At 36.7% G+C, this 144,179-nt stretch overlaps 1 protein-coding gene across 1 annotated transcript; it reads right to left on the reverse strand.

Moving 5' to 3' along the window:
* Positions 1-19,212: 19,212 nt before the first annotated feature.
* LOC131075022 (oxysterol-binding protein-related protein 4B) lies at positions 19,213-90,957 on the reverse strand. The gene is made up of 8 exons (XM_059212591.1): positions 90,709-90,957; positions 40,408-40,617; positions 40,124-40,309; positions 39,791-40,036; positions 39,561-39,657; positions 38,877-39,171; positions 38,689-38,791; positions 19,213-19,583 (listed from the first exon to the last, which is right to left on the reverse strand). Exons 1-8 carry the CDS (start codon positions 90,955-90,957, stop codon positions 19,341-19,343), a joined length of 1,629 nt encoding a protein of 542 aa, XP_059068574.1. The 3' UTR covers positions 19,213-19,340.
* Positions 90,958-144,179: the final 53,222 nt, after the last annotated feature.

The raw sequence follows: 144,179 nt of genomic DNA on the forward strand, positions 1-144,179 counted from the left end.
TCAATGCCCATCCAAAACCTTGATTTGATTTCATCCACTGTTAATGGGGTCTCAAAAACCTAAACTTACTGCAAGCACTATTAGTGCCTATCAAAAAGTCTGACCATTTCCAGCCAATGCTCCTCCAAAAGTCTAATCTTATTTTGCCATTATCAATGACCCTTGGAAAGTCTGAACTTCCATTTAAGGGTAAGATCTCTGACCTACCTTCACATCAGTTGCCTGTGGTATCCCAAATCCTCAATCAGTCTTTGGGTGACTTCCAGTTAATGCCTAAATCCATGCCTAAGAGCTGAAGTAGTTCAAATAAGAAATTAAACTCAAAATTAGATACAAAAGGTGAAGTCTTTGACTTGAAATAAAGTAAAATCAAACATGAATCATACCTTGAAACAAGTTCAAATTAGAAACTAAAATCAAAATCAGGCACAAAATTAGAAGATTAAAGCACTTAGAATGCATTTTAGATTAAGAGATCTAAGAAACCTATCTATATCAGATTTGATGGTTCCCTTATTTGTTTTGCAGGTAGGTCTAATTGGAAGGAGATCATAGCAACATGCTTAAGTTGGCAAAGCATATGGAAAGGAAAGGTGAAGGATCATCAAATCACTTACAACATCAAGATCACACCATTCAAGACATTGCAATACTCCAAGTCTCGAGATCATGCAAGGCAGCGGATAGGAGAACTTCCATTACAAAGAAAGGTGACACTTAAACAAGGGATGATGAGATCAAAGATCTCACTACATGGAGAGAAAGAGTTCAATAAGGTGATGCACTTAATTTCATCAAGATCCATGAGTTTGAGGATCAATGTCAAAGATATCAATACCAAGAGATGGAAGAAAAATCAACAAGGACTCAAGCCTCATAATGAGGAGATTGAATCATGCAAGAAGAAGAAATGCTAAGGACAAGATCTGTACATTCAAGGTGATTGCAAAAAATGAGAGGTGAAGATGAAGAAAGTATAGAATGGAGATGAATTCAAGAGCAAGCATGGGAATTCACATGCTAAAGGAAGAAAATTTTCACAATCTTGAGTATTCTTTTGAAATCCAAGCATCATTACCAGTATAGAAAGAGTAATCAGAGATGGAAGCTCTAGGGAAAAGATGATCAAGTCAGGAAGATGATGTAATTTAGGAGTATCTCCCTCTATCATCCCATCACTTAGTCAATCACATCATTTCAGGATAGGGCATCTAAATTCAATGCACCTAACTCATCCATCAAGGAGGATAACTACAAGCACAAAGTTCGATGTACCTACCATCATCATTCATTGGTGAATAATTCAATAAAGGAAATGTGTCTCATTCAATGTAATTTTATCATTGGTCGAGCATTAAATGCTTTGTAATGGGTGTAACAAACCCTAATTAGGGTTCCATCTTTCGATTTTGGCCATTGATGTGGATTCGATCCTAGCCACTCATTGTAATGAGAGCACTATATAAGGCTCCACTTCTTCATTTGTAAAAGTTAGTAGTGAATAGTGTTAGGGTTCCCACAGATACTGAGAGGGGGGGGTGAATCAGTATCTAACCGGTAGTCAAATTTCCTTAAGTTAAAACATACAGAACATAAAGTAGCAGTGTACTGGTATGCAAGAATTAATGTAATAAACAGAATAAAAAACATCCACATGAAAAGAACACCATAACACAAGATGTTTAACAAGGAAACCCGGTGTGGGAAAAACCTTGGTGGGATTTGTGACCCACAATATTCACTTACTGGCCAATAAGAGATTATTACTTACAATAGGGGCCTGCACATGCCGGAAGGCCAATTGCCTAGAGCACACTGCTCAGTGAGAAGTCACACTGACTTACAATGAGGATTATACTAATCCAATGATCTGTACTACTTTATAATAGCATCTCCAATGCCAGATTCAGTACCAGTTCTTGCTTTGTTCTTTACATATACCCTTGACCTATAATTCGCACATTAGGTCTGCCTAATAATTTTCTTTACGCTCGCTTACTTACCTTGCAATTGTCTACAATGATCTTCTTTATATACAAGAGTCATTTTGCAATTTGCCAAGTAGGCTTACAATAATAAACAAAATATTACATATCAAAAAAAATCCTGTCGGCCTCTGTGTCAGTATACATCTTTTCTTCTGTGTCGGTGCTGGTGCCAGTGTAGAGTGATCTTGTTGATGTCGGTGCACTGTCTTGCTTGAATAATGCTTTGCCGGTATGATGTCTTGCCGGTGCCATAGGATTGCAAGGTTGCCATCAATGACAAAACCTTCAATCACACACAATGTCTCATTGGAGTGTCCATATGCCAACAATCTCCCCCTTTGGCATTGATGGCAACACTCATGAGAAATTTCAAAAAGGTGTCCAAAAATGTGTAGACCAAAAAAATTTACCAAAAATATGAGGGGCTCCCCCTGAGAATATGATTCCTGTCTTTGAATTTTCTCATCCTACTACTCCCCCTTTGGCATCAATGACAAAGGTTGTCAAGATGTTAGTAGAGTTTGTAGTTATACCGGTCCATATCCTCAACCTTGTAGTTGGGTAGTTATTATCTGAAAAAGATCGCCCAAAATTAAGTTTATACTATCCATAAACTTTTTGCTATCTTTTATTGTTGTTTCAGTCCTCTTCACAGTGTCAGTGAGATGCTGCAATTGCTCTGCCAGTGTTTTACTTCCCGGTGTTAATGCCTCTGAGATTTCCTTCCATAGAGATGCTAGATAGTCCAATCTTGGACTAAGTTTAGATCTCAAGTGTTTTGCCTTATTTATTATTGTCTCTTTCTCTTTCTCTTGTTTAAGTAATTCTGCCTCAAAATTTGCTAACTTATCTTCAAAAACAGATAGTGAATCTGATGAGTTGACAAAATTGTCTGCAAGCTTGTTTATCTCTTCCTGTGTCTTGCTTATTTTCTTGTCTATATCTACAGTCAGGAAGTTTGTTTTGCATGTGTCTTTGTACAGGTTTTTGTACTCTTTTAACAAACTACACAGTTCCGGTAGAAGTGTGTCAAAGTCTCTGTTACACTTCTTAATTTCTTCCTCAAAGAATTTTTGTTTCTCCTTTTCTACAATGTCCTTTACAGATTCTACCTTTATTTTCTCAATATTTCCAGAAATGTATTTACATAATGTATCCAACTGTCCTAAAGAATCTTTATTATCTATGTTACAATCAGGAGCGATTATCTTCAAAATTGGTATTGAATCATCTATTGCTTTGTAATCTTGTGAACTATAGTCAATTATTTTCTTGATGGATTCAAGTAATACCTCAGTCACATTTGTTGACTTTGATGGTGACCCAACAAACTGAGTACCGGTGGAAGTGACCATGCTTGTATTGACCTCTGGTAGGTCAATTTGTGTCTGCATTTCCTTTAGCACTGGTTTTCTTGCTTCATTGCTTACCGGTGGCATCTGTTCTGGAGCCTTTAGCTTTGTCATTTTCTCTGTTTGTGCTTCAGATTCCATCTTTTTCCCTGTATCCGCTATCGGTTGCTCTGTATTTCCTGTTACCGGAGGCTCTTTAGCCATATCTGATTTTTCACTTGGGTCTTTATCAACTGTTATGTTGATCTTTTGGGTATCAACATTTACAGTGAATAGGACTTCAGGATTTGTATTGCTATCCTATGCATCCATGCTTTCAGCTGCCGGTTGGTTTTCAGGGATTGCAATTTTTATAGGTGGAGGTAGGTTATCTTTAATCTTTATGCTTGGAGGTCCACCAATTTTCCCTTTCCCTTTGTCCTTATCCTTCTGATATACCTTAATAGTCTTGGGATTCCTATATTCTTCTTGTTTCTCTTTTTCAACCAAAAATATGTCCCAACCATCTTATGTTTCCTCTGAAAACTCTGTAACTCTACCTGCCATCAATGAAATATGCTGGTGTGCAGTGGATAAAACTGTCCGGTTGGCATGAGCTATCAAATCATCAATTTCTTTTGGGGAGTTTACCGGATATACAACAAGTAGTTTTTCTATTTTTATTTTCTTGTCCAGTTCAATTACTCCTTGCCTTCTGGCCTCAAGTCTTTTGTATAAGTCATCAAGAATTTCATTTATGAATTCCATCAAAAACTTTTTAAACATGTCCATGTGTAGTATTACACTCTCCTCAACTTGCACTTTCTCATCAGCCGATAGGGTGTCATAAATTTTCCCTATGTTCTTTAGTTTTCCTTCCTCTGTGATCTCATTTAACAAAATGTCTAGAGGTGCCAAGTTAGTTTTTGCCTTTTTCCTTTTCTTAGAGGTCAGCTTCTTTTTGGGTGTGACTTTTCTGACCAGAGATCTCACAGCTTGTTGCTTTTGCCTTGTCCTTCTAGGTGAAGGAGTGGTTGCCGGTGAGGGATCTCTTTTCCTAACAACTCTTTTAAAGGTTGTTGGCATGTCTCCTTCTGAAGAAGTACCTACCGGTGATAGATGAGCTTCAGGTTGTGGGGCTGCCAACTCATCTTTGGTTATGCCGGTTTTCTTTAATACATCTTCCTTAATGGCTTTTGCTTGTCTGGATCCTTTTCTCACAAAAGCTTCTACCTTCTTCACTCTTTTCTTGGACTATATTTGTTTTTCTATTGTTTCAGCACTACCAAATGCTTCCTCCTTAGGTTCATTGGGGGCTTCCAGAAGTGCTTTGGCATAAGTTTCAACTATGTGGTCATCTGTTTCATTTCCCATTTCTGTTACCTAGATTGTCCTAGGGATGAGTGCTTCCATCCATATTTCATCCTTTTTGATAACAAAGCATATATCATCTTTGTATTTATCTACAATTTCCTGAGATAACCTTGTCCTTTCCTTCATTTTCGTCTTTAGTGCTTGGGAAAAGTCATGAATGTTGTTTTCCTTATTCTCACCCATGGTATTGAATAGTTCTATCAGTTGCTTTCCTACCGGTATGTCATATCCGAATTCTTTATATCCTATACCGGGAACTTGTTTTGTTATATGAAGCATTAGACACACTAACAGATTTCCAAATCTAAAGGTTCCTTCTTATCCTTCTTTATCTTTCCAAGGTTGTCTATCAGTTCATCCTTTAGCCATTCACAGATGTCAATTTTCGCATTGTTGGTTATCATGTCATAAGCACTCTTAATGCATAAACTTGAAACTGAGTTGAGTCTATTGGCATGAGTGGCTTTGTAACCTAATATCATGGTTATGAATCTCACATTTGTATCCTTTACATCATTAACCCTTAAAGATCTTTTATCAAATGTTGCACCTATTAGGTCTATGACTAAATCATTTGAAACTTTCTTGTTTTTGTCTGGTCTTTTACCCGTGGCCAGTAACCCTGTGACAGCCTTTACCGCTTGCTTGGTGATCTTATGAATTGCATCTACCCAGAAAAATTCTCCATGAACTCTGCTTAACACTATCCTAATCACATCCTTAGGAAATTCAGGAATACTAAGGATTTATGTGAATCCTAGAGTTTCAATGATTTTGTGTTCAGCTTTGATATTGCCGGTATCATCACATATCTTAGTTTTGTACATGGTTTTGATTTCCTCGTCTCCTAGCTCTTCAATATTGCAGTGAATATACATTCTAGGGTCTTCAGCATATACAACACCTTTAGGGATTTGAGAGAATGCACCTAAGGTATCATCCTTCTTTGCTATTTCAAGGACCAACTGAAATACGGACCTAGGTCTTTTAATTACTTCCACAACAGTAGGGTTCGCTATATATTCAATTGCAGACATGGATGCCATGATAAAATACCTTTTTCTGTCTTGGATGGATGATTGCTTGGAGTGTGCTTGCTTCTTGCTCGAAATGCCTTAGCTCGGAAATCTTCGCGCTCTTTGAAAGTTTGAAATCATGGTGAAATGAAATGGAGCCAAAACCTTATTTTATAAAGTCTTTTTCGCTACCTACCACATTAATTGCATGTCGGTTATGTATTCACTTAACTTTATTTGCCGGTAATAAGTGATTTTCAACTTCTTTTCTCTAACCGAGGGAATAATAGCACGTGTCATTAGATTGCCAAACCCTCAAGACAATTTTCTTCAATTAGATGAAGAACTTACTACCGGTGGAGCACTGCTCTGTCCTGTCGGTGGAGCATCACTTTGTCCTGCCGGTGGAGCATTTGTTGGTTCTACCGGTGGAGGAGTATTCCCAATATTTAGATCAGCTTTTCTAATCCATTGCTTTGAGAATTCATGCTTAACCTCTTCAACTTTTTCTTTACCTTTCAAGCTAGCACTTTTGTTGTCTACCAATGTACCTGTAAAGCGGAAAATCGCGGTCGAACCCTAGTTGGTCTCCCCTCTTCTAACTCCGAGGAGAGAGAAGGGAGGTTCGCTAGGATTCGATGGGTTTTCACTTAGGGGGAAGACTTTACATTCAAAAGAGGGGTTGAAACTCATAAGATTCAATCCCACACAATGTAAGATTGGATGCTAAATGAATTTCAAGGGTTTGGAAAGCAAAGCTACCCTCTTTTGTAAAGAATGTTGATTAAGGAAATTAAGCTAAGAATGCATAGAAAGTCATAAAGGTTCGCTTATAAACTGAGTTTAGGTTATAGGATGAAGCTGCGGACCTGGAATTAGCAGTAGAATGTCGATACGGCGCTGTCCTGTAAATTTGAGAAAAAGTTGTCGGGACGATGGCGCCCGGCGCCACGGTCCTCCGAAAAATCCGCGAAACGAAGTGGGATCGGTTCGTCTCTGCACAAGGATTCCAAATCTTCAATCTCAGCCACGTACCTGCAACCTACACACAGAAAAGTGAAGACGATTGGGGGGTTAGGGATTAGGGGTTTGCCTTTAGGTCAAACCCCGGTTTTGGAATTAACCAAGAAATGAGCAAGAGCTGTAAATGTAAATGACTGTAATGTAAAACAAGTACTAATACCTTGTTCTAAGGATGTTTGTATCCTTATGTGCAAAGGTTTAGATGTTGTATGTTGTAGTATGTAGCATGTAATAAGTGATCTCCTCTTCAATGGTTGAATCCTTGACTTGAATGCAACACTTAGCCTTGAATGGAGACTTGGAATGATCAATTGCTTGAATGCTTGAATGCTTGAGTGTTTGAGTATAGTTTCCACGCTTTTTACACATCTACTTTCCATCCATCCAAATGAGAGAGGAAAATGTAGTTTATGTACTTGTCAATTAGGGCTGATAGACTGATTTTCCCGACCTTAGGCTGACCAGGGAAGTATATTTCCAAATTGCAATCAAAAAGACCCGATATCACTTAGGAAACCGGGCCCAAAATAGGACCCAGGGACCAGGGCGCTGGGCGCCATGGTCCTGGAGGACCAGGGCACTGGGCGCCCTGGTCCTGAGGGACCAGGACGCTAGGCGCCCTGGTCCTGAGGGACCAGGGCGCTGGGCGCTCTGGTCCCACCTCCAGGACAGCGGGGTGCAAGGGGGTTCAAGCCAATGGTGCTTGAAAAATGCAGTTTTCAGTGTCGTGAGCAAGTTTTGGGGTCTCCATTCAGGTTGCGTGTTGCGTCGCCATCGTGAAGACCGAAATGCAGTCGAAATTGCAAGTGTCGCAATTTTTAGGACGCTACATTTAGCCCCCACTTTAGCGGGAGTATGTATGCTCATACTTCCGGTAAAGTACAAGGAAACAACATTGAAAGACTTTCACCACGTCAAGGAGGCAAGACACACCAAGCCCCCAGTGGACTAAGGATCTTACGACTTCGATTGACAAAGTAAAAGGGAAGATCACGAGGGAGAACCATGACTGTCAGTAGTAAGGTTCCCTCACTATGAGTCATGCAAAAGAAATACCAAAAATTTTCAAGACAAAGCTAAGTTCGCCAAGAAATTTTCAAGTATCGTGAAGGGATAGACAGGGTGTATGCCCCCCTACGTTAAAGCAATCGCACACGCCTCAACGGGGGTGATTGTTTTAACGTAGTGATACACATAGGAAATGAGAAAGGAAAGGAGCATGTTACCACAAGGATTTAGCCCCCAAGTGTGAGATAAACCCAAGGATAATAGACACAAAACACAAAGCACGAGGTGACTTCGCTTTCCTCGGGGTCAGTATGTTGTATGATCATATGTATGTATGCATAATTGTTCTTCATTCCCCAATCAAGGAAGGTCGCCTAGAAGAAGGGAACACATGTGTCTTTTGAGTCAACATGAGAGAGATCGAGAGATCTCAATGCTTTGCATCGTCCTCAAGTAGACAACACTAAGGACAACAAATAGAAGAATGAGAATAACATATAGAAGAAGTAACACAAGAGAGGAGGAGAGAATCTGCTATGCTAATGTAACTAGTCTAGCACGTCATCTACCCCCCGATCTTGCTGATCAATGTTTCAGGAAGGCAGGGAACACGCTAGAGGAGGAACATCCAACACAGCAGATGGAGCTATCACAAGATCCAAACACGGGCTATGTTCATGTTCCGAGCCACGTTGTTCTTGTCTAGGAGCTAGGATAAGTGCTTTTGAAAATTCATTAGATAAATGGTTGTCAACATCAACAAGTTCATATTCGCTATCAGAAGCAAGAGGAGTAACATTTTCATCATGAATAACATTTTTATCTATATCATCATCAAGATTTATAAAAATAGGATCTTTAACTCGCACAGGATCAAGACCATCATGCATCTTATGTTTAGGAGATTTAGGCTCAATATCCGGCTGAGGAGAAAATGGAATAATGCTTGTTGAAGGTGTTTTTGGAGATTGCAAAGTTTGAGAAGCAGCTACTTGAGCTCTAAGACGACGCTTTCGTCGACGTTCGCGTGCAGAACGATTACATCTAGTCTTAGTAGGAAGTGGAGAAGATAGAGGAGGAGGAATGTTCTCATCCTTATCACTTGGGTGTTTAGGTTGTGGTCTCTTAGGCTGGATAATAGGAGAAGAAGAAGGTCTCTTCTCTCTATAAAAGGAAGGAGGAGGAACTGCTCCATATAAAGGAGGAATTTTTGGTTTACGGAGAAGACCAAGTCCATCATGACGAGGAGGTATAGATCTACTCTTAGAAGATTTATTAGGCATAGACATAGTCACATCCATGGGGACGGGTTGGGAATCTTCTTGGGGAAAGACATTAGTTTTGTCTTTCAAAGGAAGAATTTCCTTCTCAAGAATGATAGGAATGTCAAGTTTAGGTGTTCTAGGTTCACTTAGAGATAGGATCATATCTGTTTTCCACTTTTGATAAGATTTAAAAAGATGATCACTTCGCGGAGGAAGAGATTGGAATTGTTTAGGCCAAAAGTAATCAATAGGAACACTAGAGGTTCGTTCGGCTAGTTCAAAGAGACTATGATTGACAGTAACAACTTCACCATTATGGGGAAATTTTAAACACTTATGAATAGGAGAAGCAATAGCTTTCATGGAAGATAGCCAAGGATAGCCAAGCTTCACACGAAATTGTTCGGAAGAAGGAATAATAGCAAAGTTCACATCAAGGGATTTGTTATGGACTTCAATAGGCAATGTAATAGAACCAATTGCAGGAGAAGAAAATGCATCAAACAGTTTCACAATCACATCTGTTTTGTCATAGATTACTTGATTCAATTGCAAAGTAAAAAGAAATTCTTCAGTAATAACATTAACCATGCACGAAGGATCAATAAGCACTCCACGGCAAGGTGTATTTTTGACTTTTGCAACTACGTATAAAGGACCATCAGGTGCTCTAATGGTTTCACTAGAATTAAATGTGATGGAAGGTTCTTTAGGGATTTCTTGCTGCTCTACAAAGTTAATCACATTCGGAGTCATAGACACAAGACCATCAGATGAGAAAGAGGAATCATTAGCCTCAATCGCATTAGAGGTATGAGAGGTATGAGAAGGTAATGGATCAGTAAAAATCTGAAGATTTTGGTTAGGAGGAGCTACAGATGTGTTGCCTTTATCATTCACTCCAGAAACAGAAATAGTATTATTATCAATCAAATCTTGAATTTTACCCTTTAAAGAAAAACATTTTTCAGTATCATGCCCAGGCTGACGATGAAAATGACAAAAGGCTTTGTGATCAAAATAAGGTGAAGTAATCTTTGCAGGATCAATTTGTTGTACAGGAGGAAGAGTAAGCACATTTTGTCCCAATAACTTATTCATAATATCATGCAATGATTCATTCAAAGGAGTATACTTTCTTTCTTTCCTGAAAAATTTAGAAATAGGAGGCACACCTGATGCTGCATTCACATTGTTGTTGATGATGTTTTCATTGAATTTGATGGAATCTCTGTTCGGTTTAAACTTCCCAAATGGTTGTTGACTACTATCACCCTTATCACTCGGAGTCATAGGATGTGATTGTTCCATTTGACTCACAGTCAGTTGATAATTGTGAAGAGTGGCACACAACTGTTGGAAAGAAGTAAACTCAGAAAACAGAAGTTTGTCTCGAATATCTTTTTGCAAATTAGAAATAAAGATTCTTTGAATATCATTATCAGGCACTGGAAAAGAAATTTGAGCATACAAATGCTTATATCTACCAATGAAATCAGTCACTTTTTCTTTAACACCTTGTTTACAATGCATTAAATCAATCAAAGTAACTTTAGGACTTATATTGTTTTGAAATTGTTGAATGAAAGCATTTGCAAGTTGTTCAAAAGAAGTAATAGAATAGGAAGGCAACGAGCAATACCATTGTAGGGCTTTGTCTCTTAATGTTCTGGTAAATAGTTTTGCAAGCAACCTTTGGTCATAAGAAAAATCAGTACATATTGTTTGAAAAGTCTTAACATGTGTTAGAGGATCTCCTTTACCATTATAGAGCTCCAAATGCGGGATTTCAACATGTTTAGGAGGAATAGCTCGAACAATATCAAGAGAAAGTGGGCTCGCAACATCAAATGTGGGCACACTAAACTTAGATTGATTCATAGAGGCAATTTGTTGCTGTAAAGAAGAGACAGTTTGTGCAAGATTATTAATGGTAGCTTCAGTCGAAGAATTCATATTAGGTGTGTTAGATTGAGATGGAGGTGTTATGTTATTGAAAGAGGGCAAAGAGTAAGGTGGTGGGACCCTATGATAGTCAACCATAGGGGATGATTGGATAGGAGGAACACTACAAGGAGGAATGGAATAGTTAAATGAATTGTCCCCTTGCATCATGTTCATTTGTGAAGATGTAATAGGAACACTCATTGAAGGAATGTACGAAGAAGTTGGATTGAATGAAGGAAGAGGATTAATTAAAGGAGGATTGCCCCCATGACTGGTAATCACAGGAGGAATGTCTTGTATAGAGGTAGCCATGATGTTTGATGTAAAGGTAGGTATACTAGCAATAGGAGTGGTCAAAGGAATAGAATGATTGACTTGTGTAGGAGGTTGTGTATAACCTAAAGATTCAGCACAACTCTTCATAGGCAGCACATTCGAATCCACAATGTGTGCAATACCACGCAAAACATCAATTCCATTCTTATCACTTTGAAGCATGCGTTTTAGACCCTCAATTAAAGGAAGAGCTTGACTATCGGGATACTCATGAGACATCCATTGGTGAAAATCGTCAAATTGGTTATCCAATTTGGAAAGTTGTTCAACGGAAATTTCATGGGGAGCTTCTTCATCATTAGGAGGATTAGAGGAATTACCCATGTCCTCGTTAAAAAGGCTACTCAAATTAGGTTCCATCTCCTCGGTAGTTAAACCTCGGACAGACTTAATTCTACGGCTTCGTCTAACGGGAATAGTGTAAGTAGGGCTTATTGTTGTAAAACTCATGCACTAGAGAGAGAGAAAAGATTTTGATCTTAGAGGTAGCAATTTTCAGTAAAACTAGCCAATCTTCCAGATTTAAGCTGTTAAATGCAATCACGACAGTCTCACGAAATTTCGGAAAAAATGTTCGGGACCGTCGCGCTCGGAGTGCAACATGGTCCTTGCAACTTTTTTCGAAATTTGCAGGGATGAAAGGTATGATGATTTTAGAGCTAATCTGAAAAAATTGAGTGATTTTACGATCTGTAGATAGGCCAAATTAAAGTTGCAATCTCAAAATTGAACCCTATCAAGATTGTCGAAAAATGCAGAATTTTGAATTTTGAAAAAGAGAGGAAAACTGAAATTTTGAATTTTATGATTTTAGAGGGAATGTCAAAAGCAGTGCAAGTTTTGAAATTTAAAAATTGATTCAATTTCACGCAAAATTCAATTTTGAAAGCGGAAATCAAGGTTGTTGTAATTAAGCACTTAATTTCAAAAGTCACAAATTGCAAGGATTTGAATAAAGCACTGAAATTTTGAATGAATGCAAACACAATTTTCAGATTTAGGACAGTAAGAACACAATTTTGACACAAAATTTCAATTTCCACAATTTTTGAATGATTAGGAGCCCTAGACCAAGCAATCACAAGACCAACTTTGACTGTAATTTTGAAAGTGTTATAATTGACAAAATCAGCCAAAATTCTGGATTTTAGCAGGAAAATATAGCAAGATCTCGCTCCCGAAATTTTGGAAAAAATGTCGGGGACGATGGCGCTCGGAGTGCAACACAGTCCTCGCAACTTTTTTCCAAATTTTCAGGGATGAAAGATATTGTGATTTTATTACAGAATCCAAAGTTACAGCTGATTTGGAGATGTTTTGATCGGTCAAATTGTCAAACAAAGGTTGAATTAAGAGGGTTTCAAAAATTAGGGTTTTGACATTTAACCACTTAATTTTCAAAATTAAAGTACAGATATGAATTGATAATTTATAATAGAAAAGCAGATCTGAAGCAAGCATTAATAATTAAACATTTCGCAAGTTCAATGTTCAAAAAGAAAATTTAGGGTTTTTATGCAATCACCTCTAAAATTTTGCAAAAGATCAAACATGGAAATGTAATCAAGGAATCAATTTTCAGATCTAAGCATGAAAAATCAGAAAGGATGTTCACGTCGGGTTCACCAAAATGTAAAGCGGAAAATCGCGGTCGAACCCTAGTTGGTCTCCCCTCTTCTAACTCCAAGGAGAGAGAAGGGAGGTTCGCTAGGATTCGATGGGTTTTCACTTAGGGGGAAGACTTTACATTCAAAAGAGGGGTTGAAACTCATAAGATTCAATCCCACACAATGTAAGATTGGATGCTAAATGAATTTCAAGGGTTTGGAAAGCAAAGCTACCCTCTTTTGTAAAGAATGTTGATTAAGGAAATTAAGCTAAGAATGCATAGAAAGTCATAAAGGTTCGCTTATAAACTGAGTTTAGGTTATAGGATGAAGCTGCGGACCTGGAATTAGCAGTAGAATGTCGATACGGCGCTGTCCTGCAAATTTGAGAAAAAGTTGTCGGGCGATGGCGCCCGGCGCCACGGTCCTCCGAAAAATCCGCGAAACGAAGTGGGATCGGTTCGTCTCTGCACAAGGATTCCAAATCTTCAATCTCAGCCGCGTACCTGCAACCTACACACAGAAAAGTGAAGACGATTGGGGGGTTAGGGATTAGGGGTTTGCCTTTAGGTCAAACCCCGGTTTTGGAATTAACCAAGAAATGAGCAAGAGCTGTAAATGTAAATGACTGTAATGTAAAACAAGTACTAATACCTTGTTCTAAGGATGTTTGTATCCTTATGTGCAAAGGTTTAGATGTTGTATGTTGTAGTATGTAGCATGTAATAAGTGATCTCCTCTTCAATGGTTGAATCCTTGACTTGAATGCAACACTTAGCCTTGAATGGAGACTTGGAATGATCAATTGCTTGAATGCTTGAATGCTTGAGTGTTTGAGTATAGTTTCCACGCTTTTTACACATCTACTTTCCATCCATCCAAATGAGAGAGGAAAATGTAGTTTATATACTTGTCAATTAGGGCTGATAGACTGATTTTCCCGACCTTAGGCCGACCAGGGAAGTATATTTCCAAATTGCAATCAAAAAGACCCGATATCACTTAGGAAACCGGGCCCAAAATAGGACCCAGGGACCAGGGCGCTGGGCGCCATGGTCCTGGAGGACCAGGGCGCTGGGCGCCATGGTCCTGGAGGACCAGGGCGCTGGGCGCCCTGGTCCCACCTCCAGGACAGCGGGGTGCAAGGGGGTTCAGGCCAATGGTGCTTGAAAAATGCAGTTTTCAGTGTCGTGAGCAAGTTTTGGGGTCTTCATTCAGGTTGTGTGTTGCGTCGCCATCGTGAAGACCGAAATGCAGTCGAAATTGCAAGTGTCGCAATTTTTAGGACGCTACAGTACCTTTACTTCTACAAAATTTAGCAATATGCCCAATCTTGTTACATGCATAACAAGTTACATTATTTTTCTGAATAGCTTTCCCATAACCTATGCCAGTTTGTGTTCTGCATTGATTTGATAGATGTCCAAATCTTCCACAAACATAACATCTTACATTCATTCTGCAGTTTTCAGAGTTATGACCAACTTTGTTGCATTTGGAGCATTGACCGGTGGGAGGATTGATATTCTGATAATTCCTAGATCTACATTCATTTGCCCTATGACCATATTTATTATAGTTAAAACATTTTCCATTGAATTTATAAGTATTAGGTGGTCTTACCGGTTTGCTGTGATCCTGATTATTTGTGGTACCGGAGCTTTCTCCAACTTCAAATCCAATTCCAGAAGTGTCACCTTTGGGTTTTTGATTCTTCAATAAGGTACCAAGTTCTTCTGAGCTTTTCTTGAATTTTTCTTTATGTTGATTTGCAGTTTCCAATTCCCTTTCCAAGATTTCTTTTTGTCTCATTAGTTCATTTGAGTCATTCTGAGTATGCATCGGATCTGTCTTCAACATGTCATTTTCATAGCTAAGTCTTGTGTTCTCATTTGCTGCATCACTTAGTCTTCTGGTCAATTCTTCTTCATTCTTCTTTCTGTCCTCAATCTCTTTGCAAAATCTCATAGTCATATCCTGCATTTCATTTTTTGTTGTCATGATCTCTTGTTTCAACTTGCTTATCATATCATTAAGTGATTCCTTTTCATCATTCTCATTTTGCAATTTTTCACAAAGTTCTCTTCTTTTATTTCTTGTAACAGTAAGATTTTCTTGAAGTGCCTGAATGATATCCTGAGCTGCTCTTAAATCATCTTCTAATTTGACATTTTTCAACTTCTCTGCATCATAGTCAGTAAGAGCTCCTTCAAGTTGCTTCATCAGATTTTCCATCTTTACCGGTGTCAAGATCTTCCTCAAGCTGTTAGGCTTCTGAAAATAGAGGACCAGGCTTTGATACCAATTGTTAGGGTTCCCACAGATACTGAGAGGGTGGGGCGAATCAGTATCTAACCGGTAGTCAAATTTCCTTAAGTTAAAACATACAGAACATAAAGTAGCAGTGTACCGGTATGCAAGAATTAATGTAATAAACAGAATAAAAAACATCCACATGAAAAGAACACCATAACACAAGATGTTTAATGAGGAAACCCGGTGTGGGAAAAACCTCGGTGGGATTTGTGACCCACAATATTCACTTACTGGCCAATAAGAGAATATTACTTACAATAGGGGCCTGCACATGCAGGAAGGCCAATTGCCTAGAGCACACTGCTCAGTGAGAAGTCAAACTGACTTACAATGAGGATTATACTAATCCAATGATCTGTACTACTTTATAATAGCATCTCTAATGCTAGATTCAGTACCAGTTCTTGCTCTGTTCTTTACATATACCCTTGACCTATAATGCGCACATTAGGTCTGCCTAATAATTTTCTTTATGCTCGCTTACTTACCTTGCAATTGTCTACAATGATCTTCTTTATATACAAGAGTCATTTTACAATTTGCCAAGTCGGCTTACAATAATAAACAAAATATTACATATCAAAAAAAATCCTGTCGGCCTCTGTGCCGGTATACATCTTTTCTTCTGTGCTGGTGCCGGTGCCAATGTAGAGTGATCTTGTTGATGTCGGTGCACTGTCTTGCTTGAATAATGCTTTGCCGGTATGATGTCTTGCCGGTGCCATAGGATTGCAAGGTTGCCATCAATGACAAAACCTTCAATCACACACAATGTCTCATTGGAGTGTCCATATGCCAACAAATAGTGGATAGTAATAGTTTAGTAATAGACAATAGTCAATAGTTAGATAACAATAGTTAGAGTAGAGTAGGAGGAAATGAGATTGTTGTCAAGACATTGTTATAAGAAGCATGTTAATTTCATTGAAAATATGGTGAACTTCATATGTTGATTCAACAATTTGCATGATCTCTACTTCTCATTTATTTTCATGTTGGTTACCTGGATGGAAGATCTTATGAATGGTTAATGGTGGAGTTCCTATGTTCGTACTACTAATATTTCATCGATGGTGAAATATCTTGCGTGGTTGACTAAACTCTTTATAAGCTTAAATTCAATTACTACTTGCTCATTGATATGCATCATCTTGATGGTGTTTATGTTGTTGGTAGTGATTTCAACATCATACGCTTATCTTAGGATATTGCACTAATCTTTGTGGAGTTGTTGCTTTGCATGGCAAAAAAATCTAGTTGAATTTCACTATATTATTCATAGTTCCTTACATTCTTAGGTTTATATTAACTTTCTCAACCCTTTACTCCTTTTGTTGTTTTTCAAGTTAAGTGAAATTCCATGTTCCAAAAACATTCAAGTATCAACATAAGTCCCCTTATGATTCCAACAAAATCACATCAAACACACTAAGTCTATCCAAGAGCACGTCAAGACTTGACATTCGAAACCTTGGAGTCATCCCATTTGATCACGCAGTTCAGCTCTTGGGAGGATGTTTTTTCAAGAGAGGATAGAATACTTAGTATTTTGTTTTGTGTTGCATAGTGCATAAAACACACATCAACAATGTCTTCAGTAGGTTAGTGCTTACTTCATGTTGTAAGTGATTCGTTATTTTTGTGAGTCTGGATCATGGCAGTAGATCCAAGCAGTTATTCTCATTGTGGTTTTCCCCATCTTGGGTTTCCACATATATCTGGTGTTCTTTGTGTGGATGCATTTTTATGTGTTGTTTAATTGCAACATCATTAAGAAGATTTATAAGAGCTACATTGTTGTTATAGGGTTCATGCTTGTAGAAGTTATGGAAATTAATGTTTAATTAAGTTGGATTTGGGATATATTGATTCCCCCGTTCACCCCCCTCTCAGTATATTGCATGCCTTTCATACAAATCTATACATGGTGTACGAAATCCATAAAACTGTACAAAAAAGATGTTTGCCAAATTTGCAAACCCTTCCCAAAAATGGCAAAAAACAATTCTCACCCAAAATTAAAGTATATTATATGAAAATGAGGGTTTTTAGGCCCTCAACCACAAGGTTCATTTCAACTCAAAATACACTCAACATAAGAACATTGCCCAAATCACTCTCAAATCTAGGCAATTTGCAAATCTAGAGTTCTGATACTATGTTAAGGATAAGAGAAGTTAATTAGTCCTATACAATGAGGCACCTAACTTGATAATTATTAAATGACCTAAGACTCAAGAACTAAATGTCAAAAGATACGAAAGATCTAATTGACAACAAATACCTTCTAGAAAGATTCCTAAGACCAGAAGCAAATTTAACATGTGAATAGGACCTACTACTAAACTAGATAGGTTAGATACCTTATTCACACCAACATAATTCAACCCCCATGTAGAAACAATTAAAGTTTGAAACATGTTAGCTAGGTGTAATGTTATAGACAACAAGAAAATGCTTAGAAATTTTCAAAAATGCTACTAGTTTCTATGTGCATGTACAAGTGCCTTCTTGTGTGAAGGATGTGAAGGAAATGAATCATCGAGGAAAGAATATGGTAAAGATTACTAATATTAAGAATGTAAGAAGAAATAATGGTAGCTATGCAAAAAAGAGTAATCATGATCATTATGAAGAGTTATAAGAAGCTTTCGAAGAAGTTCATAGGTTGATAGCTAGAATATCACTAGAAGGAGCTCCAAAATGAATGCATAGGAATCACAACAAATAGGTGAATGAATTATAAAAGAATTCAAAAACTGAGGGAAATTTTCAATTAAGAGTTAAATGAGGATAAAATCTTTTTCTTATAAAGAAGCATTGAGTTAGTGATTCAAAAAATAAAATAAAAATTGTCTTCATGCATTGACAGGTGTGAACAAGACTATAGAGAATATCAACAATTAATAGAAAGTAAACAAGTGGTCTAGGTTGTGTACATGGTGAGAGAGAAAACTAAAGCTTAGAAACATGCTAAGCGCATCTTGAAACATACCAAGGAATTTGGCTCACATGCATGGACAAGTGTGAACAAGATTTTATAGAAGACCAAAAATTAATAGGAAGTAAACAAGTGGACAAGTGCGAACAAGATTTCATAGAAGATAAAAAATTAATAGAGATTAAACAAGTGGTCTAGGTCATCTAGGTTGTCTACCATTGTGAGAGAACTAATACTTAGAAACATGCTAAGTGCATCTTAAAAAATACTACGAGTGAACATAGAATAGAAGTTATCAGATGAGTGATTTTTGACACTACAACTACACATACACATATTGCATTTGTATCTTTTGTATCTTCAAATCATTTTGAAAACAATAAAAAAGTCCAACTTAGGATCAAGGAAGTTTCACACTTCAACATTCATGCAGCACACTCCCCAAGGTAATTGCCACAAAGTTCAGAAAATAAGTACCAATACAAGTGCACAAGAATCAAAGTTGTGCAACAAAAGATATAATCACCAAACCATCCCAACACATGACAAAACCATTTGCAAATATGTCAAAAGATATGGTAGATATAAAGGATAGGTCAGAGATATTCTCTAACCTAGATGTGACACCAAAATTCTAAATCCAATATTTAAGCATTTCGACACAATCAGATCACCATTGCTAACAACACACAACCTCATAAAAAATCCAAGCACCTTTTAATCTCTCAATTTATATTTCTCAAATCTCAAACCTTAATTATACATTCTAATAATTATTTTGTTGTTTATTTATCTTTTAAACCCTTACATTTCTCAATCTCAAACCCTATTTATACATTCTACCTTAATTATACATTTACATTTGTTTATTTATCTTTACACCCTTACACCTAAATCAATCTCAAACCCTATTTATACATTCTACCTTAATTATACATTTGTTTATTTATCTTTACACCCTTACACCTAAATCAGTATTTGTATGATGTATTTGCTTCCTACAAATGCATCATACAGATATAAAGAAAATAAATACACCCTACATATAATGATCTAGGTCTAGGTCTGAAAATATTTCTTTTCATTTTTAAAGGTATACTTATAAAATGACAAACACTTCAGACAAAATGCTCAAGAAATCGGTGCATAAAACACTATTCGATTTCCAGCAAGACATCTCTTTTGATTTTATGGTACAATAATGGGAGCAGGTGGAACAAATCTTGGAGTATGCAAATAGTCCCATCCATCTCCTTTTCTAATGAAGTGCTTTGGACTCCACGTCCTTCCACTGCTTTCCCTTTGTCTTTTAAGATTTCGTTGTTCTTCTTCCACTCTTACTTTGGCTTCTGCAGCGCTATTCCAATCTCCTTTCAACATCCCCTTGCTCACCTCCGACCAAATCAAAGCTGATTCTGTTGGGGCAATTCCCTATCATAATCCATACACATGTTAGCGTTGATTTATATACATCAAAGCATATGATGTGGGAGCAATTATATCTAGTTCTAAGATGTAATACTAAATAAATTTGTTGAAGTAAAATGATTATAACAATCAGGTATTAATTTAGGATATCAGATTTCCAGCAATTATATCTAGTTCTAAGATGTAATACTAAATAAATTTGTTGAAGTAAAATGATTATAACAATCAGGTATTAATTTAGATTTCCACAATCCCTAATTGTGATCAATTGCATGTTAGTTTTTTATCAACATTTCATCAGGATAGTAGAGAGCTAGAGCTAGGAGACATAAAACTCTCTCTTAACTCTCTCTTAGCTCCCTACTATCCTGATGATGGATAAGGGAGTGTGATCCAAAACATTGATACAAAAACTAACACGCAATCTGATCCAGAAATTTAGCATTGATTAGATATTAATTTGTAATATTGCTTAACTAAATATTTTTATACCTTTTTATTGAAATAAAATGACAATTGTTAAGGATGAGAATATAGCATTTCTTACTATTACACCACAATTCATTAGGCAACCACTTGAATAAAGAAGCAAATTGGTTTTAACCTGTACCAAGCTAATAATAAGGAATGGCCTCTCATTACCTAGTCTCAAATAGAATGATAGTTATTCCTGGCTGTGGTAGGAGAAAATACTCAATTAAGAATGTATACCATACAGAACACATTTTGCAATACATCTTCTGAGCACTCATATACAAGCAAAGACTTCACAAGAAGTTATGTGCCAAGGGATGCTTTGGATCAGGGTATGGAGATCCTTATCTATTTATAATATGGTTTTGGTTTAGACAGTTGCACTGATGACTGCCATGATGGCTATGTATGTTAAAAATGGGTCCATTTTAATGAAATACGGTTATTGAGTAATGATTCAAGCAAAGGAATCATGTATGAACTGTAAACAATACCGTATATTAGGAAATGATATCGGCAGATGTAAACTCTTCTACTCTGTTAGCATCTTCTGGAATTTACCAAATTTGGACTCATGAGTAAGCCCTCTGTTAGCAAATGCAATTAGTTGGTGTCAAGCCAAAATCAACATCCTTAGGTAAAAAATATATACCCACGTAAATCTTGGAATACAAGCTACTCAAAGGAGAATCTAACAGTTGCAGTTCAGCTCTGTAGTGGTTCTTATTCGACCTTGGAAAATAATGGTGATGTTTTGATTTGAACATGTCTCTACCATGAAAGCCCTGATGATTGACACCTGAGTTCATCCTTTTTGACAATGCATTGTGGCCCTTAAAATAACTAGCAAAAGAGGATATTTGCAGATGCCTTTGGAGCTTTTTAAAGCAACGCAACCTTTGTCAGCATCCTCCTTGCATGTACCAAAATGGGAGCTTTGGAAGAAGTTATACAGATCCATCCAATGATTAGTGAAAACAAATTTTGGTAGGGTTTGGAGTTTTGAGTTCACTGTTTGGCATTTTTTCGAAATATGGAAGCATAGGGAAAGACTCGTGTAAAATTTTGTCAGAGGTTTCAATTGTAACTGCTCTGATAGACACAAAATATCTGTGGAAGCTTAAAAGAGACAAAAAAGTTTCAAATTTATCTCAAGCACTCATCAACTCATGGATTTCATAATTGTAGGTTGTATGGAAAATGGGCTTGTAAAATCAGCCTTAGATACTTCTATTTGGCAACACAGACCGAATATATGTTTCTCAGGAGCTTTAAAATGGGACAAGTTCTGTAAAAATAAATGAAATTTATGTATGTTGTTGCTGCCTAGACTGCCCTGATATATGGATATGCAATTTTGACCTATTCAGCAGACAAAGTACTGTTTTCAAACAAAATGGTTCCACAAACTGTGGTCTTCAAATCTACAATCGTTGTTGAATAACCACCAAATAGACTTGTTGAAAGGCTTTTGAGATTATTAGCTGCAATTTGCACATCATGTCACTCTCATATGAAGCTTTGCCGATCATTGAGCAACTGTAATTAGTTTGATCTGATTTTACACTTAAATGAAGATTTTTTCTTTTCTTTATCTTTACATAAATTTTATTGGCAGAAGACATCATTTTTGCTTGATCTTCTTGGTATAAGACCGTACTGCTATATGTACTTTCCCTTTGTATCAAAAATGTAGACATGAGCTTAACATATATCTACATAACATAAAATAAGGTACACTCACTATCAATTTCTGAAAAGAGGAACTGAAAGACTTTTTGGTCATTGGGAACTTGAATGGTACAATTGAGTACCATATATTGGCAAATGCCTATAAATTCATATTCAACAATCCACCATTACGCAAGCACAGGAATTTTGTGAATCAGTGAGCATAATGAAAAACTGTACTTCTGAGGCCTTATTCCAAATTTTCAGTAACCTACATGGGAAAAATAGGCACCCCCATCTGAGCCTGCAAGGCGCTGGAAGTCAACTGCAACAGCAGCTCTATATAACAGTGGAAGCAGAAGAAGCATTGCATGTGGGATGCAGCTGAGGAGTATAGCCTTTCAATATGGGCTCCATAGTCTTGACTCTTGATCATTTTGTGTGCTCATGGTTTAGTCTTTGCTTTAAAGATTCTTACCAAGCAGAATGTATTGGGCAAGGTATGATCCATATATGGATCCGCTATTGTTGAAGAGTCCATTGTGAAGTGATTATAGCTCTGAGGACACTTGTGTTGCAACTCCAAAAACCAAAAACAGGTCTTTGATGGTACCAAAATATGTATATTCTTGCATATTAACATTACTCTCAAAAAAATATGCAATTTAAAAATATACAGCACCTCATTTTGAGTTAGTATGTTAAAATTCCACAAGTTGGAGGATAAAAACTGCCAGAAAGTGGTAGTTTGGAGTATCGGTGGTGATTTTGGAACTGCCCCAAACTGCCCACTAATAGAAAGAAGTGGATTCACTTTGTGTCGAAAATGTTGTGTGGCATTCCAAATTCTTCTTTTCTTTGACTATTGGTGTAATGTCCCCTTTTGGGATTGCCCTAAATCTTCCCCTTACTATTATCAAGTCTGCTGGCTTCCTCTCTTTATTATTCTGAAATCAGTTATGAAGTTTGATGCTCTCTTGAATGGATGCATTGATTTTCTTCTTGGTTCCATCCTTCTTCAAATGATGTCTCCTTCACTTTATACCCTTCATGGAAAAAAAGGGTCACATCCTTTGAATATAAAAAGATACATCTGTTTGGCAACAACTTCTGCCCTTTTACTACTTATTTAATCTTCACCTATCTCCCACTTGTCAAATCTGTCTTTACTGTTTTTCTGCTTTTCAAATCTGCATATATCCCATTTAAGATTTCCATATCTTCTTCTTCTAGATCTGCATATCATATTTTTCTTCTACCTTTCTCAAATCTTATTTCAGATCCCTCTATATACTTCTGCTCTGAATCTGCTCTAGATCTCCTCTAATTCCACTTTATTCCCCTCCATTCCATTTGTCTTTATCCCCCTTTATATCTTCCAATGTGAGGGAGAGATCACACCTCTTCATAATGTCTACCTTTTGGCAAGAGTCACAACCTTTCACAATTAGCACCCTTTGAAAGAGTACAACCCTTCATAATTTCTACCCTTTTGAAAGAGTCACTTCCCTATTTACTTTCCATTCCTTTCTTCTTCCCATAATCCTTCCTTATTCACATGGTCCATTCTTTCTTCCTTTCTCGACATCCCTCCATTCCTTTTGGACTTCTCCCTTTTATATCTCATGTTTGAGGGAGTCATAACTTTTCAATTCATGCCTTTTGACCATTCATTAAACTTAACTAAATTTTAATTATTTTAATTTAATTTTTTATATTTTAATTTTAATTTAATTTTTATTGTGTTTAATTTTAATTTTATGATCAGCATTTATTATTAAATGCTAGCATATTGGGTTCACCCCCTCAGACCCCTGGTCCTGGTCTGATCCGGGTCTTAGGTTCGGGTCCAGTCCGGCTGTGGTTCGAACAGTGTCCATTTTCCACGGGCCTTAGGTTCGGGTCCAGTCCGGCTGTGGTTCGAACAGTGTCCATTTTCCACGGGCCTAGCTCGGTCGAACCCGGACAGCCGGCCGACCCAAAAATACATTTTATGTGCAAATTTTTTTTTTTAAAATCCGCCAATGAAAAAGTGAAAAAAAAAACCTAAAAGTGACTTATAAAACATAAACTTGGCTCATTTCTCCTCATTTGTGTTGCTAGCAGGTTGAAGAAAGGGTGAACAAAATTTGGCTTCCAAGATCAAATAGGAGTTGAAGACTGATTTTTGAAGCTTCAACAAGTGTTGCAGCATCATTTCCACACATTTGCAAGCTCCCATTGACTGCAAGAGGTAGGTTTTTGAACTTTTTTTTTCAACTATTTTTGTTTTACGAATTGTCAAACATGAAACATTAATTGTTTTTCATTATTTTGTTTTTGTTTTTTATTTTGAATATGTTCATATTATTTCTTGCCATAGGAACTAGAATGGCATCTACCTCTTCCTCCATTGGCAATGAACAATCAAAACAAAGAAATGATCCGAATTCTCCCCTATGGAAGTATGTTGACATTATAAAACCACTTCCAGGAGGTGGGGGATTTCGTTGGAGATGCCAAGGATGTGGTATGGAACGTAATAGTTCATATTATCAGGTGGTAGGCCATTTGTGTGGAATAAAAGGAAGAGGCATAAAAAAAATGTCTTGGAAAAGATGGTAAACCTATACCAGATGAGATGGTGATGAAATATATTAGTAAGCATGAGGAGGCAGAAGAGAGAGAAGCCCGAAGATTGAATCAAACTGCACCAAAGAAAACAAGGGGAATGCAAGCCCCATCCAATCCCGATGTTGTAGTAGAAAACCACCCCTTCTTTTCCACAATTGAGCCTCAAAGTGAAGCACCCTTGACACGCAAAAGAACAAAGGGGCCTTTAGAAACCGCATTTCAAAATGAGAGTCGAGACATTGCTGACCAAGATGTAGCAAGGTGCATATATGCAAATGGATTGGCTTTCAATGTTGTTCGCTCCCCATATTGGAAGCAATTGTTGAAAAGTGTTAATGAAGCTCCAAGAGGGTATAAGGACCCAGGTTATGAGAACTAGAAGGTACGTGGAACATTAGTGGAGAAAGAGGTGAAGGGGGTTGAAGATGCACTGAAACCCATAAGGGATTCATGGGCCGAGACAAGTGTATCAATTGTTTCAGATGGGTGGAAAGATTCTAAAAATCATCCCTTGATCAATGTCATAGCGGTGTCCCCTAAAGGGCCAATGTTTTTGAAAGCTATGGATTGTGAGGGCCAAGTAAAAGATGGCCAATTTATTGCAAATATTTTCATCTCCGCCATTGAGTCAGTGGGACCCTGCAATGTTGTCCAAGTCATAACGGACAATGTTGGTTGAGGAATGCTATGATCACATCTTTTGGACACCTTGTGCGGTACATTCACTCAATCTTATGCTACAAATGATTGGGACTAAAATAAAATGGATCAGAGATGTGTATGCAGAGGCTGAGGACATCCAAATGTTCATCACAAACCACCACATGTCTCAAGGGATTTTTAGATCCTTTTCGAATTTGGAGCTATTGAAGGTAAGTGAAATAGTAATTTAATTTTACATTTTCTAATTTTTTTAATTTTTAATGTTCATAATATCATTGTGTAAGCTATATTGTGTATTCTTCTTTAAAGTTTGGCTTTATTTTTTAATCATTTTGGCATTAATTTGTGTTATAGGTTGCTGAGACCCGTTTTGCATCAAACACAATCGTCTTAAGACGGCTTGTGAAAGTTAGAGTGGCACTATGCAATATGGTGATCAGCACCAATTGGACTATATGGAAGCAGAGTAGCAGTGAGAGGGCAGCAAAACTTAGGGACCGAATATTGAATGAGAAATGGTGGGATCTTGTGACATATCTCCTTAGTATCATTGAGCCCAATATGAGCATGATTCGCTATAACGACATGGATAGGCCTTGCATTGGTGAGATTTATGATGGCATTGACTCAATGCTTGAAAAAATGAAGTGCGCTATAAATGCAAGAGAGAAAGACCCCAATGAGAAATTCTTCAAAGAAGTGGAAGCAATTGTTGTTGAAAGGTGGAATAAGATGACCACTCCTTTGCATCTTCTTGCCTATGCCTTGACACCAAAGTATTATAGCAATCAATTTCTTGATAAACCAAGAAGGATTCCACCATGCAGAGATCTAGAAGTATCTAATGGGTACAAGGCAGCATTTCTTAGACTATATCCGGATGATGATTTGCGAGATACTGTTACAAATGAGTTCATAGAATTTGCAAATGGGAATGGTCTAAGTGTTGATGCTCTTCGCCATAGATCCAAGAAGGATGGTCATAGTTGGTGGCACTTCCATGGCGCATGCTTCCAACACCTACAACCCCTCGCTATCAAAGTTTTATCACAAGTAAATTTAATTAATTAAAATTTATAACAAGTTTATTTATAGTTTACTTTGTCTTCATAGGTTGCTAGTAATTTTTAATTTTAATTTTGAAAATGTATAACTTTAACTGTTTACTTTGTCTTCATAGATTGCTAGTTCATCTGCTTCAGAAAGAAATTGGAGCACATACTCTTTCATCCACTCAATAAAGCACAATAGGTTGCTATCAAAAAGAGTGGAGAATTTAGTATATGTGCATTCCAACCTACGTCTTCTTTCACACAAACAACGTGACTACACCCAAGGGGAAATGAAGATGTGTGATATAGAGCCAGAGCATACTGATTTGGATGCTCCCGCTTCTCAGCTTCTTGCATTAACACTTGATGACTCGGATACCGAGCAAACTTATAGTGCAAGTGCAAGTGGCATTGGCTCATCTAATGTCAATGTCAATGATAAGGAGGAGGAGGAGGAGGAAGAATTAGAAATTTAGAGAATCCATTTGATGATTCAACTTTAAATTGTTGAAAGTTGAAACAATAATACTTGAATATTTTGTCATTTTGATATTAAACTTGATGTATATGATGCTATTACGGTATGATCATGATGCTATGATTATAAGGTTATGTTTTGTTTTGTTGTTTATATGATGCTGTGACATGCTAATCTTAATTCATGCTTATAAGCTGCTTATATATATATATATATATATAATGAACCCAAACCCCTTTTCAAAATTTTGCCGTACCGGCGTACCGGTTCTTCGAACCCGAACCAACAACCTAGATTAAATGCCATTTCAAAATGGGGACATTACAATTGGACTTCTATATGGGCTTGTAAAGCATAAATATGCTATTGTAAATGAAAATAAACATCAATTGAGTGGGATTTGAGGGATTTTATGAACGAAAGTGGTGGAAATGCATAGGATTTCGTAGTTCCTAGTGAACAGTTTTCCATTGAAAGGTAATTTGACTCATGCGAGAGCTGTGTTAGAGTTTTAGGGACTGAAATCACTGCGATTCAGGCTGGTTATGTACCCTAGGCAGTTTATTTGCCATTGAATTTGTGGATTCCAAGTGAGTTGTAGCTCACATTTTCCTGGGGTTTTCTACATAATGTGGTTTCCTCCAAGCAAAGTCTTTGTCTTCTTAATTGTGCTTGGTGTTTGCTTACATTAGTGTTGTGCATGTTAATTGGTTGCCAAGTGTATAACATTTCTTTTCTTTAATTAAATTTGTATGTTGATGTCTAGTGTATGGAATATCCATCCTCATTTACAAACCAATTGATATTGAAGCAGTCACTTTGTGGAAGTTGTTGTGAGTGATTTTGCAAGTTCATGCCCACAGCAAGATTGAGTTGAGGAGATTTCTTACCTTTGCAAAGAGAAATTGAATCCCATAAGTGGAAAATAACTCCGAAGCATTGAAAGAGGCGAAGAGTTCTTAGGTGTAGAAGCAAGGTTCTAGAAGATGAAAGTTGACAGTACAAGCCTATCTTAGTGAAAGGAGACTAGGAATAGGAGACTAGGAAGAGCTTAATGAAGACTCTGGTGGATAAGATGTGCTTTTTAGAAGCTGCCAAGGGTAAGGGGAAAATGCACTTGAGTGGAGCCAAAGAGTCTTCACATGGTGAGATAAGTCTTCCAAATACACCTCTATTCAAAACAGAGGCTAAGATTCAAATTCTACAATTCGAAGGAGATTTGGGTGATAGAAACTTGACCAATGGTTAGCACAATGAAGATATACTTTAGCATGCATTCCCTTACTTTGGAAATAAAGGATTTCCTTTTCTAAGTTGAGATTAGTAAAGCATATATTAACTTGGTTTGAAAGTCTCTTATATTCTATGGTTTTGAGAAAGCAAGCTTCAATTAGTTTATGCCACATGGTATCAATATAATAAGTTGATTGAGAAACATTTTATCATATTTTCCAGAGACACAAAATGTGGGTAAGAGTACACTAGTGAATTTTGTAGAAGGGATGTCCAAATGGAGAAAGATGTGAAATATGAGGAGATCTTGATGAAGTACATTTAAGGCCTTCATAGCCATTTTCAAAGGCCTGTGTTGCTGTCCAAACTGGTGGACATAGCAGAGACATTTGCCCATGCTCACTATCTTGAAGTAGATAATCCTCCATCCTCTCCAAAGATAAATGGAGCTGAAGCCAAGATAAAGAAGGTAAATTCCACAAATACCAAGAAGTAATCTGCATTTCATTATGACCAGTGCGGCAAAGATGGTTAACTGGAATCTGGATTCATCTTGTTAGAAGTTACATCCAAAGGACCCTCATAAGAAAGGTAAGAAGGGTAAGAAAAATTGTATCCCTACTAATAATGAAAAGAATATAGTAATTAATAAGGGTAAAGAGATTGATTTTACTTCTGAGTTGAATTCTAAAATTTCTTGCACTATAGAGAAGGTTGGTTTTGCTTTTTTGGCATATGAAGCATTGATTGATATCAAATTCAAGTTAAAGGTATTAAGATTGATCCGCCTTTTGATTTCCGTTCACAAGCCAATCATATGTCTAATATCTGGTTGGAAAACTTACTCTGGTAACTTATCAAAACCCCAAGCTTTATGATTTGGATTGTATCATAGAAGATGCTAATTTGCATATGAGTAAACAATATAGATTGTAATTTGTTGTTAATTCCAAATTTGATGATATATTGGTTGTACATGATGTTCCTTTGGATGTATGTGGACTTGTGTTTGGCATCCTCTACATGTTTTGACAGAATTGTCTATTATTGGAGGGCAAACATGTACCACTTAGTCAAATGTGGCAAGAGCTTCATGTTGTTTTTTTATAGAGGGAAGAAGAAACAATTTGAGACCCTGAATCTTCATGGAGGGAGGACATTGAAAAAAGCACCAAGATTATCCCCTTGGAGAAAAGAACAAATGATGATCAAGTTCCTTCATGTTCAAGCTTTCTGGCATTGACAAATTGTTGTGACCATTTCACACATCGCCCCATTTAAATGGGGACCCCCTCTTTTTGCTCGTTTTTGCTCGCCTTTCGCTTTGCTTTTTAGGGTTTTGGTTTAGTTTGTTAGTTGTCTGGACCAGGGTCAAGCCTTAGGGTTTCTGTTACTATGTTTTCAGGCCAGAGTCCAGTCCAATTTTGGGCTTTTTGAGCTTCCTCTCGTAGGATGCAATTTTGAATAAAGTAAATTCGCCAGAGGCTAAGTGAGTTGGTCTAGTTTCAATTGGAATTTTGAATACAGAGTCCAAATTTGTCTAAGTGTGAATGATGAGATTTTGATTTTTTGTCTGATTGAGTAATTTTGACCAAATTTTGAAAATTTTGATAATTGATCCCGGGCATTGGAAATGACTTGTTTTTGCCTTGTGAAGTGATTAAACTCCCAAAATCTTGATATTTTGGCCTGTAGGAGCAAAATCGCTCCTGTCCCTCAGTGAAGGACTGGAGCTTGTTTCTCAAGATCTTACTATCTCTGCAGGATCAAGATGGATTTCGAATTGGAAGTGATAAGGGGAGGCATGTTCTTTCCGTTGAATATAATTTGAAGAATTTCACAAGCATGGAAGTGTGCCAGGAGCAAAAATCGCTCCTGTCCCTCAGTGGAGGACCGGAGCTCAAAATCAAACATTGCCTTGTCCTTGTTGGATTTGAACAATTTGACGATTTGAGGAGATCAAAGGAGATATGTTTCATCAATTGAATATAATTTGGAAGTGCCTTAGTGAAGAAAATTGGACCTAGAAGCTAATTCGCTCCTGTCCCTCAGTCAGGGACCAGGGCGAAATTCAGTGGTAGCTCCCGTCCCTCTCCCAGGGACCAGAGCGAATTTCCTCATGAGGCATGTTTTGGGCAAAGATCAAGCAAGTTTTGAGTTTGAAGCAAGAAAGGAGGATGAAATGAACCCGTTGAAGACAAATTGAAGATTACAAGACATCAATAGGAGACTCAAATTGGCCTAGGCGCTCCTGTCCCTCAGTCAGGGACCAGAGCGATTTTTGCCTTAGGTCAATTTCTCGCCAAGTTTGAACAAACTCCCGGCCAAGGATGAATGAAAAGGTGCACAACGAGTCTATTGAAGATAATTTTTGAAGTTAGCAAAGTGTGATGGAGCCTATAAGTGAAAATTCGCTCCTGTCCGTCAGTCAAGGACCAGGGCGAAATGGTATTTATCTTGCCTTCCTCCCAAGTTTAAACCACTCTAAGTCAGGATACAAGCTGGCAAGGACATTTTGAGGTGTATCGACGAAGAACGAAGTTGCAAGGACCGCCAAAGATGAAGGAATTGCACTATATGCTTAAGTTCGCTCCTGTCCCTCAGTCAGGGACCAGAGCGAAATGTTCAAATGAGGCCAAATTTGGGTTGCCATTCACATTTTAGATGTTTGAAAGGGAGTAAAGAACATCATTTTGAGCCTTGGAGATAATTGCAAGTTAATATGATGAAGGATTTATACTCTATACCCTAGTTCGCTCCTGTCCCTCAGTCAGGGACCAGGGCGATATTCATTTCACTAGCCAATTCCTTCAAAAATCACGCCAAGTCAAGGACGTACAAGGTTACACAGGGTCTAAGGTGTTTTGAGAAGATGATATGAGAAGTAGTTAAACGTCAAAGGGTGATCAAATTGAGTCAAAATGCTAGATCGCTCCTGTCCCTCAATCAGGGACCAGGGCGATTTTCATCAAACCACTTATTTTCCTTCAAAATCATGACAAAGCAAGAGTACACAAGATCGAGAACATCATTTGGAAGGTGACAAGAAAAAAGTGAACGTCAAAAGATCGCAAAATTGAGCTAAAATGGAAGTTCGCTCCTGTCCCTCATCAAGGGACCAGGGCGATATTAGTCACAAAAGGCACTCATCCACAAAGTCAAGTTAACCAAGTTTGAAATTCCCAGCAAACATGCCAGTTTCAACGTGAAGATGGAGGTTTTGAAAGTCAAAGGCAAAAGAATCAAGGCTAAAATGCAAGTTCGCTCCTGTCCCTCAGTCAGGGACCAGAGCGATATGGTTTGTATCTTTCCACCTCTCCAAGTTTTGGCGCTAAATCATTTTTGAATTTTATTAAATGCTAAAAATCGATAAATTTAATTAAAGATAGCATTTAAAAAAATAGCGCAAAGCATTTATTAATTAATTTTTGCCCTTTTAAAAAATCGAATTAATAAACAAAGGCATTTAATTAATTAATTATTAATTTAATTAAAAATCGAATTTGAGCGCTTGGATTTAACTTCTTACAAAGTCGGCCTTTGGTTTTATTTATAAATTGTTTTAAAATTGCCTTATTTTGCAAAGTCGGCCTTGAGGTAGTTGTAAGGGTAAGCGCCTATAAAGGGAGGGTGATAATTTCGTTTTCAAATCATCATTTCACCTTCATTCATATGCGATTTTGAGAGGACAAAGAGGAGCGAATTTCATAAAGGAGAAGTGCGAGTTTCTATTCAAAGTGGTGCAAATATCATCAAAGGGGAATACGAACTTTGATTGGAGGTGAGGCGAATTTGCTATCATCAAGACATTGAAGACCCCTTCCAAAGGTGGCGAATTACTAAAGAGGACGTTCATTTGAAGAGAGATCACGTGGGAAGGCTTCAAATTAATTTTTTGCCTAGGCGATTTTCTTCATTTTGCATTTTAGAGTTAGCTCTCAAATAAGGTATGGCGATGTGATTCCTTATTTTGAATTTTGATCGTCATTGCCTTAAATTTTGAATTTTGAAATTTTGAATCTCAGTGGCTCAATCGTTTTTTAGGAAATGATAACTCAAGGACTTATCATGAAGTTTCCTAAAATTAATATCTAATCTATGTTATACATTGCAAAATCTAGTTTCTTATTATGAAATGTTGTGTAGGTATGGCGACCCCGAAGGCGGGAGCATCCACCAGTCGTCCAGCTCTCATGAAGGAAGATCAAAAGACCGAAGAAGTGGAGACCAAGATCGTGTCTAAGTGGAGCAACGTTGGAGATACCAACTTGGGTAACTTCAGTACGAAGAAGTTTCGAGAGGTCCCTTACATTGGCAAGCCATCACCTGTCGCCCGGAGGATAATTGAAAGTGGCATCATCAAGGCGGCCGGCTTCCCTCCAGCAGTACAGTGCCATGAGTTGATGATCGAGTGTGCTCGTCATTATGATCCTCAATCCAGAACGATCGTGTCCAAGGAAGGAAACACTTTGGCGTATCTTTCAGAGGAAGCTATAAGTGAGGCTTTCCATCTTCTAGAGCACAGAGATATGGTCTACAAGAGCATAGAAGGAGCCAGGTCCATGTACGAAGATGATCCAGATGCTTGCTTAAGCATCATCAACAAGAACTGGTTACTCAAGAGTCGTCCTCGCCTGAGCAAGATCCCGAACACACCACATAGGATCGATTTCCAAGAGGAGTACAGAGATTTGATTACAATGCTCAACCGAGTCACGGGAGCTCCTCAAGCCTTCTACTTTGAGAGGTGGATGTTCTACTTTATCCAGGTGATAGTTCAGGGAAAAGGAACAATTCATTGGGCTAGAATGATTAGCCATTGCTTGGACGTACAGTTGAGGAGACTCAAGGCTACCAAGTCCTTCCACATGAGTTCATACGTCATATATGCCTTAATCAGGAGCTTTGAGTACGCAGGACTACCTCACAGAGGAGTGATTGGAAGAGGACCCGGCGAGGTCAGGGTTTGTGATTCCTATGTTCATTTGCATCATCCGCCAGGAAGCAACTACAAGTTAGTTAATGATACCTTCACTATGAACATCACGAGGACGTTGCAAGGCGGGATTCACAACAGATTATCTCAGGATGCACAGGAACTAGTAAAGAGGTACGGTGCTTGGTTTATCCAATTTCCGAAGTTTACTTATATCAGAGTTCATGGATGTCCTTCACCTCCATACATGTTGCCGAGATATCCGATAGACAGAATAGTGTTACTTGAGGTAACAAGACAATTGGCAGCTTATGCGAAGGCATTCAGACACAGACATGGAAATGGAGTTCCTGTACCTATCATCTTAGGCAATTCAGTTGAGGTATGTCCTAATGCTTTAGCCATGGATGACGCAGAGAAGGAGTTAGCTTTGTATTCTTTTTCATTCTTTGCTTTGAGAGAAAGCTTTGATCCACATGGATATATAGAGGAGACAGTCGGTAGGAAGTTTAAGCATGAATTTCAGATAGAAGATTTTATGATGAATCTCCTAGACGATCTTGAAGTGAAAAGAAAGATGCATTCTAGATTGCCTTTGGATTTCATCAGGAAATGCAAGATTTACAGAGTGGCCGACCAAGCTCAGGACAGTGGCAGACATCTCCAGTCATCCTATGACCAAGAAAGCAAATCAGTAAGGTTAGATTGGAATGAGCCCGAGGTCGTGGATCTAGATGCTTTGATGGCTTCAGTCTTGTCTTGTACTCGCAGATGGGTTGATGTGCAGCATCAGAAGTTGAGAGAGCAAGGCATAGCTATGACTTTCACTTTGGAAGAGAAACCAGCCGAAGGTGGAGCTAGTGTAAGTGAGGGTAATCCTAATCCCAGAAATGCAAGTGAAGGCAACCTTCGAAGCGCAAGTGAAGGCGATCTCCATCCAAGAGGCTCGAAGAGAAAAGAGAGACCTGAGAAGAAAGAATCTTCCAAGAAGAAGCAAGGGGCCAACCGAGATCGTTCATCCGGCACATCTTCCCGACAAGAGAAGAGGACACTTGAAGTGGAAGATTCTATGGAGTCAATGGTACAGAATGATAAAGAAGGACAGGCATCTCAAGGGTCACCAGGTGGATCTCTCCAAGATTATGAGTTACATGAAGACAAGAACAATGACGAGGTAACATCTCCTCCTAGAGAAGAAGAAGCATTGCATAAGGAGATACAGGTTAAAGAGACAAGATCGGCTATCCCAGATTGGTTGAAGGAAAGATTAACGAAGGTGATTGTGATCGAGGACGAAGACAATGTGATTGATTTAGAGAGCCTTGTTGGACATTCTCAGGAAGTGACAGAGAAGAGGAAGGCTACCAAGATGTCCAAGATGATTAGAGATGAGACTGGATCCAGAAAGTTACAGATAGCTACACCGGTAGTGGACAAGTACGAAGGTGAGATCCTAGCAGAGGAATATGATATAGAGACATTTGAGCTAGGTCCATCCACAGCCGAGCAGACACTAGATGATGCCACCGATTCGTTTGAGGCGTTGAAAGATAAGCTCAGGGAAGAAATGGAGAAAAATTAGAAATTAGAGAGAGTTAGAAATTATTGATGTATTAGAGAGATTAGAGTTTAGAAGCAATTTACTTTTGTAGCAAGATTGAGCTTTGAGAAAGGAATTCAAGCAATTGTTGTACATGATGGCTTTGAGATCAATGAAATATTGAAGTTATGGTGTTTTGTTGCAATTCTTTTGGTTATCTTCATGGTTGTTCATTTTCCTTGAATCATTCTCAATCGAAGTAGTGTGTTAATTCGAAGGACAAAGTGTTGGACTTGATCTTTGGTAGGATTCGTTTTCCAAACCAGTAGCTTCTTGCTGATTGTAGGAACGCCTTGTGTGGTCGACTGGAGATATTTGAATCGTTTAAACCTTCAATCATTGTTGTATCTTGGATATGTACCTTCGTGGTAGTGTCCTTGGTCTTTGATGTATTGAAAAATCATTTGTTACCTTAGAAGATCGCATCAATTTCAATTAAGTTGTTAATTTATGGCAATATTGAAGTTGGTAGAATCTCACCGAGTCTTGTCCACATTGAGTCATTCTTAGGGTTAGACTAGATTGGACCTCTTGCAAACCCTATCCTTTTGATTTTTTTTGAAAAGCTTGTTTAGTTTAGCAAAATCTTCGGCAACGTAAGGCCCCTTGATGACACAGCAATCACAACGACCACTGGTGCTTATCCACATGTAGAGACCCTACTAAAAAGAACATTGGAGTCATCCTAACTGATCCTTCTTGCGAAATCTTCAGCAATTAGCGACTTTAATCAAGAGAGGATAAGATGCCTTTGGGTATTTTATTCTGTGTATGATTTTGTACAAAATACACGTCAACACAAATCATTCAAACTATTGAAAACAAAGGTTTTCCAATCTTGGTCGGATTAGTGCAAGGTGAGATGGCAGCCATGTCATCTTTCAAAAGAAGTATCCCTCTTGTTTTGAGTCTCTATGGCTTTGGGGGATCAAATGCCTCTATATCAGGGAGGTGTGATTCATAAATGGAGCTAGTATTGTTTTAGACTCCATGGAAAAGAGATCACAACTTAGAGGACACTTGTGTTGCAAGTTCAAACAGGTCTTCGATGGCACCAAACGTTGAATATTATTGCATATTTAGATTCCTCTTGATCAATTATGCAATTTAAATTAAAAAATGCTGCTTCATTTCAAGCTCATGTGGTAAAGTTATGGCTTCCAAAATTTGGACAAAAACTATTAAAAAGAGGCAGTATTAAAACAACCCTGTGTTTGAAAGAGGTAAATTGTTCTCCGATGGCATCCAAATTCTTTTTCTTCTTCTTCTTACTTCTAGCAACTTCTAGACTTTTCTATAGATTTGTGAGGCATAACTAAGCTAGTGTAAATGAAAATATACATTAACTGTGAGAGATTTGAAGGAGCTTATGTAGGGAATTGGTAGAAGTTGTAGAATTTCATAGTTACTAATGAATAGTTTGCCATTGCAAGCTAATTTGACTTGTGAGAGAGCTGTGTTAAGAGCTCTTAGGGACTGAAACCACTGAGATTCTGGCTGGTCATTTTCCCAAGTGGCCTAGGACTGTATTTTCCATTGAAGTTGCAGGCATGGTGTTCACTCTCTATTATACATTACAAGTTTAGTTAATTGATTTACAAGTTTACAACATTCATTTCTTTTATTACATTTTTATGTTGATGTCTAATGTATAGAATATCCATTCTAGTTTATATATTAAGGTAACAATTGTTCATTAGTCTTTGTTGGTTTGTTTCTTAGTTCTTTGGTTTTCAGTTCTGCCTTTAAAGACTGCTTATGTCATCAGAATAGAAATTGAGCCAGAAATGTGTATACCTCCTATCTGAACTACCATCCATCAAGTTTTGGCCCCTTTCTAGGTATTTTGGATTCTCTTTTTCCCTTTCTCCATTATAATAACTTTATTTTGAGATAATAGAGAGCCTCTACGATTCAGAATAGTTCTAGAGGAGTTTCTCCTTTGTGAGTGCTTGTGTTGGCTTTTAATCTCATCCCTGTACTACAATACCATGTACCCACTATGGAAATGCTTTGGTAATTGGTGGACATCAATATGATTTTGATTCTAATTTTTCATTATAAACTAGAACTAAATAAATATTAATTTAAAAGTGAGGAAAATTTCAGGCATAAAGCGCGATATTTTTTAGCTTGACTCAAAACTAAGTTAGGATTTTATCTAAATCCAATATTGATAATAAATGGGGATGGTATATGGATGGTATATTATCTGCTATGCTCAATTCTATAAGCTTCACAGGTCCTATTTCTGTACATGATTTGATCATGATGATACATATTAGTGAGGCCTAAAAGTATACAGTATACTCTTGGATTTTATATTGGACAAGCTTACAATTGGTCGTAGCTGCCCAACGGTCATCTCATTTTTTTTATATATTATCTATTATGAGGAAGATGGCATTTATGCATTGATTGACCCTAGAATAATGATTAATCGTAGTAAGGCAAGGATAGACAAGAAAATTTCAACCATCAAAGAATGAAACTCCTTAACTTGACCCAGAGAAAAGATATACTTCTTTCCAATTTTAAGTTTGTCCAGCAGATGACATTTTTGCATCAGTTTCCAACTTAATTGTTGTAGTGACATCAACACTAAAATAGAAAAGAACCTGCTAACTTTAGGAAACCCAGATTTTACCACATCAATGCTTGTGATCTTGAACATACCGACTGTTAGGAAGTGATCCAGACTCACTTTTGGTTGGAATAGATTAGCAATAATAAAAGGATTGAACATGCCAGAGGAAAAGGTTGCCCTTAATTGGTTTGTTTTGAAACACTCCCTTTCATGATCTTACCACTCTTGTGACAGTCTTCTTTAAAGTGGAGCAGTGTAAGCAAGAATAAGAAGCTTCGGGAAGTTCCAATAGTTCTCAAGTAGATTTTTTTTGTATACTTTTGAACTTGGAGTTCTTGAGTTTTGAATATTTGGAATTGCATTTGAATAGACAGTTCTTCAGTAGAAGCATCTTGTCTTCCTGCTATTGTGATTTTAGCAGATTGTGGCAGGAATTTTGATAATGGATTCATTTGCTACCAATTAGGGGTCCATAATTCAAGACAACAAATATGGGTATTGGCCTCACTATAATCAAAGCCCATTGTATTGTTTATAAATTTATAATTAATAAAAATATATTTTCTTCTGCTTCAGTTCAACTGAATTTATTTAATTTCAATCTTGAAATGCTGAGAACCTCCAAGGAATTATAATAAGACCTATGTATCATGTCACTGTCCTGATTCTCTGCACGACATTGGGAGGACTAGCCAGTAAGAAAAATCTCTTTGACAGTTTATGTATGGAGGGTACGATATTGTTCTTACCTTACAAGACTAATGAACTTTCCTTATGCTAGTCAAAATAGAGTGGGTTAAAGATGCAGCACTCTCAAAGACAAATGGAGATTATTGCATGCCAACTTTAATGTTTACCGTATGTGTAATCATATTCATTGAACTGACAATGTATCTTAGAATCATGGAAGACCGCATTGGCATTTGCAGGGCTGCTCTGTTTGCCGCAAATCTATTACAAAGGCTCCATATGTTGGAAACCTTGGCATCTTTATACCATGCAAGCATGTTTAAAGCACTAGATCATTACAAGTGGGTTCCTTGCTAAGGATCCTTGTTCATACACATTGGCAAGGGATGCTTAATCTCAATCTTTGTTATAATTTGAATCCTGGGGGAGCACAAAAAGTAAAACAATACACGAGAGACAGAGAAAAAGCCAGCCTATTCCCACAAGGGAAGTCACATACACCACATTTGGTGCATTAGTTGTGCCAGCTTCCAAAAAGCTCCTTTACCTTTCTGTATTCAAAATAAGTGTTCTAATTCACCATGCCTTTTGTCTATGAGTTACTAATAAATCCCATTACAAAGATTTCTAAGCTGGTCACTGTGACTTCTGAGCAGAGCTCTCAAATAGTCATTATAGAAAACCATGAATTCTCAAATACAGGGAACTCTAGCTGATGTTACCGGAAGATGGTTTGGGGGACCAAAGATTCCTTATAATTATGAAGAGATCTGGAATGAAAGTATATCTATGTTTTTGTGCAAGTTCCTCAGTTCCCTAGATACTGAGAAAGTATATCTATATTGCTCATTTCATTATACAGAATAGGTCAAGGGAACTCACGAAAACAATGAGAAGAGGAAGGGTAATGCTTTGGATAGAATTTTTAAAGGCAACGATTAGATTAAAACCAAAGATGAAGAGAATAATCCGAGGTGATAATCTTTCAAAACAACTCACCAAACACCAATATGAAGAAACCTCCCAGCAGAGCATATAGATGTTATCATAAGATCATGGTTAGAAAACTGATCGCAAGCCTGGAGAATACCACTGAAATTTGAAACATTACCTCCTCATTATGAATGATGGGAGTTTTCAAATTTGAAATGACTTCCTTTGCATCGTATAATACGCTCATCTTTCCCGTGCTAATGTCTTTCAGCGTGACAGTTCTGCAATAAATATCATTGTTAAACAATGCTTCATTATGAAAAAAATTATTCCACAGTATATTTTGTTAAGTAGATATAGGCTTACCCATCCCAATCTCCATGTAGCTCATAAAGTACGTCTTGAGAAGGGAAGTATCGGCCGATACTTCCACAGATTCTAGTGTTGGATCCCTTGAGACCAAAGAAGGATTTTCCTTTGTAAGATAAGTTTGCCTTCAATCCAGTTTGCTTGCACTGGATTTCTACATTACCAATCCATTCAATTGTTGGAAAGGGAAAGAAATTTACGCGTAGCTGAGGACAATTCATCTCATAAGTTTCACCCAATTCCAGCAACTTCAGCTCTCTTTTCCCATGGACTGTGGCTTCAACTGATCTTCCTGTACCCATTAATAAAACTTGAAATAACTATAGAATATTTAATAAAAAATCTAACCTATATAGTCTTTGATTCAAAGATGATTCCCAAAGGTCTGATGCATATTGATATGTTTGTCTAAGTCGTTCAACTTCAAATATTCATAATATATGTAATCAAGAGTTTAGCTTTATATTTGCTTTACATGGTTATAGGATTTTGTAAACATAAGAGTTTATGGAACAGAAAATATATCTTTTGGTATCAAAGCTTTACAGTCTTTTGAGTTTGCCTTTGCTTTTTATAAAGTTCATCTTTAATCTCAAAACATAAGTCTAACTGAAGCACCTAAAAGAAAAATGAGAAAGGGAAAAAAGTGTATTGGACTTATATCTATTCATGTCTGTTTACCATAGAATTGAGGTCGAGGACACTGCCACCAATTCAATTCCAGCTTTTGGGATTCATTGGTTGCATGCAAGGCACTTACAGGCGGATGATGTGATACCTGCCATTCAAAAAACCATTGTGATTTTCATCTACTAATGTATGTCTACTGGTTTTATCCAGATATATTTATTGATAATCTATTTCACTGAAGAAACTAAAGAGTTTATCAAAAGACAATTATTCAGTCATACCTGCTCAAGAAGCACATTGAGGTTCCCAGAGGAGACATGGTGAGTTTCCCCAAGAATGGGATTGTATGGAGCTTTCCCAAAGATTGGAGGTCTGGTAGTAGAGATACTCCATGCAACCACAGAATTGAACCTTTCCACAGCAGTTTCTCCTTGTGCACACTTGCTTAGTAAGTCTTCAGAATAGCAGTACACACTCTCCGCAAAAAGTTGGAGCTGTGATTTGGGCAAATTGAACTGTGGGGGCAGCTGCAATACCCATCACAATATTCAAAGAAAATACATTTGCCGGCTGTGATTGAACTATTCATACACAATAAGCTAACTACACAATACCTGGAACTTAGTTAGATCAGAGCCTGGTCTGATACATTTGAATAGATTAAAAACTCTGCTCACAAAGTTTTTCTGCTTCTGCCCTTCCAACCCAAATCTCCATCCACCATCAAGGGACAATGGAGTTGTGAGTACTGCATTAACACCAGCGGAAGGTTCTGTAGAACTATCGATTCTTGCTACACCCTGTTCAAAATGCCAAAACAAGAACGGTTTTTTCTTATTTGTTCTTCCAAGAAACCAGAGAATCTAATTAAAGTAAATGTGGGTTTAAATCATTTTGCCTGTATGTGGCATTCTAAAGCAGCCAAACAATACCATTGATGTTCTAATGAATTCGTGTGTCCAGTAGGGAAAAAACCAACCAAGAAGTAGAGAATACCGCCAGGGTAAAATATAGCAGAAAACTCAAACCAGACCAATATGAGGAAATGTTTCAGAAAATTAGTTCTCCAGCACTTAGAAGACTTTCGACTAAACCATCCCAACCACAATTAATTTTTTATACATGCCGACCAAAATGCAGTCGGTTGAGTTTACATGCAAAGCGACACATTCTCTGGTATTTGAATATACTCCCACCTCAAAACTTTCTTGTATTTGTTTGTTGGCGTGGCACAGAGCATTTGCAAGTAATTAGACGTCGTCACTTGTGATTGGCTTTTCTCCCTGCTAATAAATTTAATATCACGCTTGCTTTTGTTGCCGGCAATCCATCTGTTTCTTACACGTCAAGGTTTTCGATCGTTTCAAGAAAACTGTTAAGTTGTCTATTCCCTTTCAGTATAGGGAAAATAAACATATATTGCAACTATCTAGCATATAATGACATCTACGAGATTAAGTGGCTTATGTGATATAAACATGAGAACAATGCAATGATTGTTAAAGAATCAACCAATAAATTGTGGTAGCAAAGATATTTCGTAATTATAAGTTATGTAGACAACCAATAAAAATAAAATGTGGAATCAAAAATATTTTGTAACTATAAGTTATGGAGACATTTTGAAAATTGGCAATTTGAACATTTTGTTTGAGAAAATAAGGTTGGACAAAACTAACTTCCTAATCAAAATTTACTACAAAGGTCTAATCTTGAGAACATTCTTCAAATTCTATAAAGTTTTTGTGTTAGGTCATGATGTTCTTGAATCCCATAGAATGCTTTGACATCATGGACATTATTAAAATTCTTTTGTTTCATTTCATATGATAATAGCATTTGTAGATGTAATATGTAATATACTAATTATAATAAACTAGCAGTTTCAGGGGAAGTGCCTGCAACAGGATGCTGGTAGGTGAAAATTAATTAGTTGTGATTTGAATAAAGTCAAGTGAACATAACATAGAGTATGTTAAGAGTAGGTCTGTAAAATCATCATACAGAATTGTGAAAGGAAATATTTTTTGAGAAAAAAAGAAGTGAACTTTATTATATGAAAATGTCAAACTGTACATAACCCAACTAATGTTTTTAGTTGGTCCCAAAATTTGAATTTAACCACCCACCAACCTCCATGTTGTGGAAGGCAGCATGATGTACAGTACCATAAAGCAATATAAAGGTGTTATTAGAATGGTAGCTTGTATGACAATATTTTTTTGCTATACAGAATTATAAAAGCAGACTATTTTAGACTATATAAAACCCAACCAATTTGATGTGTTGATCCCAAAAAATCAAAATTATCCACCCTCCAACCCCCATGCTGGTATTGCCAGCATGTTATACAACCATTTAAGGTATTTATTTGTGAAGTACATAATCCAAGTTATATAATATGTTGGTCCCAAAACTGAATGAAAACATTGAGGAGTTGTTGCTCTGAGAAAGGCATTTTGATGTAGAAGTGGAGAAAGCCTTGTAATCTCAATGTTGTATTGTATTGTATTGAGGCTGTGTTGATCATGCATTTTTTTGTTGGACAGTGTTGTAGACTATATCAAAGTCATTGTTGTGTACCTGTCAGCATTAAAATTGTATTAGAACATTGTAGGTGCACTAAATAATTGAAAGTGGAAAAAGTTGGATATGGAAAAGAATAGGAAAGGAAGACACTCAGAGTTGTTGAAAGTGACATGGACGATATGTCTGATGAAACTTTGTTGTGGTTTTTAAATTTGCAAAGAAGATGAGAAGTGCAAGCAAAAGTTAGCATTACTAAAGTGGAAGGTCAAATAGATTGAGATAGCCTTGTATCATGTGTGGTTTAAAACGATCTTTTTTTATGGCCTGCAAGGATAAGAACAAGAGAGAAGTATTAGCAAGACATGAGATATTGTAATTGTGGGAAGTAAACAATAGAAAGAGGGTAACAACAAGCAAGTAGAACAGTGTGAGTGGAGGTGTTGTGCAAACCTGTATTGTTTGAATGTGAATGGCAATGACAAAGACAAGTATGTAAAATTGTAGAAGCAATGGAGAACGAAAGATAAGCGTAGCTGGAAAACTTTCTTATTGTGATGGAACCTTTTAGATTTGTTGATGACCCTACAAGATGCAAGTGTTATGACGTGTGGAAATGCATGAAATAAGATATACGATATGCTAAAGGGTATAGACGTTGTGCTTGCAATACCTGTGTTGGACTTTTTTGCAACTGTTTTATCTTTGTGATCTCATAAAGCTTAAGCAAACTGTAAAGCGGAAAATCGCGGTCGAACCCTAGTTGGTCTCCCCTCTTCTAACTCCGAGGAGAGAGAAGGGAGGTTCGCTAGGATTCGATGGGTTTTCACTTAGGGGGAAGACTTTACATTCAAAAGAGGGGTTGAAACTCATAAGATTCAATCCCACACAATTTAAGATTGGATGCTAAATGAATTTCAAGGGTTTGGAAAGCAAAGCCACCCTCTTTTGTAAAGAATGTTGATTAAGGAAATTAAGCTAAGAATGCATAGAAAGTCATAAAGATTCGCTTATAAACTGAGTTTAGGTTATAGGATGAAGCTGCGGACCTGGAATTAGCAGTAGAATGTCGATACGGCGCTGTCCTGCAAATTTGAGAAAAAGTTGTCGGGACGATGGCGCCCGGCGCCACGGTCCTCCGAAAAATCCGCGAAACGAAGTGGGATCGGTTCGTCTCTGCACAAGGATTCCAAATCTTCAATCTCAGCCGCGTACCTGCAACCTACACATAGAAAAGCGAAGACGATTGGGGGGTTAGGGATTAGGGGTTTGCCTTTAGGTCAAACCCCGGTTTTGGAATTAACCAAGAAATGAGCAAGAGCTGTAAATGTAAATGACTGTAATGTAAAACAAGTACTAATACCTTGTTCTAAGGATGTTTGTATCCTTATGTGCAAAGGTTTAGATGTTGTATGTTGTAGTATGTAGCATGTAATAAGTGATCTCCTCTTCAATGGTTGAATCCTTGACTTGAATGCAACACTTAGCCTTGAATGGAGACTTGGAATGATCAATTGCTTGAATGCTTGAATGCTTGAGTGTTTGAGTATAGTTTCCACGCTTTTTTACACATCTACTTTCCATCCCCCCAAATGAGAGAGGAAAATGTAGTTTATATACTTGTCAATTAGGGCTGATAGACTGATTTTCCCGACCTTAGGCCGACCAGGGAAGTATATTTTCAAATTGCAATAAAAAAGACCCGATATCACTTAGGAAACCGGGCCCAAAATAGGACCCAGGGACCAGGGCGCTGGGCGCCCTGGTCCTGAGGGACCAGGGCGCTAGGCGCCCTGGTCTTGAGGGACCAGGGCGTTGGGCGCTCTGGTCCCACCTCCAGGACAGCGGGGTGCAAGGGGGTTCAGGTCAATGGTGCTTGAAAAATGCAGTTTTCAGTGTCGTGAGCAAGTTTTGGGGTCTCCATTCAGGTTGCGTGTTGCGTCGCCATCGTGAAGACCGAAATGCAGTCGAAATTGCAAGTGTCACAATTTTAGGACGCTACATTTAGCCCCCACTTTAGCGGGAGTATGTATGCTCATACTTCCGGTAAAGTACAAGGAAACAACATTGAAAGACTTTCACCACGTCAAGGAGGCAAGACACACCAAGCCCCCAGTGGACTAAGGATCTTACGACTTCGATTGACAAAGTAAAAGGGAAGATCACGAGGGAGAACCATGACTGTCAGTAGTAAGGTTCCCTCACTATGAGTCATGCAAAAGAAATACCAAAAATTTTCAAGACAAAGCTAAGTTTGCCAAGAAATTTTCAAGTATCTTTGAAAGGATAGACAGGGTGTATGCCCCCCTACGTTAAAGCGATCGCACACGCCTCAATGGGGGTGATTGTTTTAACGTAGTGATACACATAAGAAATGAGAAGGGAAAGGAGCACGTTATCGCAAAGATTTAGCCCCCAAGTATGAGATAAACCTAAGGATAATAAACACAAACACAAAGCACGAGGTGACTTCGCTTTCCTCGGGGTCAGTATGCTGTATGATAAGTCATGTATATATATCATATGTATGTATGCATAATTGTTCTTCATTCCCCAATCAAGGAAGGTCACCTAGAAGAAGGGAACACATGTGTCTTTTGAGTCAACATGAGAGAGACCAAAAGAGATCTCAATGCTTTGCATCGTCCTCAAGTAGACAACACTAAGGACAACAAATAGAAGAATGAGAATAACATATAGAAGAAGTAACACAAGAGAGGAGGAGAGAATCTGCTATGCTAATGTAACTAGTCTAGCATGTCATCTACCCCCCGATCTTGCTGATCAATGTTTCGGGAAGGCAGGGAACACGCTAGAGGAGGAACATCCAACACAGCAGATGGAGCTATCACAAGATCCAAACAAGGGCTATGTTCATGTTCCAAGCCACGTTGTTCTTGTCTAGGAGCGAGGATAAGTGCTTTAGAAAATTCATTAGATAAATGGTTATCAACATCAACAAGTTCATATTCGCTATCAGAAGCAAGAGGAGTAACATTTTCATCATGAATAACATTTTCATCTATATCATCATCAAGATTTATAAAAATAGGATCTTTAACTCGCACAGGATCAAGACCATCATGCATCTTATGTTTAGGAGATTTAGGCTCAATATCCGGCTGAGGAGAAAATGGAATAATGCTTGTTGAAGGTGTTTTTGGAGATTGCAAAGTTTGAGAAGCAGCTGCTTGAGCTCTAAGACGACGCTTTCGTCGACGTTCGCGTGCAAAACGATTACGTCTAGTCTTAGTAGGAAGTGGAGAAGATAGAGGAGGAGGAATGTTCTCATCCTTATCACTTGGGTGTTTAGGTTGTGGTCTTTTAGGCTGGATAATAGGAGAAGAAGAAGGTCTCTTCTCTCTATAAAAGGAAGGAGGAGGAACTGCTCCATATAAAGGAGGAATTTTTGGTTTAGGGAGAAGACCAAGTCCATCATGACGAGGAGGTATAGATCTACTCTTAGAAGATTTATTAGGCATAGACATAGTCACATCCATGGGGACGGGTTGGGAATCTTCTTGGGGAAAGACATTAGTTTTGTCTTTCAAAGGAAGAATTTCCTTCTCAAGAATGATAGGAATGTCAAGTTTAGGTGTTCTAGGTTCACTTAGAGATAGGATCATATCTGTTTTCCACTTTTGATAAGATTTAAAAAGATGATCACTTCGCGGAGGAAGAGATTGGAATTGTTTAGGCCAAAAGTAATCAATAGGAACACTAGAGGTTCTTTCAGCTGGTTTAAAGAGACTATTATTGACAGTAACAACTTCACCATTATGGGGAAATTTTAAACACTTATGAATAGGAGAAGCAATAGCTTTCATGGAAGATAGCCAAGGATAGCCAAGCTTCACATGAAATTGTTCGGAAGAAGGAATAATAGCAAAGTTCACATCAAGGGATTTGTTATGGACTTCAATAGGCAATGTAATAGAACCAATTGCAGGAGAAGAAAATGCATCAAATACTTTCACAATCACATCTGTTTTGTCATAGATTACTTGATTCAATTGCAAAGTAAAAAGAAATTCTTCAGTAATAACATTAACCATGCACGAAGGATCAATAAGCACTCCACGGCAAGGTGTATTTTTGACTTTTGCAACTACGTATAAAGGACCATCAGGTGCTCTAATGGTTTCACTAGAATCAAATGTGATGGAAGGTTCTTTAGGGATTTCTTGCTGCTCTACAAAGTTAATCACATTCGGAGTCATAGACACAAGACCATCAGATGAGAAAGAGGAATCATTAGCCTCAATCGCATTAGAGGTATGAGAGGTATGAGAAGGTAATGGATCAGTAAAAATCTGAAGATTTTGATTAGGAGGAGCTACAGATGTGTTGCCTTTATCATTCACTCCAGAAACAGAAATAGTATTATTATCAATCAAATCTTGAATTTTACCCTTTAAAGAAAAACATTTTTCAGTATCATGCCCAGGCTGACGATGAAAATGACAAAAGGCTTTGTGATCAAAATAAGGTGAAGTAATCTTTGCAAGATCAATTTGTCGTACAGGAGGAAGAGTAAGCACATTTTGTCCCAATAACTTATTCATAATATCATGCAATGATTCATTCAAAGGAGTATACTTTCTTTCTTTCCTGAAAAATTTAGAAATAGGAGGCACACCTGATGCTGCATTCACATTGTTGTTGATGATGTTTTCATTGAATTTGATGGAATCTCTGTTCGGTTTAAACTTCCCAAATGGTTGTTGACTGCTATCACCCTTATCACTCGGAGCCATAGGATGTGATTGTTCCATTTGACTCATAGTCAGTTGATAATTGTGAAGAGTGGCACACAACTGTTGGAAAGAAGTAAACTCAGAAAACAGAAGTTTGTCTCGACTATCTTTTTGCAAATTAGAAATAAAGATTCTTTGAATATCATTATTAGGCACTGGAAAAGAAATTTGAGCATACAAATGCTTATATCTACCAATGAAATCAATCACTTTTTCTTTAACACCTTGTTTACAATGCATTAAATCAATCAAAGTAACTTTAGGACTTATATTGTTTTGAAATTGTTGAATGAAAGCATTTGCAAGTTGTTCAAAAGAAGTAATAGAATAGGAAGGCAACGAGCAATACCATTGTAGGGCTTTGTCTCTTAATGTTCTGGTAAATAGTTTTGCAAGCAACCTTTGGTCATAAGCAAAATCAGTACATATTGTTTGAAAAGTCTTAACATGTGTTAGAGGATCTCCTTTACCATTATAGAGCTCCAAATGCGGGATTTCAACATGTTTAGGAGGAATAGCTCGAACAATATCAAGAGAAAGTGGGCTCGCAACATCAAATGTGGGCACACTAAACTTAGATTGATTCATAGAGGCAATTTGTTGCTGTAAAGAAGAGACAGTTTGTGCAAGATTATTAATGGTAGCTTCAGTCGAAGAATTCATATTAGGTGTGTTAGATTGAGATGGAGGTGTTATGTTATTGAAAGAGGGCAAAGAGTAAGGTGGTGGGACCCTATGATAGTCAACCATAGGGGATGATTGGATAGGAGGAACACTACAAGGAGGAATGGAATAGTTAAATGAATTGCCCCCTTGCATCATGTTCATTTGTGAAGATGTAATAGGAACACTCATTGAAGGAATGTACGAAGAAGTTGGATTGAATGAAGGAAGAGGATTAATTAAAGAAGGAGGATTGCCCCCATGACTGGTAATCACAGGAGGAATGTCTTGTATAGAGGTAGCCATGATGTTTGATGTAAAGGTAGGTATACTAGCAATAGGAGTGGTCAAAGGAATAGAATGATCGACTTGTGTAGGAGGTTGTGTATAACCTAAAGATTCAGCACAACTCTTCATAGGCAGCACATTCGAATCCACAATGTGTGCAATACCACGCAAAACATCAATTCCATTCTTATCACTTTGAAGCATGCGTTTTAGACCCTCAATTAAAGGAAGAGCTTGACTATCGGGATACTCATGAGACATCCATTGGTGAAAATCGTCAAATTGGTTATCCAATTTGGAAAGTTGTTCAACGGAAATTTCATGGGGAGCTTCTTCATCATTAGGAGGATTAGAGGAATTACCCATGTCCTCGTTAAAAAGGCTACTCAAATTAGGTTCCATCTCCTCGGTAGTTAAACCTCGGACAGACTTAATTCTACGGCTTCGTCTAACGGGAATAGTGTAAGTAGGGCTTATTGTTGTAAAACTTATGCACTAGAGAGAGAGAAAAGATTTTGATCTTAAAGGTAGCAATTTTCAGTAAAACCAGCCAATCTTCCAGATTTAAGCTGTTAAATGCAATCACGACAGTCTCCCAAAATTTCGGAAAAAATGTTTGGGACCGTGGCGCTCGGAGTGCAACACGGTCCTTGCAACTTTTTTCGAAATTTGCAGGGATGAAAGGTATGATGATTTTAGAGCTAATCTGAAAAAATTGAGTGATTTTACGATCTGTAGATAGGCCAAATTAAAGTTGCAATCTCAAAATTGAACCCTATCAAGATTGTCGAAAAATGCAAAATTTTGAATTTTGAAAAAGAGAGGAAAACTGAAATTTTGAATTTTATGATTTTAGAGGGAATGTCAAAAGCAGTGCAAGTTTTGAAATTTAAAAATTGATTCAATTTCACGCAAAAGTCAATTTTGAAAGCGGAAATCAAGGTTGTTGTAATTAAGCACTTAATTTCAAAAGTCACAAATTGCAAGGATTTGGATAAAGCACTGAAATTTTGAATGAATGCAAACACAATTTTCAGATTTAGGACAGTAAGAACACAATTTTGACACAAAATTTCAATTTCCACAATTTTTGAATGATTAGGAGCCCTAGACCAAGCAATCACAAGACCAACTTTGACTGTAATTTTGAAAGTGTTATAATTGACAAAATCAGCCAAAATTCTGGATTTTAGCAGGAAAATACAGCAAGATCTCGCTCCCGAAATTTTGGAAAAAATGTCGGGGACGATGGCGCTCGGAGTGCAACACGGTCCTCGCAACTTTTTTCCAAATTTTCAGGGATGAAAGATATTGTGATTTTATTACAGAATCCAAAGTTACAGCTGATTTGGAGATGTTTTGATCGGTCAAATTGTCAAACAAAGGTTGAATTAAGAGGGTTTCAAAAATAAGGGTTTTGACATTTAACCACTTAATTTTCAAAATTAAAGTACAGATATGAATTGATAATTTATAATAGAAGGGCAGATCTGAAGCAAGCATTAATAATTAAACATTTTGCAAGTTCAATGTTCAAAAATAAAATTTAGGGTTTTTATGCAATCACCTCTAAAATTTTGCAAAAGATCAAACATGGAAATGTAATCAAGGAATCAATTTTCAGATCTAAGCATGAAAAATCAGAAAGGATGTTCACATCGGGTTCACCAAAATGTAAAGCGGAAAATCGCGGTCGAACCCTAGTTGGTCTCCCCTCTTCTAACTCCAAGGAGAGAGAAGGGAGGTTCGCTAGGATTCGATGGGTTTTCACTTAGGGGGAAGACTTTACATTCAAAAGAGGGGTTGAAACTCATAAGATTCAATCCCACACAATGTAAGATTGGATGCTAAATGAATTTCAAGGGTTTGGAAAGCAAAGCCACCCTCTTTTGTAAAGAATGTTGATTAAGGAAATTAAGCTAAGAATGCATAGAAAGTCATAAAGATTCGCTTATAAACTGAGTTTAGGTTATAGGATGAAGCTGCGGACCTGGAATTAGCAGTAGAATGTCAATATGGCGCTGTCCTGCAAATTTGAGAAAAAGTTGTTGGGACGATGGCGTCCGGCGCCACGGTCCTCCGAAAAATCTGCGAAACGAAGTGGGATCAGTTCGTCTCTGCACAAGGATTCCAAATCTTCAATCTCAGCCGCGTACCTGCAACCTACACACAGAAAAGCGAAGACGATTGGGGGGTTAGGGATTAGGGGTTTGCCTTTAGGTTAAACCCCGGTTTTGGAATTAACCAAGAAATGAGCAAGAGCTGTAAATGTAAATGACTGTAATGTAAAACAAGTACTAATACCTTGTTCTAAGGATGTTTGTATCCTTATGTGCAAAGGTTTAGATGTTGTATGTTGTAGTATGTAGCATGTAATAAGTGATCTCCTCTTCAATGGTTGAATCCTTGACTTGAATGCAACACTTAGCCTTGAATGGAGACTTGGAATGATCAATTGCTTGAATGCTTGAATGCTTGAGTGTTTGAGTATAGTTTCCATGCTTTTTTACACATCTACTTTCCATCCCCCCAAATGAGAGAGGAAAATGTAGTTTATATACTTGTCAATTAGGGCTGATAGACTGATTTTCCCGGCCTTAGGCCGACCAGGGAAGTATATTTCCAAATTGCAATAAAAAAGACCCGATATCACTTAGGAAACCGGGCCCAAAATAGGACCCAGGGACCAGGGCGCTGGGCGCCCTGGTCCTGAGGGACCAGGGCGCTGGGCGCTCTGGTCCCACCTCCAGGACAGCGGGGTGCAAGGGGGTTCAGGCCAATGGTGCTTGAAAAATGCAGTTTTCAGTGTCGTGAGCAAGTTTTGGGGTCTCCATTCAGGTTGCGTGTTGCGTCGCCATCGTGAAGACCGAAATGCAGTCGAAATTGCAAGTGTCGCAATTTTAGGACGCTACACAAACAAGCTTCTTCGTTCTTTCTGGAAATGGTTGATGGACCACCTTGCAATTTGGAGTACCTCTCATAAGTGAAGGTTGGGTGAATTCGGAGATCTTCAATTGATTTTACTCAAGATAGTGTTGTGAACGTGAGACCTTGTTTTTATGTTTTTCCAATGTCAATTGTTGCAAAGTCTAGTGTGAGTCCTTGCGATTTGTGGATAGTAATACCCCAAACCATCATTAATGGGATCTATGTACGGTTTCCTCTAGTAATTGGTGGAATGGGAACATATTTTGGATTGGCAGCATCCCATGGTGGTCCAGTGTAATGTTGGAAGAGGACAACAACATATTTTGGTAAATCCAGTGGTTTAGAACTTGCATCGTAGACAATCATTTTGATTTGTCCCAAAGAATCATTGACAAGATCAACTTCAATCCATAAATTTGCAATGAGCATGACTTATTGGTCTATAGAAAGAATAATTTCAAATGGGAGCTGCTCATCTTGGTGACTTTGTTTGTCTCTGTGTGTTGCTATGATTATTGGTGCACATGCAATGGGTGAGTGCAATTGCTTTAACACTTTAATATTGTGCAAGTTTGAAGCTGCATTGGTTGCAAACAAATATTTTTTTTGGTCAAAATGCTTGTGTTTGGTCGAGAGTGAGGCCTTGTGTTGAGCGCATTTGCAAAGTTTCCCAGTTTGATTGCACTAGTGTTGTGTTGCGTACATTTAGCAAAATTTTGCAGAATTGCATCTGTGATGGGGAGAGTCCTTGTTGGCGGAAAGAAACATCTAAGGTGATGACATCAGTGAAGGAGTGCCATAAAATGAGCATTGTTGAGTGGGATGCATACAATGGTTTGTCCATAACTGGGGGCAACTGGTCGAGGTCGCCGACCAACACAGCTAAGAGGCCTGTGAATGGTTCATGTTGTCCAGTGGGAAATGCTTGTCGCAATCTATTATCAGCTTTGATGAGTAATTGTGGGCCAAGGAAACTCATTTTGTCAATCAAAATGTATCATAAATGCTTGCATTGCTCTATAAACATTAATAAGGAATGCCTTGTTAAAGGACAATATTCTTGAATAGGTATGTGGAGGGCAGCATGGATTGTTGTTGCTTGAATGTTATATGCAGACACACATGTTGGTGCAAGCACAAGAAATGTGTATACTTTTGGATTTAAACTAATATTTAGCTTATTTCGTATGTGGTCAATAAGAAACGATTTCTCAGTACTTGTTGTGCCTTGGACGATCAGCCGTAATGGTGAGGCATTCAAATTTTGTGCAGTGTGAGAAGTTATAATATCAAGTGCAAGTTGTTGATTTGCTGCAAGTTCAAAAGTATTGGGGTGACTTGAGTGAATGTTGCAAAGGGTGGCGACCGATTGACTTTTTTCGGTTGAAATCAATTAATGAGCTATGCTATGAAGGAATTCATTAGGCAGGGATGCACTCCAATTAAAGTGGAGGTCATAATCATGCCTGCCAAGCATTTGAAGGGTAGTCACATCAAAGTTGTTTGAAGTACCCATTTGTGAGAGGAACTCCCACTCGTAAAGTTCTTGATCAGTAGATTGTGGAATATCTTCTAAGTGTGGGTCTTCATCATTTTCAGAAATGGAATGTTCTTGGATACCATTAATATGTCATCAGACGTAATGAGTGTTATGAAGTTGTTTCCAATTCAGTATAACTTCATCAGCTGATGTTCCTATGTGTAGAGGAATGTTGCAGAAAGGCTTGTACAAAAGCAATTCACTCCAACAAAAAGATTCAAATGTACTATCATCTTCTGCAAGCAAGGATTTGAACTGGGGGAAGACATTTACAATGGCTTTTAGTTTTCTTTTTTTCCATTTACTTTTTTTGCGATGTTGGTTGCATGTATATTGTTGGGTTGAATGAAGCAAAGTAATGTTAGATAACTCGGTCGATCTTTTCATGTAGGCGGAAATGAAAGAAATGGAAGGCTGAGAAGGTTCATCATAGTTTGTTATACGTTGGAAGATTTTTTTGCCAACATTGAGGGTGACAAATTGACGTTTGCTAGAGATCAAGGGGAGTTTGAGCAGCATATGGCAAGTAACCTAAGCACTAATGTCCCTATCAGCAATAATGCCCATCATAAATCTCTGATATGCTAAGAGAATTGTATCTTCTGTATTTGTTGATGCAAAAATTTGTTTGAGCATGTCAGTATAGCTCTCTGGTTTGCGTTCAGTTTTCGATGCGTATTTAGAAATATATTGGAGCACTGCCTATTTTGAGAAGACAGACTGGCAATCAACATTTGTCCTCCATATGGCTAGCATGGATGGGTTGTGAACATTGAGATGACTGTCATTCCTTGTTGGTTGATAGCATGGGCTATTATTATGGTTTATTGTCAATGTTGAATTTTGTTGTTCAGCCCAAGGTGCTTTGTAACGACATTCGAGAGTTGTGTTCTTCTTTCTCAAGCAAGTAAGCTCTGAACACTTTGTATGACGATAAACAACATTCACTAATTCAACATAGTTTGTGGAAGGATCATATCTTAAAATGAAATATGTGTTTGATAGGCATGGATCTAGAACAATAGGTGTATATTGCCTATTTGATCGCTCGACTTCACTGCGTGGATTCCATGTTGTGATGTATTGGTCAAAGAAGCTTTTAGCTAATTGAACGGTTTCATGATCTGTCCAATCAAGGTTGTACATATTAGGTGTGGACCCTCGATGTTGCCATTCATACCTATACCAATGGTCGATTGCATGCAACAGATTGACAATTACTTCATCACAAAATATCTGGAATCTTAGATGCAAGTATAGGTTATATGCGGGTTATTGACAAGATTCTCAATACATTGTTTTCTAGTGGGTTGTAAAATATTTGGAGGACTGTTTGGGAACATTTTATGTAGGTCAGGCCATTTTGTATCAGTTGAGCTTAACGTGAAGAAAAGTGTTGGTGGCCCCAACTATTCTATCATTGTGGTGAGGTCCCTACGAGATTTGCCCCAAAATGTGTACGTGTCGTGGAAGGAAGAAGCATAGCGCATGATGTGGTTAGGTAATTCATTTGAAGGTGTGTTTTGCAAGTGCTCCCTCAGTGCTTGAACATTGCCTGTAAGAGAATCTTCCGAATTTGTCTTTATGAAAACAACAGTTGATTGCTGGGAGCGGTGCCTCGTCATAAGATTGTAGATGTAATAGCTGAATCGCACATGTTGACCTAATCTTTGATCATGATATTTAATTAAGTGCAAAGCATATTCATGCAAATGTACATGTTTTTCTCTATCTTGAAGTGGCAAAGCCAATCCATTAGGAAACAATGTTGGAAATGCCATTGGAAGTAAACCTTTTGTATTGTATTCATTGATAGGTGAGGAACTGATTTGTGGCCAAGGGATCACATTGTTCTCGGTAGTATATGTAGTATTTTCCTAATTGCATCAAGTTCAAGAATTGAGGATGGAAGTCATGGAATAAATGAGGAAGTGTTTTTCACTACATCTTCGTTATGGTCGGCGAAGGTTGCATCATCATTGTTCTGTATAGGTTGTTCTTGAGGTGTTTGAACTCTATGTAACAAATCTGAAACATCAGTACTTGTTTCGAGCAATAGCTCTAGTGCGGCAATATCAATGAGTACATATTTGTAATATTGGTCATGTTGAATTTTGTAATTCAATGTGTTTATGGTGAAAATGGATAACAATAATAACAATATTGAAAGGCTAAATGAATTCAACCACCAAACCCTAGCCTAACAACAACAAAGATCCACCATAACATATGAAGATTACCTAAGACAATGCAAATAACTCAAAATCACAAAGATTATACCATCACATGTCCAATAGGGTTTTGATCTCCATTCTTCCTATCTCCATTGATCTTGCTTGATATACTTGCTCTCAGATTTTTGTATGCACAAGAGCTCAACAAAGAATAGAATGTGGTTGCAAGTGGAATTGTAGTGTAGCCAAGTACTCCAAAATCAGTCATTAGGGTTTGACAATGAAGAAAGCATCTCCTTAAATAGAAGACACAATAGGAAATGGAGGGTTAAGATTGAGAGGTGTAAAAAGAGAGGTCGGCTAGGATTAGAGGGTAGGTAGAGGAAATAATAAAATAATGAAAGAGGTAGGTAGTGTATGAATTAAGAGATGAATGACATGTGTCATAGGTGGAAAAAGATAAAGAATTAATTAAATAAATAAAGATTTATTTAATTAATAGAAGAAGTAGGACAATTAAATAAATAAGATATTTATTTAATTTAGGAAAGGGATAATTTAAATAAATAAATGTATTTATTTAAATGTGAAATAAGGCTAGAAGAGGATAAATGAATTAATTAAATAAATAAAGATTTATTTAATTAATAGAAGAATTAGGCTTAGATAATTAAATAAATAAAATATTTATTTAATTAGACATGACAATTTTGAGTGTCTACATTTTGCCCCTCTTTGAGACAATGCGGCTTGTCGCGTTGTTTCAAAGAAGATAAGATGCACTGATACAGAGTTGCCCCAAGATGGGAATTATATGCCCCCTCGAGAGATTGGATGAAAATGTCTGAAAAGATTGCAGACAATCTCTCGATAAGAAAGACGGGATAGAATGGACTGATCAGATAAAGTGACAAAGTCACGGGATAAGGAAGACTGACTCAGAAAATGAAGGTGAGGGCTAGGGTAGGCTATAAGATAGACCACGGGGGAAAATACATCCTCATTGTCATCTACACATCCATGAGAGCAGAGTGCAGAGCGAAAATAAAGCAGCAACAGTCAGCAGCGATGGCTTTCGTACATAGATTCGACCGCATTCGCCGATTCCAGAGGCTAGCAGAGGCAGGAGAGCCGGTAAGTACCGCCAAACCTCCTCGTACTTTGACGCATTTAATTTTGTCATTAATGCATGTCGAATAGGGCAATAAATGCGCTTAGACTAGGGTCCAAAAAGTGTCAAAGAACATCCAGGCGCGTCTGTGCAGAGCATAGGCACGTCTGTGTCAAGAAGGCGCGTCTGTGTTTTTCAGGCGCATCTATGCAGTCTTTGAGCGTGTTTATGTCATGTAAGCGCGTTTGCATTTGAAAAGTATGAATTTGCATCTTCTAGGTCAAATCGGCAGTTCTGTGATGAACATACGCTGTCAATTGGATAAGCTCCTGAGAGGATACACTCAAGCAGGTCCTCTAGGAAGACTAGGATAGATCAAGGCACTTTGTGATGAGCAGCGAGTACCAAGATAGAGTACTTTGTGATAAACAGGGAGTACTGAAATATGAGCAACACTTTGTGATGAACAAGGAGTGCAAATGTGAGCAGCACTTTGTGATGAACAGGGAGTGCCAAACACGTAGTACTTTGTGATGAACAGGGAGTACTACTAGGATAAATAGCAACACTTTGTGATGAACAGTGAGTGTCACTAGGGTAGATAGCCATATGCATTTAGATAGCGAGTAGCATTTTGTGATAAACAGTGAATGCCACTATAACTGACATGATTGAGTTGCTTGACTGCAGGAGTATTTGCCGATGCTAGAGTGACGGGAGAGATTCCTGTCGACTCAGAGGTTGCGACCTGAGTTGACAGCCGAGGACTGAGCTGCGATTGAGGTTATGGGATTGAGATACATTCTGTATGTGCCTGAGTTTCGGGTGAACATGGGATTTTTGACTGCACTGGCTGAGAGATGGCACTCAGAGACTTGTAGTTTGCATTTGCCGATGGGTGAGATGACAGTCACCTTGGAGGATGTATATAGGATTCTATGGATACCGATCGATGGGGAGTTAGCACCCTATGATCGAGACGGAGATAGGGATGCACTGAGACGAGTGTTCTAGGATCCAGGACTAGGGATGAGGGTGGGACATGTGGCATGGGATACCATGACATGGACAGGATTAGCACTACCAATAGTGTTGACAGGAGTTATCAGTGGGTTCCTCTGTCTGGATAGGATGACACAAGGGGTGGCTGCAGGGGACACATGGGCCAGGAGAGTTGATCTTGGGGTGGGTCCTTCTAGGGCTCAAACTCCGTCGAGGCCAGGCGGCTCCGAGGGAGGGAGTTCATCATAGCCTTAGAGGGCTCCCTATGTATCAGTATTGTACCATTTTTGTATTGTAGACACCTGCGGGTGATTTTGTAGCCATATGATTCTTTTGACATCATTGTATCATGACACTTTTGATTATATATGAGATGAGTCACCATTTTTGCGGCAGCTATATGCATGTGTACCTTATGTGATGAAATGTTCTTATGTGATACATGTTTTATGATATGGATGCTTATATGATGCAATGCAATATATTTTTGTTCTTTTATGTTGTATATGTGATGCATGATGCAAATGTGAATGTATGTAATGCAAATGAATATGATAATGCAAATGATTATTTACATAATGAAAATGTGAGATGTGTTGTATGCAGGATGTGATGCAATTGTGATATCTATATGTATGTATGAAATGTTTATATGTGGTGATGTAGGTGTCACTATATGAAATGCAAATGTTTTTGGTGTGTCATTATACTCAGTCATGTGATAGCGGGCTACGCGGACTCGAGAAGGACAATGGAAGTCAATCAAGAAAGGGGGATGGAAGACAGAAGATATGAACGTGAAAGAGCTTCTTGTGCGTTATCATCATTGAGCTTTATTATGGCAAAATAGGTTATGACAATCGAGGCATTTGTTCGGCCCAGAAAGTCATTGTACCTGTTTGCATGGAGATAAGACAGTCACAAACAAGGAATGCCCCAGTTCATACTAGACTCACAGTGTCCTCATATCCTTGGACAAGTCATAGCATTACTAAAAGACAATCGACAGACAACAAATGCAAATAGGTGACGATACCCCATCCTCGCCTTTCTAGTCAAAGACATCCTGGAGATAGAATCTCTAGTCAAAGACATCCTGGAAAAGCTAAAAGACATGTCACCAAAAAGATAAAATCAAAAGAAAACCAAGACTCGACACCAACATCCACTGTAGTCCTCAAGTTTAGTGTCTCTTGTCACTTGTTTAAGTCTTATTCGATTGTGGTCACAATGTTCACTTTCACAAAAAGGATAGATAGCACTAAACCATATGTTGTCTGAGTCTGTTGAAAGATTTGATTTTGTTGAAGCTCATTGTTGCTGCTGTGTCTCCTTTGAAACTGTGAATCCATGAAACTGATACTTTATTGTGGAGAAGATGGAACTTTATTGTGGACTGGCGATGCAGATGTTGCTTTATTGCGGATTGTGCGCGGATAGACTTGAAGGAAGCTGGAAGAAACTGTACTCCTCGAAACATGTGATGTTCTTAGTTCCACACCCATCACTAGACGTAGGAATTGGCCGTAGTCACAGATAGGATCTGGTTTATTATGGATGGAAAGGGAGTGAAAAGGGAGGTTATGGATGGCTAACCAATCTTGGGTAGATCAATAACAAGCCATGATGGTAATAGGTAAGTTTATTGTGAGTGAATAGGTTGTGAGTGTGTGCAAAGTGAAAGGATGAAAGTGAATCCTGAAGGAGGGAGGAGCAATGTCTCTATGCATGGCGCTGGTGACCCAGTTTTCACCATGGTACTTGCCCAGGGCGCCACCGAAGTGGTTTTCACTGTTGGACGAAATTATTTCTCTTTACTTTTTTTCGATTTTTTCAAATTTTTTTTTTGTCACAAGGCGCCTGTTTTTCACCAAGTAACGATTTTTTTGTTTTATAATTTTTTTGTATTTTTGCAATGTTTTTGATTTTTTTTGTATTTTTGAATTAGGATGTTCCGAAGAGCTTATGTGTAAAACCTGCGAAGGTGCATGTTGTTGATAGGATCCTCCAAAGGTTCACCTTCTATAGTTGAGAGATGATATGCCCCAGAGCCATATACTGCTGTAATAATGTAAGGACCAAGCCAGTTTGGTTCAAACTTGCCCTTCTTATCTCTGTCTTGTTGATTCTTGGGGTTCTCTCTGAGTACTAAGTCACCCACCTCAAATGTATGAGGCTTAACCTTGTAATTGTAGTTGCAATGTTCCTTGACTGAATGATGTGTAGCTTGAGTGACTATCTTCCTTGATAAAGGAATTGAGATAGAATTACTAGTGTGTGGACTACACAGGCCCGTATGTGTGTCACCTGAAGAAGTTTGGGCATCCTTGATAACAAAGTCCTGCGAGGAAGCTCCATTAAAGGTCCATGATGTATCGCCAGAAAGGAATGGATGTGTGGAACAAGTGGATGAGTTGTGAAGGCTTATGATTGTGAAAAGAAGTGAAAGTAGGATAGCATGATGGAGACTTAGGATCAACAAGTATGCTTTTTGACTTAAAATTGTAGAACTTTTGCCCCCAGTTATTTTGGTGTTAGCGGAGATCAACTCTTGCTCTTTTTGCTTCATATGAGTTTTATCCTTGACTTTGATTTTTGTAGAGTCCAATAGCTTTTGATTTTGATTTGGACTGAAGCACTTTTCTTTATTTTTGACTTTTAAATTTTTCTTTTCAAAGCTTGATTTTTGATCCCTAATGAGTAAGGGCTTTTGTGATTCTTGTTGATCCAAGTCTGGAAGTGGAGTGGAAATGGAATGAGTGGATGATATGGTAAGGCTATGTGAGCTCTCAAAAAGACTGGCGATATGCTCAATAGATTCTTTGTTGGAACCACTCTTAGGACTATTGATATCAAGAGTTGCTTGCACCACTAGAGGAGATTTGCATTCAGACTTAGTAGCCACAACACTAGGTGGTTCACACCCAATTCCTTGGCATTGAAAATTGTTTGTAGATTGTTCATGTTGACTGAATGTCTTAGGAGACAGTGGGAGTTGATCAACATGAAAGATATACTCACCACATCCCATGTCTTTAATCTTGAACTTGTCTTTGAGCTCTGCTTGTTTGGATGTAGAAGCTTTTAAGGATTCAGGATCCACATATGCTGATGAAGGAACAGCTTCGCGATTGATTGGTATTGTTATTTCTGATCTAGGTTGTAGATTGTTGCAATAGATGAATGGATTTGGATCCGCTTTGACGGTCACTTCAACTCCATTGTGTGGAAACTTGATACATCGATGATATGTAGATGGTATTGCTCTCATTTCATGAATCCATGGACGTCCCAAGAGTATGTTGTATGTGAGATCCAGATCAAGTACTTGACAAACCACATCCTTTGTAACTGGCCCAACTCTAAGAGGCAAGGTGACTGTGCCTTTGGATGAGCGCTCTTCATCATCATATGCCTTGATGGTAATTTTGTTTGTAGAATTCACAGCCTTATCAGAATATCCCAATTGTTTAATTGTGCTCAATGTACAAATGTTTAGACCTGCTCCTCCATCTATCAGGACTCTTTTTATTTGATGCTTTTGTATGAAGGCTTCAATGTGTAATGGTGCATTATGTGGCTGACTTACGGAGGCATCATCGGCTTCTGTGAATGTAAGGGAGTGTGGAATGGAAAGGTATCCCACCATGGCTTGAAATTGGTCCATGTTTAGATCAGTAGGAACAGCAGTATCTCTCAAGATTTTATCAAGAATGGTTTTATGTGCGGGAGATATGCGTAATAGTTCAAGGATTGAAATGAGCGCGGGTGTTTTCCCTAATTGCTCTACAAGGTCGTACTCAGGCTTGGTAGATGAAAGATTGGTATTCTTGGTAGAGGCACCTAGCAATGTGATCTTACCTCGACGGGTTGTAACATGACATTCAGAGGTAGATGCGGACGAAGATCCCACACCTTTTAGGACAATTTTGGGTCTTTGAGAAGGATTCTCAGGATTTTTGTTTTTGATAGTAATGGTAGAAATATGATTGTCCATTGAGATGTGATTAATAGTGGAATCATAATTGTAAGATGCTCTAGTGTAATTGGCTTGATCATCTGTGACTTTGCCTTTTCCCTTGTCATGTTTTGGGAATGGTTCCTTAAACACCTCATGCTCTTGGTTAGATGAATGTCCCTCAATCTCTATATCTCCTCTGTCAATGAGATCTTGCACAATGTTTTTCAATCGATGGCAATTACTTGTCTTGTGACCCTTGCTCTTATGAAACTCACAAAATTCATCATCATTCCACCAATTCGGTTTTACCTTTGGTTCATATGGAGGAAAATCTGGGACCGTGATCACTTTGTTTGCTACAAGCTTTTTGAATACTGACTCAAGTGGTTCTCCCAATGGAGTGTACTTCCTTCGTGATCTGGAAGTTGTTTGAGTATTCACTTGATTGTTTGTAGAACTTGATCCTGAAAAGATGAATTTGGGTCGCACCGTGTTGGCATCAACAACACCATCATTGACTGTGTTCTTGTTTTTATTCCAAAATCTTGGCTTGTCTTTTCCTTTAAAGTCTTCTTTGTTTTCTTTGAATATCTTAATGACTCCTTGTTCAATTAAGACCTTTTCTGTTGCTAGGCCCTTTTCAATAACATCCTTGAATGTGGACAAACAAGCTTTCCTGAGATCATAGCCAATGTCTTTGTTAACATTTTGTGTGAACATCTCTACCATTTGTTTTTGTGGAATCTCACAAGAGCATCTGCTGGCTAGATTTCTCCATCTCTGTAAAAATGTTGCGAAAGATTCTCCTTCCTTTTGTTTCGTATTGCACAAGGTAGTAACTGAGACATCTGTTTCTATATTGTAAGAGAAATGCTGAATGAATGCCTCTGCTAAGTCGCCCCATGACCTAATACCAGGAGGTAATTGAGAAAACCATTCCATAGCTTGGTCACCTAAGCTTTGTGGGAACAACCTCATCAAGTATGTTTCTTCTGCCGCTACCTCAATGCAAGCTGTGAAGAATTGTCTTATGTGTGCCTTGGGGTCTCCTTTCCCTCTATACTTGTCAAATTTTGGCATCACAAAGTGTGCAGGAAATGGAGGCATTGGAATGCTCTTATCGAAGGGATAAGGACATATATCTCTCATAGTGTATGTTGGTTTTGGTGCACTCATGTCCTCCATTTTCTTTTGTAGATCTCTAATTTGTTGCTCCAAATTATTTTTGGGAGGAGATTGATTTCTTGTAGCATACCCCATGTTTGAAACACCCATTTGAGGAGGAGCTTGTTGCATGTATGGATGATACTGATCGTAGACATGTCCATATGGAAGTCTATATTGTTGCGACATGTATGGAGCACTTGGCATAACTTCTTGTTGAGGGACCCCATATCTGTTTTGCGTATATAAACCATATTCAATAGGCCTTTCATTTTCCATTGTGTTGCCCCCAATTTTGACATGAGGTCTCCTTGTGTCAAAATTTTGAGGATGTCCTTGTGTATCCACTTGTCTTAATTGACCCATATCTTGAGCATGTGTTTGAGCATAAGGCCTCCATGATGGTCTTTGAATGTAAGTATCATATGTTTGAGCTTGTGTATGTGGGATTGCTGGTTTTTGAAGCAAAACTGATGGTGACTCAGGCATCATATTCAGTCCTCTATTTCCTCCACTATTTGGTCTCCTTTGATCCATGTTGGATTGAGTTTGTTGTGAGGGTTGACTTTCCATAAGTTGAGATAAGTCAAAATCATGTGGTATTTTAGCTCCACTTTGTGCCATCATGTTTAAAAAGTATTGACGATCTCTCCTCATTATCTCTTCAACCAATCTATTGAATTGAGGATCCATTATGGATTCTTGTATGTCTGCTGATAGTATTGAAGAGTTGTCAACATTGTCATTGTGTGTAGTATTGTTGTTTATAGCGTTTGCGCTTTCCACATTTGGATTGTTTCTATAAACATTCATGTCTGGTAATGTAGTGTGCTCAGGATTGTAGAATAGATCATTGTCATAATCATAAGAACTCATGTTTGCGGATTCTTGAGCTTCTTTAGCTATTCTCCTAGATTTTTGAAGGCGGGTTTCAACCATGAACTAGGTGTTAGACCAAGATGTGAGAGACTAGATGAAAAATGACGAGAGTATGGAAGACCAAGAGTTGTATGGAGCGTAAATGAATCTTGAGGTGTACTTGCAATGTCCAAAGTGTAAGACCAAGTATGTAAATAGTAGAGTAGGTGTGACTTCCAAAGAGAGGATAGTTTCTCTTGATGAGGTAAGCTGACCTTGACTCTAAGTAAGACCAAATGAGACCCAAAGGTAAGAAACCTTGATGAGGGACCACTTAGCAAAGTGTAGTTGTATGTAGTGTGTTGACAAAGTATGATGAGGACAAGTAAGTGACCTTTTGACTCAAGTTTAAACAATTGTGAATGTAAAATGAGGTATGAAGCAATGATGGACTGTGTAAGACCTTGGAACAGGCTGAATGCTAGATTAAACCTGAAGAGACAACCTAGGAAGCTCAAGTATGCCGAAACTGATTTTCTTTGTTTGCTGGACTGTGAAATTTTTCCAATTTGTGAAGTTTTTGGTTGTGACCAAATCTGAATGTTTGACTATTTTTCGTGACAAGAGGACACAATGTTGACGAGGACTCAATGTTTGCAAGTGTTTAGACTGACAATGACTCCAAGAAAAGTGTGTTGTTTGATGTAAAATTGTTTTGCATACACTTGAAGACACAAAGACACAATGTTTTGCTGTTTGGTCTTGATTGTTTGAATGTTTAACATAAGTCAAGCACAATTGTTATGGCTGGCCAAGACAATAGTTGTTGATCCCACATGGGGTTTTACCCCCGAGGCTACGCTATTCAGAGCGGATACTTAGATGCTTGACCTCACTGGCTCCACCCTCGGCACTCACTTCTCGGGTCAGCCAAGCATCAGTCCCCATGAAAACTCCCCATGGCGAACTTTGTATCTCTACTAAGAACCGTATGTGTGTGGGCCGCTACTAGAGGTCCGACCTCCTGCCCCAACAACTAGAAGGATTTGGGCTTCTAAAACAAAAAGGTGCTAGTAAGGGCATCCGCTCGTGTGGCCATACATGCGGCACTTTCAGCTCTGTAAATACAGAAGGCTCCCAGCCGGTAGGGGTTACGCCCTACAAATGATCAAATAAATTTGATCAAACGGGTTTATGGGGAGACATAGTGTCGGTATGAACTAATCAGCACACGTTATTCATAGTTTTCACCATGAATACATTTGATTATAGTGGTTTGGAAGAGGTGGGTTTTCCTCGCTACCACTTGGGTCGTTCTCTTCTCACTAGTAGTCCTAATGACCACACGGGAAGACAGACCCTCTAAAGATTAAACAAAAAGAGCCTATTGCTCAAGACACAAAAGACAATGATTCAATTTTAGTGCACCAATTGAAGTGTTTGCTAGTCTATGAAAACAAGGCACACAATAAAAATCCCAAAAAACCTTGCCAAGGACCTGCAACAAAGATTTATTAGTAGTTTGGATTGTTTCAAATGATCACCCCTTCCTGCAAGCACACAAGTTAGGTAAATTTTAGATCCAAAAGACTTTATGAAATAGGGGCCTTCAATAATGTGTTTTGTTGACCAATTCAAAGACCTGATTCATCATAAAAAAAAAGACCACCTGTAAAATTTCAAGATATTTCCAGAAATGTAAGAAAATCCAAAAAATTTGTTAATTTGCTCCAAAAATTAATTTTTTATGAAAAATCATAAAAAATTCATATAAAATGCAAAATCGATCCAAAAAATCTAAAATTTTTACTGGAGAGTTTTGATGGTCTTCCAAACCTACACAAAAAATTTCCTACAACAAATCCAAGCAGTTTTTGAGATATGAGTAAAATAATGCAAAACCCTAATTTTCAAAGATCTGATTTTTGAAGAATGATTTTGCATCAAATTTAAAATCACAAAGAACAAATCCTATGTATAATTCTGAGAGATTTCCAAAAATGTAAGAAAATCCAAAAACTTCGCTAATTTTCTCTCAAAATTAATTTTTTATGAAAAATCATAAAAAATTCATATAAAATGCAAAATCGATCCAAAAAATATGAAATTTTTACTAAATATTTCTAATATTGTTCCCGACCTGCACAAAAAAGTTTATGGAAAAATTGTGAGCCGTTTGTGAGATCTGATCAAAATAAATAAAAACCCTAATTTTTAAAGATCTGATTTTTAGGGAAATATTTTGCATCAAAATTAAATTTACAAAGAACAGATCCTATGTATAATTATGAGATATTTCCAAAAATGTAAGAAAATCTGAAAAATTCTCTCATTTGCTCTCAAAATAATTTTTTTATGAAAAATCATAAAAAATTCCTAAAAATTGAAAATTTTCTCCAAAAATTCTGAATTTTGGATTGAGAGCTCCTGATACTTTCTTCAACTTGCAAAAAAAATTTGGTGCAAAATTTCCAAACCGTTTATGAGATATGATCGAATCTCTCCAAGATCTTGATTTTGTGTCCAAAACCCTAGCTGCACAAGGTTATTCTCCAAATTGTTTTACAAAATAGCAATATAGGGTTAGAAAAATCTGCAAAAAAACATAGATATAAGAAAAACCCATGTCCCACGGGGCGTGCCAAAATGTTTATGGTGAAAATGGATAACAATAATAACAATATTGAAAGGCTAAATGAATTCAACCACCAAACCCTAGCCTAACAACAACAAAGATCCACCATAACATATGAAGATTACCTAAGATAATGCAAATAACTCAAAATCACAAAGATTATACCATCACATGTCCAATAGGGTTTTGATCTCCATTCTTCCTATCTCCATTGATCTTGTTTGATATACTTGCTCTCAGATTTTTGTATGCACAAGAGCTCAACAAAGAACGGAATGTGGTTGCAAGTGGAATTGTAGTGTAGCCAAGTACTCCAAAATCAGTCATTAGGGTTTGACAATGAAGAAAGAATCTCCTTAAATAGAAGACACAATAGGAAATGGAGGGTTAAGATTGAGAGGTGTAAAAAGAGAGGTCGGCTAGGATTAGAGGGTAGGTAGAGGAAATAATAAAATAATGAAAGAGGTAGGTAGTGTATGAATTAAGAGATGAATGACATGTGTCATAGGTGGAAAAAGATAAAGAATTAATTAAATAAATAAAGATTTATTTAATTAATAGAAGAAGTAGGACAATTAAATAAATAAGATATTTATTTAATTTAGGAAAGGGATAATTTAAATAAATAAATGTATTTATTTAAATGTGAAATAAGGCTAGAAGAGGATAAATGAATTAATTAAATAAATAAAGATTTATTTAATTAATAGAAGAATTAGGCTTAGATAATTAAATAAATAAAATATTTATTTAATTAGACATGACAATTTTGAGTGTCTACACAATGCATCCATGAGGTGATACCTATTAATGTATAGTCATAACTTAGCCCTCCCAAATTAGTTCTACGGACAATAAGGATTTCTAAATCCTGTATTTTTCGTGGCAAGGAAATAGCAATTTGTGAAATGTCTTGTGGGAAGTTAATTGTGTGGCCTATATATTTATATTGGCCTCCCCTTGCATGAGTAACTTGCAAAATAGGAGCAACCCTTGCTATGAGCATTTCTTCTACTTGGGAAAGACGCTTTAAAATAAAAGGTTGCTCACCTGGGTCCATATTGTTTGATGAAGAGAAATGGTGAATGCCTCTCTCAGTAGAGCACCTCATGCAAACAACAACATGCTCTGCATGTTTAATAATCATGCCCACATAGATTTCTTTATAGACAAAACACGTTTGTGGGAGTCCCAACTTGTCAATCTTTTTTCGGAAGTTAGACAATGTGTGTTGAAACGCAGGAGTGTGGAGGATGAGTTTGGGAGCAGTGGGAGGTGTTTGGGGAACATTGTTTGGCTGAGGTTGATCGGTTTGCATTCCCAACAATGTTTGGAAGCCAATATCGGCTGCTTGTTGCATGCGTCGTTTCATTTGTCGTTTGTTGGAGATATCCACTCTATTCTTTGCATAGTAAATTCTATTTGTTTCCTTCATCTTGGCTTTGACCGCATCACCTTGTTGTGTGGAAGGTTGAAAGGATATCTAGTAGTTGTAAGAGAAGAAAAGTGTATTAGAAGTATAATAATTGAAGAGGGCAGGGATGCAAGCATGTATGACAACAAGGATAGAGTTACAGTGTTTTATATTAATGGAATTGCAAGAAAATCAAGGCACATATATATATATATATATATATATATATAGTTACATATTTCTATATAGATAAATATGTTTGTATATATATGCACATGTAAATACACACACACACACACACACACACACACACACACACACATATATAATTGTATTGAGATGTATGCATATATATAAATACGTGTATATGTATAAAAAAGTATATAAGCACACATATATGTATTTATGTGGACATATTTAGGTGTATACAAATGTATTTGCTTACATCATAATTTAATTTGAGTGAGTTGGCTTGTTGTTTAGTGGTGGTGGTGACATGTGTGTTGTGCACGCATATTGAGGAAAATAGTGATCCATAAGTGGAAGCCTTCTGTTTTGGTTTTCATTTCTTACATTGTTTTTTGTCTGCAAGTTTTTGTTTCATTAGGGTTCTGTTTGGTATTCGTTGAGTGCACGCTTTGGCTACGAGACCATTTGTTGAAGGCATTAGAAGAGCTCTAGGTGTGTGTTTTTTAACTGTGCACAAACATTATGTTTGTGTAATATGGTAATCTAATTTGTAATTTATGTATATATATATGCATGTGTATATATATATACATACATACATACACACACACACACACACACACACACACACACACACACACACACATATAGCTATACATATGAATGAAAATATGTGTATAACTGTATAGACAGATATGCACATATATAAATACATGTATATATATATATATATGTCTATGTTTATATACAAATATATATATACATATGCATATATATAAATAAATATGTATGTGTAGATTTTTTTTTTGATGTTTTCTATGTGTATGAACAATTAGTACTTATATATGGAGGAAATCGCAAGGAAATCAAATTTATTCAGCAAGGCAACAAACTAGCATAGATGAGTATGTATTCGAAGACATTGAAGTTTGACAGAGGTTGGGGCCTTGTATTGTGCAATGCAGCGAGGAGTGTTGCAACAGATGTTAACCACCTTGTATATTTGCAAGTACATTTACATATGTATTTATCTATATGTAGATATGCACATTCTTAGTGTTCAATGTGTGAGCACAAACATATATATGTACATGGGTGCATCTATATAAAAACATGAAAGTATAGACACACATTCTTGTAATTCTTGTTGGAGACATTCACTAATACATTTGGGTTCAAATTCCGACGGAGGTTTCCGATGGACAAGGAGCATTGTGCGAAAATTTGATTTTTTTTTTTTAAAATGCCCGTGTTCGTCGGAATTCTGATGACCTCGGGCATTTTATTAAAAAAAAAAAACACAATGCATTTTCATTTTGAAAGCAAACTGAAGCAAGCGGCGATCGCCTTGCCTCCCTGCCCCCCCCCCCCCCCCTTGCCGGAGTGATCTCTGCACAAGCAAGGTAAGGTTTTTTTTGCAATCAAAGAAACTCTTTGTTTTTCAATGAAGGGCAACTAATTTTTTTTCGCAATCAAGGGCAACTAGTTTTTTTTTGCGAATTAATCCATTTTGTGCATATCCTGCAATCTTAAAATTCCATGAAATGACATCTCTTTGAGGTATTCCATCATACAATTCACATGTCATGTGTATGCTACCCCATTTTGCGATTTTTGTTATTGGAGCATTTGCAACTAATTTATGACAAAAAACCCCCTTCGATTATGCTTTGATGGATGTCCATACCTTGTTCCAAAGCTCCTATTTTGGCACACACAGGGAGGATGCTGGCAAATGTTGCATTGAGATAAACATGACTATATTTCATGAGGATTTGAACTCAAAGCATTGGCACTATCACTTATGGCTATATTAGCTTTTTAAGACACTTTCATAGTGCACTTCACCTGTCCTAATAATGGACTATCATGAGATTCTTAAGAATAGAAATACTCCAAACATTCATGCCCTCTATGTTGTCATTGTAGTTTTCAATCATTGCGACTACATGCTTTTCAAGGACCAAGTAGTGTTCTTTTTTCATTGTTCTACTATGCTTCTCAAGCTGCACCAACATAGTTTTATTTAATGGCTTTGTTTTGATAGTGATTTCTCCATGGCTTCCACTGTCTTTTTCTTGGCACATTCAATGCATTGTCATCTATCACTACTATTTATTGTCCTTTTTACCTTTATTGAGGTTGTTCTCATACATGTCATTCACTTTGTCTATGAGTATATCTCAACCAATTCACTGTTGTAAGTAGAAATAAAAGATTAGTCTCATCTCTTTTACTATTTTAGACCTTCATAGTAATCTTTGCAATATATCATTTCCTTCCAATTATATGGAATAATGATTTTCTTTTTATGGAATGTGATGAAGGCTTGAGTGTGTCTTCTTGAACTCACTTATTATCAGCTCCTCTATGATTACCTTAGATCTTTGTGGCTAAGAATTGTTCTTGATGAACTTATGCTCTTTATTGATTTCTTTTACTACCATTATATTATCCTGAAAAAGGCTTGTTCAATGCTCCCTTAGCATGCATGTGCTCTCTTTGTATTGATCTAGGGCCACTCATTAATGTATCTATGGATTTCCCTTATTCACTATGTTGTGATAGTCATTTGCAGATTTGGGACTATCATCTTTCATAATTTGATGTCTTTAAGATGTGGGTACATTGCTTGACAAGAAAAGCTCAAGCATTTGTGAAGTTCAAAGAGTTTAAACCCCTTGTTGAATGGTCATCCAGTTGTTCTCTAAATGCAAAATGCTCAAGTAAATGAGAAATTCACTCAAAATGGTTTATCCACAACTAAAAGAAAACAACTAACCACTACATATATGCATCAACAAAACAGTGTTGTATAGAGACCTAATCATGCCTTCATGGATATGTAGATCAAGTTCCTACATTTTGGACAAAAGCAATTCACACAATAATATATTTGTTGAACACACCCACCACAAAGATTTGGTTATGCAATAATATATTTGTTGTTAACTTTATCATGGAGGATTTGGTTATGCTTGTTACAATCAAGGTTTGACCAAACTAATTCTTAAATATACAAATGAAGAGTGTGGTTGGTTGGTGACTAATTACTCTTTTTAACACCATTTACAAGATCATATCTAAATCAAGTGTCTCAAGAATTAAGCTACTACTAAGAAGATAGTTTGCCTAAAGCAAATGGGTTTCTTGGGTGGCTATTTATTGTAGATAACTTAGTTCCTTCATGAGAATCAATCAATTTGGAACATGTATAACTCACATTTGTGACATGTCACTAATGCAATTCCTTAGTACTTGTTTGAGTACTATCTCCTCTATTGTTTTCTATCCACTTTTGTGTCCTTCTTATAATAAATAATAGATTAATGAGAAGGTGGAAAAGGTGGATTCACCTAAGAGGGAGTGGATTTTCCCAATAATATGTTAGATTCTCCCAAGGATGGATGGACTATACACTTGAAAGGTAGATGATTAAGGATGATGACAAGGTGAATTTTCCTTAAAATGATAGGGTTGATTTTCCTAAGAACAAGTAGATTCATGTAAACTAGAGGATACAAATTTGGACAAAATAATGGAAGGAGACTAACACTAGATAGATTCACCTAAATGGGAGTGTAGTCATCTAAGGATAGGAAAAATTCACCATTTGCGTAAGAAAGATGGATAAGATAAATGATTTATGTGAAATAGATTCACTTAAGAGAAAGTAGATTCACATAAGGATAGGTGGATTTTCCTAAAGATGAAGGGATAAGACTTAACAAAAAGAGGACTTAGGATGATGACAAGGAGGATTCATTTAAGGATATGGCATATTCACCTAAGGGATAGTGTATTCTCCCAAGAATATGGAAAAATTATTGATTGGTGGAATGACATACTAGATCAAGGAATGATACAAGGGTAGATTCACCTAAATATAGGGTAAATTCAGCTAAAAGGGTACCCATGAGATTGTGGTACTGAGTACCTATCTATGGATGGTGTATTTGGATACAAGTATGATGAAACCATGCTTGTGTATGATGAAACAAAGTCCAAATCTCTATTATAGGTCCAACATAATCTCTATTATTTGAGACACCATTTTATTAGCATATCCAATTAGGGTAATTTATGGGTTTAATTATGGATCATGTTGTCTATTTCCATGCACTATTGAACTTATTTGGATGTATTGTGATTATTTTAATTTTGAAGTTATAAATAAATTATGTTTGTACCTTAGAAAGGGTAACTCCAATTGATGTTTGGGTGGTTTATTTGAAAACTTATGGTGATTATTGCCCTATGTTATGTAATGGAGTTATTTTTACACTAAGTAATTAACTAGAAAAATGAATTTGTATTATTGTACAAGTATGATGAAACCATGCTTGTGTGTTTACATGTTTGTGCATCCTATTGAGAACCAACCTCACTGTTGAGGAACTCAATAAATGTGGTGTTAAGTAGAAGAATGGAAAACTCAAGAAGCTATGGTGACATATTGTGGCATTAGTAGGGATTATCTCTATTGACCACACCTTTCAAAGATAGTATCCCCTAGTTCTCCTCATAGAATGGACCATTGGATGGCTCATAGTGGTATCCTATCCTACATTTATCTTGATGGCATTGCCAATAGTCGGTATGTGGTTCTTGGTACGAGTTTCCTCTTACCCTATTATCTTATTTATATCTTTGTTCCAACATGTGGAGATTTATTTTTGTCATGCTATGATGATTTTCATGTTTGCATGTGTTTTGACATTATGCAAATAGATATGATGTCACATCATACTTATGTTTTGATATAGTGTAGGTGATGGTTACATGTTGTTGATGGTAGCGATTTGGGTTCAAAGACACAATTCCACACACACACACAAATATTTGAAGATGCATTTTACATTATTCCTTCTTAGTAGCGATTAGTGTTGGAAGATTTGCACACATGTAGAGAGGAACTCATGTTAGATACAATAGCTTGTGTTTGATAACATATGAATGTGCCTCATGATGTATACATATAGCTTTGGTGTGTGACATGCATGCACATTTTTCCATAAGACACATTTCTATGTGGCATGTGCCCTATGCATGTCTTCTTTGTGAGGCACGTTGCTATGTGCAATGTGGCCCTAGGTGTGTCTTCTCTATGAGGTGTATTGCCATGATATGTTAGGATTTGTAGTGTGCAGGCCACAAACGCATGCATGATGGACTATTATTATAGTCATGTTTTTTGGGCATGTAGCCTAGGCATGTCTTCTCCATTAGGTACATGGCCATGCCATGTGGGAGTTTTTGTGTTCATGCCACAAATGCACACAGGAGGGACTATTATTGGAGTCATGATGAATCTTCACTCTATTTAGCCACAATTTCTAGTTGTATAGTTATGTAATGTGCACTTTTAAGGATTGTGAAGTTTTCTTCAATTATTGATGATCTCTCATCTTTGTTGCATGGGCCAACAATTTTATTTTATCTTGTTTGAATTAATTTAATCACTATTGTGAGTTTTATCTATTGTGTAGTTATTGTGGCTATGTTTGATTTGCTATTGGAATTGAACACATTTATTTGACTTATTATTGGTACTATTTTTTCTTTCTTTCAATATTTATGATCTTTGGTAGTTTAGTGAAACTCTTGCAATTTTTAAATGTTGCCTTCTTTGTTGTGATGTGATTCCTCACCAAGATCAACGTAGATAACCTTGGATGAGTGTATATAAGGAATCAAACATTGGGAAAATTTGAGGATAGGGGTAAGTGTTTGTTGTATGGGTAGCTACGATCCACTTGTACATTCTTAGTGATTATTGACGGCTATGTCTTGGAGGCTAATCCCATTAAACAAACAAGGGGGAAGTCATACATAATCGTATAGATCCTCCCTAGTTGTGTGTGGATTCAAGACCATCATTTCATATGGTTCTTGGTTACTTTGTGAGACAATGGCATCCTCTTAGACCAATATGTGAGCCTTGTATTGTTATCCCTGCAATGTGGATGAATAAGTGTATGTTAAAATAAATGCTTTGCATGCCATATAGTTGCATATGAGTTGTTCACATCATCAGATCATGATTTAGAATATGTGAATTCTTTTATCCATGTGAAGTCGAATGATTGATTATGAAAATGTGTTATACATTGAAGCATAATCTGTAAGATGTTCTCTTCAAGAAAAAATATTTATGCTTTCATAGTGAAATGTTGACGAAATGGGGTCCTAGTCTAGGAAAGTAAACTACAAACTTATACATTCACCATTTCAAAACATTTTATTGGGGAATAGTCAATTTGGTTCAATTTAATTCCTCTAGGAGAGACTAGCAATATGATTAATTGTTCCATTTTGATGTGATTGGATATGATTAGATATAATTTCATTGAAGATGCAAGAACTAAGTAAAATTATGCAAAATTGACAAGATTAAGCATAAACAGGAAAATAATAAAGCAAAAAGCTAACATAGAGGTACGTATTTGGAAATAAGACTCTAAAATGAACCTAATCAATTACCTATAGGGAAAATGAGGTTAGAGATAATCTACCTATATGGAAAGTGGTTAAACTCTACCTCTAAGTGGCTCATCTTGAGCATTGTCGATATATGGGCATTGATGGCATATTATATCTGGTTCTATCATTTTTGTGGGTGCAAAATTAACAAGGAAAAATAGTATTAGTGGGATCATGATCTCATCAAAATGGTTTTGGCTTTGCATTTATGATAGCACATTGATCACACCTTACAAAAGGTTCCAATCTCATACATAGCATCCCAAAGCAAGGTCAATAATGATGTAACTTAATTCTTAAACTGGAGTTCTGGGTAGTCATATACCGATCATTTCTAGGATTGATGCTTAAACTGGAGTTCTGGGTAGTCATATACCCATGGCATAGGTTAGGGGTGACCTGCAAACAATGCTAGTTCTAGATGCCTGTTTGTTTGGTGTATAACTTGTCAAATTTAGATCGATTGGCTACAGGTCTGCCATAAAGTTTCCAACTTATCACCAGTGAAAATACAAGAACCAAGGCTTAGAATAATCAAAAATGTCTCTTAGAAAGTCTGCAACAGGCAAACTTTTAGTAAGAATTTGCAGACACAATGCTTAGAAATTCACACAATCAGCTACATTAAATATGTTCTCTATTAGGTTCAATGTTTTAAGATGAAAAAGAAGAGTTAAATGGTTTTGGTTCGATTTGCAATTTTTGTGAAGCTTTTGCACTGAAGTTTCCATAGCCTGATTTTTTTGCCCGTGAAGAAAGACCATGTCAGATAATATCAACGAAGAACAAAATAAGGAGACAATTGCTAGATTATGGTCTAACTTGAAAAGAAAAGGTGATGGGAAATGTTATTGTCCCTGCAAAATTTGTAAGGGCTTAAAGACTAGAAGACTTCTAATCAAAACAACTAAGAAACATTGTAGGCAGCATGGTCACATTGAAGGGGGACATGATTATCATCCACTGGTAAGTTGTTCATTATATCATTTTAACAATTTATATACATAAGAAATCACTTGATAATGAGATCATGATCATGGTTTATTTATGTTGATCATTTTTATATAGGTCGAGCACCCCAAGGCACATGTTATGGACCAAAACAACCCAAAGAATATGGTTTTCGAAGTGGAGGAACATGGAGGTGTGAATATCGAAGCTAAAGATAATGATCCCATGGAAGATGACGATCATGCACCAGAAAACACAATTGAAGATGATGGTACAAATACATTGATCCATGACACATTTAGTACTGGCACAACTGATCATGATGACCAGGATGACCTTGATGTTCATGATTTACCTCTTCTTGAGAAGGCATATGAGCCCCTTTACAAAGGCTCCCAAACAACTCTTCTCTCTGTTGTATTGTTGTTGGTGAACTTGAAGGTTATGAATGGTTTATCCAACATAACAATCTCATGTATGTTAAGGTGTGTCATACATGTCATTACAGTTAATAAATGGTGAATCATGTACCATTAATATTCTTTATATTAACACCTCAAACTTTTTTTTTTTGCTGTAGATTGATAGGTGAGTTTTTCTTACCACCATCAAATATTCTACCTCGCTCATACCGAGAATTATCTGCCATTATGAAAGATATTGGAATGGAGTATCAAACAATAGATGCTTGTCCCAATGATCATATTATATATCATAAACAACATGAATTTGGAACAGAATGCCCTGAATGTCATATCAGTAGATATCGAACAGATCAAATAACAAAAAAGGTGCCTCGCAAGGTTCTTCGTTATATTCCCATTATTCCACGTATGCAATGATTATTCAGGTGCACTAGCTTGGCACAATTTATGGATTACCATGCACGCAATAGAAGTCGAGATGACATTATTCGAATGCCTATGGATGGTTCAACATTTATGGACATAGAGGAAAAGTGGCCACACTTTAAAGAAGAACCTCATAATCTTAGGCTTTCATTGGTAGCGGATGGTGTCAATCCATTTGGAGAGTTGAGATCTGTTTACTCGGTGTGGCCTATTTTTGTTATCAACAATAATATTCCTCCATGGATGTCAATAAAGAGGGAGCACATAATGTTGGCAATGATTGTTCCAGGTATTTTATCATTTAATAGTCATCTACATTTAATTATAAATATTGCAGTAAAATGGTCATAATAATTATGTAATGTTTTTGTTCATTCCACTAGGCAAGTACCAAGTTAAAGATATGAATGTATATATTGAGCCTCTTATCGACGAGTTGCTGGAGTTATGGAATGGTGTGACCATGTATGACATCTCTAGACCAATAGGACAAAGACAATTTCAATTCCATGCAATGCTTGTATGGACAATACATGATGCCCCAAGACTAACACATTTTTGTGGTACGTTATAGTGTTCAAGTTGCGCATGATAATTATAATTATAAAAATTAATAGATTTAATAGAATTATACATTATCTTGTAGGTCTTCAAACAAAGGGAAAATTTGCATGTCCAGTTTGTGGTCCAAAGATGAAATCCCATCATTCAAAAAGTTTAGGAAAGCAGGTGTTTGATGAGTATAGGCACTTCCTTCACAAAAATCATAAGTACCGGAATACTGAAAAACATCTTTTCAATGGGAAAGAAGAGACTACATCAAAGCCACGAAGAATGACTCCTCACTTATGGAAGTTGGAATATAATAGAATTAATCGTCAAGGTAATGTCATTCCATCTAATGGTTTATGTTTGGAATTTGAATTTTTCTATCGTGTTTTGTTTACTGATGATGTAATTGATGATACTGAAGGTCGTCAAGGCATGGATGACCACCTTCGAAAGGGACTAAAAAGTTATCCTAGACAATTCAGTAGGTTGCCTTACTACAAGTAGCTACGAATTGTGCATTTGTTTGATACAATGCATATTGGAAAGAATATAACAGAGACATTATGGAAAATATTGGATGGAAGGCGTGACAAAGAAAAAATTGTCAAAATTTGTAGTGACATTGTGGAATCCAATCATGCAATGAAAAATGTCATTCAATCAAATAGCAATGGAGATCAGATTAATATAAGTGCCCTTCCTTGGTTATTAAAGGAGTAGCAAAGCAATTCTATAAAAGAAGTCATACAAAAAATTCGATTTCCCACAAGATTTGTTGCGAACATAAACAATCTCATATCAAAGAAGAGTGAATTTGGGCTAGGGATGAAAACGCATGATTGGCATACCTTCATTAAGGTAATTCGTGTTCTTGTGTATTTACTATATATTTGTATACTGTGCATGTACTTTTCATTGTATTATGTTAGAAAACAATGAAAAGATCATTTTATAATTGTTGCGGTACGTTCTACCTCTATCTCTCCCAAACCACTTCGACAATAATATCAAGCAAGTCATTAATGATCTTGGAAAATACATGAGGTAAGTAGTGATGTTTGTTCAATTTGTTGTATAGATATTATATTTGCCATTTGTTTTACTTGTTGTGCAATATATTGTATATTATTTTGTAAAGTCTCGTTTATATATTTTTGCGTCTTCAATCTCTTTTAGGTGGTTGTCATCTAAAGAAATCCACAAGGAACATATAAAATATTGGAAGAGAAAAATCCCTCATCTAATGTGTGAAATGCAAAAGTGTCTACCTTCAACTTTTTTCAATGCACAAGAACACTACCTCATACACCAAGTTGAGGAGATCAAATTGTGTGGACCTGTACACACTAGGTCAATGTGGATGGTTGAGAGGCACTTGAAATTTTTTAAGGCTTTGGTTCAACAAAGAGAACTTCCTGAGGGTTCTATGGTGGAGGGATATATGGTATACCAAACTATGGTGTACATTACTGAATATCTTCCTAAGTTTGCAGCAAAAATCCATGTAGATCGCATTTGGGATCCCAACCCCATTAATAAATTCGAAGGGGAGCACTTGATGGGGAAAGGTAGATTGAAGAAAGTGAGAGGTAATTATAAGATGTTATTGTAGTAAATTAATTATTCATCTTCTAAATAAATCAGTTGTAAGTGGTCTATTAATTATTTGTATAGTTGGTCAGGAGTGGGATGTGCTACATTTGTATATTGCAAACAATCTTGATTGGATGACGGTGTGGATTGAACGATGTCAACATTCTGGTCGCACATTAACATGGGATGGTGTCGCTTCATTGGTTAAAGAAGCTCATCGTAATGGAGATTCCAATGTTACACAAAGGGAAATTGATTTAGCATATGGTTTAAGAGATCAATAGGTACGTATAATTTTATTAATCATGCATATGTTTATCAACTCATGATGCAATAATTTTAATATGTTAGACATATTGTAGGTCAAACACCACAAGGCTATGTGCTGCAATGGTCATAAATTTCGCATCAAACAGTTGGATGACACGAAGAAAACTTGTGATTCTAGGATAACTGCAGTCTTTGAGGTGACCAATATTTCATCTAGAAATGACATACATCCTCAAGAGTCTCAAAATCGATACTATGGCATTTTGGATGATATACTTGAGTGTGACTTTAATTATTTCAAGTTAGTTATGTTTGTCATCAAATGGTATAGGCTACGATTGAATAAAAATGATCCTGATAGAACTGTTATCGAACATGATAATGGATTTACAATGGTTAATACAAGGTCGTTTGAATGAGTTGGGGATGAGCCCTATGTTCTTCCAAGTCAATGTGAGCAGGTATTTTACTCGGAGGTTCCACATAAACCAGGTTGGTCATTTGTTGTTAGACATGATCCAAGAGGAAGGCCGATAATGTATAATGTGATGGAAGAAGAAGATATCGAAGAAGTAGAAGATGATATAGACGATGATCACGATCGACAGTTAGTCGATGATGTTCCTGATGGAAATGTACATGAAGAAGAAGCTGATGATGATGATGCTATTGCTGCTGATGATGATGGTGATGGTGATGGTGATGGTGATGGTGATGGTGATGGTGATGGTGATGGTGATGGTGATGACGATGATGATGACGAACACAATGACGACGACGATGACAAGGACGACAATGACGATGACGACGATGAGGATAATGATGATGATGATGATGATGATGATGATGATGATGATGATGATGATGATGATGATGATGATGAGTTGGATGAAGAAGAAGATCAATGACATGAATGAAATGTATGAGATGCGATTATTATATTATCTATTTAATATTGATATCTTGATAGAAATTGATTTGACTTATATGGTTACATAAATAATTCATATGTTTTGAATTCTAATGCCATTACTTAATTAATTCATGATGCACCTCTAGCTATGTGATAGATGGTGATTTAAAATACATATGTGATGGATTACATGCTTATGATGATACATGTGACATTTTTTGAACTTTGTGTTTATTTATGGAATGTGGACTACTTATTAGCTATGTGATGGATGGTGATTTATGATATGTATGTGATGGATTACATGTTTATGATGACACATATGTGATTCTTATGATGCTCAATTACATATATGATGATACATATGTGATGCTTATGATATTGTAGTATTTATTGTTTATCAAATTACAAATGTAATGCTTATGATGCTCAATTGTTGGTGCAGGAACCTAAACCCCTTTGACGAGGATCATGCACAGTCTCATGGATCGACAGGTATAAGTTAATACACCTTATAGAAATAATATATTTTTAAAAAATTACAAGAAAAACAAACTTCCTCAGTTTTTCAAACCTCAACATTAGCAGCAAATCTAATACAGTTGTCAACACTTGAGGCCCCAGTTGGACTTACTCAAATTTTAATCTCAACATCAACTTTATGGCTGACTTCTTCATCAATATTACCCTCATTTACAAAATATCTCTCTCATTACCAACTAACTCTCTCATTTGATGGTGCATAGGTATCACCAAATAGGTATTTGTCAGATGTGTCTTCCTCGAGTGAGGGAAATGCAGGAATAGAAGAGGAAAGTGAGACATGTAGTAGATCTCAAATAGGGAGATCAACTAGAGGTCAAAAGATTAGAAGAAAATTCAATAAACACATGGAATTTTTTCTTGCTCAAGGGGGGTCATGTTCTTATGATGATGAGACCAAAGGCGACATTGAGGTGCCCTTGAGGTACAAACATCTACTAAAACAATGTGTACCCAAGGAACTTCCTCCAATAAACACTAATTTTTGTGTTAATGAGAGGATATATCACATAGAACCTTCATCGTTACATGGTTTGGGCCTATTTTCCATGGACAACATAAAGGTTTGTTACAACAAAGTTGTTGAATTGATGGAGTTTGTTGGACCTTGTTACAATTATAATGATTGGATGCAGATTGTTCGATATAAAAAAAGTATGCGTAGGTATGCATTGTCAGCCAATTATATACAACAAAAAGATAATGATCAAAGTAAACAAGTGGCTATATACATTGATGGAAGGCCAAAAGCAACAGGGAATATTGCAGGTTTTATAAATAGTACACGACCTGGGTCAACTAATAAGCAACCCAATTGCATATTTGAGGCATGTGAGGGAAATTGTGTGTTTGTATGTGCGATAAAATCAATAAGTGCAGGTGAAGAGCTACTAATCGTTTACAATTTGAATCATATAGATACAAACAAAGTTACTATCATGGGGGTGGTACGTACTATATATATACCATTTAAGCCAACTTCCAATTAATGAATCCAATAAACCATTGTATTATTAAGTTTTTTTGCTAAGTCTATTGGTTTCATTTCACTAACGTTTTTATATTTTTTCTTTGTCACAAGGCCACATGGATCCACCACATAGCACAGATAGGGGTGTAGGTCCCGACACTTCTACGGAGTAGGTAAACCTCATTGTAATTGTACAAATTAGATAGAAGAAAACTATTACATTATGATCTTTTCTTGAGTGTTTTGAAGTAATTTTGATAGTGTTAATTATATTCTTGTCATAGACGGATGTTTGGGATAAGGGAAAGGAACCTGCAGTACCTCAACACCTCCATAGGGATGTGGGGCGCTCGACAGTGTTATGCGCTGATGACATCACACTTAGCACAAACCCTATACAATTGGTACAAACAAATATTAGAAAAATTAGCCAAGAGATTGTTGATTTGGCAACCATAAGCCCTCAGACTAATGAGATAACAGAGAGGGTGCAACTATTGTTGCGGACAGTGGAAAACTTGCTAGTAAGCAGTAATGAGAGCTTTAATCATAACAAAAGTTCAATAATGGTTTATATTTTTTTCTCTTTTATGTCATTAACTAAAATATGTATGTGTTGTTTTTATAGAAATTTATAAGGGCTCATCATCCTGGTGGCGATGATCAGGGTATTGCGGGTAGTTCAAGTGATGACCATGTTCTATATATTAAAACCACTCCTTTGGACTTGTGAACTTGCTTTTTTAATGTTTTATATATTTAATGTGTTACTCTTCAGGTGCTGACATGGGTCCGAGGTCGACCCCAACTGTATTGCCGACTGCAATGTCGGCAACACGTAGCATGTAGACATTCTCTGTTGCACCAGCTCGTGTTGACCCGCCCACTGGTGGTAGATCCCTCTTTTTCTCTCTTTCATTATGTGTTTATTACCCTTGAAGTGTTCTTTCTTGGAGGCATTTCATAGTGGATTCATTTACTGTGGTAGGAGATGCACATGAGGATGCGCCAGAGGCGACTACTGGTGATAACATACCATCATTTCCTGGATCTTCCCGTATTGCTAGTACGGGAACGTTGCAGGCCACATTGGTGGTGAGCGATGAAGAATTGATTCCCTTGAAGATACAAAAGGTTCCAAGTACTTTAAAATTATTATTATATATAGTCTAATTGTAATTTACTTACTGATCACTCATTTTGGACTAATGATCCCATGTTTTTTTTGCAGGAAATGATATTTTTTATAAAAATCTTAATGACATTACATTGCAGATATTTGGGCCCACCATACGTAAAAGGTGGAACATCATACATGAACTAACCCTTATCCACTATTTTGATTTCATATCATTGCTATAATAGTTTTCCTTTTATCCATTTCTTGAACTATATCAAAGGTAGCTTCAGTTTCTTTCTAAATCTAACAGGTTTGTTTTTGTTTTAAAGGTGGAATTACCAAGAAAAAAAGTTAAAAGATGAACTCACAAACCGTATGGTAGGGTTGTTTGGAAATGACACATTCGACAAGACTAAGCTCCTGGAAAAATCTGGCACATATCTAAAGTATGTGAGGGACCGATAGAGGACACATTTAGAGAAGAACGTAAAGTATGAGCGTCCCCTCATAATTCCAGAGAGGGAGTGGAAGGACCTGATTTTGGATGCAAAGGAGAGAATTGAAAGGAAAAAAGGAAATACACCACTAGACGCCAGAAGAAGGTATGTGATACTATTAAGAATGTGAATATGTACTAATTATTCATTATATTTATATAATCTAACATATTTCAAACTTTTCATAGATTGAGTGACACGTCAAAGGCAACCAAGGAAAGACAAGAAAAGCATGGGCAACACAAACTCGGCTCTAGTGGTTATATGAAACTTGCTGCACAAATTGTAAGAATCAGTAAATTAAGTATCACATCAAAATATTTATAAATTGTAAACAAATCTTTTTTGATCAAACAACACAAGCAAAATTCACAATACTAAGCAAAAATGCAGGGCTTTGAATTCAATAGAGCGCCCACAGAAGATGACAAGAGAATTGGCTACCAGCAAGGCTATATAGTCGTGGCTGGACGACTACGAGAATTGAGTGGGCAAACACGAGATTCTGATGCATCTGTCACAATGGTAAATAAGCTAAATGAAAATTATTTCAAATTGAATACTTAACCAATAATCTATTTGATGTTAAGTGTAAAGACGTCAATCTAGGATCTACACCTAAACTACTCTTTATTCATAAATAAACATAAATTTCAATCTCTAAGCATATTTTATACAAGATATAAACAAACATCGAATATGGATATAAAAGCATTGATTATAATGCAAATGAATAATACAATTTCATACTAAGAAGTTCTTATTTCCTACTTAGGCTTCCGAATTGCCTTAAGAATATACAAGAAGATGCATCCGTCGATCTTTAGTCTGAGTCGCTTCCTTCTGTCCTTTGAATGCAGACGAGAACAAGAATCAGGTGCTTTTTCCGCCCAACCTTGAAGCTTACACTTCCCCGAAATTCTTGGTCAATCAAGAATACCCGACCCTGCACGAATTGGTTTAACCAAAGAATTCAAAAGCAAGAGGGAATCTGGTGCATGCCTAGATAATATATGCATTTTCATTTTTCTACATCATTCTAAGAAACAAGCATTTGCTATCATACTAGGATGTGGTAGAGAGCATAAATAAGGAATTTCCATCATTTTCTACGGATATTTCAAACAATAACTTGGCCGAGTATATGCCATGCACAACAAAATAATAGTTGGAAAAAGCAACTATTCTCCCTAAAAACATCCACATTCGGCACCCGTCCCAAAAGGTAAATTTTCTAACTCAAGCTTAACCCTAGCTTGGTTCCCTCAAACACAAATTCCATTGAGAATACAATCTTTCTTTTAAAACAAAAATAGAGATATCATTTTCCTTACTAATCATTACTTGTCTAATATATCTATCGAAGACAATCTTTTATATTTTGGAAAACGATAAACTTTCATAAGCAATAATCTTAAAATCAATCTTTTGACTAAATAAGGTACATGCAAAAGAAGGTGTTATACATGTATGAAATTAATCTCATATATAACCAAAAGTACGCAAACACATTCTTAAAATAGAATTAGAACTAATTATTGTTGGACAAAATACGATATTAACAACATCTTTTCTCTAAATTCTTTTCTTCTATTCCACAATGGTTTACAAAGCATTTCAAATAAAAATAATAATAATTGCTACCCATTTGGACATTCATAACTATTATCTAAACTTCCATTTCTATACATTTATTACCAAATATAACAAATAAAACCATAAACAAGGAATTCTAACCTCTTGAAAACTTGGAGTGGTTTGTAAGATTTCGACCTTAACGCTCTTTTGTCAAGTAGTTCCACACCTCGCAAATCTTTCTCCAACTATTCCTATCTCTATATCAAACTATCTCTATCTCTTACTCTCTACGAAAATATCCAAATATCTTCTCCTCTCTTCTATTCTAACCTTCCCTTCAAGAAATTATAGCTCTTCTCTCCTTGTGAAAATGAATGAAGGAATGAGTGTCTTTCCTCTCGAACCTTTGCTATTACTTATACTGTTTTCCATCTACATTAGTTGCTAGAACTTTGGCTTTGACTTAGCCAAGACTTCGACACCTCTCCTAAACACTAAAGGTTCCCTTAGTTCTAATGATTTAGAACTCTACTTGTTTGCATACTTGTTGGTTAAGCTGGCTTCTAAGGTTGATAGATCTCTAACACCTATCCTCCACGTCTACTCCTTTCCCTGACCTAGCAAGAGTTCGGTTTAACCAACTAAGCATGATAATCATTTGCAGATCTTCCTACCTCTCAGTTACCTACCTTGTCGACACATCTACAAGTCCTTTGGCCTTTGATTGTTGTTCTCTGCAATCGTGGAGAGCTAACTCGACCACCTCTCACCATGGATCATGGAGGAGTTTAAGTTATCTTCCGACTTGTCAGCTAATTCACTGAGGATCGGGGTTACATGCCAAGTCACCCACCAAGGGTCGTGGGAGTGTTAAGTCTCTTATTGTTATTCGACCTATTTAATCGGTTCGACAACGGCTACCGTGGGTGGAGGAAGTTGACTACCAAGCCGACCAAAATGACTCTACCATCGACTTCTAACAGTCGTTTTACTCTTTCAACCCGCCACCTTTTACTATTAACATATTTAATAAAACAATAATATATAATAATATATTTATAATATGGTTTTTAAAAAAATTAAAAAGAAAACCTACTTAAAACATTAGGATATATATATAAATTAATTGTATATTTATATATATTAAACATCCGATTTATTTATTTCTATTTGTAAAAGTGTTTTAAAATAAAGATGATATATATATATATATATATATATATATATATAATCCTAAATCATATACATGAATATTTGAAACATAATATTTAAAATTGATTTTTTTTTTTATCTTAATCACTTTAAAATAAGACAAATTATAAAACAATTATCGAAATTTCATGCATACAAATTCCATACAATTGTAAACACATCAATCATAAATAAAATTATATTTGCATTCTCTTTTTCTAGAAACATTAAATCATCTTAATAAAGAACGTTAAGTCGATAAATTTCATAACTCTAAATAGCAAACTAATTTTCACTTTTATAGACGAAATCAATGTAACAATTACCAATTACTCACATCATTTTGTTTCTAATACAAAATCATACATTGATGAAGTCACAATTGCACAAACAAACTTTTCTACTGTGGTGTGTGAGAGATTGTAAGGCCTTCCCTAAACCAAGCTTTGATTAACTTAGTTGACCATGTTTGACCCTATTAATAAATGCTTTATAATTCAATAGAACGGACTGTGTTAGATAGATAGATTGGTGAGAAAAGTAATTGAACCAAGTTATAGAGTTATTGCACCTTGTGGTGTACATTTTGATGTGTTATGAATTTGAAATCCTAAAAGATCCATTGATTGGATAATCTTGATTTAACGTATGTCAGCTATGTCTGGATGTAGAACTTATATGATTCTGTGATTGGATAACATTGATGAATGTTGATGCTTCATTTATATGCTTTATGATAAAGAACTCTATATGCTTCTAGAATAGGATAAATTGGAGATGATGTATGTCATTATTGGATTTGTAGGACTTTATTATGATAATAGAATTAAGATGTATGTTTTATGTGTGGACCAAAATTACGTGAATTATGATAATTGCTTATGTGGATTTAATTGGATATGAGATATATTGAATTGTTCAAGTGAAAATTGTATGTGAAGTGTTTGATGTGTATTCTAATTCATGTGTTTAATATTATACGAGGTTATTGGAAATTACTAATGTGTATTTGAGTGGCGCAGGAAAAGATATCCATGTGACCATGGAAATATTACGGAGAACCAAACCTAGACCTATGTATGTTCGTAAAGCAAGGGTTTGTCTATTTGGAGAGACAACACCCCGTTTGTGTTGTATTTTATTCGTAACAGTAAATGATGCATGTGTGTTAAGTGTTATTTAATTGATTTATGTAAAATCCACAAGAGACACGATTTCATGTATAAATTTGTAAAAGTATTTTCTTTGTGTCACTTGACACATGTGTGGATTTATGTTTGAATTTTTAAATTTGTCTCTTGGTGGGAATTGTTTAACTATAGCCTTTTTCAATTAATGTAATGTGATGTCATAAATGCCTTGGGTAAAGAATCTTTGGGATGGTCAACATAGGTTTGACCCGAAAATAAACTTTAGAGGGGTTAAAAAAGGGTTAAATGGACACCTAGGGGTAGTTTAATAGGGTTTCCTAAAGCCCATAAGGTATACCTAAGGGTTAGGGGTAATTTTAGGCAAGTTTCTACTCCCATGTGACCTTTTAGACACCCTAAAAAAATTGACTTTTCTAAGTTGTGCGAAAATTGAACCAGAAGACTTGAACTAAGTTGAAAACCTTCCTTTGCGAATGAGAGTTCCCTTTCCCATTTTACCTTACCTTCCTTTTTAGTTTTTAGAAACTTGTGAGAACTCTCACAATGGGCTTCTTAAGAAAGAATTAGAAAATTAGTGGGTAATCACCCACTCTCCATTTTTGGAGACAAAAGAATTTTGAAAAAAAAAAGATAGATTTTTGGATTGAGAATTTGGCTAAGGGTAGAAAGAGAAGAACCGTGGAATTGGGCTGCTCATCCACAACAAAACTAGCATACCTTTGGGCAGTTTAAGGTTGGTTGTATTTTTCTTATAATGATTTCTTATTGCATGTGTTTTGAAAGAAATGTTTGTGTAAAAGACTAGTTTTTTGTACATGTATTTCTTGGAAATTTATTTGGTATTTTGTGTTTATGCAATGTATGTGTTTTGGGAGTAATCAAGACCTCCTACTCTTGGGAGAGAGGAGGAATCTTGTGGGTGGTAGAAGTGACAGCCCTCGAGTGAGAGACTCTCGTTATGAGAGCGATCACAAGAGAATTTATGTGACCCTTGCTGCATGGCTTGTTTATGCATTGGGGGTCATAAGGAGGGAAATAAGGCATGAATGCCTTGGGGGGCATAAGGAATGTGGGGTTGTTATACTTGATGTATTTGGTTTGCCATGAGGTGGCTTTATGTTTTGGTTTGCCATGAGGTGGCTATATGTTTTACCATACTTGCAGTCTCCTCAAGGTACTTGGTCCACTACCACCCTTGAAAAGACATCACAATGTGTGGTGCAGTGTAGCCGGGTTGGGATTGTGTCTGAGATTGTGTTTTTCCCTTGTCTTTTGTGTTTGCATGTGTGTTACCTGTCTAGGGCTTGGTTCTTTGAGCTTGGGGGTGGCTACTAGTTAGCCTAGGCTGGGAGGTGAGCACTCCATGGTCATCTCTTTGATTGTAATTGCAGGTTGTTAGAAGAAAATAGCAGGACAAGTAGAAGTGGCTGGAAATGGTTGTTGTAGAAAAATATTTGGATATGTATTTAGTATTTTCCGCATTTATTTGAAATGAGAGACCTATTTGTAAAGTGACAAGAGTATCTTGGAGATAAGATTTAAATATTTGTAATAGTCATTTAAGTTATATTGCAGGAAAGAAAATGATTATTTCTGATTCTAGTTCCTAAAGTTTGAAATAAATATTTTTGTGGATAGGATGTTCTAAAAAGAAAGAAAATTGTGATTTCCCTTAGGCATTTGAAACAATTTATTTGAAAAGAAATAGAATTGGTTTTGCATGCACATAGTAGGTTGGTAATAAAACATTTGATTTATACATGGACATGTTAAATTTAGTTTATTTAAATCCGTTATCTAAACTATTTGCAGAAAATAAAAACCAAAAATAGTATATCTATCTCTAAGGTTAAAATTAATTAATAAAACATTTAATTGCTATTAAGATTATTGAATGTTGTCATTTATATAGGTTACAAAAAAATCAAATCTAAAGCTAAATGGTCAATCTACTTTAAATAATATCTTATTATATAGTTGTTGTACCAATTTATTTATTTCTGCCAGATACATAACGGAAGAAGGCAAATCTAAAAATTAGTATGAACATTTCTAAGTTTTATTTCAATAATTTCTAGTCTAAAAACATAGTTGCTGTATAAATTAATTTAATTCGGACATCTAACTTGTTTGCAGAAATTAACATCTAGATTTAAATGGACTATTCTTTACAAAAAAAAAAAGAATATACATTGTAATAAATCATATTTTTATAATCATGCTGTTTAAAAAGAAAAAAAATATATATATATATAAAAGAGATTGTGTATACACAATATATATATATATATTAGTATCAACATTAAAATAAAAGTATTTTGTTACATTGTAAAACCAAATAAATAAATTAAAAAAAAAAAAATAATAAAAATGAGCAAAAGAATGTTTTAAGTTTTAAGTTTATTTTTATAAAAAAAAATTCTATATATATAAAAAAAAAATTTTTACCAAGCAAAATGAAATCTCGGGGGGGGGGGGGGGGGGGGCGGGAAGAGAGCCGAAGGGGCCGAACCACTGTGTGGACACACAGTGGCGCCCACGGCCTCCATTGTGTGGACGCACAGTGGACGGCCCCCGCGATCGCCGCTGTGTGGACACACAGTGGATAGCCCCGCGGCCGCCACTATGTGGACACACAGTGGATAGCCCCGCGGCCGCCACTGTGTGGACACACAGTGGTGTCCGCGGCCACCACTGTGTGTCCACATAGTGGATAGCCCCGCGGCCGCCACTGTGTGAGCACATAGTGGGTGGCACCCGACGCCGCCGCCACTGTGTGTCCACACAGTGGCGGCTGGGGAAACCCCGCGCCACCACTTCCTCCTCCACCGCTGAAACCCCATCATGGCCGCCGCCCCGAACCCTGCACAGTTAACACTCACACACACTTTCGAAAAGAAAAAAAATAAAAAAAATAAAACCATAGTTAAAGCCCTAACCCGAAATAGGGTTAGGGTTAGGGCAAAATTAAAAAAATAGGGAAGAGAATTAAAATCTGAGAGGGATTATAAATTAATTAGGTATATATATAAAAAAGATATTGTTAATTATTTAATTGAAGCACTCATATTTGTAAAAAGGGTATTTTATTATGGTCTAATGGGTAAGGTTAAATATTTTATTGATACCTTAGGTAAAATATTAACTTGATACACTCATATTTTAGGGCTGATTGTATAGACATTAAATATGATGTTTTTTTTTCAAAAAAAAATTAATAATTATTTTTGGAGATTAATTACTTAGGATCTTATAATAACCTTACAAGTTATTTTGACTATAAGGGGTTATTTAATCCACCTAAACTTAGGCCATTCCAGGCTTAAACTTATAGGTAAATAATCATTATGAAATAAATTGACCCTTTAGTCGATTTAATCTAAGCACATTTTTATTGAGTAAAATGAATTTTAGACCTGATATACGTATTGAAGATTGATTTTATCTACGACAATTAATTGACTAAATTAATTCATTGATTAAAGTCGATGAGATAATAAATAGGTCTTTTAGTGTTCCGCACTTGATTCAAATTATATAATTACATTTTAGAGATCTAAATGTTTTTTTTTTTTATAAATAAGTGGAATAATTTAATATAGTTAATTGAATAATTAATTTGAGAGAATACAAATGGGGCGTAAAAATATAATCTCTAAAATAAAATTTATGGACTAAGCCACACGAACCTTATTATCCTGAGTGGAGTCTTTCATCAGACAATTTAATTAACTTAATGATGTTTGACACCTTAATTGTATCTGCTCAATTAGGTAATATTAATGCAGTGAAATAGTAATAGTGTTGGTATATAGTAAATAATCGATATCGAACCAAGCATTATATTAGTGTCTATTTAGTAGAAATGGGTCTAAATAAGTACTAATAGATGCAACTGAAATGACAGGGAATTGTGAGTGAATTTAATATTCCCTTATAAATTTTATTCATTCCACTTGATAATAGCAATCATCGTAGAGGTTATGTTAGTATTTAATTCCAATTAATAATCCGTTTGGGACAACATGTTAAGTTGTCATAGCTATTTAAGCAATGGTTGCATGTGCTTTTAGTGTTTAAAAAAAAAAAATTGTTGTCTGTGTTTTGCCCAAAAAGTTTGGGCATGACAGAGATTCCCTTTTCCATCGAAGTCATTTAGTTAAAATCAACTCTACCTGATTCGTGTTCTTGCCTTCGACCTCATTCACCTGATCCTGCATCACTTGCACTCGATAGTTTATCAGTATTGACAAACCCAAATAAAATAACATTAAATGTCAAATTTCATATCAATTGCAGGAATTAAAATACATGCAATATTTCCTCACACTAGATTATATGCTGAGCTAAAATTTAGCCTTGTTCCCAATGCTGCATTCAATGTTGTCCAAAATCTGGAAGTCATCCTGGTATCCCTATCAGATATTATAGTTTCTAGAACTCCATGTAACCGAAAAATTTCTTGCACAAATTTCTTGGCAAGAACAAATGATCCATCTTTTAGATTACCAGGTATGAAATGTGAAACTTTAGTAAACTTGTCCACCACTACTAAGATAGTGTCATGCTTATTCTTACTCATTGGTAATCCTTGGATGAAATCCATACTGATTACCTGCCACTTGTATTCTGGTATAACATGTTGGAATAGAAGTCCTGCTGGATGAACATTTTTAGCTTTTACTCTTTGACATTCCAGACATTGTACTACATACTCAACCACTTCTTCCCTGAGTTTAGGCCAGAAATACAATGTTTTCAAATCAGCTACCATCTTTGTTATTCCAGGGTGTCCTGAATAAGGTGTATTGTGCATCTCATGTAAGATCAACTTCCTCAACTCTCCCCCTTCTGGTATGTACATCCTTCCTTGGTATCTCAAAATACCCTCTGGTTCTATCTCATATCCATCATAGCGATGGTCTGAAGAGTCTCTTTCCAAGGCTTGTTTAACTCTTAAATAATGTTCATCTTCAGAAAGATTCTGCAACACTTGTTGCTTCAAATTTGTCCTTGTTGTAACCATTGCAGATAGGTGTCTTCTTCTGCTGAGAGCATCAACTACTCTATTTTCCTTCCCTTGGATATATTCAATACCAAAGTCATACTCACTTAGAAATTCAAGCCACCTTCTATGTCTTGCATTTAGGTTAGGTTGTGTAAAAATATACTTCAATCTTAAATGATCCGTTTTAAGCTCAAAAGGCTTCCCTAAAAGGTAATGCCTCCACATTTGTAATGCATGCACAATATCTAGTAGTTCTAAATCATGCGGAGCATAATTCATCTCATATTGCTTTAGCTTTCATGATTCATAAGCAACCACCTTTCCTTCTTGCATCAACACTGCTCCCACACCTTCACTCGAGGCATTTGTATTTACTACAAAATGTCCGTTGGGATCTGGTATTGTTAATACTGGTGCTGTTGTCAATTTCTGCTTCAGGAGTTGAAATGATTCCTCACACTTCTCAGTCCATTCAAACCTTTTTTCCTTTTTCTGAAGTGAGGTAATTGGTGCCGCTATCTTGGAAAACCCTTCCACATATTTTCTATAATATCCAGCAAGTCCCATAAAAATTCAAACTTTTGAAACATTCCGGGGTGTTGGCCAATCTACTATTGCTTCTATCTTTGTAGGATCAACTGAATATCCTTTGGCGGATATGACATGACCTAAGTATTGCACCTTTCCCTGAAAGAAGGCACACTTAGAGAATTTCCCATAAAGTTTACGATCTCTCAATCATTACAAAACTATCCTCAGGTGCTTCTTATGTTCTTCTTCATTCTTAGAATAGATCAATATGTCATCAATGAATATTAAAACAAAGTCATCCAAGTATTCTCTAAAAATACTATTCATGAGGTTCATGAATGCTGCTGGGGCATTAGTTAAACCAAATGGTACAACTGTGAATTCATAGTGCCCATACCTTGTTCGAAATGCAGTCTTAGGAATGTCTTCATCTTTAATCCTTAACTGATGATATCCGGATCGAAGATCAATCTTGGAGAATACAGATGCACCTTTCATTTGATCAAATAATTCATCTATCCTTGGTAGAGGATATCTATTTTTGATAGTTACTTTGTTCAACATCCTATAGTCAATGCATAACCTCAAAGTACCATCTTTCTTCTTTACAAAGATCACTAGTGCACCCCACGGGGATACGCTTGGTCTAATAAAACCTTGCCTTAGCAATTCTTGCAATTGAGCCTTAAGCTCATACAGTTCTATTGTTATCATTCTATATGGAGCCTTAGATTGCGGCTCCATTCTAGGTAAGAGTTATATAGAAAAATCAAACTCTCTCTTAGGTGGTAACTTGGTAAGATCTTCTGGAAAGACATCTAGAAACTCTGCAAGGACAAGATAATCTGTAGGACTTTTCTCTACATTATTCAAATCATTAACCATGACGGCAATGATGGAACATCCTTTTCTTTGGGCCTTCTTGAGTTGCATTGCCGAAATGTATCTCAATTCAAGAGGATTTTGAGACCCGAAAACTTCAATGGAATTCCCAAAATCATCCATGCAACTAATGACCTTATCTTCACAGTTCACTATGGCTTTATGTTCAGTCAACCAATTAATACCTAAGATCACATCATATGATCCTAGTGGTGCAACATAAAGGTTAACTTGGGTTTGGAAACTAGGAAGTTCTAATTCACTGCAAAATAGACAAGTATCTACCCTCTTTTCTACTTGATTTCCATACTGAACCATCCATGAATTTGAAATATAACCAGGTTTAACAGATATTCTAGAAACTACTTGTGGATCAATAAAACATTCAGTAGCTCTCATATCTATTAAAATAGAAACTGTTTGTCCAAAGAGCTTACCCGTAATTTGGATAGGTGCGGCTTGGAAATAAGCTTGACGATTGTCGACAGCAGTGTGAATCTGATGTTGAGGGGCTCCTTGCTGATATGCTCCTCTCTGTGCTGGGGTATGTTGTGGACAATTGGAGGCATAATGACTCCCTCCACAATTATAACACCCATCCCTAGGACCAGGATGGCCACCTGACCTTCCATATTCTGTCGAGCATTGGTGTTATTGTTTTCTTTCTTATTTCCATCCTGATTCGCTCTTCCTTTTTCCTGGGTGTTGGGTCCCCTCTTAAGATTTCTTATCTGTCGATTGTTGCCATTGTGGTTCCTTTGGAAATTTCTATTCCCAAAATTTGGTCAGTTGTTCTCATTCTTTCGGAGGTTCCCCAACTGCTGCAACTTCTGCTCTTGCTTAGTTGCCTTTTCAAATACCTCCACCATAGTTAATGGATTATGGATATCCACCTCCACTCCTATATGGGTTCTTAAACCCAAAATGGACTTCCGAATGCGGAACCTTTCATCCATCTAGTATTGCGGAACATACTTAAGGATATTAGTAAATTTCTCCCAGTACTGTGTTACTGACATACTACCTTTAGTAAGGTTTTGAAATTTTGTCATCTTCTTGTTGAAGAATAATTGTGGAAGCCACCTTTTCCTGAAGGATTGTAAAAACAAATCCCAAGTGATCTCTCTTGGTTGTAGTTTCCTTTCTGACTTTTCATTGTCCCACTGAGTAGCAGCTTCACCAGACAACTGATAAGTAGCCTAAACTGCCTTGGTTTCATTTGACATGTTGCGGAGACCAAAATATTTCTCCATTTCAATTACCCATGCCTCTGCACCATCGCCAATTGTTTTTCCATCAAACTTTGGCGGGGCTATCCTTTTCAAATCCTTTGCCAACTCTTCTTCTATTCTGGCTTGGTTGTCGAGTTACTCCTCAACCCTTGGGGCTTCCTGTTGGACTTCTCCGACCCTTCGAACCTCTTGATCGAGATCATTCATCCTTGCACTTTGCTGATTAAGTAGGTCAAGAATTTGATCTAACCTTTCATTTCCATTACTTGACCCTGCCCTTGGGGTTCTTGAGGCCGTTTCTATTTATTAATTCTGCAACAGGGAGATGTTGATAATTCTTAGCGATAAGAGACATATTTGCAATGTTACGTCTTTCGTAACTTTTATAATATTCCCTAGCTTATAGCCTTATAAAACAACTAGAGAGTTTTAATACTCCTATTGAATATTTAAGGAAAACAATATAAATTTAAAATATAACAATATCAAATAATTTCACTCTACTTCATTCCAATTTACAATATAAGTTAGGTTCAAAGTACCTATAGATATCATCAAGAAAAACACAATTTTTAATAGAAAAGAACACATCTTCATTTGATAATAGTAGAGAATACATCTTTATTTGATAGTAGAGGGGATTACATCCTTATTCGGTAAAAGAAGGAAAGACATTTTTATAGAAGTGTTGTAACACGTTACATCACTCATCGGGAGGAGTCAGGGGAGTGGATTCTTCCGACTCATTAGGACTTAATGGGGTGTATCCTTCCAATTCAGTCTCACTCAGAGGGGTATAGCCCTCAGATTCATCATCACTTAGAGGAGTATACTCCTCGGATTCTTCAGAACTGATCACTATTGGCCTTATAGGTGAGTATTCTAACTCAGGCTCTTTTTCTTTTACAGGAATATTCTTCTCAGAAGGTATTACAACACTTTCTTCTGGGACTGGTTTCACTTCAAAAGGGGCATCATCCAAAACCAGCTTGACAGGTGATTGAGGATCCTTTTTAACCCTCAGGTAATGGGCATACCCTGCTACTGACTTTTGCGCTGTCTACTTGGTACAAACCATTTCTGTAATGTTTAAACATAAAGCTATTAATTTCTAGATTTATTTAGCGAAGTGACTCATATAGGTCCTAGTGTTATAAACCTAGGCTCTGATACCAAAATGTAAAGACGTCAATCTAGGATCTAAACCTAAACTACTCTTATTCATAAATAAACTTAAATTTCAATCTCTAAGCATATTTTATACAATATATAAGCCAACATCAAATATGGATATAAAAGCATTCATTATAAGGCAAATGAATAATACAATTTCATACTAAGAAGTTCTTATTTCCTACTTAGGCTTCCAAATTGCCTTAAGAATATATAAGAAGATGCATCTGTCGATCTTTAGTCTGAGTCGCTTCCTTCCGTCCCTTGAATGTAGACGAGAACAAGAATCAGGCACTTTTTCCACCCAACCTTGAAGCTTGCGCTTCCCCAAAATTCTTGGTCAATCAAGAATACCTGACCCTACACGAATTGGTTTAACCAAAGAATTCGAAAGCAAGAGGGAATCTGGTGCATGCCTAGATAATATATGCATTTTCATTTTTCTACTTCATTCTAAGAAACAAGCATTCACTATCATACTAGGATGTGGTAGAGAGCATAAATAAGGAATCTCCATCATTTTCTACGGATAATTCAAACAATAACTCGACCGAGTATATGCCATGCACAACAAAATAATAGTTGGAAAAAGCAACTATTCTCCCTAAAAACATCCACATTCGACACCCGTCCCGAAAGGTAAATTTTCTAACTCAAGCTTAACCCTAGCTTGGTTCCCTCAAACACAAATTCCATTGAGAATACAATCTTTCTTTTAAAACAAAAATAGAGATACCATTTTCCTTACTAATCATTACTTGTCTAATATATCTATCGAAGACAATCTTTCATATTTTGGAAATCGATAAACTTTCATAAGCAATAATCTTAAAATCAATCTTTCGACTAAATAAGGTACATGCAAAAGAAGGTGTTATACATGCATGAAATTAATCTCATATATAACCAAAAGTACGTAAACACATTCTTAAAATAGAATTAGAACTAATTATTGTTGGACAAAATACGATATTAACAACATCTTTTCTCTAAATTCTTTTCTTCTATTCCACAATGGTTTACAAAGCATTTCAAATAAAAATAATAATAATTGCTACCCATTTGGACATTCATAACTATTATCTAAACTTCCATTTCTATACATTTATTACCAAATATAACAAATAAAACCATAAACAAGGAATTCTAACCTCTTGAAAACTTGGAGTGGTTTGTAAGATTTCAACCTTAACGCTCTTTTGTCAAGTAGTTCCACACCTCGCAATTCTTTCTCCAACTATTCCTATCTCTATATCAAACTATCTCTATCTCTTACTCTCTATGAAAATATCCAAATATCTTCTCCTCTCTTCTATTCTAACCTTCCCTTCAAGAAATTATCGCTCTTCTCTCCTTGTGAAAATGAATGAAGGAATGAGTGTCTTTCCTCTCGAACCTTTGCTATTACTTATACTATTTTCCATCTACATTAGTTGCTAAAACTTTGGCTTTGACTTAGCTAAGACTTCGACACCTCTCCTACACACTAAAGGTTCCCTTAGTTCTAATGATTTAGAACTCTACTTGTTTGCATACTTGTTGATTAGGCTGGCTTCTAAGGTTGATAGATCTCTAACACCTATCCTCCATGTCTACTCCTTTCCCTAACCTAGCAAGAGTTTGGTTTAACCAACTAAGCATGATAATCAGTTGCAGATCTTCCTACCTCTTAGTTACCTGCTTGTCGACACGTCTATAGGTCCTTTGGCCTTTGATTGTTGTTCTCTACAATCGTGGAGAGTTAACTCGACCACCTCTCACCATGGATCATAGAGGAGTTTAAGTTATCTGCCGACTTGTCAGCTAATTCACCGAGGATTGGGGTTACATGCCAAGTCACCCACCAAGGGTCGTGGGAGTGTTAAGTCTCTTATCGTGATTTGACCTATTTAATCGGTTCGACAATAGCTACTGTGGGTGGAGGAAGTTGACTACCAAGCCAACCAAAACAACTCTACCATCGGCTTCTAACAGTTGTTTTACTCTTTCAACCCGCCACCTTTTACTATTAACATATTTAATAAAACAATAATATATAATAATATATTTATAATATGGTTTTTAAAAAAATTAAAAAGAAAACCTACTTAAAACATTAGGATATATATATGAATTAATTGTATATTTATATATATTAAACGTCCAATTTATTTATTTCTATTTTTAAAAATATTTTAAAATAAAGATGATGATATATATATATATATATATATATATATATATATATATATATATATATATATATAATCCTAAATCATATACATGAATATTTGAAACATAATATTTCAAATTGAATTTTTTTTTTTATCTTAATCACTTTAAAATAAGACAAATTATAAAACAATTATCGAAATTTCATGCATACAAATTCCATATAATTGTAAATACATCAATCATAAATAAAATTATATTTGCATTCTCTTTTTCTAGAAACATTAAATCATCTTAATAAAGAATGTTAAGTCGATAAATTTCATAACTCTAAATAGCAAACTAATTTTCACTTTTATAAACGAAATCAATGTAACGATTACCAATTACTCACATCATTTTGTTTCTAATACAAAATCATACATTGATGAAGTCACAATTGCACAAACAAACTTTTCTACTGTGGTGTGTGAGAGATTCCCTTTTCCATCGAAGTCATTTAGTTAAAATCAACTCTACCTGATTCGCGTTCTCACCTTCGACCTCGTTCACCTGATCCTGCATCGCTTGCACTCGATAGTTTATCAATATTGACAAACCCAAATAAAATAACATTAAATGTCGAATTTCATATCAATTGTAGGAATTAAAATACATGCAATATTTCCTCACACTAGATTATGAATGATCTAATCTATTTTAATTTCAAAATCACATTAAATATTTAAATTGCACATTATTAAATAAAACGATTCGTGACATTAAGTTTCAACATAAAGTGACTATATTTTTTTTAAATAAGCAAGCAATGATAACACTGCGCGTGACATTGGAATGTAGCATGATAATTGTGGAACAGAACCTGTACATGAAGGTCCGGATGTGCATCCTAATAGTGGAGGTATTCATTTGCTATTCAAATTTTTTTATGTAATTATTAATACAATTAAACATCTTAAATTGAAAATTAGTGTAGTAATTGTATATGGTGAAAATGGATAACAATAATAACAATATTGAAAGGCTAAATGAATTCAACCACAAAACCCTAGCCTAACAATCAACAAAGATCCACCATAACATATGAAGATTACCTAAGACAATGCAAATCACATGAAATCACAAAGATTATACCATCACATGTCCAATAGGGTTTTGATCTCCATTCTTCCTATCTCCATTGATCTTGCTTGATATATTTTCTCTCAGATTTTATATGCACAAGAGCTCAACAAAGAATGGAATGTGGTTGCATGTAGGATCGTAGTGTAGTCAATTGATCAAGTCATTAGGGTTTGATAATGAGGGAAGCATCTCCTTATATAGAAGACACAATAAGAAATGGAGGGATAAGATTGAGAGGTGTAAAAGGAGGTCGGCTGTGATTAGAGGGTAGGTAAAAGAAATAATAAAATAATGAAAGGGGTAGGTAGTGTATGAATTAAGAGATGAATGACATGTGTCATAGGTAGAAAAGGCTAATGAATTAATTAAATAAATAAAGATTTATTTAATTAATAGAAGAAGTAGGATAATTAAATAAATAAGAATATTTATTTAATTTAGGAAAATGATAATTTAAATAAATAAATGTATTTATTTAAATGAGAAATAAGGCTAGAAGAGAATAAATGAATTAATTAAATAAATAAAGATTTATTTAATTAATAGAAGAATTAGGCTTAGATAATTAAATAAATAAAATATTTATTTAATTAGACATGACAATTTTAGGTGTCTACAGTAATTAATGTAACCTTTATTGTTAATATTTTAGAGCATGTAGTCGGTGGTGACCAAGTGGAGCATGATCCGAGTAGACAACATCAGGAACGTGATGTTCCCGACTCAGGTAAAGAGGACCACTGCTATTCCTTTAAACAAATTTAATTGCAATTCGTGTATTGATTAATGTAACGTTTCGTATTTCAACTCCAAGGGATCTAGAGGGTGTTCAACACGTTGAGGTTGAGGCTAGACAAAATGATGTGGAAGATGATGTGGCCCTATTAGGTAAAGAGTGTAATGGTTTTCTTTAAATTAATGAAATACTTGTAACAATAATAAAAAAATGTTTTGAATTTAACCCAATTCTTTGTTATTGCAGAGGACCCCCCTTTGGTTCAGCATCCTCATCCTTTGTATAGGACTAGGCATACATCAAGAGCATGAGAAGAGGGCAGAACATCCGAAGATGGGGGAAATGATGAAGAAGACGATGCTCCACTTAGACTTTACATAGCTTCAAAAAAAAAACAAAGAAAGATATGATTGTAATCTACCTTATTTGATAATGATTGATTTTTATGTGTTAATGAATGTAATTATGTGCTAATGAATGTTCATGAATGATATGTGTTGATGATTATTGATGAATGTTGCGTGTTAATGAAAGTTAATGAATTTTATGTGTCAATGAACGTTATGTGATAATGAATGAATGTTATATTTTAATAATGGATGAAAGAATGAATGAATGTTAGATGTTAACGGGGAATTTAGAGTGATGTTGGGGGGGGGAGGGGGAGGAGGGGCCAAATGAACTTCCACCTTCATGTGGTTGGCCCTGTTAAGTAGAGAATATTAAACTATTCTCGAAACAAAGCGAAGCTCAATAAGATAACACACTTTTCAATATTTCATTAGGTTGCATAGTTAATCTTATTGAATAATGTACGTATATTGAATCTTAATTGCAGGGTCCAACAGAGCCAACACGAACAACACCATGGTGCGACTGCAAAAGTTGTGAATATTCCTCATCATGAATAAAGATGAATTAGAGCATTCTCTGTAAAATCTCAAATGCTCTATACTTTGGAAGTTTTGAAATTTTTATGATCATATTGGTCCCCTGCCTAAAAGCTTTTTTCCTTGATTTGTTTGTGATACACATTGAGAGATTTTTGTTTTCCTTTTATTTATGCATGTCTTAACCATTCTCCACATGCTTCCCATTCTTATTTAGATTGTTGTATTTTTACATATGTTGGAATTTGTATTTCCACGTACATGTTTTCTATGTTCTTTGTAACTGTATGAAAAGGTGTAAAATGTGGGTATAGTCCAAAATCTTGATTACCAACAAGCTATTGTTGTTTAATAGTTCTAGTGTTTGTATTAATTGAAACAATTTAACCCTTTTAACACGTTTCATAGCAAACCTGCACTTTGTATGCAATCTTATTGTTACAGTTGAATTACTGAGGTGATGTGATTTTCAAAAGTATTCTGATGAAAACAAAATTGGTTTTCATTTATGTATTTTATTAAAATTTTAGAGTTTCCTCGTGAACATTTAAACTTAGAAGGATTTAAAAATTCAATACAAGAGTACTGGACATAATTTCTGGAGATAGAACTGAAACTCTCTCCCATGACTTCAGATTGTTTCCATGCTCTCTAGGCTAGTAGCTTTCAGACACAAAACATAGGTCTTCTAAATTCTGTCCCAACATTAATTAGTTCCTTTCTCTTCTTTTTCATCCTTTTGGAAAGAGAATTGGAAATTGTTAGGAACGAACATCTTCCTAGGTGATTTGTTAAAATACAATGGGGAACTCAATCAAATTTTAATTCACTTCATTTTAAGTTATTATCACAATTCATTGAATTATACTTACAAAAGGCTTATATTTCCAATGTAAAATATCAGTATCTTTCTTGGGTGATATTAGATAGCAAGGTCTCTTGGCTTAGACAAAATCACCCTCTCATTGTATTCAAAGTAGATGCGTAGCAAAGCTAGATGCATCAATCATTAAATCATAAACAAACACAAGCTCAAAAATTGTGTTACCAAGTATGCTTGGAACCTAGCCTGTAACTAACTAGTTCATACTAGATATTGTTTGGACATGGTATTCAATTCTATTAGAATCTACAAAATAAATATTAGCCTAGAAATTAATGTAAGTGATAACATTTTTAAAATTGTTAAATATAAATGATAATAAAATCAAAATAGCATAACATAGTTGATTTCATAAGAGAGAAAATGAAAAAGTTCACAATATCTTCACTCGATATCCAAGATTTTTAATCCATGAGGATGAAGATGAGGATGAGATAGAAAACCAAAAGACAAGGAATTGTTTATCCAAGTTTCCAAATTTTTGAGGATAAGGAAAAAAACATAATCCTATGAAAGAAGGAGAATGTGCAAGTCATTATCTCAAGTTAAAAGAAATTACTTAAGTAAACTAAACAAACAAATGCAATATCATACTTACGATAAAACATATCCACTTGGTGAATAAAATGGTACATTGGCACACCCCCTTAAGTGCAATTGAGGTAAGAAGAAATGGGTCACAAGGTTAGGTATCCATGTAAAATATGAAATAACCCCAAAAGAGTGTACCCTCTCGAAGTAGAGACTAGAAAATCCATAAGACAAAACTCCATCCCAAGTGACATATGTGAAGGATAATATAGACCCACCCCATCCCTTAAAGTTGGTGCCTCCACAAAGAAGAGAGAAAAGCAATGCAAAATGTTGAATGATGAATGTTGTAGTAGGTTCATTTGCAACAAATGATGCACCTTCCTTTCACAATATGGAAATATTGAGTTGTCAAATTGTTGAATTCCCATTCAAGTGGAATGTAGAAAGGAATTCAGATGTATGGTTTTTGAAGCGACTCATGTGTCTTGATGTTGATGTTAAGCTATGATTGTTCCATAGAAGATTCAAGGACTACAATCATTGAAGTGTGAGACCTTAATTAATGTGAAATAGAATGTGTCATGTTGCATGATATGGTGGGGATAGAACAAGTGAATTTACAATGGGAGACGATGTAACTCGATGGGCGTTGTCATCAATGAGAAGACAAATATTCTCAATTGTTTCATCAATATTTGAAAGGTGAGAGTGCACAAACAGATGTGAAATGTTTAAGTAGGCCTCCCAATGAAGTGGATCTCATAGACATGAAGAATCCTATATAGAGAATCATTGAGAGCCCTTGAAGAAGCAAATTTGAACTTCGATGAAGCAATACATGATGGAGGAATATCTTGCAAGAGGAAATCAAAGTCATTATGGTGTCATCTAGATCTGAAATGTGGTCTACTTTTCAAAAAAGTAAAGATGCTTGATAGGAATGTGTCCTAGTGGGGTGAATCTAGAAGACATATAATCCTATTGCAAAGAATCATGGAAAGTTCTAGAAGAAGCAACTTTTAATTCTGAAGTAGCAACGTGTATAAGAGGTGTTCTCATTTGTAGATGGAGTATCAAGAGGAGGATCACTAGTCCATGGACCATGTCATTGTTGTTAAATACCTATGCTTTTGTTCATAGTCACTTGGTGTAGGAATGAATTCAATGAGATAGGGTCGGAGATCCTACATAATGTAATTTTTCACTATCCCTTGTTTCGAGTACAAATGGTTCTCTGAATTTATCTTGACAATAGAATGTCAGAATTTAATACCATAATCCATGATGAAAACTACCAAAAATGGAAATTTATCTTAGTTTGCAATTACAAAATGCTTTTGTATAGGCCTCTCGAAGATTAAGTACATCAAATTGAGACTTTATAAATTAAGTGTATGTATTAGCAATCTCCCAAATTGTTCAATGGTCTCCAAACCTTGTCAATTTTTTATTTTTATTTTAACTCAAATATGTATGGTATAGGCATATCATTGGTTGTGTGATTTTTTTTTCCTTAAATGCTTCTACGACCAAAAGAGACAAGTTTTAGATGAAAATGGGGTCTTATGGGCCTTTTTGACACAATGATAGGTTCTTTAGACCTGAAAATGCCCCAAAAACTAGTCGATTGCCTTAAGTTACAAACAAATCCTTGTTTGTGAGCATGCTTCTTGATCTCCAATTTTGGTGGAATGAAAGATAATATTGAATTTCTCAAGCCTTTTGGATGCTTCAAAACCACCAAAAAAAAGCTACTTTGATCATTGAAATGTTGTAGTGACTTGGATAAAAAAAGAAAACTAAGTCTAAACTTTAGAAGTTAGTTTTTTTTTGTCAAATTGTTTTCAATTTTCAAATCATCCAAGGATGCAAGAGGAGTATATTTTTTTATGACAAGATAAAAAAAAAACTTAGAATCTTTTGAAACCATTGAAACATGGGGACCCCTTCCCCCCTCCAAAATCCCTAATTTTTCAGGATGCAATACTTAGGGGAAACATCCCCTTGCCGCACCACTTAGGGACGTCCTAGGGACTCCAAGGAGTCTCTTGACCATCTTGAGGATGCCTATGAGTCTCCCATGGCCCCCAATTAGAAACTCCAATTCTAAACAAAAATGGTGAAATTATTGTGAAAATGTCATCCGTATTAAAGGTTTGGCAATGCCCCCTAACCTTGATGGGGGCTCTGCCCCAAACCCCCCACAAGGGGCACTACCCAGTGACCCCAAACCTCTACCCACCATTCTTATTTTTAATGCAATCATTTCCATTTTTTTTATGTTGACTAGTTTAAACACTTAGTATGCCAAAGTTTCAACTGCAATTCTTATACTTATTCTTAGTTTGTTCCCAAAGTTCCAAAACTCTACCACCATTGTTAATGTTCAAATTTCAATGCAATCATTGACATATTTTTAATATTTATTGTAAAATTTACATAGTGTGGCAAAGTTTTATTTTCAGTTGTTATACTTATTCTATACACATCCTTTTATAATTAATTTTTTAAGTTGTATATATATTTGCATCCCACCCCGCCCCCTTTGTCATCCCCCTGTCGTCCCCAAACTTAAGCCCTTGGTATGTTAAGATATGAAAGCTCACAATAGTTTCATTTGATATGTCAATCGAGGAAAAACCTACAATATATAGCTTCCAAGATTCCAAATCCATGAGGATCATGAAGAGGTAGAAAACCAAAAAAAGAAATTGCTTATCCAAGTTTCCAAATTTGTGACAAGGAAAAAGTAGAATCTCAATCAAAGAAGGAGAATGTGCAACTCATTATCTTATTCTACCTAAGTAAAAATATTACCTAATTAAGCTTTTTAATAGTGGAATATCACACTTAGGATAAAACATATCCAAGGTAAATAAAATGTTACATTGATAGGCTTCTTTGGTTGCTCTAAAAGTGGTGCCTTATGAATTATATTCTTGGATACTAAAGTTTCCAAATTCTGGGCACTCTTGATAGCTTCTCGTAGAGATTGTGATTCGAAGGCTTTAACCAAACCTTTCAATGGTTTCTGTTGATGTGTTTTTTTATGCACTATGCAACACAAAATAAAATACTAAGTATTCTATCCTCTCTTGAACAAAATCCTCCCAAGTGCTAAACTACATGATCAAATGGGATGACTCCAAGATTCCAATAGTTAGGTCTTGACTTTATATTGTAGATAGACTCAATGATTGTGATGTGATATCTGTTGGAATCACAAGGGGGACTTACGTTGCTTGGGTCAAGACCTATCCATTCTCATGTTTCATGATTGATTTACACTCCACGATTTAGGTCATCCGTGAGAAACATCTCGACTTAGCCAAATTTTGTTTTTTGTACCCTAATTCTTTAATTTTGACCCCTTCCTAGCATTGCCTTAGGTTTTATTGGAATTCTTGCTTCTCTAGCATGGGCACATTTCTAGGGTTCATTCGTACAAATTTCTCTTGATGAGCAAGCTAGTATCATGACCATGACTTAAACAAAATTTTAACTTAGTCAAATTATCTCCTCCAAACTTCTATGAGTTCATCAGCTTCATTCTTCATCATTTGGATGTCTTTTGTCATTGGAAGGTAATTCTTGACCACCATACCTCAATCTTGACCTATGCTACCCTAAAACCCTAGAACCTAGTCATGTTTACAATTGAGATCTTGGTGACTTGATCACTTAATACAACTTAATCATGCAGGTCTCATCTAACTCTGACTCCAACACTTAAGCAAATCAACCCTAGCAACCAAGTACTTTGGGAAATATCTTGCAACTTGACAACATGGGTAATGATGGAGGAATGGAAGGTGAGACCTATAGAGGTGAGAGAGAGAGAGAGGGTGAGAGGAAGAGATAATGACCTGGAGAGGGTAGAGAAATAGAAGTAGAGAGGGAGAGAAGAAGAGAGGGATGGAGAAAGAGACCTAGAGAGGGGAGAGAGAAGAGAGAGGGATAGAGAAGAGAGATAGAAGAGAGATACCAATGTCAATCTTTTTCTATAATTTTTTTTTTCCAAAAAGTCGGCCTATCGTCGGAATTCCGACGATAGGCCGAGATCGTGATGGTATTCTTTCGGGGTATGAACATCCATGGTGGCTGTTGGAAAGGTTGGAGGTGATGTCAGAATTGTGACGACTAGAACACAAAGTTTTCGACAGCTTTTTTTGTCGGTAGTGCGACGAAATTGTGTCGGAATCCTGACGATTTGCCGTGAAAACTTTGACCCGAATGTACTAGTGATTGAAAGAAAGAAGTTACTTATATAATAAAGAAGTGGAAGCCTTTTTATATTAGAATATGTAACTCTACATAAACAAATTAATTTAAACTGTAGTATGAAGTGTAAAACTAAATTTGAAAGTAAATTTCAAAAGTTGGAAACAAAGTTGAATGAAGATAAAGTTTAAAGTGTAGTGTAAGCATTAGAGAAGGAAAGCATTTGTAAAGAAATAAGATACAAAAGAAAGAATATACTTTTTTATATCTTGTTTTGCAATTATACATTTATATTTGGAACAATAGAATAAAGACATCATGCAAAGGATAATGGACAAACATTTGGCCAACATGTTATAAAAGCAGTATATTTTTCTTCATCATTGCATAGAGTGAAACACAGTGGAATACATACTGACATAGGAGGAAGCATTTAGAAATGTAAGATATATATATATATATATATATATATATATATATATATATATATGTATATGTACACCACCATTTAGAGAAAGAAACCATATAGATATGCACATAAAGACATGGAGACATATAAACAAAGGTGCAAACAACATAGGAATGAAAGGAATAGTGACAAGCTTATACAAACATAAAAATGTACAACTAACTATAGAATTTTGTGTAGATATAAGCTTGTTTGGTTAAACACCTATTTTGTCTACACTACTATACCTGCATATGTGTATGTGCACATATGAAACCCTTCTTGTACAAAGGGAAACCTTTAAGAAGGCATCGAAACCAAAAATATATGCACACATACACATGGAGGCATATAAAGAAACTTGTAGATATTTTAAGAATGAAAGGAATACATGTTGGCATTGTGTTGTCATTGATGTCAATCGGTATAGGATGACTACCGGTATAAGAGATGTATGTGGAACTAGTATAGGGAACCTCTTGGTTTTGGAGTTTGTTTGTTGTTTGCGTGTTGGTAGGTGGTCTTACACCCTAGGATAGTGTTTTGAATTAGTGTGGATCTTTGGAACCTATGAATGTAATAAAGAACCTCTTGTAAGGTCAGTTGGCTCTAGGTCATTTATAAACCTAGTGACCAACTCTGACCATGGGTTCATGTAGGGAAGGAGGTATGTTGTTAGGCTGTCCTAAGTTGTTTTAGGCTCAAGGTTGGTCTAAAAATCCATTAGGGACTTTGGAATGTCAAATATGACAAGTTGTCAAAAAAATTGTAAAAAGTTGCAAAAGTTGCTAAGCAACATTTCCCCACCGATTGACAAAGAAGTTCCAACGGTCCTAACTAGTTGAAAATCAGTTGTAGCCATTGGGGGAAGGCCTATTTGTGCCTCAGAGATCATCTATGAGTAGGTTGGATGGTGAATGTATGAAGTTGGTGGTTTGAATAAACAAAAAACTTAGATTTTGCCCATTTTCATTGGTTTTTCGTACAGTACGATATGAAAAATCATTGGTTGGCATGAAATTTTGAATTGGTTGGATTGTGGTGCGAGTTGAGGTTTGAATTAAAGTGGTATAACTCAAATTAATGGAGTCTGGAGCAAGTTGTGGACAGTTTTCCAAAAACTATCACTCAGAAATCCGGTTCATAGGGTTTCACCAAAAGAATGGCCCTAACTTGCAAATCCTATTGAGGAACTCATTAGCCCTTTGGGAAATGTAGGTTGAGGGTGTTTATATTGTGATTCCAAAAGGGTGGAATCTGGGAGTGAGTTTTGGTGTGGTTTCCACCATACCCTAGGTTAAACAAAACCATGTGTTTAGCCTAGCCTTGAGGAGGAATGAGAGAACAACCACCTAAGGAGAGTTTGGTAACCGGTCTAAATGTGGTTTTGGTTCATTAGATACCTAAGTAACATGTGCAAGGTGTGAGTTAGGTTCTGCAACCCCATCTTAAGTAGTTGCTTTGGAAAACAGACCTAATTAGGCCTATTAGGTTTGCAAACCCACTAGGTGCTTAGGGGTGTTGGAGCAAGTTCATAAATCTATCTTTTGGATTTAGATGTAAGTCCCAAAAGGGTACTCTAAAATGTAACTTTTTCCTAGGATTCTTTAAGGAAAATTTGAATTAGTTGAGAAATACTGGTCAAAAAGGGCTATAAGGAATAGGCCTAATTGGGGGTTCCTTGACCCGGGTGTAGTAGGAAGTCACCAAAATTGGGTGAAAGGCATAGGGTGAGTGAACGTGATTTTCAAATAGCCTAAAACCTCCTTAGGAAGTGTTGTGGTTGACTGATTACATTGGTATGTGTGTAGAACCCTAGTTGGGGGTTATGATAAGCCTTGATTTGATAGAGAAGGGTGTATTAGGTCTTCTTACCTTCTTGTTGCCCACTCTGCATTAGGTGGTATCAGAGACTTAAAGGTTATTGAGGGTGAAATAAGGAGGTTGGTAAGCTATCATAAGGAGAAGACACTAGTGATGGAATGAGGATGACCAACATTGAATTGGCCAAGTTGGTAAGAGAGCAGGCGACAACCAACAAAGAGATGAGAAAAGAATTGGATAGGTTGAAGGGTAAGATGGATAAGAAGCAAGGAGACTCTGAAGAAGAAGAAGAAGAAGGTAATGAGGATGATTCCCTTTTGTAGGCAAGAGAAAGGATACCTGTAGATCAGAGAAGTTTCCTTCAAGCCCTTGGGAGAGTAGGTAGCAGAGATGACAAAGCAAGCCTACCTGTGTTTATTGGGAAGATGAACCCAGAGGAGGTCATGGATTGTTTGGAGGCCTTATAGAATAAATTTGATTATGAATATGTGCCTGAGAACCAAAAGATGAAGACTGCTAAGTCTAAGATGAAAGGATCTGCCCTTAGTTGGTGGAACTTGCAAAATGAGAGAGTAGAAGAGGGAAAGAACCCCATCTCATTGTGGAAAAGGATGGTTGTAGAGGTGAAAAGGAAATTTGTACTTGAGGATTATGAAGTGACAATGCATAAGAAGTTTCATAGCCTAAGACAAAAGGATTTGGATGTCAGTGGATACACAAAGGAGTTCCACAAACTGTCCTTAAGAGAAAAGGTGCCAAAAAATGAGAAGCAAAAGTTGGAAAGATACATGAATAGCCTCAAGTATGCCATTCAAGATGAATTAAGTCTCTTGAATCTTGAGACAGTTCATAAAAGCTATTAGATGGCACTAAGAATTGAAGAAAAGTTCAAAAGAAAGGGAGACCAACAAGGTAGAGGAAGAGGAGGAAACTTTAGAGGAAGAGGAAGATGTGGTGGAAGAGGAACCTCTCCTAAAGCACAAGCAGAGTCAATTAATCAGGAATCAGAAGGAGAACCAAGTCATAGGGGTAGTTTATGAGGAAGGAGACCCAATGGCCGAGGTAGATTTGGGGGTAGAGGAGCCAATGTGTTCACTGGAAGATGTTTCACATGTAATCAAGTTGGCCATGAATCATTTCGATGCCCAAAAAAACAAGGCTCTAACAGTTAAGGTGGAGAAAGGAGAGTTCATTTGGCACAAGAGGAGGACACCCAAAGTGTGAACTCACCTTCAAGACATGCAGATCCAGAGTAAGGGGAGTGTCTAATGTTCCAAAGGACCCTCTTGAAGGTACCAACCATCAAGGAGCCACCAAAGAGGAAGACATTGTTTAGAACTACTTGCAAGGTAAGTGGAAATGTATGTAGAGTCATTGTGGACTCAAGGTCAACTGATAATCTTGCTTCAACTGAGATGGTCAGCAAGCTTGGATTGAATAAACTTCCTCATCCCTTCCCCTACAAAGTCTCCTGGTTGAGCAAAGAGAAACAAGCTTTGGTAAGTGAACAAGTTTGGGTTGATTTTCAAATAGGTGAATATAGAGACAAGATCTTGTGTGATGTTGCAGAGATGGATGCTTGCCATTTACTCCTTGGAAGACCATGGCAATATGATGTAAACTCAAGCCATGATGGGAGGAAAAATGTCTACAAGTTGACCAAAGATGGTGTGCAATACATTATGACTCCACTACCAAAGATGGTAAGGACAGTCATGTTGTGACTAGTGTCATGTTAGTAGATAAAGAGGAGTTTATGCAGATAGTCAGAGAGAAGGGTACCCCATGCTTTTCCATAGTGGTGAAGCCAAGAGAAGAAGTGAGAAAGAAAGAGGAAGACAAGGTGCAAGAACTGCAGGTCCTAGAGAAGTGAAAGAGTTGTTGGAAAGATACAAGGGTATAGTTGTAGGAAGCAAACCATGGACCCTGCCACCATTCAGAGATGTGAGTCATTGTATTGACCTCATACCAGGCTCAACATTGCCCAACAAAGAAGCATATAAATTGATCACTGATCAAAATAAAGAACTTGCAAGGCAAGTACATGAGTTGCTAGAAAAAGGGTTCATAAGGAAGAGCATTAGCCCTTGTGTTGTCCCTGCAGTATTGGCTCCTAAGAAATAAGGTACATGGAGGTTATGTAGGGACTCAAGAACCATAAATAAGATCACAATCAGGTATAGGTTCCCTATGCTTCAGATAGAGGACTTGATGGATTGTCTAGCAGGAGCCAAGTACTACTCTAAGGCGGATTTGAAGAGCGGTTACCATCAAATCAGGATAAGAGAGGGAGATGAGTGGAAGACAACCTTCAAAACAAATGAAGGACTTTATGAATGGCTAGTTATGCCATTTGGCCTCTCAAATGCTCCTAGTACATTCATGAGACTCATGAATGAAGTCTTGAAACCTTTTATCAATCATTTTGTTGTTGTGTACTTAGATGATATTCTGATTTTTAGGAAGAATAGGGATGAGAATCTAATACATTTGGATTTGGTATTGAAAAGGTTGAATGAAGAGCAGTTGAAGATCAATTTGGAGAAATGTGTTTTCTTGCAGGAAGATTTGGTGTTTCATGGTTTTGTAATCTCCAAGAGCAGCCTGAAGATGGATCCATCCAAGGTGGAAGCAATCCTCAATTGGCCTACACCTAGAAATGCAAGTGTGGTAAAGAGTTTTCATGGTCTTGCAAGATTCTATAGGAAGTTCATTAAGATTTTTAGTGGTGTATGTGCACCTATGATTGATACTATCAAGTGGGGTAGAAAATGTTAGTTTGTATGGACTATTGAAGTAGATAAGTCCTTTGAGTATTTGAAAAGAAGGGTAACAGAGAAACCTATATTGGTTTTACCTGATTTTCATGAGGTTTTCACCATAGAATGTGATGCAAGTAACAAGGCAGTAGGAGGAGTCTTGAGCCAAGAAGGTAGACCAGTAGCCTTCTTTAGTGAAAAATTGAATGAGGCTAAACAAAAGTACTCAACCTATGACTTAGAGATGTATGCAATGGTCCAATCCTTGAGGAAATGGAGGCATTATTTGTTGCCAAAGGAAATTGTAGTCTATATTGATAACCATGCTCTAAGTTTCTTGAATAGGTAGGACAAGTTGAATCAGCGGCATATGAAGTGGATGGAATACCTTCAAGCATTCACTTTCACCATCAAGCACAAAAAAGGAGTAGCAAATAAGGTAGTTGATGCTCTTAGCCGAAGGAACTTGAGAGTGAAGGAGATTCAGTTGGAGAGCATAGGCATCAATTCCATGAAGGATATGTACCAAAGAGACAAGGATTTCCAAGAAGCATACCAAGTGTGTGAGGAAATGAGTGACAAGTACCACAAGGAGTTCTCAGATTTTATTCTACAGGAAGGTCTACTTTTCAAGGGAAGTCATCTTTGCATTCCTAAAGGTTCCATAGAGGGAAAACATTGTGAAAGAGAAGCATTGTGGGGGATTGGTAGGTCATTTTGGAATTGACAAGACCCTTGAGTTGGTTAGAAGATTTTATTTATGACCTAAGATGTAGACTAAGATCAGAAAATATGTGGAAGGTTGTATGATTTGTCAAAAGGCCAAGGGTAGCAGTTCAAATTCATGTTTGTATACTCCTTTACCCATACCAAGCAAGCAATGGGATTCAGTCAGTATGGACTTTGTATTAGGACTCCCAAAGACTAAACAAGGTCATGATAGCATCTATGTAGTTGTTGATAGGTTTCCCAAAATGGCTCACTTCCTACCTTGTAAAACTACACATGATGCATCTCATATAGCAGGTATATTCTTCAAGGAGGTTGTAAGATTACATGGTTTGCCATTGTCAATCATCTCAGACAGGGACTCTAAGTTTCTTGGGCATTTTTGGCTAACTCTTTGGAGAAGTCTGGGTACCAATTTGTCCTTCACATTAGCTTATCATCCCCAATCTGTTGGATAGATTGAGGTCATCAATAGGTCACTTGGAAACCTATTAAGGTGTCTAATTAAGGACCAAGGAACTACATCGGATTCAATACTTCCTCAAGCAGAAATTACTTATAATGACTCAGTAAATAGAAGCACTGGTCACAGTCCCTTTCAGATAGTGTATGGATCACACCCTAGAGGTGTATTGGAGTTGAGAGATGTGAAAGATTTGGATAAAAGAAGTGCACAAGTAGAGGACTTTGCAGAAGTAATGAGGGATATCCATCAACAAGTCAAGGATAGGTTAGAACAAATCTCAAACAAGTACAAGCATGCAACATATAGAAAAATGAGAGATTTACAGTTTAAGGTTGGAGATATGGTGATGATTCATCTCAAGAAGGAGAGACTCCCTAAGGAGAAATACACCAAGTTGATGATGAAGAAGATAGGCCCTTTCAAAATCATTCAAAAGTGTGGCAACAATGCCTACAAGATTGATCTCCCACTAGACCAATGTCTCTCTAACACTTTCAATTTTTTAGATATCTATGCATATAAAGGTCCTGTTACTGATGTGTGTGTTGTGGGTCCAGATGATTCTAGCAAGGAAGAGATGTTACAAGACCTACCCAGGTAGCCTAAGCTTGCACTTGAGCATGTACTTGACAAGAGGGTGAGTAAGAAAAAAAGGAGGTATACTTACTTTGAGTACCTGGTCCAATGGAAGGACAAACCCTTAGAAGATGCAACCTAGAAGACAGAGAAGGCTTTGGAGAAGGTTGGATGCAAGGTTCCAGATTTGCCAACTCAAGAGACTTGAGTTTTTTCTAACCCTGGGAGTATGATGCAGGGTACCTCTTGGTTTTGGATTTTGTTTGTTGTTTGTGTGTTGGTAGGTGGTCTTACACCCAAGGATGGTGTTTTGAATCAGTGTGGATCTTTGGAACCTATGAATGTAATAAAGAACCTCTTGTAAGGTCAGTTGGCTCTAGGTCATTTATAAATCTAGTGACCAACTCTGACCATGGGTTCATGTAGGGCAGGAGGTATTTTGTTAGATTGTCCTAAGTTGTTTTAGGCTTAGGGTTTGTATACAAGTCCATTAGGGACTTTGGAATGTCAAATATGACAAGTTGTCAAAAAAAATTGTAAAAAGTTGCAAAAGTTGCTAAGCAACATTTCCCCACTGACTGGCAAAGAAGTTCCAATGGTCCTAACTAGTTGAAAATCAGTTGTAGCCATTGGGGGAAGGCCTATTTGTGCCTTGGAGATCATCTATGAGTAGGTTGGATGATGAATGTATGAAGTTGGTGGTTTGAATAAACAAAAAACTCAAATTTTGCCCATTTTCACTAGTTTTCCGTATTGTACGATCTGACAGAGCATTGGTTGGCATGAAATTTTGAATTGGTTGGATTGTGGTGTGAGTGTAGGTTTGAATGCAAGTAGTCTGACTCAAATTGGTGGAGTCTGGAGCAAGTTGTGGATAGTTTTCCAAAAACTGTCACTCAGAAATCTGGTTCATAGGGTTTCACCAAAAGAATGGCCCTAACTTGCAGATCCTATTGAGGAACTCATCGGCCCTTTGGGAAATGGAGGTTGAGGGTGTGCATATTGTGATTCAAAAAGGGTGGAATTTGGGAGTGATTTTTGGTGTGATTTCCACCATACCCTAGGTTAAACAAAACCATGTGTTTAGCCTAGCCTTGAAGAGGAATGAGAGAACAGTCACCTAAGGAGAGTTTGGGAACTGGTCTAAAGGTGGTTTTGGTTCATTAGATACCTAAGGAACATTCCCAAGGTGTGAGTTAGGTTCTGCAACCCCATTCTTAAGTAGTTGCTTGGGAAAATAGACCTAATTAGGCCTATTAGGTCTGCAAACCCACTAGGTGCTTAGGGGTGCTGGAGAAAGGTCGTAAATCTATCTTTTGTATTTGGATGTAAGTCCCAAAGGGTACTCTGAAATGTAATTTTTTCTTAGGATTCTTTGAGGAACATTTGAATTAGTTGAGAAATACCGGTCAAAAAGGGCTACAAGGAATAGGCCTAATTTGGGGTTCCTTGACCCGGGTGTAGTAGGAAGTCACCAAAATTGGGTGAAAGCCATAGGGTGAGTGACCTTGATTTTCAAATAGCCTAAACCCTCCTTAGGAAGTGTTGTGGTTGACTAATTACATTGGTATGTGTGTAGAACCCTAGTTGGGGGTTGTAATAAGCCTTGATTTGACAAAGAAGGGTGTATTGGGTCTTCTTACCTTCTTGTTGCCCACTCTGCATCAACAACATTGTCATGGATATGTATAGGATGAGATATCTTTGATATCACCTTGTGTTGTAGAACATCGGTAAGGTAAGGAAGATAATGTCATTAAGAGGAATGATCACTAGAGTCACCAGTACACAAGTTAGTGTTTGATTTGTGTGGATGAAATGGACAAGTTATGGGTAAGGAGAGTATGTCAATTGGTAAGTGATGTGTTGATAATGAGAAGGATGCTTGGATGTTGTTTGTGATGAAGAGGTAGAATGTTACCTAAATCAAATCAACACAGGAGAAGAAGGAAGTACAGGTCATCGGTATGCTGTGTGGATGTAGAACAACAAGACTCACACCGGATGAAGATGCAATCACCATGTGAAGAGATGACTAACAATAAATGTGCTCACACTGGATCACATGTGCCTGTTTGATGATATGTTGCACAAATAGGGAAGCCACATGAGTGCATTGCAGGATGTAGATGACAAGAAATCACTACCACCAGTAAGTGGAACTTATCTCCTATTATGCATAGTGTGCATCATAGTTCTATAAGATAAGGAAGAAGAGGTAAAGGTAGGTGTTTGGAGGCTCACAATGGAACCGACAGAGAAGGCATGTTGAGTTGTCAGTGCAGATGAAGAGTAAAGGGTTTGTCACTTTGACAAACCGGTTGAGATATGGTCTGGGCTGATGAAGAAGAAGGCAAGGTTGAGCAGATTTAGACAAAGGAAAATGCCTAGATTGAAGATGGAGTCTGTTGAAGGTTGATGACATGGTGTCATCAAGAGTGTTTACCGGTATGTAAGTCCACCGATAATATGGACAAGGTGCAGATGCATAAGACTTCCCATCTGATGAAGATGTGCATAAGGTAGGTTAACAAGAGTGCTAATCGGTTGAGTGTTCCACCGAAAGAGAAGCAGAGTGCAAGGTTGATGACAAACCAGTTTGAGGGTTTACCTGATAGGGTTAGTAAGCCGGTAGTTGAACCCAGTAATGGAGTTGATTGGTGATCCAATCCATACCAATACAGTTGTTCAAGAAGAGGTGGATGTTGAACATGGATGCCACGTGGAGATGAAGTGGCAAGCTCGTAGAGGTCGGTGAAGTGTCATGTAGGGATAGGTGTTTCTACAAGTGTGCATTTAATATGGAGCCCATGATTTGTGAATCAGATCAGAAGAGTGTAACTTGAGGAAGAGTGAATGACAGAGAAAGATCAGGGAGTTGGTGGCACCTAAATTGAAGCAAGAAAATCAGATTGTGGGAAGACCTTGAGAAGGAAACAACAGAGATAATAATGGCATTTTGACAGATGCAGGTCGAGATATAGGGTCGTGTTTGCTAAGTTTAGAAAACATGTATTGGAAGACACGTTAATGGCATTGATGTCCAGATAGTTGTCTGGGCGATTAGATCGGATAAGATTTGATTGGATTTGGTTTGTCTCGCGGTTGATGAGAAAACCCTAACCGCCTGTTTTTGAATTGGTTTTTTGGCGGGAAAACCAAGTTATAAATATGAAAGCCAAAATAATAGAAGGTGGTTGTTGAAGGAGAGAGTATTTCTGCTGAATGAAAAGGTAGTTGCATGTAAGATAAATTAGTCAAGTGCTCATCAAGGAGATATAAAAGAGCTAGAGTGTGAGGGAGAACCAAGTTGAAGTGTTCAACTGACAGAAGTGCAAAACCATCAGTGACCATACCGGTAGAGAAGAAGTGAAGGAAACTGTAGAGAAGGCAGACATAGAACTGGTAGAGTGTAGTACCGATGAAGAGAAACAAAGAGAAGAGAAAACCATAAGAGATAACCGACAAAGAGAACCGACAGTGAACTAAACAAGAGATCCAACAGAGAGATTTGAAGAAGTGTTACAAAATCCATTTGTAACAAGGCTATTGACTTGTAAATGAATATGTTTTGTATTCACTGAGTTGGAGCTCGGTGCAGGGGTTATAGTTCATTGGTTTGGTCCCCTAAATCAAGGGTTGTAGCTCCTTGGATTGGCGCCCTAAAATCAGGGGTTGGTGCCCTAAACATCGTAATCAGAGATTCATTGTGAAGCTGGATTGGAGTAGTAGTCTCCAGCAACATTTCTCACCAAGGTTTTTCCCATCTTGGGTTTTCCTTGTATATATTGGTGTTATGAGATGTCCCTTTGTGTGTGATTGCATTTGTGTTGGTCTCCCCACTAATCAGTAAGTTTGCATTGAGTTAAATATGAGAACCGATATATTCACATAGGATAGTTAAAGGGAAAATATTGAGAACCACTGATTCACCCCCCTCTTAGTGGTGCATTGTGTCTAACAATACCAATAAGCGTATACAAACATAGAACATTATAAGTAACTATACATGTGTGTGTACATATAAGCTTGTGGGCTTGAAGACCTATTTTGTCCACACCCATATGCCTACATATGTGTATGTGCACATACGAAACGTTTGTTGCAAAAAGGCAAGCCTTTAGAAAGATATGGAATTTATAAAAGGACACAAACAATTATAAAGAAGAATCAAACATATATGAACCTACACATATGCAAACGAACAAACAAGGCTATCATCAGAATAGGAATGAGTCCAACACTTGGAATGCCTATGATTATATGTGTACATATGTGTAACTACACGTAGAAAAGATTTTAGTGAATGCAAAGACCTATAAAGAGAGGCTAACTATTAACAAATGTCATCAAAACCAAAACTGTTAGGCATTGTCGTTAATGCCTTCAAAATTTTAGAAATGTATTGGTTATCTATCATTATAATGGTTGTCATAGAATTGTCTATAATGTAGCAGGATTGTATTCATATAAAATATGTAAAAATGCAAAAGAGGAAACATGATAATTCTTATATGAGAGAAAAGTATTTTAAATAGCTAAGAGGTGCAGTATAGAGCTAAGGTTGTGCGGAGAGGCAAGCAATCTCTGCAAGTAAAGAATTGCACTTAGCTTTATAATCAAAATTTGCAGACCTTGTTAATTTCAACCTTCAAGTTAGGCTGACAATTGTATGTGTCGATAGAAATCAACCGAGTGAACAAGTAGCGATGTGAAACAACTATATTAATGACAACATGAGATGTCTGTGTTGTGATGACATCATTTTGGAGCATGTAAATCTCTTTTGTAGTTCGTTTTATCAAATATGTTCCTACCTCATCAAAAGAAGTTTGCCAAAGAGTTCTTGTTGCATCTTGCAGTTTCATTGGTAAAAGGTAACTGTAATTGCATTCTGCCATGCTCATTTGACATCTAGGACAAAACCATGAATCATCAGCCTGTTGAGTGCATTTTTTTTTGCAAGGTTTACCATTAACTTTTAGTGGACCAGCTACGTAATAAAAGTCATCATCTGTTACGTTCACAAATCTAAGAACAACAACTATAGTGGTTTGAATTGTTTTTGGTCTAGCACTCATGCGTTCATGGATCGATGAAATAGTCATCATGTTGTATCTTTCATCAATATGAGTAAAGCCTGAAGAGAAATAATGAGGATGCAATGGAAGAGGTCATCTTAGCATGAAGCGTTCTGCCTCTGGGAAATGAGGATTAATATGTAGTGTTGTTGTAGATGTCATATTGACAACCTTCCCATTAAAGTACCCTACACGGCCATTGTGTACAACAAGGATAAGAAAAACATCAGGGGTTAACATATTTTTTAATTCACGACCTCTTTGTTCCGATGTTGTCCCCCGTAGGTTGACATCAATTATGGAACTGGACATATCATTAATATTAACAATTCACTTCTTAGTTTGACTACCATCCTTTCTATGGATTGCGATGACATCTCCAACATAGACAACAACACCGATGATGTCAACCGATGTATTATTAGTCAACTGAACCACTTCACTAATTGGAGTGAAAGGGGAGCAACTCTAAGCAGAATCAACATTAGGGGTGCAACGTTTCAATATTGAAGCATCAGATAAGAAGATCTCTAGACGACTGTTTAATTTATTGTATTTTGTGTTCGCCTCCTTTATGGAGCCCTTTGAAATGACATAGTGAGCACCCACCTCAACACGATCCCAATGTAGTTGAGCTATTTGATCGAAGCATGTGACCCTAACCTCACAACCCTCGATGTCTACAATGTCAAAACTGAAGACTTGCCCATTCTTGGTAGGTGTACTATATAGACGTATTTGTCATTTGTCAGTGACTTTTACTTTGATTGTCCATTTGTTTGGGTAGGGATTTAAACTTTTGATAGGGCTTATTTTATCACAGGTCACGCTTTGTAGAGATGGTAGTGCACCACCAAACTGTAGGGAATGTTTAGAGGATGAAGGTGTTTCTTAGCCCAATAATTCTGGTTGTTGTTCTTTGAATAGGTATGCAGGTTTACCAAAGAATTGATAATTACTTTGTTTGACCTCTAGACTAAGTACTATAATAGTCCTGTAAAATGAAAATAGTTTTATTTAAGTTTTTGAAGTTGGTTGTAGCAAAGGATTCAATATCAAAGAAGGGTATTTTTATAAACATAGTATCTTTCCTACCTTGTGTTCCATACATATCTGCAAGTATAACTTGTCAAGAGAACTATAGAACCTACTTTTAGAGTGTTTGAAAGTATCAGATCTTCATACTCAGGTGGTAGAATTGCTAGTAACATGTATGTGCCATCAGACAACACAAGTTTATATCTATGCGTGCCATCTTCGGCACCCTGCATTTTATGGAATGACAAAACCTGGAGGAATGTTGAAGGAAGGTAATCTCCAAATTGATAGATTGAATTGGACATGGGGTGGGGGAACACTCTTGGGAAAGTGCCTACAAAAAGATAATATCAACATTGAGGACTTAATGTGAAGGGGTAGTAAGAAATATATATGTGTTCGACACAATGGATAACTAAGAGGGGGGTGAATTAGTGATTTAAACAAATTTTACTTAATCAGAGCTATACCAGTTCAATATGAAATACACAAAATGCAGACCGGTTACCAAAGAAATGCAAACAAGGTGTGTATGAGGAATAACTAAAAGATTAATACACTACACACATGAAGATTCAACACATAACACCAGATGTACGAGGATAACCCAATGTGGGAAAAACCTTGGTGAGAATAGCTTCGAAAGATCTTCTGATCCAATCCAGCCTCACAGTGAAAAGATCTGATTAAAAATTTTAGGGCATCAACCCAAGGAGCACCAACCCCTGATTTATGAGTACCAACTCAAAGGAGCACCAACCCCTACACAATTTATAGGTGTTGGCATATGCACACTCCAATGAGACATTGCAGGTGATTGAAGGTTTTATCATTGATGGCAACCTTACAATCCTATGACACCGGCAAGGCATTACACCGACACTAGCAAGATTAGACTCTACACTAGCACTCAGACCACTGGCACCGGCACAGAGAAAGGAAGCATACCGACATAGAGGCCAATAGGATTTTTGATATATTATATTTTGTTTATTATTGTAAAAACTTTGTAAGCCGACTTGGCAAGCTGTAAAATGACTCTTATATATAAGAGAGATCATTGTAGAAATTTTGTAAGAGATAAGGAAGGATATTAGGCAGACCTATTATGCGAAATATAGGTTAAAGGTTTTATGTAAAGAACAGAGCAGAAACCGGTACTAGATCTGGCATTATAGATGCTATTGTAAAGAAGTACAAGATATTGGATTTGTATAATCCACATTGTAAGTCAGTGAGACTTCCCATTGAGTAGTGAGCTCTAGGCAATTGGCCTTCCTGCATGTCCAGGCCCCTCTTGTAAGTAATATTCTCTTATTGGCTAGTAAGTGAATATTGTGGGTCACAAATCCCACCGAGGTTTTTCCCACACCGGGTTTCCTCATTAAAATATTGTGTTATGGTGTGTTTCTTATGTGGTTGCTTTCATTTCTGTTTATTGCATTATTTCTTGCATACCAGTACATTGTTATAATATGCTCTACATGTTTTAAGTTAAGAAATTCTACTTACCGGTTAGATACTGATTCACCCCCCCCTCTCAGTATCTGTGGGAATCCTAATAATTGGTATCAGAGCTTGGTCCTCTATTTTCAGAAGCCTAACAGCTTGAGGAAGATCTTGACACCGGTAGATATGGAAAATCTGATAAAGCAACTAGAAGCAACTCTTTCATACTATGATGCAGAGAAATTGAAAAATATCAAACTAGAAGATGATCTAAAGGCAGCTCAGGATATCATTCAGGCACTTCAAGAAAATCTTACCATTTCAAGAAACAAGAGAAGAGAACTTTGTGAAAAGATGCAAAATGAGAATGATGAAAAGGAATAACTTAATGATTAGATAAGCAAGCTGAAACTGGAGAACATGACAATGAAGAATGAGATGCAAGATATGACTATGAGATTTTGTAAAGAAATTGAAGATAGAAAAAAGAATGAAGAAGATTTGACTAGAAGACTAAGTGATGTTGCAAATGAAAACACAAGACTTAGCTATGAAAATGATTTATTGAAGACAAATTTGATGCACACTCAGAATGACTCAAATGAACTGATGAGGCAGAAAGAAGTCTTAGAAAGAGAACTGGATACTACAAATCAACATAAAGAGAAATTCAAGAAAAGTTCAGAGGAACTTGGTAACTTGCTGAAGAATAAAAAACCTAAGGGTGACACTTCTGGAATTGGCTTTGAAGTTGGTGAAAGCTTCGGTACTGCAAATACTCCAGATCATAGCAAACCAGTAAGACAACCTAATGCTTATAAATTCAATGGAAAATGCTTTAACTGTAATAAGTATGGTCATAGAGCAAATGAATGTAGATCTAGAAATTATCAGAATATCAACACACCCACTGGTCAATGTTCAAAATGCAACAAAGTTGGTCACAACTCTAAAAATTTTAGAATGAATGTGAGATGTTATGTTTGTGGAAGATTTGAACACCTATCTAATCAATGTAGAACACAAACTGACATAGGTTATGGAAAATCTATTCAGAAGAATAATGTGACTTGCTATGCATGTAACAAAATTGGGCATATTGAAAAATTCTGTAGAAGCAAAGGATCACCGACAGACAACAAAAGTTCTAGCTTGAAAGGGAAAGAAAAAAATGAAGAGGTAAAACAAGAATTCTCAAAACAATGGATTAGAAAAGCTGATCTAAATGTTGGGAATACTCCTCCACCGGTAGAACCAATCAACACTCCACTAGCAAAATAGAGTATTACTCCACCGGTAGGACAAAGTTGTACTCCACCGATAGGAAGTTCTTCATCAAATTGAAGAAAGTTTCTTTGAGGGTTTGGCAATCTAATGACACGTGCTATTATTCCCTCGGTTAGAGATGAGAAGTTGGAAATTACTTCTTTACTGGCAAACAATGTTAAGTGACTACTTAACCGACATGCATTAAATGTGGTAGATGGAAAATAAACATTCTAAATTTGGCTCCATTTCACTTCATCGAGATTTCAAACATTCGAAGAGCACGATATTTGCAGAGCTAAGGGATTTTGAACAAAGAGGCAAAGCACTTCAAGCAATCAATCCATCCAAAGGCAGAAAAAGGTTTTTATCATCATGGCATCCACCTCTGCACTTGAATATATAGAAAACCCTACTGTAGTTGAGGTTATAAAATGCCCTAGGCCCGTATTTCAACTAGTTCCCGAGGTAGCAAAGAAAGATGACACTGTAGGTACTTTTTCTGAAATTCCAAAGGGAGTTGTTTATGCTGAAGACCCTAGAATTTACATTCATTGCAACATAGAGGAATTAGGAGATGAAGAGATCAAAACAATGTATAAATCTGTCATATGTGATAATTCTAGAAATGTAAAACCAGAACATAAAATCATTGAAACCCTAGGATTTACTAAAATCCTCTACATTCCCGAATTTCCCAAGGATGTGATTAGGATAGTCTTAAGCAGGGTACATGGTGAATTTTTATGGTTAGATGCAATTCACAAAATTACCAAGGAAGCTGTGAAAGTTGTCACAGGGTTACCTTCCACCGGTAAAAGACCAGACAAGACTAAAAAAGTCTCCAATGACCTAGTAATGAACTTAACTGGTGCAACATCAGACACAAGGTCCTTGAGGGTAAATGATGTAACATATATAAATGTGAGATTTGTTAGCATGATTTTAGGGTATAAAGATACTCATGCAAATAGACTCAACTTAGTTTCAAGTTTATGCATTAAGAGTGCTTATGACATGATTACAGACAATGTGAAAATTGACATATGTGAATGGTTAAAAGATGAGTTGATTGATAACTTAGGCAAGATAAAGAAAGAAAAGAAAGGAAATTTTAGGTTTGGTAATCTGCTTGTATGCTTGATGCTACACATAACCAAACAGGTTCCCGGTATAGGCTATAAAGTTATTGGATTTGATATACCGGTAGGGAAATAGTTAATATAAGTATTGAATAACATGGGTGAAGACAAGGAAAATAACATTCATGATTATTTTCAAGAACTTAAGGCAAAGGCTATTAAAGAAGATGTGATGAAACAAACCGGTATCACTAAGGATGAGTTAGCAGCCCCACAGCTTGAAACTCACCTATCACCGGTAGCCACTTCTTTGGAGAGTGACATTCCTGCAACTTTGAAAAGAGTTGTAAGGAAAAGGGATCCTTCACCGGCATCCACACATTCGCCTAGAAGGACTAGACATAAACAACAAGCAGTAAGGTCACTGGTTAGAAAGACAACACCAAAGAAGAAACTGACACCCAAGAAGAAGAAGACTAAGCAAAACTTGGCCCCTCTTGACAAATTTCTACATGAAATCACAAAGGAAGGGAAACTCAAAAACATAGGAAAGGTCTATGATACACTGTCAGCAGATGACAAAGAACAAGTTGAAAACAGTGTTATCTTACACATGGACATCTATAAGAAGTTCTTAATGGAAGTAATAGATGATCTACCACATGAATTGTTCAAAAGACTGGAAGCAAGAAGACAAGTTGTTGTAGAGCTTGATAAGAAAATCAAAATTGAAAAGTTACTTGTTGTTTATCTAGTAAACTCACCTAAGGAGATAGATGACTTAATTGCTAAAGCCAACCAGTCAGTATTATCTACTGCACACCGACATATTGCATTAATGGTTGGAAGAGTTAATGAGGTAACAGAGGAAACAAAAAATGCATGGGACATATTTCTTGTTGAAAAAGAAAAACATGAAGAGTATATGAGCCACAAACCAATAAAGGTATATTAGAAGGAGAGAGACAAGGGTAAAGGAAAGGTTGGTGTACCTCCGAGCATCAAAGTTAAAGATAACTTATCCCCACCGCCTCAAATTGCATCACTGGTAAAAACTACTGAAGATCAACCGGCAAATGAGAGTATGGACACAAGAGGATATAAATCCTAATCCTGAAGTCTTATACACAATAGATGTTGATAAACAAAAGATCAACATTGTGGTAGATAAAGATACAACTGGTAAGATAGACATGGCTAGTGAGCCACCGGTAACTGAGCAAATTGATCAAACACAAGAGATACTGATGATGATAACATAGGAGAACAGATAGAAAAACAAGAAGAGAAAAAGGCTCCGGAATAGGAACAGGTACAGGAAGAGAGTCATGAGGAAACAATACAACCGACATAGGAGAAGATCAAAAACCATTGCTTAAGGAAACACAAACAGACCTACCAGAGGTCACTACAAGCTTGGTTACTTCCTCCACTGGCGGAATTCAGAATGTTGGTTCCTCCTCAGTAGGCCACAAATCAACAAATGTAACTGAAGTACTTTTGGACTCCATCAAAAGGATAATAGATTGTAGTTCACAGGCTTATAAAGCTATAGATGACACAATCCCAATTTTGAAGGTAATAGCTCCTAACTGTAACATAAACAATAAAGATTCTTTAGGACAACTTGATACTTTGTATAAATACATCACCGAGAACATAGTGACTATTGAGAAAATAAAGGAAGAGACATTGAAGGATAAGGTAGAAATTGAAAAGCAAAAATTCTTTGAAAATCAGATAAAGAAGTGTACTAGAGAATTTGACACACTTCTACCAGAACTGTGTAACTTATTGAAGGAATTCAAAACTCTGTATAAAGATACTTGCAAGACAAACTTTTTGACAGTATACATAGATAAGAAGATGAGCAAGGTATAGGATGAAATCAATAAACTTGTAGACAATTTTGTTAACACACCTGATACATTATCAGTTTTTGGGTAAAACGTAACAAGTTTTGAGGAAGAATTACTCAAGTTAGAAAGAGAAAAGGAGAGAATAGTAAATAAGGCAAAGAATTTGAGACTAAGACTGAGTCCAAGATTGGACTATCTAGCATCATTACAGAAGGAAATATCTGAGGCACTAGTATAGGGACAGAGAACATCGATAGAGCATATGCAGCACCTCACTGGTACAGTTCAAAGAACAAAGACAACAATAAAGGATAGAAAGAAGTTTATGGAAAGTATAAAATTGATTTTGGGAGATCTTTTTCAAATTGTAACCAGCTAGTTACAAGGTTGAGGCTACAACTCTATTAACACATTAACAACCTTTGTCATTGATGCCAAAGGGGGAGTAGTAGTATGAGAAAATAAGAGAAAATAACCGGCAGGAGAACTATCTACTCAGGGGGAGTTCTTATATTTTTGGAAACATTTTTTTTGGATTACAGTTTTGGACACACTTTTGAATTTTCTCATGAGTGTTGCCATCAATGCCAAAGGGGGAGATTGTTGGCATATGCACACTCCAATGAGACATTGTAGGTGATTGAAGGTTTTGTCATTGATGGCAACCTTACAATCCTATGACACCGGCAAGGCATTACATCGACACTAGCAAGATCAGACTCTACACTGGCACTTAGACCACCAGCACCGGCACAGAGAAAGGAAGCATACCAGCACAGAGGCCGACAAGATTTTTGATATATTATATTTGGTTTATTATTGTAAAAACTTTGTAAGTCGACTTGGCAAGTTGTAAAATGACTCTTATATATAAGAGAGATCATTGTAGACATTTTGTAAGAGATAAGGAAAGATATTAGGCAGACCTATTATGCGAAATATAGGTTAAAGGTTTTATGTAAAGAATAGAGTAGAAACCGGTACTGGATCTGGCATTATAGATGCTATTGTAAAGCAGTACAAGATATTGGATTTGTATAATCCACATTGTAAGTCAGTGAGACTTCCCATTGAGCAGTGAGCTCTAGGCAATTGGCCTTCCTGCATGTGCATGCCCCTCTTGTAAGTAATATTCTCTTATTGGCCAGTAAGTGAATATTGTGGGTCACAAATCCCACCAAGGTTTTTCCCACACCGGGTTTCCTCGTTAAAATATTATGTTATGGTGTGTTTCTTATGTGGTTGCTTTCATTTCTGTTTATTGTATTATTTCTTGCATACCGGTACACTGTTATAATATGCTCTACATGTTTTAAATTGAGAAATTCTACTTACCGGTTAGATACTGATTCACCCCCCCCCCCTCTCAGTATCTATGGTAATCCTAACAATAGGCTACAACCTAAAGGAGCTACAACCCTTGCACTAAGCACCTACTTAGTGAAGACAGTATGAAAACTTGGATACACAAATGAGATCCCTGCTACAAATGTAGTTTTGCAACCCTTCAAAGCTTTGCACTACAATTTTATATCTTACTGGTTTGTGTTAACTCAACACACACTGCAACTTGGCCTTTTTGGTGGTTCTAACTCTGCTAAGTCTTCTCTCCCTCTATTCTACTAAATTCAACTCACACTTGGTCACTCTCTATCGAGTACTTCTTCTTTTGGTTTGTCACCTCTGCATTCTATGCTCAGTTTGTCGGTTTGTTCCTTACACCGGTTTACCTTGCTTCTCCTTACATGTACAATCTTCACTCACAAACACTTCAAGTGTTTTTCTCTTCAGCTCTCAGACAACAATTTCACTCTCTCCTTTACCCTTTAGCAACAACCCTATCTATCTTAGGTCGTCATATTTAAACTAAAGCTTTCCCACCAAGAATCAATTCAAATAGAGGGCGACTAGGGTTTCTTCTTTGAACCATACCATATCCAATTAAATCTCCTCAAATCTTGTCTTAGAGATGATTTCATGTACATCACTGTCAACATCATGCCTTCTAGTGCACGCCTTCCACCTTTAGTAATCTACATTCAATCTGCTGACTCATATTTTTATTCAATCGCCATAAATGGTCTGGTGATTTGCTTCACCTACTTCAATCTGTATCCAGACATCCTACAACAAATCAATCAAGCTCCGCCAATCTCATCACTTTTGATACACGTTTTCTAAGTTTATCAAACACGACCTTGTCTGTCGACCTGCATTAGTCAAATGCCATAAATGTCTTGTTTTTTTTGACAGGCGAGCACAAAGATAAGATCATTCTTCCTTGATCAACTCACCCAACTGCCCCTTCAATCTGCTTTGAGCTACGAACACCTGCAATCAATCTATGATTTTTCCAATCACATTCAATGTTGACCTATCACACCTACGACACCTTCTTGATGCACATACCAACCTCTACCTTTTTACCAACTGGCATCCACCTATCAAACACGTTGACAATCGACCCACCAACATTGAGTCGGTTCATGCTCATTCAACAAATCCTCATACCGGCACAAACCCTTAGCGGTAAAACCTTCTCCTGCTGCTATCTGACAACATACACTACACTAGTAGCTCAACTTCACCTCCGGTGGTTTGTGATCTCTTTGAAACTCTGCCTCTTCATCACAAACATTAACACAAACAAACAACCAACCTACATACCAGTTACAACTTGTCATGCCAATACACAACTTCATATCACCTCTTACCGGTGATGTTACTGACAATCTCAATACCTGCTTGTCTTCCATGCCTTCATACCAATTTTGTCTTCCACCATACCGATTGGCATGCCTTCATGCTAATCTTCCTTATGTTGGTTCAATATTCTTCATATCAGGTTGACATACCCTACCAATAACCTGCAATACCAAATCTTCCTTATGTCAGTTCAATATTCTTCATACTAGGTTGACATACCCTACCGGTAGCCTGCAATACCAGTTGACATCAATGACAACTCAATGCCATCAATATGACCATCCCTTCACATATAGTTGAGTTTTTTGGAATGGATGCAATTAAAGAATCTTGAACCATTGAATGCGGCAATGGTATAGAAAAGAATCAATTAAAGAATGCATAACTATATTTCTATATGCTAGAAAAAAGAGAGCATGTACAAATGAAAGGCATGCAATCAATTAAAAATGTATTACGAATGAGGGATATTATGAAAATAATGACCACAAAGTTGGGGTTTTGAAAAGGTCGAACATATCAACTTATCAAAGAGTCTGTTGTGGACTGGTGTGAAGATTCAGAGGGAGCTGATGGAGATGGCATAATGAAATGAGATCTTTAAAATTGAGAGGAAGGCTCTTCTATGGTAGCACTAAATGTGCATAAGAGTACACATTTATTAACAATCTCTTATAATATTTCGTAAGCATATGTTTTAATTTTTCTAAAATTTGAATATTGCACATGTTATTCTGAAACAAAGCTATTCATAGATAAAGACATGTGCAGTAATCAATAACTTAGTGATATGGACATAATTTTGTGTGTTTTTATTTAACCATAGAAAAGAAGGCATTTCATTTTTAGAGAAGACAGATGCACATCGGAAGAGAGGGATGGCTTACCTGACTTTCAATGGAAAAATGATTTCAGATTCACTGTGAGGAAAGGAGTGTTGTCATCTGGACTAGTATGTTGCCTTGCAGAATAAAGTTGATTTTTACCCTATTAGCAAACATATTGTAAGGAGGTTGAAAATTTTCTTATTAGAAGACATAGAACGACATAATGGATTGAGAAATTATGTGCCCAGGACAACCACAAAACTAAACCTTAATGAACTGAAAACTTACAAACCAAAAACAATGCACATGAAAATGAGGAATGGAAACCAAAACACACGAAAATTGCAGACACCCATTTCTTTTAATAATTGCCTTAATTACAAACTCATTGGGAGGTGTATCATAAGCTTGATGTAGATATTGTTCCATGTTTATATCTCATGTATTTCCATATTATTTGGTACCAGTTTCAATATAAAAACTATTTAGTATAGTCGTATGAAGGGCACCCAAATGGGCCACATTATAATTTGATTAGGATGGATTGCTTAATATTTTTTATGACCAAAGTGCATTTCTCCCCCTCCAAAACTATTAATTACATACCCATTTCTCATTTTAATCTCAAATCCTCATCTCTCATTACAATTTATGCCTGCTGAGCTGTTAAGGTTGACAAAAGCCAATACAATTTATAGAGCAGTGAAAGATTCTAAGGAAGACCTGAACTCGTACTCAATATTTCAAGTAAAGCTCGGTATTTAAAATAATGGGAAAAACTGAAGGAAGATAAGTGCAAAAATTGAAGTGCAAGCTCCTCTTGATGCAATTTTGAATGTTTTGACATATTTAAGAAACTGGCTGACTTCATTCTAGGAATTGCTCTCAGTCAGTTACTGGAAAGACAAGAGAATTATGCCAAGCTATATCAGGTATTCATCAAGACTTCATTGTATATATAGATATATGTGTCTAAATAGATTTAAAGTCATACATTGTTATAAAGCACGTTGGTCTTAGCAGTAGATTCATATTTGTGTTTCTTTTGCTTAGGCAAACAGGGTTACACTGCTTAGAGAGCATACCATAAAAGTATAAAACCAAGGATAGCTTTCAGCTAAGAAGATAAATCATGATGGGTATTGCATCTAGAATGAATAGTAATTGCTTCTATCTTACGAGTAGAAAATTTCTAAATAATAGCCACTCCACTAAAATAGAAAAAGAATTCAAATTATCCTTTTCTCATAATTTAAAATTTGTGTAAAAATACTTCAACTCCTTTAAATTACACACTTAGACATTCATGTAAAACATAAATTAATATACCTAGCTATACACCATTAAATTGAGAAAAACATTTGCTAATTGTTTTAACATATCTTACAACTACTTATATACATCCAAAGCATTCGATCTTACAATTATTTAGCTCAAATAATCCAATACATCATAATGATGTCATACGTAAGAGGGTATGTTCTAAGAAAAAATGACTCAACAAAATTCCGAAGTGCAATAAATTACTTTGTTAATCGTATCTGAGGTTTCATAGCAAGCTATTTTGATTGGCTACCAAAGTTTTCTTAGTGTAATTTTAACACAATTTGTAATTTTTCAATGTAACGGCTATCCATTTATGTGTTCATATATATCTTAATATATGTGTTCATATTCAATACTTCATATTGTAAAGCGGAAAATCGCTGTCGAACCCTAGTTGGTCTCCCCTCTTCTAACTCCGAGGAGAGAGAAGGGAGGTTCGCTAGGATTCGATGGGTTTTCACTTAGGGGGAAGACTTTACATTCAAAAGAGGGGTTGAAACTCATAAGGTTCAATCCCACACAATGTAAGATTGGATGCTAAATGAATTTCAAGGGTTAGGAAAGCAAGGCTACCCTCTTTTGTAAAGAATGTTGTTAAGGAAATTAAGCTAAGAATACATAGAAAGTCATAAAGATTCGCTTATAAACTGAGTTCGGGTTATAGGATGAAGCTGCGGACCTGGAATTAGCAGTAGAATGTCGATACGGCGCTGTCCTGCAAATTTGAGCAAAAGTTGTCGGGACGATGGCGCCCGGCGCCACGGTCCTCCGAAAAATCCGCGAAACGAAGGGGGATCGGTTCGTCTCTGCACGAGGATTCCAGATCTTCAATCTTAGCCGCGTACCTGCAACCTTGTTCTAAGGATGTTTGTATCCTTATGTGCGAAGGTTTAGATGTTGTATGTTGTAATATGTAGCATGTAATAAGTGATCTCCTCTTCAATGGTTGAATCCTTGACTTGAATGCAACACTTAGCCTTGAATGGAGACTTGAAATGATCAATTGCTTGAATGCTTGAATGCTTGAGTATAGTTTCCACGCTTTGTACACATATCCCTCTCATGCCAAATGAGAGAGAAAAATGTAGTTTATATACTTGTCATTTAGGGCTGATAGACTGATTTTCCCGACCTTAGGTCGACCAGGGAAGTATATTTCCAAATTGCAATAAAAAAGACCTGATATCACTTAGGAAACCGGGCCCAAAAATAGGACCCAGGGACCAGGGCGCTGGGTGCCTTGGTCCTGAGGGACCAGGGCGCTGGGCGCTCTGGTCCCACCTCCAGGACAGCGGGGTGCAAGGAGGTTCAGGCCAAGGTGCTTGAAAAATGCAGTTTTCAGTGTCGTGAGCAAGTTTTGGGGTCTCCATTCAGGTTGCGTGTTGCGTCGCCATCGTGAAGACCGAAATGCAGTCGAAATTGCAAGCGTCGCAATTTTAGGACGCTACATTTAGCCCCCACTTTAGCGGGAGTATGTATGCTCATACTTCCGGTAAAGTACAAGGAAACAACATTGAAAGACTTTCACCATGTCAAGGAGGCAAGACACACCAAGCCCCCAGTGGACTAAGGATCTTACGACTTCGATTGACAAAGTAAAAGGGAAGATCACGAGGGAGAACCATGACTGTCAGTAGTAAGGTTCCCTCACTATGAGTCATGTAAAAGAAATACCAAAAATTTTCAAGGCAAAGCTAAGTTCGCCAAGAAATTTTCAAGTATCTTGAAAGGATAGACAGGGTGTATGCCCCCCTACGTTAAAGCGATCGCACACGCCTCAACGGGGGTGATTGTTTTAACGTAGTGATACACATAAGAAATGAGAAAGGAAAAGGAGCACGTTATCGCAAAGATTTAGCCCCCAAGTATGAGATAAACCCAAGGATAATGAACACAAACACAAAGCACGAGGTGACTTCGCTTTCCTCGGGGTCAGTATGCTGTATGATAAGTCATGTATATATCATATGTATGTATGCATAATTGTTCTTCATTCCCCAATCAAGGAAGGTCACCTAGAAGAAGGGAACACATGTGTCTTTTGAGTCAACATGAGAGAGAGACCAAAGAGATCTCAATGCTTTGCATCGTCCTCAAGTAGACAACACCAAGGACAACAAATAGAAGAATGAGAATAACATATAGAAGAAGTAACAAAAGAGAGGGGGAGAGAATCTGCCATGCTAATGTAACTAGGCTAGCACATCATCTACCCCCCGATCTTGCTGATCAATGTTTCGGGAAGGCAGGGAACACGCTAGAGGAGGAACATCCAACACAGCAGATGGAGCTATCACAAGATCCAAACAAGGGCTATGTTCATGTTCCAAGCCACATTGTTCTTGTCTAGGAGCTAGGATAAGTGCTTTTGAAAATTCATTAGATAAATGGTTATCAACATCAACAAGTTCATATTCACTGTCAGAAGCAAGAGGAGTAACATTTTCATCATGAATAACATTTTCATCTATATCATCATCAAGATTTATAAAAATAGGATCTTTAACTCGCACGGGATCAAGACCATCATGCATCTTATGTTTAGGAGATTTAGGCTCAATATCCGGCTGAGGAGAAAATGGAATAATGCTTGTTGAAGGTGTTTTTGGAGGTTGTAAAGTTTGAGCTCTAAGACGACGCTTTCGCCGGCGTTCATGTGCAGAACGATTTCGTCTAGTCTTAGTAGGAAGTGGAGAAGATTGAGGAGGAGGAATGTTCTCATCCTTATCACTTGGGTGTTTAGGTTGTGGTCTCTTAGGCTGGATAATAGGAGAAGAAGAAGGTCTCTTCTCTCTATAAAAGGCAGGAGGAGGAACTGCTCCATATAAAGGAGGAATTTTTAGTTTAGGGAGAAGACCAAGTCCATCATGACGAGGAGGTATAGATCTACTCTTAGAAGATTTATTAGGCATAGACATAGTTACATCCATGGGGACGGGTTGGGCATCTTCTTGGGGAAAGACATTAGTTTTGTCTTTCAAAGGAAGAATTTCCTTCTCAAGAATGATAGGGATGTCAAGTTTAGGTGTTCTAGGTTCACTTAGAGATAGGATCATATCTGTTTTCCACTTTTGATAAGATTTGAAAAGATGATCACTTCGCGGAGGAAGAGATTGGAATTGTTTAGGCCAAAAGTAATCAATAGGAACACTAGAGGTTCTTTCAGCTGGTTTAAAGAGACTATGATTGACAGTAACAATTTCACCATTATGGGGAAATTTCAAACACTTATGAATATGAGAAGCAATAGCTTTCATGGAAGATAGCCAGGGATAGCCAAGCTTCACACGAAATTGTTCGGAAGAAGAAATAATAGCAAAGTTCACATCAAGGGATTTATTATGGACCTCAATAGGCAATGTAATAGAACCAATTGCAGGAGAAGAAAATGCATCAAATAATTTCACAATCACATCTGTTTTGTCATAGATCACTTGATTCAATTGCCGAGTAAAAAGAAATTCTTCAGTAATAACATTAACCATGCATGAAGGATCAATAAGCACTCCACGGCAAGGTGTATTCTTGACTTTTGCAACTATGTATAAAGGACCATCAGGTGCTCTAATGGTTTCACTAGAATCAAATGTGATGGAAGGTTCTTTAGGGATTTCTTGCTGCTCTACAAAGTTAATCACATTCGGAGTCATAGACACAAGACCATCAGATGAGAAAGAGGAATCAGTAGCCTCAATCGCATTAGAAGTATGAGAGGTATGAGAAGGTAATGGATCAGTAAAAATCTGAAGATTTTGGTTAGGAGGAGCTACAGATGTGTTGCCTTTATCATTCACTCCAGAAACAGAAATAGTATTATTATCAATCAAATCTTGAATTTTACCCTTTAAAGAAAAACATTTTTCAGTATCATGCCCAGGCTGACGATGAAAGTGACAAAAAGCTTTGTTATCAAAATAAGGTGAAGTAATCTTTGCAGGATCAATTTGTCTTATAGGAGGAAGAGTAAGCACATTTTGTTCCAATAACTTATTCATAATACTATGCAATGATTCATTCAAAGGAGTATACTTTCTTTCTTTCCTGAAAAATTTAGAAATAGGAGGCACACCTGATGCTGCATTCACATTGTTGTTGATGATGTTTTCATTGAATTTGATGGAATCTCTATTCGGTTTAAACTTCCCAAATGGTTGTTGACTGCTATCACCCTTATCACTCGGAGCCATAGGATGTGATTGTTCCATTTGACTCACAGTCAGTTGATAATTGTGAAGAGTGGCACACAACTGTTGGAAAGAAGTAAACTCAGAAAATAGAAGTTTGTCTCGAATATCTTTTTGCAAATTAGAAATAAAGATTCTTTGAATATCATTATCAGGCACTGGAAAAGAAATTTGAGCATACAAATGCTTATATCTACCAATGAAATCAGTCACTTTTTCTTTAACACCTTGTTTACAATGCATTAAATCAATCAAAGTAACTTTAGGACTTATATTGTTTTGAAATTGTTGAATGAAAGCATTTGCAAGTTGTTCAAAAGAAGTAATAGAATAAGAAGGCAACGAGCAATACCATTGTAGGGCTTTGTCTCTTAATGTTCTGGTGAATAGTTTCGCAAGCAACCTTGGGTCGTAAGCAAAATCAGTACAAATTGTTTGAAAAGTCTTAACATGTGTTAGAGGATCTCCTTTACCATTATAAAGCTCCAGATGTGGGATTTCAACATGTTTAGGAGGAATAGCTCGAACAATGTCAAGAGAAAGTGGGCTCGCAACATCAAATGTGGGCACACTAAACTTAGATTGATTCATAGAGGCAATTTGTTGCTATAAAGAAGAGACAGTCTGTGCAAGATTATTAATGGTAGCTTCAGTCGAAGAATTCATATTAGGTGTGTTAGATTGAGATGGAGGTGTGATGTTATTGAAAGAAGGTAAAGAGTAAGGTGGTGGGACCCTATGATAGTCAACCATAGGGGATGATTGGATAGGAGGAACACTACAAGGAGGAATGGAATGGTTAAATGAATTGCCCCCTTGCATCATGTTCATTTGTGAAGATGTAATAGGAACACTCATTGAAGGAATGTACGAAGAAGTTGGATTGAATGAAGGAAGAGGATTAATTGAAGAAGGAGGATTGCCCCCATGACTAGTGATCACAGGAGGAATGTCTTGTATAGAAGTAGCCATTATGTTTGATGTAAAGGTAGGTATACTAGCAATAGGAGTTGTCAAAGGAATAGAATGATTGACTTGTGTAGGAGGCTGTGTATAACCTAAAGATTCAGCACAACTCTTTATAGGCATCACATTCGAATCCACAATGTGTGCAATACCACGCAAAACATCAATTCCATTCTTATCACTTTGAAGCATGCGTTTTAGACCCTCAATTAAAGGAAGAGCTTGACTATCGGGATACTCATGAGACATCCACTGGTGAAAATCGTCAAATTGGTTATCCAATTTGGAAAGTTGTTCAACGGAAACTTCATGGAGAGCTTCTTCATCATTAGGAGGATTAGAGGAATTACCCATGTCCTCGTTAAAAAGGCTACTCAAATTAGGTTCCATCTCCTTAGTAGTTAAACCTTGGAAAGACTTAATTCTACGGCTTCGTCTAACGGGAATAGTGTAAGTAGGGCTTATTGTTGTAAAACTAATGCACTAGAGAGAGAGAAAAGATTTTGAATTTAGAGGTAGCAATTTTCAGTAAAAACAGCCAATCTTCTAGATTTAAGCTGTTAAATGCAATCACAACAGTCTCCCGAAATTTCAGAAAAAATGTTCGGGACCGTGGCGCTCGAAGTGCAACACGGTCCTTGCAACTTTTTTCGAAATTTGCAGGGATGAAAGGTATGATGATTTTAGAGCTAATCTGAAAAAATTGAGGGATTTTACGATCTGTAGATAGGCCAAATTAAAGTTGCAATCTCAAAATTGAACCCTATCAAGATTGTCGAAAAATGCAAAATTTGAATTTTGAAAAAGAGAGGGAAACTGAAATTTTGAATTTTATGATTTTAGAGGGAATGTCAAGAGCAATGCAAATTATGAATTTTGAAAATTGACTCAATTTCACGCAAAATTCAATTTTGAAAGCGGAAATCAAAGTTGTTGTAATTAAGCACTTAATTTCAAAAGTCACAAACTGCAAGAATTTGAATAAAGCACTGAAATTTCGAATGAATGCAAACACACTTTTCAGATTTAGGACAGTAAGAACACAATTTTGACACAAAATTTCAATTTCAATGATTTTTTGAATGTTTAGGAGCCTTAAACCAAGCAATCACAAGACCAACTTTGATTGTGTAGTCACATAAATCTGTCCATTTTAATTAAATGAATATTTTGTATTTATTTGATTAAAAATCCACTAGCCATCAATTAATTAAATTAATATTTAATTAATTCATCCCCAAACATTCTTCTATTAATTAAATAAATTATTCAATTTATTTTAATTAATTCATTAAACCAAATACAAATCAATTAAATAAATAAAATCTATTTATTTAATTAAATCCCCCTATTCCTCTTTTAAATAAATTAAATAAAACATTTATTTAACTCATTATCCCCACCCCACTTGCATTTTCCTACAAATGCAACTTGCACACATATTTGAAATAAATGAATTTTTATTTTAAATAAAATCCTATTTTCCCTCACCCACCAAATCCACTTGCAAAATCTAATCCCCTTCTAGATTCTTCTAACCCCTTCCTGATTAGCCTAATCCATCCCCTAATTATTGTCACATTCCTAAGCAAAATGGAGTCACTTCTCAAAGACTCCAAAGTCTTTGAAAAGCATTTAATGCTTTGTGTGTTCAACAAATTAACCTCCAAAGTCTTCCAAGACCACTAATGGCTCTTACATGACCATTTATGGCTCTTACATAACCATTTATGGTTATTTCAATCTTGTCTCCCCAAACATTTATTGTTTGACCATATTCATCCATTTCACATTTGCACAAGATTTTATCCATTGGATAAAAGCTTTATTCTTTGAATAAAGAGTTTATTCATTCAACCAACCTTGACTCTAAAATCCCAGAGTCATGTCAGGCATTTAATGCTTATTCCCTCTCCTCTCAACCTATCTCACATTGACACTTGTCATCTTGGGATTGGGTTGAAAGCCCTCACATGGATTTGAAATCATTCAATCCTGACCCTTGTTGAGATTACTCAATCTCAACCATCCATTGCTCCATTTTTCCTATAAATAGAGCCCATTCCTTCATAATCCAAATCCTGAAAACTTGTAAGCATTTAGACTATAGCCATTTTAGAGAGCATTTAGCATAGCATAACTAAATCTTGTCTTTTTGGTAAAATCAATCATTTTAGCATTAAAAATAGCTTTTCATTTCATGTTTGGAGCTATTCTACAAATCTCAATCCTCCATAAGCATCCATAGTGCAAAAAGCTGCTGAGAGCTACACTATTTTGGAACTTGGAGAGGAGAGGAACAAGGGAGAAGAAGCTAATCTCATGCTAAGAGACAGTTGGAGATGTCTCATTGTCTTACTTCTTTAGTTAGATTCATTAGTATGTGTTTTTAGTATCTCTCTTGGAATGCCTTCATTTGTGTTTAGTTTTTGATTGATTAACTCTAACGTCTTGTGTGTTTTTGTGTTCTTTGATCTTAGACTAACCTTGTGCCATTTAGGAGGGCATCATTTGGTGAACCCGACGTGAATCGAACACGCAACCTTCTCTCACCCACCAAATCCACTTGCAAAATCTAATCCCCTTCTAGATTCTTCTAACCCCTTCCTGATTAGCCTAATCCATCCCCTAATTATTGTCACATTCCTAAGCAAAATGGAGTCACTTCTCAAAGACTCCAAAGTCTTTGAAAAGCATTTAATGCTTTGTGTGTTCAACAAATTAACCTCCAAAGTCTTCCAAGACCACTAATGGCTCTTACATGACCATTTATGGCTCTTACATAACCATTTATGGTTATTTCAATCTTGTCTCCCCAAACATTTATTGTTTGACCATATTCATCCATTTCACATTTGCACAAGATTTTATCCATTGGATAAAAGCTTTATTCTTTGAATAAAGAGTTTATTCATTCAACCAACCTTGACTCTAAAATCCCAGAGTCATGTCAAGCATTTAATGCTTATTCCCTCTCCTCTCAACCTATCTCACATTGACACTTGTCATCTTGGGATTGGGTTGAAAGCCCTCACATGGATTTGAAATCATTCAATCCTAACCCTTGTTGAGATTACTCAATCTCAACCATCCATTGCTCCATTTTTCCTATAAATAGAGCCCATTCCTTCATAATCCAAATCCTGAAAACTTGTAAGCATTTAGACTATAGCCATTTTAGAGAGCATTTAGCATAGCATAACTAAATCTTGTCTTTTTGGTAAAATCAATCATTTTAGCATTAAAAATAGCTTTTCATTTCATGTTTGGAGCTATTCTACAAATCTCAATCCTCCATAAGCATCCATAGTGCAAAAAGCTGCTGAGAGCTACACTATTTTGGAACTTGGAGAGGAGAGGAACAAGGGAGAAGAAGCTAATCTCATGCTAAGAGACAGTTGGAGATGTCTCATTGTCTTACTTCTTTAGTTAGATTCATTAGTATGTGTTTTTAGTATCTCTCTTGGAATGCCTTCATTTGTGTTTAGTTTTTGATTGATTAACTCTAACGTCTTGTGTGTTTTTGTGTTCTTTGATCTTAGACTAACCTTGTGCCATTTAGGAGGGCATCATTTGGTGAACCCGACGTGAATCGAACACGCAACCTTCTCTCACCCACCAAATCCACTTGCAAAATCTAAGCCCCTTCTAGATTCTTCTAACCCCTTCCTGATTAGCCTAATCCATCCCCTAATTATTGTCACATTCCTAAACAAAATGGAGTCACTTCTCAAAGACTCCAAAGTCTTTGAAAAGCATTTAATGCTTTGTGTGTTCAACAAATTAACCTCCAAAGTCTTCCAAGACCACTAATGGCTCTTACATGACCATTTATGGCTCTTACATAACCATTTATGGTTATTTCAATCTTGTCTCCCCAAACATTTATTGTTTGACCATATTCATCCATTTCACATTTGCACAAGATTTTATCCATTGGATAAAAGCTTTATTCTTTGAATAAAGAGTTTATTCATTCAACCAACCTTGACTCTAAAATCCCAGAGTCATGTCAGGCATTTAATGCTTATTCCCTCTCCTCTCAACCTATCTCACATTGACACTTGTCATCTTGGGATTGGGTTGAAAGCCCTCACATGGATTTGAAATCATTCAATCCTGACCCTTGTTGAGATTACTCAATCTCAACCATCCATTGCTCCATTTTTCCTATAAATAGAGCCCATTCCTTCATAATCCAAATCCTGAAAACTTGTAAGCATTTAGACTATAGCCATTTTAGAGAGCATTTAGCATAGCATAACTAAATCTTGTCTTTTTGGTAAAATCAATCATTTTAGCATTAAAAATAGCTTTTCATTTCATGTTTGGAGCTATTCTACAAATCTCAATCCTCCATAAGCATCCATAGTGCAAAAAGCTGCTGAGAGCTACACTATTTTGGAACTTGGAGAGGAGAGGAACAAGGGAGAAGAAGCTAATCTCATGCTAAGAGACAGTTGGAGATGTCTCATTGTCTTACTTCTTTAGTTAGATTCATTAGTATGTGTTTTTAGTATCTCTCTTGGAATGCCTTCATTTGTGTTTAGTTTTTGATTGATTAACTCTAACGTCTTGTGTGTTTTTGTGTTCTTTGATCTTAGACTAACCTTGTGCCATTTAGGAGGGCATCATTTGGTGAACCCGACGTGAATCGAACACGCAACCTTCTCTCACCCACCAAATCCACTTGCAAAATCTAATCCCCTTCTAGATTCTTCTAACCCCTTCCTGATTAGCCTAATCCATCCCCTAATTATTGTCACATTCCTAAGCAAAATGGAGTCACTTCTCAAAGACTCCAAAGTCTTTGAAAAGCATTTAATGCTTTGTGTGTTCAACAAATTAACCTCCAAAGTCTTCCAAGACCACTAATGGCTCTTACATGACCATTTATGGCTCTTACATAACCATTTATGGTTATTTCAATCTTGTCTCCCCAAACATTTATTGTTTGACCATATTCATCCATTTCACATTTGCACAAGATTTTATCCATTGGATAAAAGCTTTATTCTTTGAATAAAGAGTTTATTCATTCAACCAACCTTGACTCTAAAATCCCAGAGTCATGTCAAGCATTTAATGCTTATTCCCTCTCCTCTCAACCTATCTCACATTGACACTTGTCATCTTGGGATTGGGTTGAAAGCCCTCACATGGATTTGAAATCATTCAATCCTGACCCTTGTTGAGATTACTCAATCTCAACCATCCATTGCTCCATTTTTCCTATAAATAGAGCCCATTCCTTCATAATCCAAATCCTGAAAACTTGTAAGCATTTAGACTATAGCCATTTTAGAGAGCATTTAGCATAGCATAACTAAATCTTGTCTTTTTGGTAAAATCAATCATTTTAGCATTAAAAATAGCTTTTCATTTCATGTTTGGAGCTATTCTACAAATCTCAATCCTCCATAAGCATCCATAGTGCAAAAAGCTGCTGAGAGCTACACTATTTTGGAACTTGGAGAGGAGAGGAACAAGGGAGAAGAAGCTAATCTCATGCTAAGAGACAGTTGGAGATGTCTCATTGTCTTACTTCTTTAGTTAGATTCATTAGTATGTGTTTTTAGTATCTCTCTTGGAATGCCTTCATTTGTGTTTAGTTTTTGATTGATTAACTCTAACGTCTTGTGTGTTTTTGTGTTCTTTGATCTTAGACTAACCTTGTGCCATTTAGGAGGGCATCATTTGGTGAACCCGACGTGAATCGAACACGCAACCTTCTCTCACCCACCAAATCCACTTGCAAAATCTAAGCCCCTTCTAGATTCTTCTAACCCCTTCCTGATTAGCCTAATCCATCCCCTAATTATTGTCACATTCCTAAGCAAAATGGAGTCACTTCTCAAAGACTCCAAAGTCTTTGAAAAGCATTTAATGCTTTGTGTGTTCAACAAATTAACCTCCAAAGTCTTCCAAGACCACTAATGGCTCTTACATGACCATTTATGGCTCTTACATAACCATTTATGGTTATTTCAATCTTGTCTCCCCAAACATTTATTGTTTGACCATATTCATCCATTTCACATTTGCACAAGATTTTATCCATTGGATAAAAGCTTTATTCTTTGAATAAAGAGTTTATTCATTCAACCAACCTTGACTCTAAAATCCCAGAGTCATGTCAGGCATTTAATGCTTATTCCCTCTCCTCTCAACCTATCTCACATTGACACTTGTCATCTTGGGATTGGGTTGAAAGCCCTCACATGGATTTGAAATCATTCAATCCTGACCCTTGTTGAGATTACTCAATCTCAACCATCCATTGCTCCATTTTTCCTATAAATAGAGCCCATTCCTTCATAATCCAAATCCTGAAAACTTGTAAGCATTTAGACTATAGCCATTTTAGAGAGCATTTAGCATAGCATAACTAAATCTTGTCTTTTTGGTAAAATCAATCATTTTAGCATTAAAAATAGCTTTTCATTTCATGTTTGGAGCTATTCTACAAATCTCAATCCTCCATAAGCATCCATAGTGCAGAAAGCTGCTGAGAGCTACACTATTTTGGAACTTGGAGAGGAGAGGAACAAGGGAGAAGAAGCTAATCTCATGCTAAGAGACAGTTGGAGATGTCTCATTGTCTTACTTCTTTAGTTAGATTCATTAGTATGTGTTTTTAGTATCTCTCTTGGAATGCCTTCATTTGTGTTTAGTTTTTGATTGATTAACTCTAACGTCTTGTGTGTTTTTGTGTTCTTTGATCTTAGACTAACCTTGTGCCATTTAGGAGGGCATCATTTGGTGAACCCGACGTGAATCAAACACGCAACCTTCTGATATTTTTTTGTTACCTAACATGTTTGAATGTTGAACTTGACACACAGGTCGCGCTTTGGCGCTTTTGTCGCGTTTTAGCGCTATTGTTTTTTGTCTTTTAGCGCTTTTGTTCTTACAATAGCGCTATTGTCAAAGAATTAGCGCTTTTGTCAGTATTTTGGCGCTTTTGTATTTATATTAGCGCTTTTGTATTGTTGTAAAAATCTTTTATTTTAGCGCTTTTGTAATATTCTAGCGCGTTTGTGTTAAAGTAGCGCTTCTGTTTTCACACAGACTAGCGCTATTGTAACAGAACGTTGTAAAAAAAGGCCTTGTAATTGATAAAATTAGTTTTCTTAGGTTTGTGAGAGGCAGAATATATATGGAATATAACATTTAAGTATAAGTGACATTTCCTCTTCTCTTTTCTCTTTCTTATACTTTAAGTTATATTCCATATATACTTTCAGGATGTTTGAGAGGGGTTTCAGACCTCTAGGAGTTGTAATGCAAAATCTAGTTTTTGGAAGATCCTCCAAATTTCAGACTTAGTCAAATTTCAGGGCATTTCAGAATCAGGATTTGTAAAATTTGTAACCGAAAAATTGAGTATCTTAGGCTTGTGGAAGCCCCCCTTGAACACCGATTTTTACTAATTTGTTTTTGTTGATACAAGTTAACAACCCAACAAAAATCACAAAAATTTTCATTTAAGTGCTTAAAAAGAACTTAAAAACACAAAAACAATTTTTCATTGTTTTCTAGTTAGGCCTCATTTTTCTTTGGTGCTTAAAATTAACAAACACAAAATTTGATTTCATTGCATCAATTGGGACTTAAAATTTACAAGCCACACTTCAATTTTTGGGCAAAAAAAAGAACAAACCACTTGTTTTTGATTTATTTTTTTGGCAAACAAATTTTCCTTCAAAGCGAAACGTGTTTTTCATTAAGTTGACCAGGATTTCCCAATTCTAGATTACAAAACACATTGCCTTTGAAGTTAAAAAGAACACCATGACTGTTGGAGCAACATCTCCAAATAGTTAGATCATATTGCCATGATGGATTAAAAAGAACAAGTGAATTTCGTGTTTGGCACGCTTGTGCACAAAAGTCAGTCGAGTGGACCTACTTCTAACACACACTATCCTCTCCCTTGGCTCTCGTGGTCCTAGGTGCAAGAGAAAAGTGTTAGTAACACTCAAAATTTTATTTTTTAAGAGAGGCCTGCCAAGGGATCGATACTCTTGGGAACGACCTCGAGCGGTAAATCCTTCGAGCCGCTATAGAAATCAGGTGAGAGCGAAAGCTGTAGCCTTGGGTATAGCTGTTCCTACAGTGTAACTGGTCGAAAGGACAAATGGGCCCCACCACCAGTTACAAGGCTCTTAAGTGAGTCACTGCAGAATGAACTTATGTCCAAAGCCATCGAACATGACTAAACACCTTTAAGTAGTAGCCCACCTGTTCTATTGATTGAGGATATTTGAGGTATAATTTAGTGCAAGAGCATAGATGGTTTTGCTCCCAAGATACTCACCATACATATTTCCTTGAGTAGAAACATAGCTTTTTGAAAGGTCACTTGTGGCTTGATAAAAGTGGTGACTCCCCCATCATAGGGATCATCTATTTGTTATGCTCGTGCAAGACTTAGTATATCACATCCTTACCTGCCACGGCGGGATTCATAAGGTATGTAGTACCAGAGTCGAAGAAATATCAAGATGTGGGCTAAATTTATCACAACTGGCCATTTGACCATAGGGATAAAAAGTGTTTGAAGTGTGTTCGTTTTACAGACCTAGTGCAAATTGAGCCGACTTCAGGCTTTGGAAATACATCTTAAAATACATCTAAAAGAAGGGTCAGAAACAAGTCCAAGGATTGGGTTGATCTAGACCCATACTCATTTGTGCCTTTGAGGCTACATTTTGTGTTTGTGTGCTTGCTTTGTTTTCTTATCAAAGAAAAATCAGAAAATCAATCCCAAAAACAAAGTATTCATCCAACATCTGTCAACATAACCAAAAATACCAAAAACAAAGTGCAAACAACACAGAGTCACAACTTTTATGACCATTCTTCACATCTTGCGAAAGAAGTGTCATCAGAATATCACCTTGAAAAGGAGACCACTAAGCTCAAAGGCTTTGATCAAAAGGAGGAAATTCTTCTATCTCAATAGACAAATCTTTGTCTCACATAGAGTTTTTCTATATCGCATGCGTCTATACCTTCAAGGTAAAACAAATGAGTTTGATTCAGAATCATTGAATCGTAGAGCTTTTATGCAATATAGAGCTCTGAGTTATCACAAAAATCAAGGAGGAAAGATTAATCCCAACTTCTTCCCAAACATCTGTATCACCTACAACACAGCTCGAGAAGTGCCACCAACGCCTGAAAGGGAAGAGGTAGAGTTTGTTCCATTTGTAACACAAAGTTTTTATTGAAGTTGAAAACATTTTCATCCATCATCTCACTCATACATCATCACTTCATCATCAATCCATCCCAAAACTCTCAAAACATTAAGAGGTTCTTGTCCCAAGATTCTTTTTTAGATATTGCTTGAAATCAAACACATCACATCACTTTTTAGATTGTTTCTACATCTAGGATAAGCTCATCCTAAGAGACACATCTATGCAGGTTAAAACTAGTTCATGAGTGAATCCTCTCATTGCTAGGTAGTCAAAATCTGTAACACATCTCAGATTTCTCTACACCTTATCACATCAAATCTTATCAAAACAAACAAGCAATTCAAAGAAGGAATTTCGGTTACATCTACCTTAAAGTGCTAGAGATCCCCATACAACACAAATCACCAACCAATCAATCTTTCATTTCATCACCACTCATCATCATCTTCAATCAACTTCGAAAATAAACTTGCAAACAAAATGGCTCAAACCCGATCACGATCAAGGCAACGAGAAATAGAAATTGAGGAAGAAGAGGACAACCTCAATGAATTTCAAGAAGCACTTGGAGGAAATGGGAATGATGAAAACCCAAGTACACCCACTCCTTCAACAATCGAAAGGGTTCAGCATAACCCTCATTTTAACAGATTATTTGATGAAATATTAAGGAGCAATGCGGATGCTCACTTTTTAAGACTCGCTCAAGAAGGAGCCAAACTCCCCTCGGACTTTGATCTTGCCCAATTAAGACAAGCATCAGAAAGACAAAGTCGCCATGAGGAGGAAAGAGGTAGAAATCACATCAGATATAACATCCCTCGAGGTAACCCACCACCTCCTCCTCCTAATGAAATAGAGATGTTGCGGCAACAAGTTGAGAATCTCGCCCAACAACTTCATAGTGGTGTTAAGACCAATCAATTCTCACTTAACGACATCTGTCCCTATCCGTTTGATAGGAATCTTTATATGCCACCCTTTCCACGCGGGTTCGAAACACCAAAATTTGAAAAATATAGAGGAAAGGGAGATCCCCGCGATCATGTCCGAGAATTTCATTCCGCTTGTCTCGAAGTCGCATATGAAGACACATACTTAATGCGCCTTTTTCCCCAAAGCTTGGGAGGAACAACCACATCATGGTTTTCCCGACTACCAGGTGGCATAAGAACATTTGAGGAACTCATCCAGAAGTTCCTATCTCATTACTCTTATAATATTGAACGCGACATCACCATGGCTGATCTGTGCAACACCAAACAAAAACTAGGTGAATTATTCTCAGTATTCCTGCAACGATGGCGCCAAATGTCTAGCAGACGTTCTCTTCAGTTACCTGAACGAGAACTAGTGGAAATTTTCATTTCCAACTTAAACGAAGAAATGGAATTTCACCTGGATGTCAAAGACACAGATTCTTTTAACGATATGATCACCAAAGGTATAAAATGTGAAAGGGCACTCATCAAAAAAGGACTCATCAAAATCTTTAATGAACCCAAAGATGGTCCTCGCCCGCGCTTCAATAGCGATAAACCGAACTTCTGGAACAAGAATAAGAATATCGTCAATGATGGGGTTGTGGATGCTCGAACTATCCAAAATGCACAACCTGTGGTTCGATTTGCAGGAC

The sequence above is a fragment of the Cryptomeria japonica genome, chromosome 2 (genome assembly GCF_030272615.1).
Source record: "Cryptomeria japonica chromosome 2, Sugi_1.0, whole genome shotgun sequence".
Lineage (NCBI taxonomy): Eukaryota > Viridiplantae > Streptophyta > Pinopsida > Cupressales > Cupressaceae > Cryptomeria > Cryptomeria japonica.

Coding starts and splice junctions, on each gene's coding strand:
- LOC131075022 (XM_059212591.1), bottom strand. CDS start 90,957: ATGGGACTTGCTGGATATTATAGAAAATATGTGGAAGGGTTTTCCAAG. Junction 40,618..90,708: donor TGTTGATGCAAGAAGGAAAG/GTGGTTGCTTAT, acceptor ATAAAAAATTAA/TTGTGGTTGGGATGGTTTAG. Junction 38,792..38,876: donor CTACATGGAGATTGGGATGG/GTAAGCCTATAT, acceptor TATTTATTGCAG/AACTGTCACGCTGAAAGACA.